Here is a 144,179-nt window from a genome sequence, read left to right as displayed (position 1 = left end):
CGAACTGATCGGAGACGAGGAAGAAGGCTTCCTGCCGTCGATTGCTGGCCGTGGGGGCTTTGGAGGAAAGGCTTGAGGTCGCTTGAGGTCTGGACGGGCTCGGGGGCTCCTTTTATAGCGTATCTAAGTCGGTTCCGCGGCGGCCAGGGATAAGGTCATAGGCGAACCTCCGTTCTGTTGCTGCAGGACGACGTGGCGGCAACATGCACTAGCGGACGGGCTCGCGGATGAGCTCGAGCTGTTCCAGAGGGCAGCTGGCACGCTGGAGTGGCTCGGGCGGCGCCGTCCATGGCAGAGGCCTCCTGCGGCGTCGGCGGCTTGCGGTGGTGGCGCTGTGGGGCGCCAGGAGGGGGCCAGGGCAGCTCTGCAGCGAGGGAGGGGTCGGGCATGTTGGCTGCGAGTGGGAAGGGGCTAGGATGAGTGCGGGGAGGTGGCAGTGGGACGCGGCGACTCGGTGCATGCGCGTGCAAAACGTGCGCTCTGGGCGCGCCCCGCGCATGCACGCCAGGTGCTCAACGCAAAGCCAGCGCGTGCTAGGGGGCTTGGATGAGGCTGGGGATTAACAGGTCTAGGTTAGAGTTACTTAGGAGCTTAGTGGACATGCTGGTTTTGCAAATCAAGCAGGTTCAGAATGCAAACTAAGGTTCATGCCAATTCTGTTCATGCACTCAAGGTGTTCGATAGAATGCCAAGGGCATCTACGCAACTCTTGGGGTGGCCAAAAACTCCAGATCATAGTCTCTTTGGATGATAAAGAGGGTGGCAAGTTTGTTAGGGCAAAACCAGAAACTTGTTAGTGCAAGTTTTTGAGAAAACTAAATCTGGACAGAAAGTGAAGGGCTTTATTGCATGGACAAAAAATATTCCAATGGGTCCAATCTCCTAGACTTAAGGGTTTGGTAGGGTGGACTATAAGCAGGAAAAAGAATCATGGGCAACAGAGCAAACTAAAGTAGAGTTGCAGTAGAAAACACCCTACTGAGCCAGAGAGCAAAAGAGGAGGATTTTCTCAAATTTTTCATAGAACACTCATGGGTTTTTGCATAAAAATGAATTATATGCATCTACTGACATCTCCAAATTTTTATGTAATTTTTAGAGAAATAATTAAATAGGTTGCAGTGCAAACCACAAACTGATCCAGATTTGAAAACTTGAGGTAGGGCTCAAAATCCCCAAATGACTAAGAGAGGTTTTTGCATAAAAGTGATTTAGGAACATCACATGTCATCCCCAAATTTTTGTGGAATTTTTAAAGGAGTATTTAAAAGGGTTGTAGTGCAAATGGGACCCTAAATCTTATAAAAATCATTTTAAAGAGAAACAGAGCTCTGGGAAGATAATCATATAAATAATTCCACTGATAAAAGAAATCTTTCTGGAGAGGATATACAAGTCCAACAATATTTTTGAAAGGTTTTCTATTTGGAGGAAAAACTCAGAAGAAAAGAGTGGTTCTGAACCCAAAGAAAATCCAGAAAATAAAAGTTTAATTTACCAAGGAAAAATTTTAATTAATAAATATTTGGGGTGTTACAACACTACCCCCCTTAAGAAAAATCTCGTCCTCAAGATTTGCTAAGGGTTGTAAAAAAATATATTACTCCTACCATTACAAGGCAATATCACAAAAATAACCATCATATTGTGGCTACAGTTAGTGGGCAATTAAATTGTGTAAAACTACAGTGTGGAATACTGGTGTTGCGTGGAAAAATCTACGGTTGGGGAAAACGAGTAATTTCTACTTTTGGTTATAGTAAATTTAGAATAAAATTTCTAAATTTCTAAAATACGCTGGTTGCACCCGAGAGCACAGTGCTCTCTCTGGCTGACAGCTGGACCCAGGGCCCACTGTCAGTCTCTTCTTCTACCTCTGGCTCTCTCTTCTTCTTCTCTCGCGCGCGCTTTCCCGCACTTTCTTCACCGGCGACGCCTAGCGCGTAGAGCATCTAGGCCGTAATGTGGTAGTGCGCGGCGTGCTAGCTACCGGCACAGCATGCACTCACCTCGCGGGCCAGTGCACTGTCGGCACTGCTCGCGGATTCGCCTCCGAACACCGGCGATCGAGCGACGAGCAGCGCTAGTGGACTTCGCCCACCGTACACCAATCTCGAGCTATAAAATGACCGAGGTGCACCTTTCTTCTTTCTCTCACCTGGCCTCACTTCTCCTTCTCCTTCCTTCTCCTCCATTTCTATTTGCAGGAGCTCGAGACGAGGCTCTAATGGCGGAGGTGATGCCGGACTGGTACGTGATCCTGATGTGCGGAGGGTTGGCGGCATTGCTGGGGTTCTCTATGCTCTTGTGCGTGATGATCTTCGATGATCGTCGTGATGCGGCCGCTCGAGTGTTAGCTCTCCGCGGTGGCGGTGATCATGAGGATTAAGTGCAGTGTCGGGTGCTATCTGTTGTTAGTGTGCTGGAGGTAACTTGTACCCGAATAATTACCCACAAATCTCTCCCTTAGAGACTGTGGTGCTAGTGAGGTGATCAGTTAGGTGTAAACATGTGCACGTGTATTTGCAATTAGTGCACATGGTCGAGTGGTTGTGGTTGTGTGTCTGCTGTCGTGGTGCTGCGGGAATAAAAATCTATGTCGTAAAGAGATATATGTCACAACAACTCAGGGAAAAAATCTCACTTCAAAATTTACCGAGAGTGCAAACAGTTAATAAAAATTAACACCGGTAGAAACCACTCACTTTAACTAAAAATTTAATTCATCACACAATTTTTAGGACACCATGCATAAGTTGCAACACACAAATAAATGTTGAGACAATAAACATAGCAGTGACGTTTACAATGACAACGTAAATGGACGGGGTCCTGAGAAAACGTCTCTGCGATTGGGGCACACTCTTCTTCTATCGGGGGAAGCGGATTGACTAGTCGATGAACGCGACTCTCCTGGTCGGGCCTCAGTGGTCTGCCGATGGCGATCTGAGGATTTAAATCAGCGAGGTTCTGGAGATAACCCATTACTCGTTGGGTTAAACGCTCTTGAGCGATGACATACTGGGCAAGGTTGGCCAGTACTGGGTCTCTCTTGATTTGTCCATCGGGAAAAGATGTTACTTCCCCAGGTGCTGCACGACTCGGAAAGTAATAATACCTCCGTTCGCTGGCATAGGGTATCGCAAATCAAAGGCGAGCAAGCGCTTCGTACGCATAAGCTTCTATGGCCATTTGCGGAGTTGGCATAGATTTCCCCACAAAGGAGACTTTTGTTGGGTCGTGGTTTGGTTTGTGGGAGGAATGTGCACCACTGCCCAATATTTCGAGGTGGATGGGGTGATCCTCACTTTGAGCAACTCGCACTGGGGTGGACAGATAGCACTCATGGTACTGCAGGTAAAGTCCCACAATATTTTAACAAAACTACCTGGGGTTGCATCTCGGGTTCTCAGATAAATGCTAGGGCTTGGCATGGCAAAGAAATGGCCGTGAGAGTTGTGTACCAGGTGAGGGATACTTGGCAAGGTTACGAGGTGGCCGTTTATATAGCATTGGGGCTTGGTTATCGATTATGGTGTGGGGTAACTAGTTTGTCGAATCTGCTCTATGGGGGCGGGGTCAATGCTACAGATACACATATCTCACAAAAGTGATGTGTTACTATGGGTGTCGTCGGGGTGGTTTTTGGTAGTTGTGCCCAGAATTAAAAATGCAACCGCACACTAACATATTTATGCATGGCTACTATTCAAAATAGGAGCACACAAGCAGACTGCGTTTATTTATGGTGATGCAAGATTACACAATTACAGGGCGTGGACATACTGAGACTCGGTACTACTCGAGTGACTTAGACTACCTCGTTAATATCTAAGCGGGCGTGCCTTGTGGACGTCGAAGCTTCTGCACGGGTTTCACCATCTGGGTTAGCTGGATGGAGTTGAGGGGCTGCAGGGTCAGGGTAGCGATGATGACCATCGCGGGGGTTGTTGGCCACAATCCCGTTGGAGCGTGTTCGCAAAAGGCGACAAAGCACTTCTAGGGACACTAAAGTATTTTGGTCGATGGCTGGGGCAAACCTCAAGGACTCGATCGGTTTTCCGAACAGCATGACTGGGTTGTCGGCGTCGGGCTCATCATCTCCTCTTGCCTGGGCTCGGCGAACCAGCTCTCCACGAGTTGTGATCAAATCAAGGGTGATTTGATCGAACAGTTCCTCTAGTGCACTTACATAGCGCACCAGATGCAATAATGAGGATCCGTCTCGTGATCTCCGTTGGCAACCTTGGGTGGCCTACCATACCCGTCACGGCTGGGGTAGTAGTAGAACGAGCAACAGTTAACTCTGGGCGACAAGTGCCTGAGTCGAACTACAGCCTCTCGAGCAACTAGTTGGATGGCTTGTGGCTCAAAGGAAGTTGTCCTTCCGGTGAACCTGTAGGGGCGTTCTGGAGATAGACCCCTACCATATATGTGCACAGTGGCCCAGAATTGACGGCTTTCACCGCTCATGGGCCCCTGGTACACAACATACTCTGAGGGCTCTTCTAATGCAAAGGCACGGCGGGTGAGGTTTGCTAGCACGGTCACAAAACCTCCAAGGTTGGTTGCTGTGGTCTCATTGTGCACAACGGGGCCAGGCATTACGGCTTGGTTTGGGAAAAGAGGTTGTGCTGTGCTGGGTTGAGGGTAGCATGTCCTTTTTATAGAAAAAGGGGACGGAGTCTTCCTTCGCACGCTTGTGAATGAGACAATTTATGTGTCGGTCACTAGCGCGTGACTGACAGGCTAGGCTGATAGGTTGGGCACCGACTGCCAAAAAGTGTCGGGGTCACTGTGTGGCTATCTTACACGAGAAACTTGGCCGGGGTTAGGTTAAGGTCTGGTGGATTGGTTAATCTAGGTTTATTGACCTGGCTAAGATAGGATTAACTAATGGTCAGCCTGGCTCTAATACCAAGGTTGTCAAGATCGGATTTTCGGGATATTAATTTCCCAGAAAATGGCCCTTGTGCTCACCAGCCCCAGGATTACTGATAGCTGATGAGACACCAACTCGATATAGAAACTCTAAGCAAAATACATAATATGTAGTACAAGACCATTCTGGCCTATGAATTACAACACGAGGATTCTAGTGGCTGATGGCGGAAGCGGTTTGTGGTTCATCAGCGTCTATGGGACTCCATTTCCCACAGGAACAGCTGACCAGTATAACTCCTATCTTCGTGAGGCTGCTATCATCTTTACGTAGGCTCCAGGGCTGTCATCGCAACGCTCCTCTCCGTGCAATAAATCTGGCCAAGACAATAGCCAGGGACAAGCCAGTGAGTACTTTTGAATGTACTCACAAACATTATGAACACAGGTATAATACAATAAATGATAATCATTCTCTGAATTATGCTATGATCACAACGTCAGTCACAAAATAAAATCCATGATGCACACAAGCAGGTTATTCATATACAACATGAATATGCAATAATGGAGTAAAAATAGAATGCACCGATCGGGTGTCTGAAGCGACGCCTCGAAAGGACAACAAATTAAAGCATGCCTCAGTCGGGCGTCTGAGCGACACCATATAAAGGGCTTATAAATAATTTAAATGATAAGCATGCCACAGCCGGGCGTCTGAGCGACACCACATAAAGGGCTTATACATAATTTAAATGACAAGCATGCCACAGTCGGGCGTCTGAGCGACACCACATAAAGGGCCTATATATAATTTAAATGACAAGCATGCCACAGTCAGGCGTCTGAGCGACACCATATAAAGGGCTCATAAGAGAATAATCATAGTGAATATCGAGGAGGTAGGACCATCCCAGGGATACTCAATAATTCAAATAATATAAATGGTTAGTCCATAATAATAGTAATCATAATCATCATGAGTCACAACTCATGGTCCATGTTCTGGTTTAGCAATCTTTCCCTCCGAAGACTGACACTAAGACTGACATTTGACCCATCCCAGACTGTAGTCCTTAAGCATGGACATGGCTATTCGAATAGATATAATCTCTGCAGAGGGTGTACTCTTTACCCACGAGTAATTGATTCCGTTAGTCCATCGGGACTAATTCCGTCTACGGTCTTTTAATTGAAAACACACCTTACTGCACACACCACCCTGATTTACCGGTGTCTGGAATCACCAACGACACCCGTTAAGCAGAACTCTAAGTGGGGAGGTGTAACACCCCAGATGTAACATGTCCCAATTTGCAATATATCAACTTGACCTTCATCCAATTCTTGTGGGTTTTTATCATGTTTGGCCTCATCTTGTTTGGTTATGGGGTTTACTCTTTTCATTGTCATGCTCACCTTACCATATTGCATTTGTGCCTCTTGTCATTTTGCATTCCATACTCATCATGTGCATGTTGTGATCTCATACATATTATGTTGTTGCATGTTCAATGCATAAATCTTGCATCATCACCAATTCTCCTTCCTTTCCTTTCTTTCATTTTGCAAGTGCACCTTTTACCTTCTCCTTAAATGTTCATCTTCTCTTTATAAATCTTGCTCCATGGCCTAAACCTCTCTGCCAAATATCTCCTTATTTGAAGTTGTTTTGGTCAGGTTCAAAAATGACACAAGTTTGAATTATATTCAAACTTGTTTTATTTTTCTACCTCTAAAATGCCCAAACCAATTTATTAAATTATTCCATAATACCAGGACCCCAGACATATTTTTATATCTCCCCAACACCTCTTTTAGCTCTCTGTGCTTTCTTGTTTTTTTCTGGTCGAAGAAAAGAGAATAGCAGCAGCAGAGCAGCCCAGCAGCAGCACCGCCCCCCGCTGAGCCTCCCGCAGCCAGCAGCCCACCTAGGCACCACAGCCAGGCGCAGCCCATCCAGCCCACGCGTTCAGAGGCATCGTCAACCTCCTGTACAGCGCACATCCAGCATGTCCACGTCGACAACCTCGTTGATTTGACGGCCGGAGAAGCTCCATAGACCCCTATAAAGTTGCCCCCGGTGCCCTAGGGTCTCCCTTCAACCGATCCCCCTCCTCTCCTTCCCTCGCCACCGCCAGGTAAGCCGAGCCACGCCTCGCTGTCGCCCTGCCCGCCATGAACCGACCGAGCTTCAGCTCGAGCTCGGGATAGCCGTTGCCGGCGTGCACTCCGGCCACCTCCGCCTTGCCAACATCGTCCGTCTTCCTCCACGACGTCGACTACGTCCCTGTCGTCCTCTTCCTCGCCTGGGATCGTCAAGTCCGCCTACCTCCCCGTCGTCCTCTTCCTCCCCTGCTTCACAGACAGCAGCCCCGCCAAGTTCAGAGCTCCCTCTCGTCGCCTCCAGCATGTCTCCATCGACCCCGTCGTGTCCTAGGGTGAGCTGGGTAACGCTCCTCCCTCTCCCATCCATCCATTTGCATGTAGGCACCTGTAGGACTCGTCCGATCCATGTCTTCGCTGCGCTTGCAGTGCTCCGACAATCTCTGAATTTTTTTGTGCGAAGTTGCTGTTCTACCGTAGCGTGCCTGAGTGTTCCCCGCTCTGTATACCCTCGCGCACCATGACCTGCTCACACCCTTGCAGCAGAGCAGCGTCACGCAGCCCGTGCTCGTGCCGCAGCTCGCCTTCGCTTCGCCTCGCTGCACCTAGCCGCCATGGACGCAAGTTCATGTGTGCACACACCCACACATGCGCGCATGCACACGCGCGACCCGTAGCAGCAATGCCTCCCAATCCTGCACCCCCGCCAGTGTTCCACTGCTCTGGTGGTCGATGTCGTTACCCGCCAGCGCCGTCACCATCTTCCCCGTGCGGTGGGGAAGAAGGCTTGACCTTCCAATGGTTCAATGGAGGCCGAGCCCCTTCCTAGTCATGTACGCATGCATGGCCCTCTGGTTGCTCCAGCACGCTCTGAAGCAGGAGACCTGGGTTCGAATCCCAGGCGCGCCCCCTTTTTATTCCCTCTGTGCATAATTAACAGATGTCACTATGACATCAGGGTCCCACCAGTCAGCCTCTCAGCGCCCTCCTCCTTCTATATTTTTTGCCCTTATCCCCGCGCTTTCCATTTATGGCAAGTCCCCGTTTTCCCTTTCGGGCAAGTCCATTTTTGGACGTTTCCAAACAAGGAAAATGCCATTTCTGTCATATTCCATTTAGGGCAGTTTTTAACTAATTGCACTTGTGATGATTTTTCTACAGCAACCCCAACATATTATATATGTTTTTGGGGTAGAAAAATCCCACCAATCCAGTGGTGGCATTAGTTTCTGCATTTGAGCAAGTTCATGAACATGTCATTTTACTTCATGTTGCTGTTTTGTCTTTTATGTGTTTGTTCATGCAAATATGCTATGTGGTTGTTTTGCACAGGGGTAGTTTCATTGTCATGTATACTTCCTGCTAGAACTTGTTACTTGTCATGACATGCCTTGTAGTGAGTTAATGAAGCTTGTAAATATGCCATGTTGAATCTATTTTTGCCATGTCTTGAAACTTCACTAAGTCTGGAACTGTTAATAAAAGTTGCTATGTTTGCATGGGAGCCATCATATTTTCTTTGCCCTTTTGGCGCATGGTCAGTAAGGAACTTTTGTTCTATGCTTTGAGTAGAATCATGCCATGTCTTGTTTTGATAATATATGTTCCTGTAGCATGATGTTTGCTTGCCCTAAAAATTGCTTCCTGATGCTGTTTCTGCCATTTTCAGTATTTTCACTAAATATGTGAAGCTGATATCTTTTGCACTTTTGCCATGCTTGTTTGAACCTTTTATGGTGTGATTTAGCCGTAGCTTAATGTTCCTTTTTTGTCAAGCATCTCCTTTAGATCACTGTCATATGCTTTGTTTTTATGTTGGGGTGTTGTAGCATAGTTTCTTGTTGCATGCTAAGTAGCATCGTGCTGTTAATCGCAGATTTGTGCCATTCTTGTTTTGCTTGCCATTTGCAAACCGTGCATCCGTTCCCGGTGATCCTTATATCGATTTCAACCGAAATCACCTCATTTTTCCAGAGGCATACTTGGTTTGCCAAGTTGATGCCTTGTTCATCCTTTTTCCTCCCGGAGCACGCATACACATTGCATATCACATCTCGCATATCATGACATGTATTGCATCATGTGGCTTGTGCATTGCACCGTGATTTATTGTGGTTCCATTGCTTGTGTTCTTGCTTTGGGTAGAGCCGGGAGACAAGTACGTGCACGCGGAATCTATTGAGTACGCTAACGAGGATCAAGCCTTCGACAATTCTGAAAACTTTGCAGGCAAGATGACCATACCTCTAACCATCCTGTCCTAGACAAGTATGTGCTCTTTCGCTATGTTAGCTCTACCTAGCACTGTTTATCATGCCTCCCTATTGCCATGTCAAACCTCTAACCATCCTGTCCTAGCAAACCATTGTTTGGCTATGTCACCGCTTTTGCTCAGCCCCTCTTATAGCGTTGTTAGTTGCAGGTGAAGATGAAGTTTGTTCCTGGTCGGAACATGGATATTTCGGGATATCACAATATCTCTTGTTTAATTAATGCACCTTATATACTTGGTAAAGGGTGGAACGCTCGGCCTTATGCCTGGTGTCTTGTTCCACTCTTGCCGCCCTAGTTTCCGTCATACCGGTGTTATGTTCCTTGATTTTGCGTTCTTTACACGGCTAGGTGATTTATGGGACCCCCTTGACAGTTCGCTTTGAATAAAACTCCTCCAGCAAGGCCCAACTTTGGTTTTACCATTTGCCACCTAAGCCTTTTTCCCTTGGGTTTTCGCGAGCCCGAGGGTCATCTTTATTTTAGACCCCCCCTGGTCAGTGCTCCTTCGAGTGTTGGTCCAAACCGAGCCGCCTGCGGGGCCACCTCGGGGAAACTCGAAGTCTGGTTTTACTCATAGCCTGTCTCATCTGGTGTGCCCTGAGAACGAGATATGTGCAGCTCCTATCGGGATTTGTCGGCACAGTCGGGTGGTCTTGCTGGTCTTGTTTTACCATTGTCGAAATGTTTTGCGAACCGGGATTCCGAGACCAATCGGGTCTTCCCGGGAGAAGGTATATCCTTCGTTGACCGTGAGAGCTTATGATGGGCTAAGTTGGGACACCCCTGCAGGGTATATTATCTTTCGAAAGTTGTGCCCGCGGTTATGAGGCTGATGGGAATTTGTTAATGTCCAGTTGTAGATAACTTGACACTTGACTTCATTAAAATGCATCAACAGTGTGTGTAGCCGTGATGGTCTCTTCTCGGCGGAGTCCGGGAAGTGAACATGGTTTGTGTTATGTATGTACGTAAGTAGTTTTCAGGATCACTTCTTGATTGCTTCTAGCTTCTCGACCGATGCGTTGCTTCTCTTCTCGCTCTCACTTGCCTATGCTAGCCACCATATATGCTTAGTGCTTGCTGCAGCTCCACCATATTAACCCTTTCCTGCCTATGAGCTTAAATAGTCTTGATCTCGCGGGTGTGAGATTCCTGAGTCCTCGTGACTCACAGATTCTACCAAAACAGATGCAGGTGCCGAGGATACCAGCGCAGATGGCGCGACCGAGCTCAAGTGGGAGTTTGACGAGTACCTTGGCCGTTACTATGTTTCGTTTCCAGATGATCAGTAGTGGAGCCCAGTCGGGACGATCGGGGATCTAGCATTTGGGGTTGTCTTCTTTTCATTTGGATTTGACCGTACTCGGTCTATGAGTGTATTTTGAATGATGTATGATCTTAATTATGTATTGTGTGAAGTGGCGATTGTAAGCCAAATCTCTTTATCCCATTCTTGTTCATTACATGGGATTGTGTGAAGTTGACCCTTCTTGCGACAAAACCACCATGCGGTTATGCCTCTAAGTCGTGCTTCGACACGTGAGATATAGCCGCACCGTGGGTGTTACAAGTGTTGGAAATATGCCCTAGAGGCAATAATAAATTAGTTATTATTATATTTCCTTGTTCATGATAATCATTTATTATCCATGCTATAATTGTATTGATAGGAAACTCAGATACATGTGTGGATACATAGACAACACCATGTCCCTAGTAAGCCTCTATTGACTAGCTCATTGATCAATAGATGGTTACGTTTCCTAACCATGGACATTGGATGTTGTTGATAACAGGATCACATCATTAGCAGAATGATGTGATGGACAAGACCCAATCCTAAGCCTAGCACAAAGATCGTAGTTCGTATGCTAAAGCTTTTCTAATGTCAAGTATCATTTCCTTAGACCATGAGATTGTGCAACTCCCGGATACCGTAGGAATGCTTTGGGTGTACCAAACGTCACAACGTAACTGGGTGGCTATAAAGGTGCACTACAGGTATCTCCGAAAGTGTCTGTTGGGTTGGCACGAATCGAGACTGGGATTTGTCACTCCGTGTAACGGAGAGGTATCTCTGGGCCCACTCGGTAGGACATCATCATAATGTGCACAATGTGACCAAGGGGTTGATCACGGGATGATGTGTTACGGAACGAGTAAAGAGACTTGCCGGTAACGAGATTGAACAAGGTATCGGATACCGACGATCGAATCTCGGGCAAGTACAATACCGCTAGACAAAGGGAATTGTATACGGGATCGATTGAGTCCTTGACATCGTGGTTCATCCGATGAGATCATCGTGGAACATGTGGGAGCCAACATGGGTATCCAGATCCCGCTGTTGGTTATAGACCGGAGAGCCGTCTCGGTCATGTCTGCATGTCTCCCGAACCCGTAGGGTCTACACACTTAAGGTTCGGTGACGCTAGGGTTTGTATGAATATGAGTATGCAGCATACCGAATGTTGTTCGGAGTCCCAGATGAGATCCCGGACTCCACGAGGAGTTTCGGAATGGTCCCGGAGTAAAGAATTATATATAGGAAGTGGTATTTCGGCCATCGGGAAAGTTTCGGGGTCACCCGGTATTGTACCGGGACCACCGGAAGGGTCCCGGGGGTCCCACCGGGTGGGGCCACCCATCCTGGAGGGCCCCATGGGCTGAAGTGGGAGGGGAACCAGCCCATAGTGGGCTGGTGCGCCCCCCTAGGCCCACCCCCTGCGCCTAGGGTTGAAACCTAGGGTGGAGGGGGCGCACCACATGCCTTGGGGGGCACTCCACCCCCCTGGCCGCCGCCCCCTTGGGAGAATAGATCTCCCCCCGGGAACCCTAGAGGGGGCGCAGCCCCCTCCCCTCCCCTATAAATACTTGAGGCCTGGGGGCTGCCCAACACATGAGTTTCTCCCTCTATTGGCGCAGCCCTACCTCTCTTACTCCTCCTCTCCCGCGGTGCTTGGCGAAGCCCTGCAGGATTGCCACGCTCCTCCATCACCACCACGCCGTTGTGCTGCTGCTGGATGGAGTCTTCCTCAACCTCTCCCTCTCAGCTTGCTGGATCAAGGCATGGGAGACGTCACCGGGCTGTACGTGTGTTGAACGCGGAGGTGCCGTCCGTTCAGCACTAGGATCTCCGGTGATTTGGATCACGACGAGTATGACTCCTTCAACCCCGTTCTCTTGAACGCTTCCGCTTAGCGATCTATAAGGGTATGTAGATGCACTCTCCTTCCCCTCATTGCTAGTCTCTCCATAGATAGATCTTGGTGACTCGTAGGAAAATTTTGAATTTCTGCTACGTTCCCAACAGTGGCATCATGAGCTAGGTCTATGCGTAGTTCTCTATTGCATGAGTAGAACACAATTTGTTGTGGGCGTAGATCTTGTCAACTTGCTTGCCGCTACTAGTCTTATCTTGCTTCAGCGGTATTGTGGGATGAAGCGGCCCGGACCAACCTTACACGTACGCTTACGTGAGACCGGTTCCACCGACTGACATGCACTAGTTGCATAAGGTGGCTGGCGGGTGTCTGTCTCTCCCACTTTAGTTGGAGCGGATTCGATGAAAAGGGTCCTTATGAAGGGTAAATAGAAGTTGACAAAATCACGTTGTGGTTATTCGTAGGTAAGAAAACATTCTTGCTAGAACCCAATTGCAGCCACGTAAAAGATGCAACAACAATTAGAGGACGTCTAACTTGTTTTTGCAGCAATTGCTATGTGATGTGATATGGCCAAGAAGAATGTGATGAATGATATGTGATGTATGAGATCATGTTCTTGTAATAGGAATCATGACTTGCATGTCGATGAGTATGACAACCGGCAGGAGCCATAGGAGTTGTCTTTATTTATTGTATGACCTGCGTGTCATTGAACAACGCCATGTAATTACTTTACTTTATTGCTAACCGGTAGCCATAGTAGTAGAAGTAATAAGTTGGCGAGACAACTTCATGGAGACACGATGATGGAGATCATGATGATGGAGATCATGGTGTCATGCCGGTGACGATGATGATCATGGAGCCCCGAAGATGGAGATCAAAAGGAGCAAAATGATATTGGCCATATCATGTCACTATTTGATTGCATGTGATGTTTATCATGTTTATGCATCTTATTTGCTTAGAACGACGGTAGTAAATAAGATGATCCCTCATTAAAATTTCAAGAAAGTGTTCCCCCTAACTGTGCACCGTTGCGAAAGTTCGTCGTTTCTAAGCACCACGTGATGATCGGGTGTGATGGATTCTTACGTTCACATACAACGGGTGTAAGACAGATTTACACACGCGAAACACTTAGGTTAACTTGACGAGCCTAGCATGTACAGACATGGCCTCGGAACACAAGAGACCGAAAGGTCGAGCATGAGTCGTATAGTAGATACGATCAACATGAAGATGTTCACCGATGATGACTAGTCCGTCTCACGTGATGATCGGACACGGCCTAGTTGACTCGGATCATGTAATCACTTAGATGACTAGAGGGATGTCTATCTGAGTGGGAGTTCATAAGATGAACTTAATTATCCTGAACATAGTCAAAAGATCTTTGCAAATTATGTCGTAAGCTCGCGCTTTAGTTCCACTGTTTAGATATGTTCCTAGAGAAAATATAGTTGAAAGTTGACAGTAGCGATTATGCGGACAGTAGAAAGCTTATGTCCTTAATGCACCGCTCAGTGTGCTGAACCCCAAACGTCGTTTGTGGATGTTGCGAACATCGGACATACACGTTTTGATAACTACGTGATAGTTCAGTTAAATGGTTTAGAGTTGAGGCACCAAAGACGTTTTCGAAACGTCGCGGAACATATGAGATGTTTTCGAGGGCTGAAATTGGGATTTCAGGCTCGTGCCCACATCAAGAGGTATAAGACCTCCGACAATTTTCTTAGCCTGCAAACTAAGGGAGAAAAGCTCAATCGTTGAGCTTGTGATCAGATTGTCTGAGTGCAACAATCACTTGAATCGAGTGGGAGTTGATCTTCCAGATGAGATAGTGATGTTTCTCCAAAGTCAAGGATAGATATGATGATCCTTGAGGTATTCACTATGTTTGACACCGTGAAAGTAGAAATCAAGAAGGAGCATCAATTGTTGATGGTTGGTGAAACCACTAGTTTCAAGAAGGGCAAGGGCAAGAAGGGATACTTCATGAAACGGCAAAAATCAGCTGCTGCTCTAGTGAAGAAACCCAAGATTGAACCCAAACCCGAGACTAAGTGCTTCTGTAATAAAGGGAACAACCACCGGAGCAGAATTACCCTAGATACTTGGTAGATGAGAAGGCTGGCAAGGTCGATAGAAGTATATTGGATATACATTATGTTAATGTGTACTTTACTAGTACTCCTAGTAGCACCAGGGTATTAGATACCGGTTCGGTTGCTAAGTGTTAGTAACTCGAAATAAAAGCTACGGAATAAACGGAGACTAGCTAAAGGTGAGCTGACGATATGTGTTGGAAGTGTTTCCAAGTTTGATGTGATCAAACATCGCACGCTCCCTCTACCATCAAGATTAGTATTAAACCTGAATAATTGTCATTTGGTGTTTGCGTTGAACATAGACATGATTGGATTATGTCTATCGCAATACAGTTATTCATTTAAGGAGAATAATGGTTACTCTGTTTATTTGAATAATACCTTCAATGGTCTTGCACCTAAAGGAATGGTTTATTGAATCTCGATCGTAGTGATACACATTTTCATGCCAAAAGATATAAGATAGTAATGATAGTACCACTTACTTGTGGCACTGCCATGTAAGTCATATTGGTATAAAACGCATGAAGAAGCTCCATGTTGATGGATCTTTGGACTCACTCATTTTTGAAAAGTTTGAGACATGCAAACCATGTCTATTGGTATGTACGCATGAAGAAACTCCATGTAGATGGATCATTTGGACTCACTTGATTTTGAATCACTTGAGACATGCGAATCATACCACATGGGCAAGATGACTAAAAAGCCTCGTTTTCAGTAAGATGGAACAAGAGAGCAACTTGTTGGAAGTAACACATTTTGATGTGTGCAGTCCAATGAGTGTCGAGGCATGTAGTGGATATCGTTATGTTCTTACTTCACAGATGATTTGAGTAGATGCTGAGTGTATTTACTTGATGAAACACAAGTCTGAATTCATTGAAAGGTTCAAGTAATTTCAGAGTGAAGTTGAAGATCATCGTGACAAGAGGATAAAATGTCTATGATATGATCATAGAGATGAGTATCTGAGTTACGAGCTTTGGCACGCAATTAAGACATTGTGGAAATTGTTTCACAATTAATACCGCCTGGAACACCATAGTGTGATGGTGTGTCCGAACATCATAGTTGCACCCTATTGGATATGGTGCGTACCATGATGTCTCTTATCGAATTACCACTATCGTTCATGGGTTAGGCATTAGAGACAACCGCACTCACTTTAATAGGGTACCACGTAATTCCGTTGAGACGACACCGTTTGGAGAAACCTAAGTTGTCGTTTCTTAAAAGTTTGGGGCTGCGACGCTTATGTGAAAAAGTTTCAGGTTGATAAGCTCGAACCCAAAGCGGATAAAATGCATCTTCATAGGACACCCAAAACAGTTGGGTATACCTCCTAATTCAGATCCGAAAGCAATAGGGATTGTTTCTTGAATCGGGTCCTTTCTCGAGGAAAAGTTTGTCTCGAAGAATTGAGTGGGAGGATGGTGGAGACTTGATGAGGTTATTGAACCGTCACTTCAACTAGTGTGTAGCAGGGCATAGGAAGTTGTTCCTGTGGCACCTACACCAATTGAAGTAGAAGCTTATGATAGTGATCATGAAGTTTTGGATCAAGTCACTACCGTACCTCGTAGGGTGACAAGGATGCGTACCACTTCAGAGTGGCACAGTAATCCTGTCTTGAAGGTCATGTTGCTAGACAACAATGAACCTACGAGCTATGGAGAAGCGATGGTGGGCCCAAATTCCGACAAATGGTTAGAAGCCATGAAATCCGAGATAGGATCCATGTATCATAACAAAGCATGGACTTTGGTGGACTTGCCCAATGATCAGCAAGCCATTGAAATAAATGGATCTTTAAGAAGAAGACGGACGTGGACGGTAATGTCACCGTCTATGAAGCTCGACTTGTGGCGAAGAGTTTTTCACAAGTTCAAGGAGTTGACTACGATGAGATTTTCTCATCCGTAGCGATGCTTAAGTCCGTCGGAATCATGTTAGCATTAGCTGCATTTATGAAATCTGGCAGATGGATGTCAAAACGAGTTTCCTTACCAGTTTTCGTAAGGAAAGGTTGTATGTGATACAATCAGAAAAGTTTTGTCGATCCTAAGGATGCTAAAAGGTATGCTGGCTCCAGCGATCCTTCTAAGGACTGGAGTAAGCATCTCGGAGTTGGAATGTGCGCTTTGATAAATGATCAAAGATTTTGGGTTTATACAAAGTTCATGAGAAACTTGTATTTCCAAAGAAGTGAGTGGGAGCACTATGGAATTTCTGATGAGTATATGTTGTTGACATATTGTTGATCAGAAATGATGTAGAATTTTCTGAAAGCATATATGGTTATTTGAAAGGTGTTTTTCAATAGAAAACCTGGATCAAGCTACTTGAACATTGAGCATCAAAATCTATGAGGATAGATCAAAATGCTTAATAATACTTTCAAATGAGCATATACCTTGACATGATCTTGAAGGTGTTCAAGATGGATCAGTCAAAGAAGGAGTTCTTATCTGAGATGTAAGGTATGAAGTTAAGACTTAAAGCTCGACCACGGCAGAAAAGAGAGAAAGGACGAAGGTCGTCCCCTATGCTTTAGACGTAGGTCTATAGTATGTATGCTATGTACCGCACCTGATGTGTGTCTTGCCACATGTCTGGTAAGAGGGTACAAAGGTGATCAAGGAATGGATCACCAGATAGCGATCAAAATTGTCCTTGGAGTAATAAGGATTTATTTCTCAATTATGGAGGTGGTAAAGAGTTTGGCGTAAAGGGTTACGACGATGCAAGCTTTAACACCTATCCGAATGACTCTGAGTAGCAAACCGGATACGTATAGTGGAGCAACCATTTGGAATAGCTTCAAGTGGAGCGTGGAAGCAGCATTTACAATATGACATAGAGAATTGCGAAATACATACAGATCTGATTGTTGCAGACCGGTTGACTAAAACCTCTGTCACAAGCAAAACATGATCAAACCCCAGAACTCATTGAGTCTTAATCACATGATGATGTGAACTAGTTTAATGACACTAGTAAACTCTTTGGATGTTGGTCACATGGCGATGTGACCTGTGAGTGTTAATCACATGGCGATGTGAACTAGATTATTGACTCTAGTGCAAGTGGGAGACTGTTGGAAATATGCCCTAGAGGCAATAATAAATTAGTTATTATTATATTTCCTTGTTCATGATAATCGTTTATTATCCATGCTATAATTGTATTGATAGGAAACTCAGATACATGTGTGGATACATAGACAACACCATGTCCCTAGTAAGCCTCTAGTTGACTAGCTCGTTGATCAATAGATGGTTACGGTTTCCTGACCATGGACATTGGATGTCGTTGATAACGGGATCACATCATTAGGAGAATGATGTGATGGACAAGACCCAATCCTAAGCCTAGCACAAAGATCGTAGTTCGTATGCTAAAGCTTTTCTAATGTCAAGTATCATTTCCTTAGACCATGAGATTGTGCAACTCCCGGATACCGTAGGAATGCTTTGGGTGTACCAAACGTCACAACGTAACTGGGTGGCTATAAAGGTGCACTACAGGTATCTCCGAAAGTGTCTGTTGGGTTGGCACGAATCGAGACTGGGATTTGTCACTCCGTGTAACGGAGAGGTATCTCTGGGCCCACTCGGTAGGACATCATCATAATGTGCACAATGTGACCAAGGGGTTGATCACGGGATGATGTGTTACGGAACGAGTAAAGAGACTTGCCGGTAACGAGATTGAACAAGGTATCGGATACCGACGATCGAATCTCGGGCAAGTACAATACCGCTAGACAAAGGGAATTGTATACGGGATCGATTGAGTCCTTGACATCGTGGTTCATCCGATGAGATCATCGTGGAACATGTGGGAGCCAACATGGGTATCCAGATCCCGCTGTTGGTTATTGACCGGAGAACGTCTCGGTCATGTCTGCATGGTTCCCGAACCCGTAGGGTCTACACACTTAAGGTTCGATGACGCTAGGGTTATAAAGGAAGTTTGTATGTGGTTACTGAATGTTGTTCGGAGTCCCGGATGAGATCCCAGACGTCACGAGTAGTTCCGAAATGGTCCAGAGGTAAAGATTTATATATGGGAAGTCCTGTTTTGGTCACCGGAAAAGTTTCGGGTTTTTCCGGTAACGTACCGGGACCACCGGGAGGGTCCCGGGGGTCCACCAAGTGGGGCCACCAACCCCGGAGGGCTGCATGGGCCAAGTGTGGGAGGGAACCAGCCCCAGGTGGGCTGGTGCGCCCCCCACAAGGGGCCCAAGGCGCAAGGGAGAGTGGGAGGGGGCAAACCCTAGGGCAGATGGGCCCTAAGGCCCACCCCAGGCGCGCCTCCCCTCTCTCCCCCTCTGGCCGCCACCCAGATGGCATCTGGGGGCTGCCGCCACCCTTGGGGAGGGAACCCTAGAGGGGGCGTAGCCCCCTCCCCTACCCCTATAAATACTTGAGGCCTGGGGGCTGCCCAACACATGAGTTTCTCCCTCTATTGGCGCAGCCCTACCTCTCTTACTCCTCCTCTCCCGCGGTGCTTGGCGAAGCCCTGCAGGATTGCCACGCTCCTCCATCACCACCATGCCGTTGTGCTGCTGCTGGATGGAGTCTTCCTCAACCTCTCCCTCTCACCTTACTGGATCAAGGCATGGGAGACGTCACCGGGCTGTACGTGTGTTGAACGCGGAGGTGCCGTCCGTTCGGCACTAGGATCTCCGGTGATTTGGATCACGACGAGTACGACTCCTTCAACCCCGTTCTCTTGAACGCTTCCGCTTAGCGATCTACAAGGGTATGTAGATGCACTCTCCTTCCCCTCGTTGCTAGTCTCTCCATAGATAGATCTTGGTGACTCGTAGGAAAATTTTGAATTTCCACTATGTTCCCCAACAACAAGTTGGTAATCAGAGCCGTCCCCAACTTAGGAGCCCCCTGCTTGATTGTTTGCTGGCGATGTTGAGTCTAGAACAAATATGTTTTGAGTCTTAGGATTATATATATCGGAGAGTAGGATTCTTTTTACTCCTCAGTCCCTTCGTCGCTCTGGTGAGGTCTCCTGACGTAGATGTTTTGACTTTCCTCTCCTCAAATTTCACTAAAAAAATTTAGGATCACGCGGGTATCTTGGAATCGTTCCAATGGTTTTGTGACGAGAACATTGTTCTTGGTGCCTCCTGTCTATTATGAGGCATTGACCCGAGGAGTTGAGCTCCAAGGTGTTGTCGTCACAATTTTATCGTTGCAGTTCTGGAATACCTGAGTTTTGCCGACATCGAAAATCTCTTTTATGCAGTTGTTGGTGAGATAACCTCGACACCACCTAGTACTGGGGCGAGAGTTCGGGAGTATTGCCATAACTCGTATAATGGATGCTTTTCGAAGGTTGAGGTACACGATTTCCGAAGGTTTCTTGGTTATGTGTTGACGGATGGATACACCTGGATGTAGGGATTGTTAGTTTGGGGTGAGATATATTGCTTCCCCTGTATCCCCAACACCTGATTGCATAACCAGAAAGTTTCCGGAGTTTATAGGTGGGATTCAAGTAGCTCTAGCATTTCTTCCCGCAGATATTTGGTTTGTGATTGGGTAATCCTTACCACTTATTTGTTCCAGTTGTACCTTGCTTTATTTTCATTCATCAATCTCTTATCAAGTGGCTTCTCACCTTAATGGACGTGATGTTTAGCTTTGGAATTCATTCGTTCATCCTTGTTCGAATGTTTATTGTGAAGACTATATGTTGCAATTTCTATCCGTTGATTCAACTTGTCTATCTGTCTATCAAGATGCTAACGGATGTCACCCTCTTCAGGATGGCTCCGCCAACGCGTCAGAATCCGGAACGCAATGATGGGAGTCAGGCGAACCCTCCACCTCCACCTCCGCCTCCGGAGGCATGGCAAGCTTTGATGGCAGCCACACACGCCAATGCTGAGATGATGATTCAGCTCATGCAAGAGCGCGACCAAGGCCAAGGCAACCAAGGGAATCAAGGTCAAGGGCAGTTCAATCATCAGCCTCAGTTTCCTACCCTCAACCAATTCCTTGCAAATCAGCCGAAGTCTTTCAGCTACTGTGCCGAGGCCACAGACGCCGATGATTGGCTCGTGGATATCAACAAGCATTTTGAATGTAGCAATGTCAGGCCTGAGGACTACGTCAAGTTCGCTTCTTTTCAGCTCAAGGATCAAGCAGCTGATTGGTTCCAGCAATACAAGGATTCCAGAGGAGGTCGAGTGATTACTTGGACTGATTTCTGTCGGGACTTTAAAGCTCACCACATTCCTACCAGTGTTGTTGAGAGCAAGCGTGAGGAGTTCCGCAATCTCAAGCAAGGCAACATGTCAGTGTACGAATACAACAAGCAGTTTCAGAAACTTGCTCGCTTTGCTAAACAAGACGTTCCTGATGAAAAGAGTATGATCTATCAATTCAGAGGTGGCCTTAGAGAGGATCTGCAGTTAGCTCTCGTTCTTGTTGAGCCTACTCAGTTTGATCAATTCTACAATATGGTACTCAAGCAAGAAGGTTCTCAACTCAAGTGTGAGGCTTCTAAGAAGAGAATCAGGGATGCAGTCCAGTCTTCTTCTTCCTCACAAGTGGCAGCTAAGCAGCAGAAGTTCTACCTTCCTCCTCCTCCATTTCGTCAGCCTTACCAGCAGAAGAACTCAGGTGGTCGTGGATCTTCCCACCCACCCAACCCAGGCTATCAGAACAAGTCTCAGCCTCAAGCTCCAAGGTCAAATGCTCCTTATCATCGTCCGCTCTCAGAAGTGACTTGCAACAAGTGCCAGCAGAAAGGTCACTACGCGAACAAGTGTTTCAATCAAAGGTGCCTTCCTCCTCCTCCTCCTCATGTGAGATCTTCAAGCAATGCAGTGGTCAAGCATAATCCAAAGTCTGCAAAGGTGAATATGATGAATGCAGCGCAAGCGGAGGAATCTACTGATGTGATAATGGGTAATCTTCCTGTTAATGATATTCCTGCAAAAGTCTTATTTGATACTGGTGCATCGCATTCTTTCATGTCATATCCTTTTGCATCGAAGCACAATTTTAAAATAGAGGAGCTACCTAGAGCAATGCAAGTTATTTCTCCGGCTAAGCGTTTGAGATCTACCTTATTGGTTCTGAATGTCGGTATCAAGATGGGCGACTACAAATTTCTGGCTAAACCAATTGTTCTTGGTAACTCTGATATTGATCTAATTCTCGGGATGGACTGGCTTTCTAAGCACAAGGCTCAGCTTGATTGTGCTGCCAGGCAGATTGAATTGACACACCCTTCTGAGGATGTTATCATCTATGCCGCTCGTGATGAAACCATTCGGTTGTTTTCTCTCAATGAGAAGGGCGAGTTGGATGCTATTTCTCAAATTCCATTCGTTTGTGAGTACCAAGATGTCTTTCCAGAAGATCTTCCGGGTATGCCTCCTCATTGGCCAGTCGAGTTCGTTATTGATCTTGAGCCTGGAACTGAACCCGTTTGCAAGCGCCCATACAAGCTTGGACCCAAGGAGCTGAAGGAATTGAAGAAACAACTCGATGAACAAGAGCGTCTGGGTTTGATCAGACCGAGTTCATCTCCTTGGGGTTGTGGAGTTCTTTTTGTCCAGAAGAAGGATGGCACGGACCGACTTTGCGTCGATTACCGTCCATTGAACAAGAATACAATCAAGAACAAGTATCCACTTCCCAACATCAATGAGCTTTTCGAGCAACTCAAAGGTGCTAAAGTATTCTCCAAGCTTGACCTTCGTATGGGTTATCATCAGATTCGCATTCGTGAACAAGATATTCCCAAGACAGCATTCAGAACAAGCTATGGTTCTTATGAATATACTGTCATGTCTTTCGGCCTTGTCAATGCTCCTCCAACGTTCTCTCGCATGATGAACTTTATCTTCAACCCCTACACCAATGAATTCGTTCTGGTGTATCTCAATGATATCTTGGTCTTCTCCAAGAATAAGCAGGATCATGCCAAACATTTGCGATTGGTGCTCGACAAGCTCAGAGAGCATCAATTCTATGCGAAGTTTTCCAAATGTGAGTTCTGGCTTGATGAAGTTATTTATCTTGGTCATATCATCTCTGCCAAGGGCATGGCTGTTAATCCCGAGAAGGTGTCCGCAGTTGTGAATTGGGAACCTCCTCAGAATGTCAAGCAGCTCCGCAGTTTTGTTGGTCTTGCCAGCTATTGCCGAAGATTCGTTGAGAACTTCTCTAAGATTGCAAAGCCTCTTTCCAACCTCCTCCAGAAGCATGTCAAGTATGTCTGGACGCCTGAGTGTAACGTCGCTTTCAACACCCTCAAAGAGAAGCTAGTCACAGCTCATGTCTTGACTCCTCCTGATGAATCCAAGCCATTCGAAGTGTTCTGTGATGCTTCTCTTCAAGGTCTCGGTGTTGTGTTAATGCAAGAGAAGAAAGTTGTGGCCTATACCTCTCGTCAGTTGAAGCCCAACGAAAAGAACTACCCCACTCACGATCTTGAGTTGGCGGCAGTTGTCCATGCATTGATAACATGGAGACATCTCTTATTGGGAAGGCAAGTGGACATTTTCACCGATCACAAGAGCCCCAAGTATATCTTCCCTCAACCCAACCTCAACCTCAGGAAAACTCGATGGGTCGAAATGATTCAAGAGTACAATCCAAGTATTGAATATACTCCTGGCAAGGCGAATGTGATTGCAGATGCTCTGAGCAGAAAGGCTTATTGCAACAGTCTAATTCTCAAGCCATTTCAACCGGATCTTTGTGAAGCTTTCCGCAAGCTGAATCTTCAAGTTGTTCCTCAAGGCTTTCTTGCCAACCTCATAGTCTCTCCTACTTTGGAAGATCAAATTCGTGAGGCACAACTCCTGGATACCATGGTGAAGAAGGTGAAACGTGGTATTGACAAGGGCATTCCCAAATACAAGTGCTATCGCTTGGATGACAAAGATACTCTTTTCTTCGAGGATCGAATTGTGGTTCCTAAAGGTGATTTGAGAAAAGTCATCATGAACGAGGCACACAATTCCTCCTATCCATTCATCCTGGAAGTACAAAGATGTACCATGACCTCAAGCAGTCATATTGGTGGACTTGAATGAAGCGAGAAATTGCTCAATTCGTGAATGAATGTGATGTCTGCAGAAGGGTGAAAGCAGAACACCAATGACCAGCTGGTCTCCTCCAACCTCTTGCTATTCCGGAATGGAAGTTTGACCATATCGAGATGGACTTCGTGACTAGTTTTCCTAAGTCCAAGCGTGGAAATGATGCTATCTTCGTTGTCATTGACAAGCTTACCAAAGTGGCTCATTTCCTTCCTATCAAAGAATCTATCACAGCAGCTCAGCTGGAGAGCTATACACCTCCAGAATTGTCTCCTTGCACGGTATTCCACAATTGATATCTTCAGATCGTGGAAGCATCTTCACTTCTAAGTTCTAGGACTCCTTTCAGAAGGCCATGGGCACCAACATTCGTTTCAGCACAGCTTTCCATCCTCAAACAAGTGGCCAAGTCGAGCGAGTCAATCAAATCCTTGAAGATATGCTCAGGGCTTGTGTCATTCCTTTCGGTATGAAGTGGGAAGATTGTCTTCCATATGCCGAGTTCTCCTACAACAACAGCTTCCAAGCGAGTTCGGGCAAGGCCCCATTCGAAATTCTCTATGGCAGAAAGTGCCGTACTCCTCTCAATTGGTCCGAGACAGGTGAACGCCAACTTCTTGGCAATGACTTGATCACAGAAGCCGAAGAAATGTGCAAAGTCATTCGTGAGAACCTCAAAGCCGCGCAATCGCGGCAAAAGAGTTACTATGATAGCAAGCAGCGTGACTTGGCTTTTGAAATCGGAGACCATGTCTACCTCTGCGGCTCTCCAATGAAAGGCACTCGTCGCTTCGGTATCAAAGGGAAGCTTGCCCCTAGATACGTGGGTCCTTTCAAGATCATTGGCAAAAGAGGTGACCTCGCGCTATCAACTTGAGCTTCCATCCAACTTTGCAAACGTGCACGATGTGTTTCACGTGTCACAACTTCGCAAGTGCTTCAAGACTCCCGAGCGCACTATCAACTTCGAAGAAATCGACCTCCAAGAAGATCTCTCTTATCATGAGCACCCTGTTGCTATTCTTGAAGAAACCGAACGCAAGACTCGCAACAAGTCAATCAAATTCCTGAAAGTGAAGTGGTCACACCATTCCGACCGAGAAGCCACCTGGGAGCGCGAGGATCACCTCCGTTCCGAATATCCGGAGTTCTTTCAGTCCTAGATCTCGGGACGAGATCCTCTTGTAGTGGTGTAGTGTTGTAACACCCCAGATGTAACATGTCCCAATTTGGCAATATATCAACTTGACCTTCATCCAATTCTTGTGGGTTTTTATCATGTTTGGCCTCATCTTGTTTGGTTATGTGGTTTACTCTTTTCATTGTCATGCTCACCTTACCATATTGCATTTGTGCCTCTTGTCATTTTGCATTCCATCCTCATCATGTGCATGTTGTGATCTCATACATATTATGTTGTTGCATGTTCAATGCATAAATCTTGCATCATCACCAATTCTCCTTCCTTTCCTTTCTTTCATTTTGCAAGTGCACCTTTTACCTTCTCCTTAAATGTTCATATTCTCCCTATAAATCTTGCTCCATGGCCTAAACCTCTCTGCCAAATATCTCCTTATTTGAAGTTGTTTTGGTCAGGTTCAAAAATGACACAAGTTTGAATTATATTCAAACTTGTTTTATTTTTCTAAATGTAAAATGCCCAAACCAATTTATTAAATTAGTCCGTAATACCAGGACCCCAGACATATTTTTATATCTCCCCAACACCTCTTTTAGCTCTCTGTGCTTTCGTGTTTTTTTCTGGTTGAAGAAAAGAGAATAGCAGCAGCAGAGCAGCCCAGCAGCAGCACCGCCCCCCGTTGGGCCTCCCGCAGCCAGCAGCCCACCTAGGCACCACAGCCAGGCGCAGCCCAGCAGCCCATCTAGCCCACGCGTACAGAGGCATCGTCAACCTCCTGTACGGCACACATCCAGCATGTCCACATCGACAACCTCGTTGATTTGACGGCCGGAGAAGCTCCATAGACCCCTATAAAGTTGCCCCCGGTGCCCTAGGGTCTCCCTTCAACCGATCCCCCTCCTCTCCTTCCCTCGCCGTCGCCAGGTAAGCCGAGCCACGCCTCGCCGTCGCCCTGCCCGCCATGAACCGACCGAGCTTCAGCTCGAGCTCGGGATAGCCGTCGCCGGCGTGCACTCCGTCCACCTCCGCCTCGCCAACGTCGTCCGTCTTCCTCCACGACGTCGACTACGTCCCCGTCATCCTCTTCCTCGCCTGGGATCGTCAAGTCCGCCTACCTCCCCGTCGTCCTCTTCCTCCCCTGCTTCACAGACAGTAGCCCCGCCAAGTTCAGAGCTCCCTCTCGTCGCCTCCAGCATGTCTCCGTCGACCCCGTCGTGTCCTAGGGTGAGCTGGGTAACGCTCCTCCCTCTCCCATCCATCCATTTGCATGTAGGCACCAGTAGGACTCGTCCGATCCATGTCTTCGCCGCGCTTGCAGTGCTCCAACGATCTCTGAATTTTTTTGTGCGAAGTTGCTGTTCTACCGTAGCGTGCCTGAGTGTTCCCCGCTCTGTATACCCTCGCGCACCATGACCTGCTCACACCCTCGCAGCACAGCAGCGTCACGCAGCCCGTGCTCGTGCCGCAGCTCGCCTTCGCTTCGCCTCGGTGCACCTGGCCGCCATGGACGCAAGTTCATGCGTGCACACACCCACACATGCGCGCATGCACACGCACGACCCGTAGCAGCAATGCCTCCCAATCCTGCACCCCCGCAAGTGTTCCACTGCTCTGGTGGTCGATGTCATTGCCCGCCGGCGCCGTCACCATCTTCCCCGTGCGGTGGGGAACAAGGCTTGACCTTCCAATGGTTCAATGGAGGCCGAGCCCCTTCCTAGTCATGTACGCATGCATGGCCCTCTGGTTGCTCCAGCACGCTCTGAAGCAGGAGACCTGGGTTCGAATCCCAGGCGCACCCCCTTTTTATTCCCTCTATGCATAATTAACAGCTGTCACTATGACATCAGGGTCCCACCAGTCAGCCTCTCAGCGCCCTCCTCCTTCTATTTTTTTACCCTTATCCCCGCGCTTTCCATTTATGGCAAGTCCCCGTTTTCCCATTCGGGCAAGTCCATTTTTGGACGTTTCCAAACAAGGAAAATGCCATTTCTGTCATATTCCATTTAGGGCAGTTTTTAACTAATGGAACATGTTTGGCCTCATCTTGTTTGGTTATGTGGTTTACTCTTTTCATTGTCATGCTCACCTTACCATATTGCATTTGTGCCTCTTGTCATTTTGCATTCCATCCTCATCATGTGCATGTTGTGATCTCATACATATTATGTTGTTGCATGTTCAATGCATAAATCTTGCATCATCACCAATTCTCCTTCCTTTCCTTTCTTTCATTTTGCAAGTGCACCTTCTACCTTCTCCTTAAATGTTCATATTCTCCCTATAAATCTTGCTCCATGGCCTAATCCTCTCTGCCAAATATATCCTTATTTGAAGTTGTTTAAGCTTGTAAAGATGACATGTTGAATCTGTTTTTGCCATGTCCTGAAACTTCACTAAGTCTGGAACTGTTAATAAAACTTGCTATGTTTGCATGGGAGCCATCATATTTTCTTTGCCATTTATGGCAAGTCCCTATTTTCCCTTTCGGGCAAGTCCATTTTTGGACGTTTCCAAACAAGGAAAATGCCATTTCTGTCATATTCCATTTAGGGCAGTTTTTAACTAATTGCACTTGTGATGATTTTTCTACAGCAACCCCAACATATTATATATGTTTTTGGGGTAGAAAAATCCCACCAATCCAGTGGTGGCATTAGTTTCTGCATTTGAGAAAGTTCATGAACATGTCATTTTACTTCATGTTGCTATTTTGTCTTTTATGTGTTTGTTCATGCAAATATGCTATGTGGTTGTTTTGCACAGGGGTAGTTTCATTTTCATGTATACTTCCTGCTAGAACTTGTTACATGTCATGACATGCCTTGTAGTGAGTTAATCAAGCTTGTAAAGATGACATGTTGAATCTGTTTTTTCCATGTCCTGAAACTTCACTAAGTCTGGAACTGTTAATAAAACTTGCTATGTTTGCTTGGGAGCCATCATATTTTCTTTGCCCTTTTGGCTCATGGTCAGTAAGGAACTTTTGTTCTATGCTTTGAGTAGAATCATGCCATGTATTGTTTTGATAATATATGTTCCTGTAGCATGATGTTTGCTTGCCCTAAACATTGCTTCCTGATGCTGTTTCTGCCATTTTCAGTATTTTCACTAAATCTGTGAAGCTGATATCTTTTGCACTTTTGCCATGCTTGTTTGAACCTTTTATGGTGTGATTTAGCCGTAGCTCAGTGTTCCTCTTTTGTCAAGCATCTCCCGTAGATCACTGTCGTATGCTTTGTTTTTATGTTGGGGTGTTGTAGCATAGTTTCTTGTTGCATGCTAAGTAGCATCGTGCTGTTAATCGTACATTTGTGCCATTCTTGTTTTGCTTGCCATTTGCAAACCGTGCATCCGTTCCCGGTGATCCTTATATCGATTTCAACCGAAATCACCTCATCTTTCCAGCGGCATACTTGGTTTGCCAAGTTGATGCCTTGTTCATCCTTTTTCCTCCCGGAGCACGCATACGCATTGCATATCACATCTCGCATATCATGACATGTATTGCATCATGTGGCTTGTGCATTGCACCGTGATTTATTGTGGTTCCATTGCTTGGGTTCTTGCTTTGGGTAGAGCCGGGAGACAAGTACATGCACGCGGAACCTGTTGAGTACACTAACGAGGATCAGGCCTCCGACAATTCTGAGAACTTTGCAGGCAAGATGACCATACCTTCGATATCACTTCTATCTTTGCTTTGCTAGTTGCTCGCTCTTTCGCTATGTTAGCTCTACCTGCCACTGTTTATCATGCCTCCCTATTGCCATGTCAAACCTCTAACCATCCTCTCCTAGCAAACCGTTGTTTGGCTATGTCACCGCTTTTGCTCAGCCTCTCCTATAGCGTTGTTAGTTGCAGGTGAAGATGAAGTTTGTTCCTGGTCGGAACATGGATATGTCGGGATATCACAATATCTCTTGTTTAACTAATGCACCTTATATACTTGGTAAAGGGTGGAAGACTCGGCATTATGCCTGGTGTCTTGTTCCACTCTTGCCGCCCTAGTTTCCGTCATGCCGGTGTTATGTTCCTTGATTTTGCGTTCCTTACACGGTTGGGTGATTTATGGGACCCCCTTGACAGTTCGCTTTGAATAAAATTCCTCCAGCAAGGCCCAATTTTGGTTTTACCATTTGCCACCTAAGCCTTTTTCCCTTGGGTTTTCGCGAGCCCGAGGGTCATCTTTATTTTAGACCCCCCGGGCCAGTGCTCCTTCGAGTGTTGGTACGAACCGAGCCACCTGCGGGGCCACCTCGGGGAAACTCAAAGTCTGGTTTTACTCGTAGCCTATCTCATCTGGTGTGCCCTGACAACGAGATATGTGCAGCTCCTATCGGGATTTGTCGGCATGGTCGGGTGGTCTTGCTGGTCTTGTTTTACCATTGTCGAAATGTTTTGTGAACCGGGATTCCGAGACTGATCGGGTCTTCCTGGGAGAAGGTATATCCTTCGTTGACCGTGAGATCTTATGATGGGCTAAGTTGGGACAACCCTACAGGGTATATTATCTTTCGAAAGCCGTGCCCGCGGTTATGAGGCAGATGGGAATTTGTTAATGTCCGGTTGTAGATAACTTGACACTTGACTTCATTAAAATGCATCAACAGCATGTGTAGCCGTGATGGTCTCTTCTCGGCGGAGTCCAGGAAGTGAACACGGTTTTTGTTATGTATGTACGTAAGTAGTTTTCAGGATCACTTCTTGATCGCTTCTAGCTTCTCGACCGATGTGTTGCTTCTCTTCTCGCTCTCACTTGCGTATGCTAGCCACCATATATGCTTAGTGCTTGCTGTAGCTCCACCATATTACCCCTTTTCCTGCCTATGAGCTTAAATAGTCTTGATCTCGCGGGTGTGAGATTGCTGAGTCCTCGTGACTCACAGATTCTACCAAAACAGATGCAGGTGCCGAGGATACCAGCGCAGATGGCGCGACCGAGCTCAAGTGGGAGTTTGACGAGGACCTTGGCCGTTACTATGTTTCGTTTCCAGATGATCAGTAGTGGAGCCCAGTCGGGACGATCAGGGATCTAGCATTTGGGGTTGTCTTCTTTTCATTTGGATTTGACCGTAGTCGGTCTATGAGTGTATTTTGAATGATGTATGATCTTAATTATGTATTTTGTGAAGTGGCGATTGTAAGCCAACTCTCTTTATCCCATTCTTGTTCATTACATGGGATTGTGTGAAGATGACCCTTCTTGCGACAAAACCACCATGCGGTTATGCCTCTAAGTCGTGCTTCGACACGCGGGAGATATAGCCGCATCGTGGGTGTTACAGGAGGCTACAACCTCGATTAGCATGGGATCACAAAATTTATAGCGCGCGTAGACTAGGGGAGCTACCCCTCGGCTACACCCGGAAACAAGTATGGGGGTTACTGGAACAAGACTCAATCTACGGCCGACTCAGGAGGTTTAAGTATTCCCTGCATAATTAGCATAACCATTATGTTTCAACCAACAGACAGAAATCACCGCTCCTCATGCCTCACTAAGCCATACCGGACACAACCGTCTCGATGAAGACTGGAGACAATCTCGTGTCTACCCAAGACAGAGGCTTTCCCAGATTCCTTCCGATAGGCATGAAGGGCAGACGAGGGTGATTGCTGACACAAGCATATCAAATTCCAACAGCAAGGGACATTCATTATGCACTCATGAGTATGATCATATCATCACATAAACTAACGAGTACTCCGTGTTAAGGTGGTGTTGTAACCGTATAAATCAACACACAACAACATTATGCCAGGGTTCAGAATGCTTGCCTTCAAGTTGTGGAGAGGCAGGGTGCATTCCAAAACTTTTGAAAGTTTTCTCCTCTCACCATAATCCTATTTTAAGAAAATTTGAATTCAACACATAGTTTCAAAACAGTACAATAAAGTTGATAGGAAAATTTTCAATAAATATGAGAATAAACTAGACCAAATTTGAGAAACAACAGAAAAAGAATCAAGTCATTTGGACTTATATTTAAAGAGTTATCGCTAGTCAAAGTTTAGTCAAATTCTGTTTTTAAATAAATAAATAAAAGAAACAGAAAAAGAAAAAAACGATTCGTGGGGGAAAGCGTACTCTGCGCTTTACGCTTCCGCTTATGCTAGCGTGGATCGGCGCATGGGTCACTGACAGTGGGTCCCTTGAGCCCACTGATCAGGTTTGACCAGTCGCCCGCCTCCTTCCTCCTCTGTCCGAGCGGAGGCGGAGCTCCGGCGATCAACACCGGCGAACAGCGGCTCCCCACGGGGTTCCAAGGGCAGGGATGGATCCGCCAGCCCATGGCGGTCCTCCTAGTGGTCGAGAGGGTGGCAGGGACGAAGGGAGTCGCCAGCGGCGAGCTTTGTAGCGGACGGCAACTTCTGGCGGGTTGGGGTCTTGGGCTATGATGGCTCCCGATCAAAGCTGAGAGGTTGGGCAGCTCCGCACGGTCGAGGGGAGAAGGATGGAAGCACTGGATGGACGGGGGAGGCTCTACTTGTGCCGCATGGCACCAGAGCATGGTGGCGGCCGAACTGATCAGAGACGAGGAAGAAGGCTTCCCGCCGTCGATTGCTGGCCGTGGGGGCTTTGGAGGAATGGCTTGAGGTCACCTGAGGTCTGGACGGGCTCGGGGGCTCCTTTTATAGCGTATCTAAGTCGGTTCCACGGCGGCTGGGGATAAGGTTGTCGGCGAACCGCCATTCTATTGCTGCAATGCGACGTGGCAGCGACGTGCGCTAGCGGACGGGCTCGCGGATGAGCTTGAGCTGTTCCAGAGGGCAGCTGGCTCACCGGAGTGGCTCGGGCGGCGCCGTCCATGGCAGAGGCCTCCTGCGGCCGGCGGCGGCTTGTGGTGGTGGCACTGTCGAGCGCCAGGAGGGGGCCAGGGCGGTTGTGCAGCGAGGGAGGGGTTGGGCGTGTTGGCTGCGAGTAGGAAGGGACCAGGACGAGCGCGGGGAGGTGGCAGTGGGACGCGGCGAATCGGTGCGTGCACGTGCAAAACGTGCGCTCTGGGCACGCCCAGCACATGCACGCTAGGTGCTCGACGCAAAGCCAGCGCGTGCTAGGGGGCTTGGATGAGGCTGGGGATTAATACGTCTAGGTTAGTGTTACCTAGGGGCTTAGTGGACATGTTGGTTTTGCAAATCAAGCAGGTTCATAATGCTAACTAAGGTTCATGCCCATTCTGTTCATGCACTCAAGGTGTTCGATAGAATGCTAAGGGGATCTAGGCAACTCTTGGGGTGGCCAAAAACTCCAGATCATAGTCTCTTTGGATGATAAAGAGGGTGGCAAGTTTGTTAGGGCAAAACCAGAAACTTGTTAGTGCAAGTTTTTAAGAAAACTAAATCTGGACAGAAAGTGAAGGGCTTTATTGCATGGACAAAAAATATTCCAATGGGTCCAGTCTCCCGGACTTAAGGTTTGGTAGGGTGGACTATAAGCAGGAAAAAGAATCATGGGCAACAAAGCAAACTAAAGTAGAGTTTTAGTAGAAAACACCCTACTGGGCCAGAGAGCAAAAGAGGATGATTTGCTCAAATTTTTCAAAGAACACTCATGGGTTTTTGCATAAAAATGAATTATATGCATCTACTGACATCTCCAAATTTTTATGTAATTTCTAGAGAAATAATTAAATAGGTTGCAGTGCAAACCACAAACTGATCCAGATTTGAAAACTTGAGGTAGGGCTCAAAATCCCCAAATGACTAATAGATGTTTTTGCATAAAAGTGATTTAGGAACCTCACGTGTCATCCGCAAATTTTGGTGGAATTTTTAAAGGAGTATTTAAAAGGGTTGTAGTGCAAATGGGACCCTAAATCTTATAAAATCATTTTAAGAGAAATAGAGCTCAGGGAAGATAATTATATAAATAATTCCACTGATAAAAGAAATGTTTCTGGAGAGGGTATACAAGTCCAACAATATTTTTGAAAGGTTTTCTATTTGGAGGAAAAACTCAGAAGAAAAGAGTGGTTCTGAACCCAAAGAAAATCCAGAAAATAAAAGTTTAATTTTCCATGGCAAAATTTTAATTAATAAATCATGGTTAAATTTGTGGGGTGTTACATATGGTTGAAGTTGTCTAACAAATTTGAAACATGAAGTTTCCTTGGATTGTGCATCCTTATTACTGGCGGTCGGGGACGAGCGATGGTCTTTTCCTACCAATCTATCCCTCTAGGAGCATGCGTGTAGTGCTTGGTTTTTGATGACTTCTAAATTTTTGCAATAAGTATATGAGTTCTTTTGACTAATGTTGAGTCCATGGATTATACACACTTTTACCTTTCCATCATTGCTAGCCTCTTCGGTACCGTGCATTGCCCTTTCTCACCTTGAGAGTTGGTGCAAACTTCGCCGGTGCATCCAAACCCCGTGATATGATACGCTCTATCACACATAAACCTCGCTATATCTTCCTCAAAACAGCCACCATACCTACCTATTATGGCATTTCCATAGCCATTCCGAGATATATTGCCATGCAACTTTCCACCGTTTCGTTTATCATCATGACACGCATTACTTTTGTCATATTGCCATTGCATGATCATGTAGTTGACATCGTATTTGTGGCAAAGCCACCATGCATAATTTTTCATACATGTCACTCTTGATTCATTGCACCATCCCGGTACACTACCGGAGGCATTCATATAGAGTCATATCTTGTTCTAGTTTTGAGTTGTAATTCATGTGTTGTAAATCAATAAAAGTGTGATGATCATCATTATTAGAGCATTGTCCCCAAAAAGAAAAAAAGAAAGGCCAAAAGAAAAAGAGGCCAAAATAAAAAAAGAAAAAAGAAAAAAGAAAAAAAGAAAAAAAAGAAAATAAAAAGGGGCAATGTTACTATCTCTTTTTCCACACTTGTGCTTCAAAATAGCACCATATCCTTCATATAGCGAGTCTCATATATTGTGCTTCAAAGTAGCACCATGTTTTTTATATAGAGAGTCTCATATGTTGTGACTTTCATATACTAGTGGGAATTTTTTATTATAGAACTTGGCTTGTATATTCCTATGATGGGTTTCCTCAAAATGCCCTAGGTCTTCGTGAGCAAGCAAGTTGGATGCACACCCACTAGTTTTCTTTTGTTGAGCTTTCATTCATTTATAGCTCGAGTGCATCTGTTGCATGGCAATCCCTACTCCTCATGTTGACATCAATTGATGGGCATCTCCATAGCCCGTTGATTATCCTCGTCAATGTGAGACTTTATCCTTTTTGTCTTCTCCACACAATCCCCATCATCATATTCTATTCCACCCATAGTCCTATATCCATGGCTCACGCTCATGTATTGCGTGAAAGTTGAAAAAGTTTGAGATTATTTAAGTACGAAACAATTGCTTGGCTTGTCATCAGGGGTGTAGAATTTGGGAACATTTTTGTGTGACGAAAATGAAGCATAGCCTAACTATATGATTTTGTAGGGATGAACTTTCTTTAGCCATGTTATTTTGAGAAGACATGATTGCTTTTATTAGTATGCTTGAAGTATTACTATTTCTTATGTCAATATGAACTTTTATTTTGGTCATTTGGATCTGAACATTCATGCCACAATAAAGAAAATTACATAGAGAATTATGCTAGGTAGCATTCCACATCAAAAATTCTGTTTTTATCATTTACCTACTCGAGGACGAGAAGGAATTAAGTAGGGATGGCAATTTTATCCATGGACATGGATACCCATGGATATCCGACCTGAATGGATAGGGTTTGGATATGCTTTTGTGCCCATGGGCGGCGCACAAACCCGACCCGATTTCTCATGGGTAGGGCATGTATATAATCCTATACCCGTGGGTATACCCAAACCCAACCCGATAGTATGCATTAATGGGCAAAAATCTGCTATCCCTACCCCCATAGTCACATGTCCTGCTGCAATTTCACACGTTGTTATGTAAAACGTGCAAAAGAAATTGCACAATCCCCATCGTAACTTTTATTAGTTGACATTCCATCCCCACTAACATACTCCAGCGCCCCTTTCCTTATTTCATCTCCTCATTAAATGACTCGTCATTCTCATCATTTAGAAAAATACTAAATGATATTAGGTTGTTAGTGGACATTGATTTACTATAAGTTGATGTTTACAATAAGTGAAGCCTAGCTTGCCACGAGGTGAAGAATGGATGAGCTTATGTTAACATTGTGTTATCTCTTATTTATATGTCTTGAGAGGACCCAATGGATATCCAGTGGGTATGGATATCCATCGGGTTTAGACATGGACACAATTTTTCGCCCATGGATTTTTTCATAGACAAGCAAAGGCTATTTTCATGGATATGGACATGGATTTAATATTGTTCAACCCGATCCAAACCCGACCCATTGCCATCCTTAGAATTAAGCTTGGGGATGCTTGATACATCTCCAACATATCTGTAATTTTTTATTGTTCCATGCTACTCCCTCCGTCCGGGAAAAGTTGTCCACTCCTTATTTCAATTACAATTTTGCAGAAAGCCCCTTCTAGCTTCAAATCTCTTGCTAATCAGACCCCGCTGCTTCTTCCTCCTTTCTCCGTCGCCGGCACGCACCATGGTCGCCCGCGCCACCGTCGGCACCCACCATAGGGACAAGCGCGTGACAACGACCAGGGCCTGCGTCACCGCTGTGAACCACCGCCGCCCCTGCCCACCTGCACCACCCGAGGCGAGCTGCATCGCCCGCACGGAGGCGAGTTGCGTCGCGCCGTCCACCTGCTCCTCCGCGGTGACCACCTCGATGGGCGGCGGCTCCACTACTGAAGGGTGCTGCTCCGCCGCCATCCCTCCTGCCGCCTAGGGCTGTGTCGTTATCCCCTCCCGCCGCCCAGGGTTGCGCTGCTATCCCTCCCGCCGCCCAGGGCCTACGCCAGCACCGCACAGGCCCTGCGCGCACCTGGGTCTCGAGCGCCTGGACCTGGAGCTCCAGGCGGGCCTGGAACTCAAGCTCATCCTCAACCTCGAGCTTCTTCTGCTGGAAGTTGCTGCTCTTCCCCCGCGGGCCTGCTCGTGCTGCCGCCTGGAGCTCCCCTGCTCGTGCTTCTGTCGGTGAGAAGAAGAACCCGAGCTCCAATTTCTGTATAGTGCGCTTGTTCATTAATTTGAAACACAATTGATCATCTACTCTGCAAAAATGTTGCAAAAAAGTAAACTGAATGTGTTCAACTCCAATGTCAAAGAAGTTAACTGAATGTTCTTCAGTTAACTGAATGTTCTTGGTCTCGAAATTCTAGACTAAATCAAATTGAATGTTATAGACTGAGTAGAAAGAATTGAAGTACTGGAGTAGATTAGTTTGCAGTGAATAGGAGATGCTAAATTTGAGTGAATACTCCACTGTTTTCAGTGAGAGGTACTCCACTAAATTTGAGAAAACTACTGAATTATTGTTGTTTATTTAATGTCAGGTTCATTGTCAGGTACAAAATAAACTTCAAATGTTAATGTCAGGTTCATTTTACTCTAAATTGATGCATTCAGTGTGTAGATCATCCAATAGGTGTTCAGTGTTGAAGAAAAGTAAAATGGGAATTTTGTTCACAGGTCATACATGCTCTGTTGGAAAAATGGGTTATTCAACACAAGTAAAATGACAAGGTTAAATGCATGGAGTATTAATCAGGGTTTAGAATTTAGAAATTGACAGGTTTTCTTGACTGAATTCAGTCCTGTACAGTGAATATATGCAGTCAATATACAGTCATTGTAATTTTTGGGAGTAATCTTAGCTGTCAAATCACTCAAGCAGTAACTGAATTTTCAAACTGAACTCCTTGTTTACTAAACTTATGTTAATGGAGTTGCTCTTTCAAATTTGACAGTGACAATTGTGTCTATTTGATGTTTCTTTAGTTGGTCCTAACAATCAGATGCTCACACTGAATTTCAGTTGGTGTGTAACTTAAACTGAGATACAAAAATTTGAGTCAATACTCCTCTATTTTCAGTGAGTACTCCAGTCTCATGCAGGCACATGTCCAGTAGCAAAAAGTTTCAGAAATTTTGGTGCTCACCTTCCATCTTGGCAGTAGAAGAAAAACTGAGCAGCCAACTCTTGCCGCTTTGCATGCATTGCTGGCAACTCCTGTAGCTTTACTAAAAAATCGATCATGGCAACAAATGAGCAAGATTCAGTTAGATAACCACTGATAGAAGCATGTGAGTGCAAAAAACATGACAATTGAAATTCACTTAGATAACAACAATCTAAATTTTATACATGAACTTTGAAATTCTGTCAGTGCACAACATTCAGTGTCAATTGAATTTCCATGATTATATGCAGCTAGGTGTTCTCTAGTTACCAAAATGATCAAGGAGTACTTTTAATCTCTACTTTTCTCTTCCTTGTTTTTTTTGCATTTTTGTCTAGGATTCTTCACGTTTTTCTTGTTATGATTATATGCTCACCATTCATCTTTTGTATACTCTTTTTATGAGATCAAATAGGAGCACACAATTATGGATTTGGATTTGATGCCGGAAGAGGAGGACGAAGCTCAAGAAGAAGAACAAGCTCAGCAGGGTGACGCTATTGATTTGAATTTGATGCCGGAAGAGGAGGACAAAGCTCAAGAAGAAGAACAAGCTCAACATGGTGACGGTATTGATTTAAACTTGACGCCGGAAATGAGGATGAAGACATTGAATTGAATTGGTTTCCTAAAGAGGAAGAAGCTCAAGAGGCACAAGAAGATGCAGAATTGGAAGAAGCTCAATATGCACAAGAAGATGCAGAAGTGCAAGAAGCTCAAGATGCACAAGAAGATGAAGAAGTGCAAGAAGCTGATGCACATGGCAATCCAAGAGGGAAGGACTTGACAGGCAAGGAGAGACACGGTGTTTACTTTGCTCTGCAAGTAATTGAGCTTAGAGATGGACAGGTTCAGGTGTATGACAAGGTGCTCATCGGGACTATGCTGAATGTTCATCTGCGAACAGTTACAAGAATATGGAATCTAGCCAAACGACAACTTGCAGCAGGCCAAGAAGTTGATGTTTCAAGCAAGAAGAATAAAAGTGGTAGGAAAAGAAAAGAACTAGATCTGTCGAGAACAGCCACAATCCCTTTTAACAAAAGAAGAACAATGCGTTCTCTAGCAAGGTGTTTAGGTGTGCCCCGTTCAACCCTACATGACAAATTTCAACTGCAAGAGCTGAAACGCATCACAAGCACCATCAAACCCACCCTCAAGCCACAGAACAAGATAGCGATACTAAAGTTCTGCCTATCCATGATGGATGAAAGATGGATATCAAGTCCTTGGCCCAGTTTCAAGCCAATGAAAAATATGGTCCACATCGATGAGAAATGGTATGACATGACCCGAGTGAAGAGTAGCTACTACGTACTGCCTGGAGAACAAGAACCAAATCGAACTGTGTACAATACTCATAGCATTGGGAAGGTAATGTTTCTAACAGCTATGGCCAAACCTCGCTATGGCCAAACCTCGCTACAATGAAGATGGGGAGATGACATTTGATGGAAAACTTGGCATTTGGCCGTTCGTGGTAGAGACCGAGGCACAACGAACAAGCCAGAACAGAGATAGGGGGACAATAGAGTTGAGGCCGGTCAAAGTTACTAGACCTGTGTGCAGAGATTACCTGATCAATAAAGTAATCCCTGCCATTCAAGACAAATGGCCTGACGGTGACGAGGACACAACGATCTTAATTCAACAAGATAATGCAACACCGCATGTCCTCCCTAATGATGCTGGTTTTCTAGAAGCCGTGGCACAGACAGATCTGGATATTCAATTATTGCAACAACCACCGAACAGCCCTGAGCTCAATGTTCTAGATCTTTGTTTCCACTGCTCCCTCCAATCCCTAACCGACTGCAGAGCGCCTATGAATATACAGGAACTGATACAAGGTGTAGAGGAGGAGTTTGAGAACTACGATCCCCATAAGCTGTTCAAAAGCTTTATGAAGTTGCAAGCAGTCATGGTGGAAGTGATGAAAGATCAAGAAGGAAACAACTACAAGATACCGCATCTGCATAAGGAATGTCTACAGAATGCTGGAGAGGAAATAACCGGTGTATACTGCAGTCCGGAGCTAATTACTGACACCAAGGCCATTATAGAACAAGGAAATGAGTAGATAGGGAAAGGAAAAAGAAAGGGACAAGGAAAGAGAAAAGGAATAGGAAAAGAAAGGATAGGAGTATGTCATGTGTATGTCTTGTGTATGTCATGTGTCATGTGTATGTCTTGTGTATATGTGTATCTCGTGTATGTCTATCATGTGTATGTCTTGTGTCATGTGTATGTCATCTACAAAATTACCACCTACTTTAAGGAATGACCATCTACTTTTAATCTCTCAGAATAAGATTACAAAAAATTCAGTTTGATGTACTAGAATATGATCATGTTTAGTAGTGAACACTGCTTGTCAAGGAGTAGTTTGATGTTGATCATAGTCTTACTTTTCAGTGAAATCTGTTTTGTGCAAATAGTGTCATGGTGTGCTACTGAAAACTGCCACAATCCCTTAACTAAGAGTTGATAAAAACATGTCCCTAAAATTGGAATTATTTTAATTAGCTTGGTTTATTCTTCTTCTTCATAAACAGAAAAAAGATGAATATTGTTGGTCTACTTCATAAACAGAATATTCTTCAGTAAACACATGTAAATCTAGAGTGGTTATAAACTTATTTCCTAGAATCATCAATGTGCATTCAGGCTAAATGTTGATAATGCTTTGAACTTTGAGAAAGATGAATGAGCATCAATGTGCATTTAGGCTAATTCCCTGAACTTTGATCATCAATCCAAAGAATACACTATGATCAATCAAGAGAATCATCAAAGTTGTTCCTAAACTGAAGATTATTCCTAGTCTGAACATGTCACAATATTACTGTCAAAATTTCAGACTTGACAATAAATATAGTGAAAACTCAAGATTGTTCCTAACTGAAGATTATTTAGGAACACACCTATTCCTAAACTTGATGTTGATTTAGGAACACAATCTCTATCATCTGTATGTCTTTTTGAGGGAGTACTGTACCATCACAAAACTGAAACTAAAGTTTCTCCTTCCCTGTCACCACTTGCCTACTTCACTTAATTTCTAAACTTTAAGGATATCTCTACTACTTGCTTTACTTCAACGTTTTCATTGTTTATTGGTTTAAAAGGAAAGGCATATTGGTTTTCTGATGTTCCTTTATTTTTGAGAGTGAGCTAGCTTCTGAAGAAATAAAATGGATACTGTATTAGTCAAAAATAAATGGCTCACTTGTTCCTGGCAGAAAATCAGGACTAGATGTTGTCATCACCTCCCTTGTTGATTTGAAGCAGCAGCAGCACGACAAGAAGAGTTGGCAATTGAAGCAACAGCGCCACGAATTGAAGCAGCAACAGCAACACATCAATAGCAACAATAGGCAATTCTGGAGAAAAGAGGGACAACATATCTGTTGAAATAGCAGAAGTAGATCAACAGAAATAGCAGCAGCTTGCCGGTGGCCCTACTGAATACAGCAATGCAGATAGCATCAAGCAAAATGAACTTTAGTCCATGAAAGTGCAGAGTTTAAGCTCTATTCAGCAAATGAAAACAGCACTATGAGGGTCTGGGCCGGCTAAAATAAACATTCGACCTCTCTTGCTCGATGGTCTCGATGGGTGTGGGCAGGAGCGCGAGCCTCCAGTGCGCTGCGGCGTCGCGTACCTCCTCGAGCACCTCGGGCATCGCGACCAGGCGGCCCATGGTGGAGGCAAGCGAGATGACGGCATTGGCGTCGACGATGGGGGCCAGGTCGGTCGAGTTGGCGCAGCTGGACATGATCTAGCTCATCGCCTGCACAGACGACTGCTTGGCCACCGTCTCCAGCCGCGCCGTAGCAGCCGCGCCCCACACGATGGGTGCCGGGGCGGCGCCGCCAGGGGAGGCAGGGGCGGAAGGCCGCGTCACCGACCATACTTATTCCATCAACGCTAGGAGGGAGGGGGTGGGCGCGAGTAGGAGATGCGGCAGGAGGAAGAAGAAAGGATTTTTTGGGAGAAAGAAGAGAGATACGGGAGGTAGGCAAGGGAGGCAGGGATTCTGCGCGAGGCAGAAGGGAGCGGCGGAGGAGGCAGCTGCGACAGCGGAGGAGGACGCGCGGGAGAGCAGGAGAGCAGCGCGGTGCAGGGCAGCTCCGGCGTCCATGCGCCTGTGTCGGAACGGTGGAGGGTCGAGCAGAGAAGACGAGGAGTGCGGGTTGTGTCGGAAATCTGGGGAGGGTTTTTCTGCAAAAATGCCATGGAGATAACTTTTTCTGGACGGGGGGAGTATTATATTACCCGTTTTGGATGTTTATGGGCTTTACTTTACACATTTATATCATCTTTGGGACTAACCTACTAACCAGAGGCCCAGCCTGTATTGCTATTTTTTTTTGCCTATTTCAGTATTTCGAAGAAAAGGAATATCAAACGGAGTCCAAACGGAATGAAACCTTCGGTAGCGTGATTTTTGGAATGAACGTGATCCAGAGGACTTGGAGTGCAAGCCAAGAAGCAGCCAAGGCGGCCACGAGGGTGGAGGGCGCGCCCACCCCTACAGGGTGCGCCCCCCTATCTCGTGGGCCCCTCGGGCGGCCACCAACCTACTTCTTCCTCCTATATATACCCACGTACCCCAAAAAAATATAGGGAGCCAACGAAAAACAATTTCCACCGCCATAGCCTTCTGTATTTGTGAGATCCCATCTTGGAGCCTTCGCCGGTGCTTCGCCGGAGGGGGAATCGACCATGGAGGGCTTCTACATCAACACCATAGCCCTTCCGATGAGTTGTGAGTAGTTTACCACAGACCTTCGGGTCCATAGTTATTAGCTAGATGGCTTCTTCTCTCTTTTTGGATCTCAATACCATGTTCTCCCCCTCTCTTGTGGAGATCTATTCGATGTAACTCTTTTTGCGGTGTGTTTATCGAGATCCGATGAATTGTGGGTTTATGATCAAGTTTATCTATGAGAAATATTTGAATCTCCTCTGAATTCTTTTACGTATGATTGAGTTATCTTTGCAAGTCTCTTCGAGTTATCAGTTTGGTTTGGCCTACTAGATTGATCTTTCTTGCCATGGGGGAAGTGCTTAGCTTTGGGATCAATCTTGCGGTGTCCTTACCCAGTGACAATAAGGGTTGCAAGGCACGTATTGTATTGTTGCCATCGAGGATAAAAAGATGGGGTTTATTTCATATTGCATGAGTTTATCCCTCTACATCATGTCATCTTTCTTAATGCGTTTCTCTGTTCTTATGATCTTTATACTCTAGATGCATGTTGGATAGCGATCGATGTGTGGAGTAATAGTAGTAGATGCAGGCAGGAGTCAGTCTACTTGTCACTAACGTGATGCCTATATACATGATCATGCCTAGATAATCTCATAATTATTTGCTTTTCTATCAATTGCTCGATAGTAAATTGTTCACCCACCGTAATACTTATGCTATCTTGAGAGAAGACACTAGTGAAACCTATGGCTCCCGGGTCTATCTTTTATCATATAAGCTTTCAATCTACTTTTATTTGCATCTTTACTTTTTCAATCTATATTATAAAATACCAAAAATATATTTATCTTATTATACTATCTCTATCAGATCTCACTTCCGCAAGTGGCTGTGAAGGGATCTTTGTTTGTTTGTGTAGGTGCATGGGACTTTTGAGGAGCCTCCTACTAGATTGATACCTTGGTTCTCAAAAACTGAGGGAAATACTTACGCTACTATTGCTGCATCACCCTTTCCTCTTCAAGGAAAACCAACACAAGCTCAAGACGTAGCAGTTTGTGAACATGAATGTAATGTCGGTGAGAAATACGTACTCCCCCAGGTTTAGGCTTTTGGCCTAAGTTGGTCTATGGCCATGGGTAGCCTGGTTGATATCCGAAGTTGTAACTGGGGTCGTACTGAGATGCAGCAGCCATTGCCTTCTGAGCTGCAGCATGGCGGCGAGCTGCCTCTGTCCTCCTCTCGTAATCGTTTCCCTCCTCCCTGGTTATAACATATCTTTCTTTTGCCTGATAGTCAAAGAGGGCAGGAGCAGGGAGAGTAATATGGACAACGCGACGTCTGTCAAAGTGTGATGCACGGATAATGAAGCTACAGTAAACCTCCATTAATGATACCATGTCACCACGATTACTGTTGCTAATCTCGCGTTAGTTCGGAATCGATTCACTTTCAAATTCAAAAGAAAAGCAAACAACAAAAGTGTTCAAAAAAATTAAAACTAAAATGTTCAGGTTGTTTCAAATAAATCGAAAGCAATTATGGTGGAGAAACCAAGCTTTTATAAACTGCTTAAACAAACTATAAAGATTTAAACAGTAGCAAAAACAATTAATTATATGCCTTTTACAATTAATAAATTACTAAATTATTTTATTTTGTCACCAAACTTTTTGTGGCATTGGGGTATTTTGTAACACTAAATTAGGTACTACTTGTATATTTTATAAAACAAAATTATATAGAAAATAAAATAGAAAACTAATAAAAGGAAAACAAAACAAAATTAAAACAACAGAAACCCCCCTACCCCGCTGGGCCAAGTGGCCCAGCTGGCCTCCGCCGCCCGAACGGGCCGGCCCAGCCACCCCCCACACTGCCTTATCCCCCCAGGCACCGAAACCCTAACCAACCCGACCGCACACCCCCACTCCCCACGTCTCTCCTCTCCCCTTCCCGATCCGATCTGGATCGGGGACGAGCCCGCTTCCCCTACCTCGCGACGCCAGCGCCCCGACCCCATCGTCGGGCACCCCATCGCCTCGACGCCCGCGTCGGCCCCCCTCCCCTGCGCCCCGTTGCAGGTGACGCCCATCGCCGGACCTCGCCGCCTCCTCGTCACCTCCCATGACGGCCTACACCAGGCCTCGCCGCCCCCGACGCCGCTGGACCACGTCGGAGCTGCCTCGTCCGAACACTCCCTCGCTGGACTGCCTCCCCTGCGTGCGTCGTCCCCGTCGACCTCCTAAACGCCCGTTGCCCCGTTCCCTGCGAACCACTTTGAGGCTCCCTCCTATTCTTCTCCTCCTTCCCTGTGGTCACCGCCGCGCACCGGCGCTCGTGCCTCCCTGCCGCACGCGTCGCTCGTCCCGCCGTGGCCTCTTCCTTCCCGTCTTGCCCCGCACGGCCAGCCGCCTCACCTCCACCCGCGGCCCCCTACCGCCGCCCTGTGCCCGTGCCGCCCGCACGCTGTACGCGCCCCGTGCGCCCGCGTCGTGGCCGGCCCCCTCCTGGCGCGCCGACGCGTGCGCGCCTGCACCCCGCTGCTCTGCCGCTGTGGCCGGTCACCCGTTGCGCCCTGGCCACGAGGCCTGTCGCGCCCGGCCACGCTCCGCACCCGTCGCGCTCGTCCTGGCCTCCCCGCACCCTTTCTCGCGCCCCTGGTTCTCATGCCCCGCCGTGGCCGCCGGCGAGGCCTGCCGTGATCGTCGGTGCCCTATGGCGCCCTTACCCACCCGCTACGGCCCTGTCCGCCCACTCGTTCGGGCGCTGCCCCTGCGCCCGCGAACCCGGCGCCCGCTAGGGCCCCTATGGCCCTATGACATGTGGGGCCCTGCCCCTAGAACGTTTTAAAAAAAGGGGAATTGAAAATAATAATAATAATAATAATTAAAGAACTAATTAACTTAATTAATTTTGTTTAATTAAGCTAAATAACTAATTAAGCTAACTAATTAACCTAAACCCTAATTAAACTAAATAGAGAATGACAGGTGGGTCCCACTGGACCCACACGTTAGGTTGACCAGTCAACTCCCTGTTGACTGCTGACGGCATGCTGACGGCATGATGACGTCAGCATGCACTATTCTGGATAATGTCAGAATTAAATAGTTAAATAGATTCTAAAAATGATTAAAACTTTAGAAAATCATATAAAATAAACCGTAGCTCAGATGAAAATACTTTCTACATGAAAGTTGCTCAGAACGACGAGACGAACCCGGATACGCAGCCCATTCGTCCGCCACACACCCTAACATATCAAACTAGCAACTTTCCCCCTCTGGTTCATCTCTCCGAAAACACGAAACACCGGGGATATTTTCCCGGATGTTTCCCCCTTCACCGGTATCACCTCATACCGCGTTAGGACACGTCTAGCTCTGCCTGTTATCCTGTTATGCACTTCCTTGCTATGTATTTACTGTTTCCCCCCCCCCCCCCCTCTTCTCTTCGGTAGACCCCGTGACTATGCTGACACCCCGGTTCAACTACGGAGTTGACGACCCCTCTCTCTTGCCAGAGCAACCAGGCAAGCCCCCCCCCCCTTGATCACCAGGTATCGCCTATTCTCCTCTATACTGCTTGCATTAGAGTAGTGTAGCATGTTACTGCTTGCCGTTAATCCTATTCTGATGCATAGCCTGACATTGTTGCTACATCTGTTGATACCTTACCTGCAATCCTAAATACTTACTATAGGATGCTAGTTTATCATCATTGGCCCTACATTCTTGTCAGTCTGCCTTGCTATACTATTGGGCTGTGATCACTCGGGAGGTGATCACGGGTATATACTATACATACATACATACTATACAGATGGTGACTAAAGTCGGGTCAGCTTGATGAGTACCCGCAAGTGATTCTGATGAGGGGGCTGAAAGGACAGGTGGCTCCATCCCGGTAGAGGTGGGCCTGGGTTCCCGACAGCCCCCGACTGTTACTTTGTGGCGGAGCAACAGGGCAGGTTGAGAACACCTAGGAGACAGGTGGGCCTGGCCCTGTTCGGCGTTCGCGGATACTTAACACGCTTAACAAGATCTTGGTATTTGATCTGAGTCTGGCCATTTGGTCTATACGCACTAACCATCTACGCGGGAGTAGTAATGGGTATCCCAGCGTCGTGGTATCAGCCGAAGCCTTCTTGACGTCAGCGACTGAGCGGCGCGCGCCGGGTTGGACTGGGTTAACGCAACTTCCTTTGTAATGGAGGTTGCTAGGTCTGCTCACCGGCCGCATACGCAACGTGCAAGTGTGCAATGGGCGATGGGCCCAGACCCCTGCACGCATAGGATTTAGACCGACGTGCTGACTCTCTGTTGTGCCTAGGTGGGGCTGCGACGTGTTGATCTTCCGAGGCCGGGCATGACCCAGGAAAGTGTGTCCGTCCAAATGGGATCGAGCGTGTTGGGTTATGTGGTGCACCCCTGCAGGGAAGTTAATCTATTCGAATAGCCGTGATCTTCGGTAACAGGACGACTTGGAGTTGTACCTTGACCTTATGACAACTAGAACCAGATACTTAATAAAACACAGCCTTCCAAGTTCCACAGACAACCCGGTGATCGCTTTTCCACAGGGCGACAAGGGGAGGATCGCCGGGTAGGATTATGCTATGCGATGCTACTGGAGATGCTACTTGGAGATGCTACTTGGAGATGCTACTTGGAGGACTCCAATCTACTCTCTTCTACATGCTGCAAGACGGAGGCTGCCAGAAGCATAGTCTTCGACAGGATTAGCTATCCCCCTCTTATTCTGGCATTCTACAGTTCAGTCCACCGATATGGCCCTTTACACTTATACCCATGCATATGTAGTGTAGCTCCTTGCTTGCGAGTACTTTGGATGAGTACTCACGGTTGCTTTTCTCCCTCTTTTCCCCTTTCCCTTCTACTTGGTTGTCGCAACCAGATGCTGGAGCCCTGGAGCCAGACGCCACCGTCGACGATGATTCCTACTACACTGGAGGTGCCTACTACTACATGCAGGCCGCTGACGACGACCAGGAGTAGTTAGGTGGATCCTAGGCAGGAGGCCTGCGCCTCTTTCGATCTGTATCCTAGTTTGTGTTAGCCATCTTATGGAAACTTGTTTAAACTTATGTTTGTACTCAGATATTGTTGCTTCCGCTGACTCGTCTATGATCGAGCACTTGTATTCGAGCCCTCGAGGCCCCTGGCTTGTATTATGATGCTTGTATGACTTATTTATGTTTTAGAGTTGTGTTGTGATATCTTCCCGTGAGTCCCTGATCTTGATCGTACACGTTTGCGTGCATGATTAGTGTACGATTGAATCGGGGGCGTCACAAGTTGGTAGCAGAGCCACTGCCTGTAGGAATCCCCCTTCCCAACTCCTTGGCCGAAGTCGAGTCTAGACATTACAAAACTTTTACTAACATGGCTGTGTGCCTTACGGGCCCACGTCACCATTGGGTGGTACTAGGATCTTTTACTCCTCGACCTTTACTCTGTGATTCTGAACTCTCTTCTATTCGGGTTAAGCGATTTTTTTACTAAAATCTAACTTTAGGTTCTCGAAAATACTTTCTCTAGGAGAGGCCCTTCAGTCCAGATGATCACCGACTTCACCAGAAGATTTCGGAGATACTCTTTGATATTCTCTCGAGACTTTGTGCCCATCACTTTTGCTATTCCCGACCACCAATAAATCCTTATGGATAACTACTTACACTTGCCATTCTTACGATCATCCCCCATTGATCTTGTTATTACAAGATACCCTGAAGTTTTCTCTATTGTTCCAAGAATACTTTGTGCCTACTGCCTAGCAGTTCTTTGCCACATGAATACCCCTTCAAATAAATCCTCGCACTTGTCGAGTATCCGCTCATCCCTAGTTGTTCATGTGTTTCACAAAAGTCTTTGAAATACTATCCAATCCTCTGAAAATTCTTAGCAGCTTTATTGCTCTGCAAATACTTGTCTACTTGCATTATGGATGCTTCCCATATACCTAGCAATATTCACTAGTATCTTTTGACACCGTCATTTTGATCCTATTGATTCAACATGTGTGCGAATGCACACAATCATCTATCAACCCTTCTAAATTATCTTTCTGGCTCAGACATCATTTTTGAACATGAGCTGGTTCTCGACCAAACTATTGGTCGTCAATTGTGACTCTGGTCTATCCAACTTATCCATCCTTGATCAGAGCGACAACTTCTGATCCTTTGTTTTGGAAATTGTAATTCCTTTGTTATCTAAGCATCAAATTATTCAGATGTTCTATAATATGATGCCCATGCATTCTTCTTCCTCTGGTTGAGTATCAATACTCACATCAGATCTTTTATGGACCGCTATATCCTTGGTTGGATTATTATCCGACAGTGTCCTTCATATTGAATAACCTTGTAAGCCTTTACATGGGTATATAATGCCTTTGGTAAATTGTATCATCTGCTTTTGAACAATGCTCTACTTTCAAGCTTGTATTATTTACTCCAAAGTTTGTGGTATATGTTCCTAAGATGCCCTGATGGGTTGAACCTATGCCTTCCCTAATCTGTGTGAACCCGAAAGATTTCACGGGTCAAACTTATCTGGTATTGCACCAGGTAAAACTTTCAACAACTAATGTCATTTTTGAAATACGAGAAGTGAATGAAGGTTATGCATTAAAGAAGTGGGAGTTGACCTTGAACTTTGTGTTCATGCCCATGGACACGATGTAGATCCTATCATGGAAGCTTCTTGCAACTATTTCTTGATATAATATCCTTTGGTATCGGTGAATTGATCCTTTGCAGTCGTGGTCCCGACCATGTCCTCCTTTAAATACCATTTCCTGTGCAAGTTTAAGCACTTGTCTTCTATAGAGCAATACCCCGGTCCAACCTTTGCTTGGATCTGTCGTCGAGTATTACCCCCTGGTATCTCGAGATTATCATGGAACTGCATAACTTCTTATGAGTTCTTCATCAAGTGCTACCTTCCTACTGATTCCAATTTTTCACGGGCTCTGAGTTATTAAACACTCAAAGACACCGATAACTGAACCGAGTCCGCACTACGGTTCAACAACTCTTCAGTAAGCTTCTATAAGTACGAGTTTGTACCCGATCACGCCATTCCTAGCCTGTTTGGCTATATCATTGTCGTGATGATTTTAACTGTGCTACCCGGTCCTTCTTCTCGGAGCACAATTTTCGACGATGAACTAACCTTACGTCGATCCTCATTGTCATATCATTTCGCCTTGAACAACAAGCTTGGTTTCGAGTTTGTGTCGTACCCTTGGTTCCAACAACCTTTCACTTCACCATTACTTTGACTTGATGTCGTCGCCGATCGATTACATCTTCATGAACTCTCGCGACAAAGGTGTCGTGATCATCAACATTCTGAGCTCATCCAGGATTTCAATTGAATTCATGATGAGAAATACCATCCTTGCCCTTGATGATTGGTGTTATCATCGACCACTTTATTGCCTTCCGTTCAACACAAACTTGTTCGTGTTTCGTGTTATACCTTGAGATCCTTACTATCCAACATTTGTTCTTCTTTAGCTTGGAGTATTACCATCTTTTATGACAAGAATGTCATGAGGATTACTCCACCTCTTAAGAATTCTTGGTACAGTGATACTTCTCATCATCACCATTCTTTCTTGGTCCCCGTGTTGTTTCTAACCGGAATACCAACAATTGAACTATGATGTGTGAATTCAAAATTCCTAGCAACCCTATTACTTTGAAGTGAATGGTCGATTGATTCATTTTAATTCTTTTGTTCATTAAGTCGTCGTCTTAATATTTATCGTGCAACCCATCCCCATATTTCGGGTGCACCTGTTAAGCAAGTTTAATTGTGGATGTTTTCCTCGAACATACATCATTGTATCATTTGATCTGACAATTGTTATGTCCTTGTTCACATAGCTATGGAAATCCATCTTATTGGAAACCTCGGGGAATTGTCGTTGATTCCATCATCCACCTCCTCATCCTCTTGTTGGTTTACTGATGAACTCTTGTTTCGGAACTCGCTTCCATAGTTCATTTCCCGAGAATTTTACAATGTCATCTCGTCAATTTGTGTCGCACCTTCTCTTCTCGGGCATCCTGAGTATAAGGTATCCTAACACCGATCAGGTCTGATTCTCGGTCAGATATGATGGTTGGAACATTTTTCCAAGAGTTATAACACTAGTCTTTTATGACCCGGTAACATGATGTCATGCCTAGCAGCCCCCCCCCCCCAGGTGGAGGACCTATCGTTATAATTTCTTTTGCAAGGATAACCACTCCTCCTGGCTGAAATTGTAAGACCTATTTTATAAGCTGTTCCTGATGGATCCATTGAGTATCTAAAGTCCGACCTTTGTTTGAATACCATGTCAATGCTATCTCAAAAGCTTGTTAGATACTCCGATTTCCAACAAGAACATTTGGAGCCCAAGGCTAAAAGTTTCCTGCTCAATTATCCAAACACCGTTGTATGGGTAGTATCATGAAAATTCTCTCCCCTACCTAAAGAGTTTTCTACATTATATCCTGTCATGGATATCATGCTCTGCTTGTCCTTGGGAAGGATATACCCCTGAAATATGTGATTAAACACATTTTCCTTGTTTTTGTTCTGTGTAATTTGATAACCATATTTCCTTTCCGTTGTTTGGTTTAACCTTTCTTGTGATCTATATAATCTAAGCAGTAACAATTCACTGCATAGGTAAACACCTCGGTGTACAACTCTGACAGTGAGACCCTGTTTCTATTGTTGATGACATTTCGGTAACCGCCGATGGATGAGAACTTTGCCTCTTGGCCCGCCTCGTTCAATGAGCAGGAAAATAGTTCTCTTTGTCCCTCGCCCTTGGTATCGACGTTGTCGCCGACATAATCGATAGGCTACCCCCTGACATGCCTTGCTTGCATGATCACGCAAGACGTCTCCGCCCTTCCTACTTCTAACCCACATGGTGGGCCCATAACCCATAGGTCCACTGGATCGAAACCTGACTCTCCTGTACAACCCTGTTTCTAGTGGTTATTCCCCACGCTTGGCTTCGTATTTAATTCATGGGCCACCTTCCTAGTGCTCTATTATGGTATCAGATGCAATACTTACTGTCGCTACTCTGAACCCCTTTCTCACTCTGGTTTGGACTTCGAGCAACCACCTATCCGCTTGGAACCTCTTATTGTACCTTCGTACCTTACTCTCGATGTATCTTATATGTTCAACTCGAGAGATAATCTTATGCTCATTCATGGGTTAACCCCAGATTGTTTCCCTCATAAGCATTATGTCGTAGCCGAGCTGCCCCTTACCTATTCGTAAGTACGTTGGAGTTCCTGAAGAAAAGGACGACTTCACCATGATGACCTGAAGCAGAGTAATGAAGACGTCAATGTAAGGGATCGACCTCTTCGAGAAGAGCAACCAAGGCCGAGAAGATCCTTTAGAATTTCGTAACTAGATCCCTTCCCCCTTACTCCTGCTCCTAAATCTCGGGACGAGATTTCTTGTAGTGGAGGAGAATTGTGATGCCCGGATAATTAAGCTACAGTAAACCTCCGTTAATGATGCCACATCACCACGGTTACTGTTGCTAATATCGTGTTAGTTCGGAACCGATTCACTTTCAAATTCAAAAGATAAGCAAACAACAAAAGTTTTCAAAAAAAATTAAAACTAAAATGTTCGGGTTGTTTCAAATAAATCGTAAGCAATTGTGGTGGAGAAACCAAGCTTTTATAAAATGCTTAAACAAACTATAAAGATTTAAACAGTAGCAAAAACAATTAATTATATGCCTTTTACAATTAATAAATTACTAAACTATTTTATTTTGTCACCAAACTTTTTGTGGCATTGGGGTATTTTGTAACACTAAATTAGGTACTACTTGTATATTTTATAAAACAAAATTATATAGAAAATAAAATAGAAAACTAATAAAAGGAAAACAAAACAAAAGTAAAACAACAGAAACCCCCCCCCCCCCCTACCCCGCTGGGCCAAGTGGCCCAGCTGGCCTCCGCCGCCCGAACGGGCCAGCCCAGCCACCCCCCCCCCCCGCACTTCCTTATCCCCCCAGGCACCAAAAACCTAACCAACCCGACCGCACACTCCCACTCCCCACGTCTCTCCTCTCCCCTTCCCGATCTGATCTGGATCGGGGACGAGCCCGCTTCCCCTACCTCGCGACGCCAGTGCCCTGACCCCGTCGTCGGGCACCCCATCGCCTCGATGCCTGCGTCGCCCCCCCCCCCCCCTGCGCCTCGTCGCTAGTGACGCCCATCGCCAGACCTCGCCGCCTCCTCGTCACCTCCCACGACAGCCTACACCAGGCCTCGCCGCCCCCGATGCCGCTGGACCATGTCGAAGCCGCCTCGTCCGAACACTCCCTCGCCGGACTGCCTCCCCTGCGTGCATCGTCCCCGTTGACCTCCTCAACCCCCGTTGCCCCGTTCCCTGCGAACCACTGTGAGGCTCCCTCCTCTTCTTCTCCTCCTTCCCTGCGGTCACCGCCGCGCACCGGTGCTCGTGCCTCCCTACCGCACGCGTCGCTCGTCCCGCCGTGGCCTCTTCCTCCCCGTCTTGCCCCGCACGGCCAGCCGCCTCGCCTCCACCCGCGGCCCCCCCTGCCGCCGCCCTGTGCCCGTGCCGCCCGCACGCTGTGCGCGCCCTGTGCGCCCGCGCCATGGCCGGCCCCCTCCTGGCACGCCAACGCGTGCGCGCCTGCACCCCAGTGCTCTGCCGCTGTGGCCGGCCACCCGTTGCGCCCAGGCCACAAGGCCTGCCGCGCCCAGCCACGCTCCGCGCCCGTCCTGGCCTCCCCGCACCCCGTCTCGCGCCCCTGCATCTCCTGCCCCGCCGTGGCCGCTGGCGAGGCCTGCTGTGGTCATCGGTGCCCTATGGTGCCCGTACCCACCCGCTGCGGCCCTGTCCGCCCACTCGTTCGGGCGCTGCCCCTGCGCCCGCGAACCCGGCGCCCGCTAGGGCCCCTATGGCCCTATGACATGTGGGGCCCTGCCCCCAGAACATTTAAAAAAAGGGGAATTAAAAATAATAATAATAATAAATAATTAATTAATTAAAGAACTAATTAACTTAACTAATTTTGTTTAATTAAGCTAAACAACTAATTAAGCTAACTAATTAACCTAAACCCTAATTAAACTAAATAGAGAATGACAGGTGGGTCCCACTGGACCCACACGTTAGGTTGACCAGTCAACTCCCTGTTGACTGCTGACGTCATATTGACGTCATGATGACATCAGCATGCACTATTCTGGATAATGTTAGAATTAAATAGTTAAATAAATTCTAAAAATGATTAAAACTTTAGAAAATCATATAAAATAAACCGTAGCTCAGATGAAAATACTTTCTACATGAAAGTTGCTCAGAACGACGAGACGAACTCGGATACGCAGCCCGTTCGTCTGCCACGCACCCCTAACATATCAAACTTGCAACTTTCCCCCTCTGGTTCATCTGTCTGAAAACACGAAACACCGGGGATATTTTCCCGGATGTTTCCCCCTTCACCGGTATCACCTCATACCGCGTTAGGACACGTCTAGCTCTGCCTGTTATCCTGTTATGCACTTGCTTGCTATGTATTTACTGTTTCTCCCCCCCCCCCCTCTTCTCTTCGGTAGACCCCGTGACGATGCTGATGCCCCAGTTCGACTATGGAGTTGACGACCCCTCTCTCTTGCCAGAGCAACCAGGCAAGCCCCCCCCTTGATCACTAGATATCGCCTATTATCCTCTATACTGCTTGTATTAGAGTAGTGTAGCATGTTACTGCTTTCCGTTAATCCTATTCTGATGCATAGCCTGACATTGTTGCTACATCTGTTGATACCTTACCTGCAATCCTAAATACTTAGTATAGGATGCTAGTTTATCATCATTGGCCCTACATTCTTGTCAGTCTGCCTAGCTATACTATTGGGCTGTGATCACTCGGGAGGTGATCACGGGTATATACTATACTATACATACATACTATACAGATGGTGACTAAAGTCGGGTCAGCTCGATGAGTACCCGCAAGTGATTCTGATGAGGGGGCTAAAAGGACAGGTGGCTCCATCCCGGTAGATGTGGGCCTGGGTTCCCGACGGCCCCCGACTGTTACTTTGTGGCGGAGCGACAGGGCAGGTTGAGACCACCTAGCAGACAGGTGGGCCTGGCCCTGTTCGGCATTCGCGGATACTTAACACGCTTAACGAGATCTTGGTATTTGATCTGAGTCTGGCCATTTGGTCTATACGCACTAACCATCTATGCGGGAGTAGTTATGGGTATCCCGGCGTCATGGTATCAGCCGAAGCCTTCTTCACGTCAGCGACTGAGCGGCGCGCGCCGGGTTGGACTGCGTTAATGCAACTTCCTTTGTAATGGAGGTTGCTAGGTCTGCTCACCGGCCGCGTACGCAACGTGCAGGTGTGCAATGGGCGATGGGCCCAGACCCCTGCGCGCATAGGATTTAGACCGGCGTGTTGACCTCTCTGTTATGCCTAGGTGGGGCTGCGACGTGTGGATCTTCCGAGGCCGGGCATGACCCAAGAAAGTGTGTCCGGCCAAATGGGATCGAGCGTGTTGGGTTATGTGGTGCACCCCTGCAGGGAAGTTAATCTATTCAAATAGCCGTGATCTTCGGTAATAGGACGACTTGGAGTTGTACCTTGACCTTATGACAAGTAGAACCGGATACTTAATAAAACACACCCTTCCAAGTTCCACAGACAACCCGGTGATCGCTTTTCCACAGGGCGACGAGGGGAGGATCGCCGGGTAGGATTATGCTATGCGATGCTACTGGAGATGCTACTTGGAGATGCTACTTGGAGATGCTACTTGGAGGACTTCAATCTACTCTCTTCTACATGCTGCAAGACGGAGGCTGCCAGAAGCGTAGTCTTCGACAGGATTAGCTATCCCCCTCTTATTCTAGCATTCTGCAGTTCAGTCCACCGATATGGCCCTTTACACATATACCCATGCATATGTAGTGTAGCTCCTTGCTTGCGAGTACTTTGGATGAGTACTCACGGTTGCTTTTCTCCCTATTTTCCCCTTTCCCTTCTACCTGGTTGTCACAACCAGATGCTGGAGCCCTGGAGCCAGACGCCACCGTCGACGATGATTCCTACTACACTGGAGGTGCCTACTACTACGTGCAGGCCACTGACGATGACCAGGAGTAGTTAGGAGGATCCCAGGCAGGAGGCCTGCGCCTCTTTCGATCTGTATCCCAGTTTGTGCTAGCCATATTATGGCAACTTGTTTAAACTTATGTCTGTACTTAGATATTGTTGCTTCCGCTGACTCTTCTCTGATCGAGCACTTGTATTCGAGCCCTCGAGGCCCCTGGCTTGTATTATGATGCTTGTATGACTTATTTATGTTTTAGAGTTGTGTTGTGATATCTTCCTGTGAGTCCATGATCTTGATCGTACATGTTTGCGTGCATGATTAGTGTACGATTGAATCGGGGGCGTCACACAAAGATTAGTAGATAATGGAGGAATTGTTCATTCCCCTCAAGAAAATGATGATTAACCATGACATTATAATATAAATAAGCGGGAGGCAACTCGCTATCATTTTCATGTACAGGTATACCAAGATAATTAGCCACACGGGTCGCATAAATCCCTCCAAACAGGTCTCCAACTAAACCATTATTATGCAACCTATGTGCAACAATTGCCCCCAAGTTGTATTGTTTATCACCTAATACAGCACTCTTGAAAACACAAAGATCAGGAACACACATGCGACATGCTTCATCTTTACCGTTAATGCATCTACCAATAAAGAGAGTAAAATAATGTATAGCAGGAAAGTGAATGCTCCCTATGGTAGCTTGTGCTATTTCTCTAGATTCTCCCACAGTGATACTAGCAAGAAAATATTTATATTCAGATTTACGAGGTTCATTAACACTACCCCACTCCGGGAGTTTACAAGCAGTAGTGAAATCTTCTAGGTCCATGGTATATGATTTATCAAAAATATCAGACAGGATATTTTGAGAATTACGCGAAGATGTAAATTTAAACCTTCTCACAAAGGAGTTAGTCAAATAGTAGTATTGAGGGCACTTATCTTGCATGAAGTCCTCAAGGTCAGCATTACGCACATATGCATCAAATTCATCCTTGATGCCTGCTTTGACCATAAACTCCTCTGACGGCCATTCACAAGGGCGCACGTCAGCTTCCCTCGGTGGTTCGTCGTCCTGCTCGCATATTGCGAGCCTGGGTCCTTTCTTCCTTGAAGAACCACCTTGGTACATTTTCTTGGACATATTTCTTCCTCTGAAATTTTTAGTAACTCAAAATTAAAGTGAATCAAACTCAACAAAATTCATAGTAACTACTCCCACAAGTGCCTAGAGGCTATATCATGCATTAGAATTACTTGGGACCATATAAATTTGACATGCAAGCTCAAGAATAGGGTCACCTAGGTAGCAAAAATTTGTAATGAATAAAACACTAGAACAAAAACTAATTGGACCATTGGAGGAGTCACATACCAAAGAACAATCCCCCAAAGCAGTTTTGTGAATGAAACTTTGAGCAAGGAGATCGAAAATGGCAGCAAAGTGAGCTAGAACTCGTGCTTGAGCTGGATGGTGATTTTTTTGGGAGGAAGAAGAAATGTGTGGGTGCAGGAATAAGTGGAGGGGGCCACCATGGGCCCATGAGGCAGGGGGGCGCCCTAGAGGGGTAGGCGCGCCTTGAACCCTCGTGGCCAGGTGCCAGCTCCCCCTGCTGTGTTCTCAGTGCCAGATATTCTCAAATAGTCCAGAAAAAATCATATTAAATTTGCAGGGCATTTGGAGAACTTTTATTTTCGGGGTATTTTTTATTGCATGGATAATTCAGAAAACAAACAGAAAATACTATTTTTACATTATTTAATCTAAATAACAGAAAGTAAAAGGAGGGTACAGAAGGTTGTGCCTTCTAATTTCATCCATCTCATGCTCATCAAAAGGAATCCATTAACAAGGTTGATCAAGTCTTGTTAACAAACTCATTCCGAATAACATGGAACCGGAGAAATTTTGAATAACACTAGGTTACCTCGACGGGGATATGAACATCGCCAATAATATGAATATCATATTTCTTCTTGACAGTAGGAAGAGGAAATTCAAAACCTCCAATAATGATAGTTGGAATTTTTCTAATAGAATTGATGCTATGAACTTGAGGTTGTTTCCTCAGAAAGTGTACCGTATGCTCATTACCATTAACATGAAAAGTGGCATTGCCTTTGTTGCAATCAATAACAGCCCATGCAGTATTCAAAAAGGGTCTACCAAGGATAATCGACATACTATCGTCCTCGGGAATACCAAGAATAACAAAGTCTGTTAAGATAGTAACGTTTGCAACCACAACACGCACATCCTCACAAATACCGACAGGTATAGCAGTTGATTTATGAGCCATTTGCAAAGATATTTCAGTAGGTGTCAACTTATTCAATTCAAGTCTACGATATAAAGAGAGAGGCATAGCACTAACACCGGCTCCAAGATCACATAAAGCAGTTTTAACATAGTTTCTTTTAATGCAGCATGGTGTAGTTGGTACTCCTGGATCTCCAAGTTTCTTAGGTATTCCACCTTTAAAAGTGTAATTAGAAAGCATGGTGGAAATTTCAGCTTCCGGTATCTTTCTTTTATTTGTAATAATATCTTTCATGTACTTAGCATAAGGATTTACTTTAAGCATATCAGTCAAACGCATACACAAAAAGATAGGTCTAATCATTTCAGCAAAGCGCTCAAAATCCTCATCATCCATTTTCTTGGATGGCTTAGGAGGAAAAGGCATGGGTTTCTGAACCCATGGTTCTCTTTCTTTACCGTGCTTCCGAGCAACAAAGTCCCTCTTATCATAATGTTGATTATTTGATTGTGGGTTATCAAGATCAACGGTAGGTTCAATCTCTACATCATTATTATTGCTAGGTTGAGCATCAACTTGAACATTATCATTAACATTATCACTAGGTTCATGTTCATCACCAGATTGTGTTTCCGCATCAGAAATAGAAATATCATTGGGATTCTCAGGTGTGTCTACAATAGGTTCACTAGAAGCATGCAAAGTCCTACCATTTTTCTCTTTCTTCTTTTTAGAGGGACTAGGTGCATCTACATTATTTCTCTGAGAATCTTGCTCAATTCTCTTAGGGTGGCCTTCAGGATACAAAGGTCCCTGAGTCATTTTACTCGTTCTAGTAGCCACTCTAACAGCAAAATCATGTTTATTATTTAATTCATCGAGCAAATCACTTTGAGCTTTAAGTACTTGTTCTGCTTGAGTGGTAACCATAGAAGCATATTTACTAATGAGTTTAAGTTCACCTTTAACTCTAGCCATATAATCACTCAAGCGTCCAATCATATAAGCATTACTCTTTAATTCTCTACCAACATAAGCATTGAAATTTTCTTGTCTAGCCATAAAGTCATCAAATTCATCCAAGCATTGGCTAGCAAACTTAGTAGACGGGATTTCAACTTTATTGTATCTATAGAGAGAATTTACCTTTACTACCTGTGTCGGGTTATCAAGAACATGTGTTTCTTCAGTAGGTGGTAAATTCTTAACATCTTCAGCTTTAATACCTTTTTAATTCATAGATTTCTTTGCCTCTTGCATATCTTCAGGACTGAGAAATAGAACGCCCCTCTTCTTTGGAGTTGGTTTAGGAGTAGGCTCAGGAGTTGGCTTAGGAAGTGTCCAATTATTTTCATTAGTCAACATATTATTCAATAGCAATTCAGCTTGATCGACGGTTCTTTCCCTGAAAACACAACCATCACAATTATCCAAATGGTTTTTGGAAGCATCAGTTAGTCCATTATAAAAGATATCAAGTATTTCATTTTTCTTAAGAGGATGATCAGACAAAGCATTAAGTAATCGGAGAAGCCCCCCCCCCCAAGCTTGTGGGAGACTCTCTTCTTCAATTTGCACAAAATTATATATTTCCCTCAAGGCCGGCTTGTTTCTTATGAGCAGGGAAATATTTAGCATAGAAGTAATAAATCATATCCTGGGGACTACGCACACAACTAGGATCAAGAGAATTAAACCAAGTTTTAGCATCACCCTTTAATGAGAATGGAAATATCTTAAGGATATAATAGTAGCGAGATTTGTCATCATTAGTGAACAGGGTGGCTATATCATTCAATTTAGTAAGATGTGCCACAACAGTTTCAGATTCATAACCATAGAAAGGATCAGATTCAACCAAAGTAATTATCTCAGGATCGACAGAGAAATCATAATCCTTATCAGTAACAAAGATAGGTGAAGTAGCAAAAGCAGGGTCATATTTCATTCTAGCATTCAGAGTTTTCTGTTTCAGCTTAGCTAATAACTTCTTAAGATCAGATCTATCATTGCAAGCAAGAAAATCTCTAGCAGTTTCTTCATCCATAATATAACCCTCGGGAACAACAGGTAATTCATACTTAGGGGGAGAACCTTCATCATCACTATCTTCAATAATATCAGTTTCAAGAATTTCATTCTCTCTAACCCTAGCAAGTTGTTCATCAAGATATTCACCCAATGGCACGGTAGTATCAAGCATAGAAGTAGTTTCATCATAAGTATCCTATATAGTAGAAGTGGCATCATCAATAACATGCGACATATCAGAATTAATAGCAGATGCAGGTTTAGGTGTCGCAAGCTTACTCATAACAGAAGGAGAATCTAGTGCAGAGCTAGATGGCAGTTCCTTACCTCCCCTCGTAGTTGAGGGATAAATCTTAGTTCTTTCGTCTTTCAAGTTCCTCGTAGTGATCAGCAGATATAAATCCCAAGTGACTCAAAGAATAGAGTTATGCTCCCCGGCAACGGCGCCAGAAAATAGTCTTGATAACCAACAAGTATAGGGGATCGCAACAGTTTTTCGGGGTAGAGTATTCAACCCAAATTTATTGATTCGACACAAGGGGAGCCAAAGAATATTCTCAAGTACTAGCAGTTGAGTTGTCAATTCAATCACACCTGGATAACTTAGTATTTGTAGCAAAGTATTTAGTAGCAAAGTAGTATGGAAGTAACGGTAATAGTGGCAAAAGTAATAGTAGCAGTTTTGTAGTAATTGTAACAGTAGCAACCATAAAGTAAATAAGCAAAGCACAACATGTGAAAAGGTCGTAGGCATTGGATCAGTGATGGATAATTATGTCGGATGCGGTTCATCATGTAGCAGTTATAACATAGGTTGACACAGAACTAGCTCCAGTTCATCAATGTAATGTAGGCATGTATTCCGAATATAGTCATACGTACTTATGGAAAAGAACTTGCATGACATCTTTTGTCCTACCCTCCCGTGGCAGCGGGGTCCTAATGGAAACTAAGGGATATTAAGGCCTCCTTTTAATAGAGTACCAGACCAAAGCATTATCACATAGTGAATACATGAACTCCTCAAACTACGGTCATCACCGAGAAGTATCCCGATTATTGTCACTTCAGGGTTGTCGGATCATAACACATAATAGGTGACTATAGACTTGCAAGATAGGATCAAGAACTCACATATATTCATGAAAACATATTGGGTTCAGAACTCAAATCATGGCACTCGGGCCCTAGTGACAAGCATTAAGCATAGCAAAGTCATAGCAACATCAATCTCAGAACAAAGTGGATAGTAGGGATCAAACCCTAACAAAACTAACTTGATTACATGGTAAATCTCATCCAACCCATCACCTTCCAGCAAGCCTACTATGGAATTACTCACGCACGACGGTGAGCATCATGAAATTGGTGATGGAGGATGGTTGATGATGACGACAGCGACGAATCCCCCTCTCCGGAGCCCCGAACGGACTCCAGATCAGCCCTCCCGAGAGAGATTAGGGCTTTGCGGAGGCTCCATATCGTAAAACGCGATGAAACTTTCTCTCTGATTTTTTTCTCTGCGAAAGAAAATATATGGAGTTGGAGTTGAGGTCGGTAGACGTCCAGGGTTACCACGAGGCAGGGGCGCGCCCCCACCCTCGTGGACAGGGTGCGGGCCCCCTGAAGCTGATTCTTTCGGTAGTATTTTTTGTTAATTCTGAAAAGTTGCTCCGTGGATTTTCAGGTCACTCCGAGAACTTTTATTTCTGCACAAAAATAACACCATGGCAATTCTACTGAAAACAACGTCAATCCGGGTTAGTTCTATTCAAATGATGCAAGTTAGAGTCTAAAACAAGGGCAAAAGTGTTTGGAAAAGTAGATACGACGGAGACGTATCACCTATTCCTTTTCGGAGTCTTAAACATTCTAGAAAGTGTCTCTTATGTATTCCTCCGGGGTTAACGTTTCAATAACATTAGTTTCAACATTTATTGGGTTACCTGAGATATAATGTTTGATTCTTTGACTGTTCACCACCTTCAGATTCGTGCCTTCGAAGTTGTTGTTTTTTATGGCACCGGAATGATAGACCTCCTGGATAACATAAGGGCCTTCCCATTTAGAGAGAAGTTTTCCTGCAAAAAATCTTAAAGGAGAATTGAATAGCAACACATAATCACCTACGTTAAATTCATGCTTTTGTATCCTTTTGTCATGCCATCTTTTAACTTTTTCTTTAAACAGTTTGGCATTCTCATAGGCTTGGGTTCTCCATTCATCAAGTGAGCTAATGTCAAATAACCTCTTCTCACCGGCAAGTTTGAAATCATAATTGAGCTCTTTAATGGCCCAATATGCCTTATGTTCTAGTTCAAGAGGTAATTGACATGCTTTTCCATAAACCATTTTATACGGAGACTAATACGTCTCCAACGTATCTATAATTTTTGATTGCTCCATGCTACTTTATCTATTGTTTTGGACTATAATGGGCTTTATTTTCCACTTTTATATTATTTTTGGGACTAACCTATTAACCCAGAATTGTTGTTTTTTTGCCTATTTCAGTGTTTCGAAGAAACGGAATATCAAACGGAGTCCAAACGGAATGAAACCTTCGGAAATGTGATCTTCTCACCGAACGTGATCCAGGAGACTTGGACCCTACTCCAAGGAGTACCAGAGGCGGTCACGAGGGTGGGGGCGCGCCCTCCCCCCTGGGTGCTCCCCCCTTCCTTGTGGGCCCCCTAACGCTCCACCGACATACTCCTTCCTCCTATATATACCTATGTACCCCCAACAGATCGGGGACGGAGCCAAAAACCTAATTCCACTGCCGTAACTTCCTATATCCACGAGATCCTATCTTGGGGCCTGTTCCGGAGCTCCGCCGGAGGGGGCATCCACCACGGAGGGCTTCTACATCATCACCATAGCCCCTCCGATGAAGTGTGAGTAGTTTAGTTCAGACCTTCGGGTCCATAGTTAGTAGCTAGATGGCTTCTTCTCTCTTTTTGGATCTCAATACAATGTTCTCCCCCTCTCTCGTGGAGATCTATTCGATGTAATCTTCTTTTTGCGGTGTGTTTGTTGAGATTGATGAATTGTGGGTTTATGATCGAGCTTATCTATGGAAAATATTTGATTCTTCTCTGAACTCTTTTATGTATGATTGAGTTATATTTGCAAGTCTCTTCGAATTATCCGTTTGGTTTGGCCAACTAGATTGGTAGTTCTTGCAATGGGGGAAGTGCTTAGCTTTGGGTTCAATCTTGCGGTGACCTTACCCAGTGACAAAAAGGGTTGCAAGGCACGTATTGTATTGTTGCCATCGAGGATAACAAGATGGGGTATTTATCATATTGCATGAATTTATTCCTCTACATCATGTCATCTTGCTTAAGGCGTTACTTTGTTTTTAACTTAATACTCTAGATGCATGCTAGATAGCGGTCGATGAGTGGAGTAATAGTAGTAGATGTAGAATCGTTTCGGTCTACTTGTCACGGACGTGATGCCTATATACATGATCATTGCATCGATAACCCCATAACTATGCTCAATTCTGTCAATTGCTCAACAGTAATTTGTTCACCCACCGTAGAATACTTATGCTCTTGAGAGAAGCCACTAGTGAAACCTATGGCCCCCGGGTCTATTCTCATCATATCAATCTCCATCACTTTATTTACTTGCTTTTGCTTTTACTTTTTACTTTGCAGCTTTATACCAAAAATATTATCTCTATCAGATCTCACCCTCGTAAGTGACCGTGAAGGGATTGACAACCCCTAAGCGTTGGTTGCGAGTAGCTATCGTTTTGTGCAGGTACGAGGGACTTGCGCGTGGTCTCCTACTGGATTGATACCTTGGTTCTCAAAAACTGAGGGAAATACTTACGCTACTGTGCTGCATCATCCTCTCCTCTTCGGGGAAATCCAACGCAAGCTCGAGATGTAGCAAGAAGAATTTCTGGCGCCGTTGCCGGGGAGGCTTACGCAAAAGTCAACGTACCAAGTACCCATCACAATCCCTATCTCTCGCATTACATTATTTGCCATTTGCCTCTCGTTTTCCTCTCCCCCACTTCATCTTTGCCGTTTTATTCGCCCTCTCTTTCCCAATCTCCTCCTCTTTTTCCCTTTGACTTTTGTTTGCTCGTGTGTTAGTTTGCTTGTTCGTCGCGATGGCTCAAGATGCCACCAAATTGTGTGACTTCACCAATACCAATAATAATGATTTCCTTAGCACTCCGATTGCTCCTCTTGCCAATACCGAATCTTGTGCAATCAATACTGCTTTGTTGAATCTTGTTATGAAAGATCACGCTGGCCTTCCTAGCAAAGATGCCGCTACTCATCTGAATGGCTTCGTTGATTTATGTGATACGCAAAAGAAAAAGGATGTCAATAATGATGTCGTTAAATTGAAGCTATTTCCTTTTTCACTTAGAGATCGTGCTAAAGCGTGGTTTTCATCTTTGCCTAAAAATAGTACTGATTCTTGGAACAAGTGCAAAGATGCTTTTATCTCTAAGTATTTTCCTCCCGCTAAGATTATCTCTCTTAGGAACGATATTATGAATTTTAAGCAACTTGATCATGAACATGTTGCACAAGCTTGGGAGAGAATGAAATTAATGCTACGTAATTGTCCTACTCATGGTTTGAACTTATGGATGATTATTCAAAAAAAATATGCTGGATTGAATTTTGCTTCTAGAAATCTTTTAGATGCGGCCGCGGGAGGAACTTTTATGGAAATCACTTTAGGAGATGCTACTAAACTCCTAGATAATATTATGGTTAATTATTCTCAATGGCATACTGAAAGATCTACTAATAAAAAAGTGCATGCTATAGAAGAAATCAATGTTTTGAGTGGAAAGATGGATGAACTTATGAATTTATTTGCTAAGAGTGTTTCTTCTTATCCCAATAATATGCCTTTATCTACCTTGATTGAGAATAATAATGAATCTACAGATGTGAATTTTGTTGGTAGGAATAGTTTTGGAAAAAACGCGTATAGAGGGAATTTTAATCCTAGGCCTTATCCTAGTAATCCTTCTAATAATTATGGAAATTAATACAACAACTCTTATTGAAATTTTAATAAGATGCCCTCTGAATTTTAGAGTAGTGTTAGAGAGTTTATGAATTCACAAAAGAATTTTAATGCTTTGCTTGAAGAGAAATTACTTAAAGTTGATGATTTGGCTAGGAACATTGATAATTTCTCTTGATGTTGATTCTTTAAAGCTTAGATCTATTCCTCCTAAGCATGATATCAATGAGTCTCTCAAAGCTATGAGAATTTTCATTGATGAGTGCAAAGAAAGAACCGCTAGGATGCGTGCTTCCAAAGATGCCTCTATTAAAGCGTGTTCTTCTAATTCCTATGAAAATCAAGATGAAGATCTAAAAGTAATATGAATCTTTGTTTTGCAATATGAATCTTGATGATACTGAATATGATCTTCCTTTACCTAGAAGGCGTTCTAAGAATTCGGAGTTTTTAGATCTTAATGATGAAATTGATAAAAGTACGATTGAAAGAAATAGAAATCTAGATGTTGCTAAACCCACTATATTGGATCTCAAGGAATTTAATTATGAAAATTGCTCTTTAATTGATTGTATTTCCTTTTTGCAATCCGTGCTAAATTCTCCTCATGCTTATAGTCAAAATAAGGCTTTTACCGAACACATTGTTGATGCCTTGATGCAATCTTATGAAGAAAAGCTTGAGTTGAAAATTTCTATCCCTAGAAAACTCCATGATGAGTGGGAACCTACTACTAAAACTAAAATTAAAAATTATGAGTTTCATGCTTTGTGTGATTTGGGTGCTAGTGTCTCTACTATTCCCAAAACTTTGTGTGATTTGCTAGATTTCCGTGATTTTGATGATTGCTCTCTAAACTTGCATCTTGCGGATTCCACTATTAAAAAGCCTATGGGAAGAATTAATGATGTTCTTATTGTTGCAAATAGGAATTATGTGCCCATAGATTTTATCGTTCTTGATATAGATTGCAATCCTTCATGTCCTATTATTCTTGGTAGACCTTTCCTTAGAACGATTGGTGCAATTATTGATATGAAGGAAGGAAATATCAGATTCCAATTCCCTTTAAAGAAAGTCATGGAACACTTTCCTAGAAAGAAAATAAAATTACCATATGAATCTATCATGAGAGCCACTTATGGATTGCCTACCAAAGATGGCAATACCTAGATCTATCCTTGCTTTCATGCCTAGCTAGGGGCGTTAAACGATAGCGCTTGTTGGGAGGCAACCCAATTTTATTTTGTGTTTTTTGTTTTTGGTTCTGGTTAGGAATAAATAATCCATCTAGCCTCTGTTTAGATGTGGTTTTATCTTTTAATTAGTGTTTGTGTGAAGTTGAACCTATTGGATCTTCTTGGATGATAGTTGATTTGATTCTGCTGAGAAACAGAAACTTTGCACTCACGAGAAACAATTCAATAAATCACAGGAACGTGACTTTGCATTGATTCCAATTGATGCTGATCAATAAACAAATTTTCCAGGTCGTCTAATTTTGGTAGAATTGTTTGGGTTCCAAAAGTTTGCGTTAGTTACAGATTACTACAGATTGTTCTGTTTTTGACAGATTCTGTTTTGCGTGTGTTGTTTGCTTATTTTGATGAATCTATGGATAGTAAAATAGTTTATGATCCATAGAAAAGTTGGAATACAGTAGGTTTAACACCAATATAAATAAAGAATGAGTTAATTACAGTACCTTAAATTAGTCTTTTGTTTTCTTTCTCTAACGGAGCTCACGAGATTTCTATTGAGTTTTGTGTTGTGAAGTTTTCAAGTTTTGGGTGAATTCTTTTGATGGATTATGGAACAAGGAGTGGCAAGAGACTAAGCTTTGGTATGCCAATGGCACGCCCAAGATAATCCAAGGACACCAAAAAGTCAAAGCTTGGGGATGCCCCGGAAGGCATCCCCTCTTTCGTCCACTTCCATCGGTAATTTACTTGGAGCTATATTTTTATTCACCAACATGATATGTGTTTTGCTTGGAGCGTCTTGTATTATTTGAGTCTTTGCTTGTTAGTTTAACACAATCATCCTTTCTGTACACACCTTTTGAGAGAGCCATACATGATTTGGAATTTGATAGAATACTCTATGTGCTTCACTTATATCTTTTGAGCTTGATAGTTTGCTCATAGTGCTTCACTTATATCTTTTTGAGCGTGATAATTTTTGCTCTAGTGCTTCACTTAGATCTTTTAGAGCACGGTGGTGGATTTGTTTTAAAGAAACTTGATCTCTCATGCTTCACTTAGATTATTTTGAGAGTCGTTAATAGCATGGTAATTTGCTTAATGTTAATATACTTGGTGTTCAAGATATGTGAAACTTTCTTTTGAGTGCGTTGAATACTAAGATAAGTTTCATGCTTGATAATTGTTTTGAGATATGGAGGTAATAATATCAAATTCATGCTAGTTGAGTAGTTGTGAATTTGAGAAATACTTGTGTTGAAGTTTGTAAGTCCCGTAGCATGCACGTATGGTTAAAGTTGTGTAACAAATTTGAACCATGAAGTGTACCTGGCTTGTGCATCCTTATGAGTGGCGGTCGGGGACGAGCGATGGTCTTTTCTTACCAATCTATCCCCCTAGGAGCATGCGCATAGTACTTGATTTTTGATGACTTCTAAATTTTTGCAATAAGTATATGAGTTGTTTGACTAATGTTGAGTCCATGGATTATACGCACTTTTACCTTTCCGCCATTGCTAGCCCCTTCGGTACTGTGCATTGCCCTTTCTCACATTGAGAGTTGGCGCAAACTTCGTCGGTGCATCCAAACTCCATGATACGATACGCTCTATCACACATAAACCTCCCTATATCTTCCTCAAAACAGCCACCATACCTACCTATTATGGCATTTCCATAGCCATTCCGAGATATATTGCCATGCAACTTTCCACAGTTCCGTTCATCATTATTATGACATACATTACTTTTGTCATATTGCCATTGCATGATCATGTAGTTGACATTGTATTTGTGGCAAAGCCACCATGCATTATTTTTCATACATGTCACTCTTGATTCATTGCACCATCCTGGTGCACCGTCGGAGGCATTCATATAGAGTCATACCTTGTTCTAGTTTCGAGTTGTAATCCTCATGTTGTAATCAATAGAAGTGTGATGATCATCATTATTAGAGCATTGCCCAAATAAAGAGAAAGATAAAGGGCAAAAAAAAGGAAGGCCCAAAAAAAAGAAAAGAAAAGGGCAATGCTACTATCGCTTTTTCCACACTTGTGCTTCAAAGTAGCACCATGTTCTTCATGTAGTGAGTCTCATATTTTGTGCTTCAAAGTAGCACCATGTTCTTCATGTAGTGAGTCTCATATATTGTGCTTCAAAATAGTACCATGTTTTTCATATAGTGAGTCTCATAAGTTGTCTTTTTCATACTAGTGGGAATTTTTCATTATAGAACTTGGCTTGTATATTCCTACGATGGGCTTCCTCAAATGCCCTAGGTCTTCATGAGCAAGCAAGTTGGATGCACACCCACTAGTTTTCTTTTGTTGAGCATTCATAGCTCTAGTGCATCCGTTGCATGGCAATCCCTACTCCTCATGTTGACATCAATTGATGGGCATCTCCATAGCCCGTTGCTTATCCTCGTCAATGTGAGACTTTCTCCTTTTTTGTCTTCTCCACACAATCCCCATCATCATATTCTATTCCACCCATAGTGCTATATCCATGGCTCACGCTCATGTATTGCGTGAAGGTTGAAAAAGTTTGAGATTATTTAAGTATGAAACAATTGCTTGGCTTGTCATCGGGGGTATAGAAGTTGGGAACATCTTTGTGTGACGAAAATGAAGCATAGCCTAACTATATGATTTTGTAGGGATGAACTTTCTTTGGCCATGTTATTTTGAGATGACATAATTATTTTGAGTAGTGTGCTTGAAGTATTATTATTTTTATGTCAATATGAACTTTTGTGTTGAATCTTTTGGATCTGAATATTCATATCACAAATAAGAAGATTTACATTGAAATTATGCCAAAGTATCACTCCACATCAAAAATTCTCTTTTTATCATTTACCTACTCGAGGACGAGCAGGAATTAAGCTTGGGGATGCCTGATACGTCTCCAACGTATCTATAATTTTTGATTGCTCCATGCTACTTTATCTATTGTTTTGGACTATAATGGGCTTTATTTTCCACTGTTATATTATTTTTGGGACTAACCTATCAACCGGAGGCCCAGCCCAGAATTGCTGTTTTTTTGCCTATTTCAGTGTTTCGAAGAAATGGAATATCAAACGGAGTCCAAACGGAATGAAACCTTCGGAAACGTGATCTTCTCACTTAACGTGATCCAGGAGACTTGGACCCTACTCCAAGGAGTACCAGAGGCGGTCACGAGGGTGGGGGGCGTGCCCTCCCCCTGGGCGCGCCCCCTACCTCGTGGGCCCCCTGACGCTCCACCGACATACTCCTTCCTCCTATATATACCTACGTACCCCCAACAGATTGGGGACGGAGCCAAAAACCTAATTCCACCGCTGTAACTTCTTGTATCCACGAGATCCCATCTTGGGGCCTGTTTCGGAGCTCCGCCGGAGGGGGCATCCACCACGGAGGGCTTCTACATCATCACCATAGCCCCTCCGATGAAGTGTGAGTAGTTTACTTCAGACCTTCGGGTCCATAGTTAGTAGCTCGATGGCTTCTTCTCTCTTTTTGTATCTCAATACAATGTTCTCCCCCTCTCTCGTGGAGATCTATTCGATGTAATCTTCTTTTTGCGGTGTGTTTGTTGAGACCGGTGAATCGTGGGTTTATGATCCAGCTTATCTATGGAAAATATTTGATTCTTCTCTGAATTCTTTTATGTATGATTGAGTTATCTTTGCAAGTCTCTTCGAATTATCCGTTTGGTTTGGCCAACTAGATTGGTAGTTCTTGCAATGGGGGGAAGTGCTTAGCTTTGGGTTCAATCTTGCGGTGACCTTACCCAGTGACGGAAAGGGTTGCAAGGCACGTATTGTATTGTTGCCATCGAGGATAACAAGATGGGGTATTTATCATATTGCATGAATTTATTCCTCTACCTCATGTCATCTTGCTTAAGGCGTTACTCTGTTTTTAACTTAATACTCTAGATGCATGCTGGATAGCGGTCGATGAGTGGAGTAATAGTAGTAGATGCAGAATCGTTTCGGTCTACTTGTCACGGACGTGATGCCTATATACATGATCATTGCCTGGATAACCTCATAACTATGCTCAATTCTGTCAATTTCTCAACAATAATTTGTTCACCCACCGTAGAATACTTATGCTCTTGAGAGAAGCCACTAGTGAAACCTATGCCCCCCGGGTCTATTCTCATCATATCAATCTCCATCACTTTCTTTACTTGCTTTTGCTTTTACTTTTTACTTTGCATCTTTATACCAAAAATACCAAAAATATTATCTCTATCAGATCTCACCCTCGTAAGTGACCGTGAAGGGATTGACAACCCCTAAGCGTTGGTTGCGAGTAGCTATCGTTTTGTGCAGGTACGAGGGACTTGCGCGTGGTCTCCTACTGGATTGATACCTTGGTTCTCAAAAACTGAGGGAAATACTTACGCTTCTATGCTGCATCATCCTCTCCTCTTCGGGGAAATCCAACGCAAGCTCGAGACGTAGCAGAGACATACCCATAGGATTCTTATATGCAGTTCTATAAGCCCATAATGCATCATCAAGTTTCTTGGACCAATTCTTTCTAGATCTATTAACAGTATTTTGCAAAATTAATTTAAGCTCTCTGTTACTCAATTCTACTTGACCACTAGACCGTGGGTGATATGGATATGCAATTCTATGATTAACATCATACTTAGCAAGCATTTTACGAAAAGCGCCATGAATAAAATGTGAACCACCATCAGACATTAAGTATCTAGGGACTCTAAACCTCAGAAAAATAACTTCTTTAAGCATCTTAATAGAGGTGTTATGATCAGCACTACTAGTTGGAATAGCTTCTACCCACTTAGTAATGTAATCAACATCAACTAAAATATGTGTATACCCATTAGAGGCAGGAGACGGTCCCATATAATCAAAGCCCCAAACATCAAATAGTTCAACAACAAGAGAATAATTCATAGGCATTTCTTGACGTCTACTAATATTACCAATTCTTTGACATTCATCACAAGATAAGACAAACTTACGGGCATCTTTGAAGAGAGTAGGATCTATCTTATGTGCAGTTCTATCTCCAGCGTGGTGTCCTCCATATGCCTCGGAGTGACACTTGCATAGGATCTATTCCTGTTCATGCTCAGGTACACAATGTCTAATAACACCATCTACTCCTTCTTTATAAAGGTGTGGGTCATCCCAGAAGTAATGTCTTAAATCATAGAAAAACTTTTTCTTTTGCTGGTATGTGAAACTAGGTGGTATGAATTTAGCAACAATGTAATTAGTATAATCATCATACCATGGAGCAGTACGAGAAGTATTTATGACAGCTAATTGTTCATCAGGAAAGCTATCATCAATAGGTAGTGGGTCATCAAGAACATTCTCTAACCTAGACAAGTTGTCCGCAACGGGGTTCTCAGCTCCCTTTCTATCAATAATATGCAAATTAAATTCTTGTAGTAGGAGAACCCATCTAATAAGTCTAGGTTTAGCATCTTTCTTTTCCATAAGATATTTAATAGCAGGATGATCAGTGTGAATAGTTACTTTAGAATCAACAATATAAGGTTTGAACTTATCACAAGCAAATACAACTGCTAAGAATTCTTTTTCAGTAGTAGCATAATTTCTCTAGGCAGTGTCTAGAGTTTTACTAGCATATTGAATAACATTTAGTTTCTTATCAACTCTTTGTCCTAGAACAGCACCTACAGCATAATCACTAGCATCACACATAATTTCAAAGGGTAAATTCCAGTCGGGTGGTTGAACAATAGGTGCAGTAATCAAAACTTTCTTAAGTATTTCAAATGCTTCTACACAATCATCATTGAAGACAAAAGGAATATATTTTTGTAATAGATTAGTCAGAGGCCTAGAAATTTTAGAAAACTCCTTAGCGAACCTCCTATAAAAAACGGCATGACTAAGGAAACTTCTTATACCTTTAATGTCCTTGGGACGTGGCATCTTTTCAATAGCATCAACCTTAGCTTTATCAACTTCAATACCTCTTTCAGAAATTTTATGCCCCAAGACAATGCCTTCATTAACCATAAAGTGGCATTTCTCCCAATTCAAGACAAGACTAGTATCTTTGCATCTCTGCAGAACTCGTTCAAGGTTGCTCAAACAATCATCAAAAGAGGATCCATAAATGGAGAAATCATCCATAAATATCTCACAAATCTTTTCACGAAAGTCAGAGAATATAGACATCATGCATCTTTGAAAGTAAACCAAAAGGCATACGTCTCTAAGCAAAAGTACCGAAAGGGCAAGTAAAAGTGGTTTTTTCTTAATCCGCTGCTGACACAGGTATTTGAAAGAAACCAGAGTAACCATCTAGAAAGCAAAAATATGTATGTTTGGATAGTCTTTCTAGCATTTGATCAATAAAAGGTAACTGGGAAATCAATTACCATCCTATAACCTGTAATAATTCTTTGCGGGATCAATTCAGCTTTATCATTAGGAACGACAGTAAAACCTCCCTTCTTACGGACACAATGGACAGGACTTACCCACTGACTATCAGCAACGGGATAAATTATACCAGCTTCAGGGAGCTTTAGAATTTCCTTTCTTACCACTTCTTTCATCTTAGGATTTAACCGTCGTTGGTGATCAATAACTGGTTTGGCGTCTACCTCCAATTTTATTTTGTGTTGGCATAGAGTGTGACTAATGCCCTTAAGATCATCAAGAGTATATCCAATAGCAGCATGGTGCTTCTTCAGAGTTTTCAATAATCTTTCCTCTTCCTGCTCTGAAAGGTTAGCACTAATAATAATAGGATATATCTTCTTTTCATCAAGATAAGCATATTTAAGAGTATCAGGTAATGGTTTAAGCTCAAACACGGGATCACCCTTGGGTGGTGGAGGATCCCCTAAGATTTCAACAGGCAAGTTGTGTTTCAAAATAGGACCTTGTTTAAAGAATAGTTCATCTATTTCCCTTCTTTCATTCATAAACATATCATTTTCATGGTCTAGCAAATATTGTTCTAAAGGATCATTAGGAGGCACGGCAATAGAGGCAAGACCAATAATTTCATCCTTACTAGGTAATTCTTTATCACGGGGCTGTCTATGAAACTTAGCAAAATTAAACTCATGAGACATATCCCCCAAGCCAACATCCTTTTCGCAATCTATCCTAGCATTAATAGTATTCAAGAAGGGTCTACCAAATATAATGGGACAAAAGTCATCTTGGGGGGAACCAAGAACAAGAAAATCAGCAGGATATTTAACTTTCCCACACAAGACTTCAACATCTCTAACAATCCCAATTGGTGAAATAGTGTCTCTATTGGCAAGCTTAATTGTAACATCAATATCTTCTATCTCAGCAGGTGCAATGTCATGCATAATTTCTTCATATAAGGAATGAGGTATTGCACTAGCACTAGCACCCATATCACATAAGCCATGATAACAATGATGTCCTATTTTAACAGAAATAACAGGCATGCCTACAAGAGGTTTATGTTTATGTTTATTATCTGGTCTAGCAATTCTAGCAGCTTCATCACAGAAGTAAATAACATGCCCATCAATATTATCAACCAAGAGATCTTTAACCATAGCAATACTAGGTTCAACTTTAATTTGCTCAGGTGGTGTACATGTCCTAGTATTACTCTTACGAACCACAGTTGAAGCTTTAGCATGATCCTTTATCCTAACAGGGAAAGGTGGTTTCTCAATATAAGTGGGAGGAACAATAGGATCATTATAAGTGATAGTCTTTTCTTTAACCGTAATAGGTGCAACTACTTTTACTTCAGTGGGAGGATTATATTTAAACCACTTATCCTTAGGGAGATCAACATGAGTAGCAAATGATTCAGAGAAAGAAGCTACTATCTCAGAGTCAAGTCCATATTTGGTGCTAAATCCACGAAAAGCATCGGTATCCATAAAAGATTTAACACAATCAAACTTAGGTGTTATACCTGACTCATTACCTTCGTCGGAATCTCAATCTTCAGAGTTGCGTTTAATTCTTTCCGATAAATCCCATTTGAATTCAATTGTCTTCATCATATAAGAACCAGCACAAGAAGTATCGAGCATCGAGCGATTGTTGAGAGAAAGCCGAGCATAAAAATTTTGAATAATCATTTCTCTTGATAGCTCATGATTGGGGAATGAATATAACATTGACTTAAGCCTCCCCCAAGCTTGAGCGATGCTTTCTCCTTCGCGAGGCCAAAAATTATATATATAATTACGATCACGATGAACAAGATGCATAGGATAAAATTTCTGGTGAAATTCCAATTTCAATCGTTTGTAGTCCCATGATCCCATTGAAGGAAATATGCCCTAGAGGCAATAATAAAGTTATTATTTATTTCCTTATATCATGATAAATGTTTATTATTCATGCTAGAATTGTATTAACCGGAAACATAATACATGTGTGAATACATAGGCAAACATAGTGTCACTAGTCTGCCTCTACTTGACTAGCTCGTTTATCAAAGATGGTTATGTTTCCTAACCATGGACAAAAGAGTTGTCATTTGATTAACGAGATCAAATCATTAGGAGAATGATGTGATTGACTTGACCCATTCCGTTAGCTTAGCACTTGATCGTTTAGTATGTTGCTGTTGCTTTCTTCATGACTTATACATGTTCCTGTAACTATGAGATTATGCAACTCCCGTTTATCGGAGGAACACTTTGGGTGCTACCAAACGTCACAAATGGGTGATTATAAAGGAGTACTACAGGTGTCTCCAAAGGTACATGTTGGGTTGGCGTATTTCGAGATTAGGTTTTGTCACTCCGATTATCGGAGAGGTATCTCTGGGCCCTCTCGGTAATGCACATCACTATAAGCCTTGCAAGCAATGTAGATAATGAGTTAGTTACGGAATGATGCATTACGTAACGAGTAAAGAGACTTGCCAGTAACGAGATTGAACTAGGTATTGGATACCAACGATCGAATCTCGGGCAAGTAACATACCGATGACAAAGGGAACAACGTATGTTGTTATGCGGTTTGACCGATAAAGATCTTCGCAGAATATGTAGGATCCAATATGAGCATCCAGGTTCCGCTATTGGTTATTGACCGAGAATAGTTCTAGGTCATGTCTACATAGTTCTCGAACCCGTAGGGTCCGCACGCTTAACGTTACGATGACAGTTTTATTATGAGTTTATAAGTTTTGATGTACCGAAGGTTGTTCGGAGTCCCGGATGTGATCACGGACATGACGAGGAGTCTCGAAATGGTCGATACATAAAGATTGATATATTGGAAGCCTATATTTGGATATCGGAATGGTTCCAGGTGAAATCGGGATTTTATCGGAACACCGGGGGGTTACCGGAACCCTCCCGGGGGTTAATGGGCCTTAGTGGGCCATGAGGGAGAAGAGGAGGGCCAGCCAGGGCAGGTCGCGCGCCCCCTCCCCCCTAGTCCGAATAGGAAAAGGAAGGAGGGGGCGGCGCCCCCCTTTCCTCTTTCCCCTTCCCCTTTCCTTCTCCACCAAGGCAAGAGGGGGGAGTCCTACTCCCGATGGTAGTAGGACTCCTCCAGGCGCACCCCTAGGGGGCCGGCTGCACCTTCCCCTCCCTCCTTTATATACGGGGGCAGGTGGCACCCTAGTACACACAAGTTGATCTACGTGATCGTCCCTAGCCGTGTGCGGTGCCCCCCTCCACCATATTCCACCTCGGTCATATCGTCGCGGAGTTTAGGCGAAGCCCTGCGCCGGTAGAACATCATCATCGTCACCACGCCATCGTGCTGATAGAACTCATCCCCGACACTTTGCTGGATCGGAGTCCGGGGATCGTCATCGAGCTGAACGTGTGCTGAACTCGGAGGTGTCGTATGTTTGGTACTTGGATCGGTCGGATCGTGAAGACGTACGACTACATCAACCGCGTTGTTATAACGCTTCCGCTTACGATCTACGAGGGTACGTGGACATTACTCTCCCCTCTCGTTGCTATGCATCACCATGATCTTGCGTGTGCGTAGGAATTTTTTTAAAATTACTACGTTCCCCAACAGTGGCATCAGAGCCAGGTTTTATGCGTAGATGTCATATGCATGAGTAGAACACAAGTGAGTTGTGGGCGATACAAGTCATACTGCTTACCATCATGTCATACTTTGGCTCAGCGGTATTGTGAGATGAAGCGGCCCGGACCGACATTACGCGTACGCTTACGCGAGACTAGTTTCACCGTTACGAGCACTCGTGCTTAAAGGTGACTGGCGGGTGTCTGTCTCTCTCACTTTAGCTGAACCGAGTGTGGCTACGCCCGGTCCTTGAGAAGGTTAAAATAGCATTAACTTGACGAACTATCATTGTGGTTTTGATGCGTAGGTAAGAACGGTTCTTGCTAAGCCCATAGCAGCCACGTAAAATTTGCAACAACAAAGTAGAGGACGTCTAACTTGTTTTTGCAGGGCATGTTGTGATGTGATATGGTCAAGACGTGATGCTATATTTTATTGTATGAGATGATCATGTTTTGTAACCGAAGTTATTGGCAACTGGCAGGAGCCATATGGTTGTCGCTTTATTGTATGAAATGCAAACGCCCTGTAATTGATTTACTTTATCACTAAGCGGTAGCGATAGTCGTAGAAGCAATAGATGGCGTAACCACAACGATGCTACGATGGATATCAAGGTGTCGCGCCGGTGACGATGGTGATCACGACGGTGCTTCGAAGATGGAGATCACAAGCACAAGATGATGATGGCCATATCATATCACTTATATTGATTGCATGTGATGTTTATCCTTTATGCATCTTATCTTGCTTTGATTGACGGTAGTATTTTAAGATGATCTCTCACTAAATTATCAAGAAGTGTTCTCCCTGAGTATTCACCGTTGCGAAAGTTCTTCGTGCTGAGACACCACGTGATGATCGGGTGTGATAGGCTCTACGTTCAAATACAACGGGTGCAAAACAGTTGCACACGCAGAATACTCGGGTTAAACTTGACGAGCCTAGCATATAACAGATATGGCCTCGGAACACGGAGACCGAAAGGTCGAGCGTGAATCATATAGTAGATATGATCAACATATTGATGTTCACTGTTGAAACTACTCCATCTCACGTGACGATCGGACATGGTGTAGTTGATATGGATAACGTAATCACTTAGAGGATTAGAGGGATGTCTATCTAAGTGGGAGTTCTTAAGTAATATGATTAATTGAACTTAAATTTATCATGAACTTAGTCCTGGTAGTATTTTGCAAATTATGTTGTAGATCAATAGTTCGCGTTGTTGCTTTCATATGTTTATATGTTCCTAGAGAAAATTGTGTTGAAAGATGTTAGTAGCAATGATGCGGACTTGGTCCGTGATCTGAGGTTTATCCTCATTGCTGCACAGAAGAATTATGTCCTTTATGCACCGCTAGGTGAAAGACCTATTGCAGGAGCAGATGCAGATGTTATGAATGTTTGGCTATCTCAATATGATGACTACTTAATAGTTTTGTGCACCATGCTTTATGGCTTAGAACCGGGACTACAAAAACGTTTTTTTTGAAACGTCACGGAACATATGAGATGTTCCATGAGACGAAATTGGTATTTCAGACTCATGCCCGTGTCAAGAGGTATGAGACCTTTGACAAATACTTCGCCTAAAAGATGGAGGAGAATTGCTCAACTAGTGAGCAAATACTTAGATTGTCTGAGTACTACAATCGCTTGAATCAAGTGGGAGTTAATCTTCCAGATAAGATAGTGATTGGCAGAGTTCTCTAGTCACCATCACCAAGTTACTAGAACTTCGTGATGAACTATAATGCAAGGGATGACGAAAACGATTCCCGAGCTCTTCGTGATGCTGAAATCGACGAAGGTAGAAATCAAGAAAGGGCATCAAGTGTTGATGGTTGACAAGATCAATAGTTTCAAGAAAAGGGCAAAGGGAAAGAAAGGGAACTTCAACTAGAATGACAAGCAAGTTGTCACTCCCTCAAAGAAGCCCAAAGCTGGACCAAAGCCTGAAACTGAGTGGTTATACTGCAAAGGAAATGGTCACTAGAAGAGGAAATACCCCGAGTATTTGGTGGATAAGAAGGATGGCAAAGTGAACAAGGGTATATTTGATATACAGGTTATTGATGTGTACCTTGCTAGTGTTTATGGTAGCCCCTGAGTATTTCATACTTGTTCGGTTGCTAAAAATTAGTAACTCGAAACAGGAGTTACAGAATAAACAAAGACTAGTTGAGGGTGAAGTGACGATGTGTGTTGGAAGTGGTTCCAAGATTGATACGATCATCATCGCACACTCCCTATACTTTTGGGATTACTGTTAAACCTAAATAAATGTTATTTGGCGTTTGCGTTGAGCATGAATATGATTTGATCATGTTTATTGCAATACGGTTATTCATTTAAAGTCAAAGAATAATTGTTGTTCTGTTTACATGAATAAAACCTTCAATGGTCATACACCCAATGAAAATAGTTTGTTGGATCTCAATCATAGTGATACACATATTCATAATATTGATGCCAAAAGATGCAAAGTTAATAATGATAGTGCAACTTATTTGTGGCACTGCCGTTTGGGTCATATCAGTGTAAAGCGCATGAAGAAACTCCATAAAGATGGATTTTCGGAATCACTTGGTTAGGAATCATTTGATGCTTGCGAACCGTGCCTTTTGGGCAATATGACTAAAACTCCGTGCTCCGGAACAATGGAAGGAGCTAGTGACTTATTGGAAATAATACATACCGATGTATGCTGTCCAATGAGTGTTGATGCTCGTGGGGTATCGTTATTTTCTGACCTTCACAAGATGATTTGAGCAGATATGAGTATATCTACTTAATGAAGCACAAGTCTGAAACATTTGAAAGGTTCAAATAATTTCAGAGTGAAGTGGAGAATCATCATAACAAGAAAATAAAGTTTCTGCAATTTGATCACGGAGACAAATATTTGAGTTACGAGTTTGGTCTTCAATTAAAACAATGTGGAATAGTTTCACAAACTCATGCCACCTGAAACACCACAGTGTAACGGTGTGTCCGAACGTCGTAACCGCACTTTATTGGATATGGTGCAATCTATGATGTCTCTTATCGGTTTACCACTATCGTTTTGGGGTTATGCATTAGAGACAACTGCATTCACTTTAAATAGGGAACCATCAAAATCCGTTGAGACGACGCCTTATGAACTGTGGTTTGGCGAGAAACCAAAGTTGTCGTTTCTTAAAGTTTGGGGCTGCGATGGTTATGTGAAAAAGTTTTCACCTGATAAGCTTGAACCCAAATCGGAGAAGTGCGTCTTCATAGAATACCCAAAGGTAACTATTGGGTACACCTTCTATCACAGATCCGAAAGCAAGATTCGTTGCTAAGATGGATCTTTTCTAGAGAAGGAGTTTCTCTCGAAAGAAGTGAGTGGGAGGAAAGTAGAACTTGATAAGGTAATTGTACCTTCTCCCAAATTGGAAAGTAGTTCATCACAAAAATCAGTTCCAGTGATGCCTACACCGATTAGTGAGGAAGTTAATGATGATGATCATGAAGCTTCAGATCAAGTTACTACCGAACCTCGTAGATCTTCCAGAATAAGATCCGCACCAAAGTGGTACGGTAATCCCATTCTAGAAGTCATGTTACTAGACCATGATGAACCTACAAACTATGAGGAAGCGATGATGAGCCCAGATTCCGCGAAATGGCTTGAGGCCATGAAATCTGAGATAGGATCCATGTATAAGAACAAAGTATGGACTTTGATTGACTTGCTCGATGATCAGCAAGCCATGTTAAATAAATGGATCTTCAAGAGGAAGACGGACACTGATAGTAGTGTTACTATCTACAAAGCTCGACTTGTCACAAAAAGGTTTTCGACAAGTTCAAGGTGTTGACTACAATGAGATTTTCTCAACTGTAGCGATGCTTAAGTCTGTCCGAATCATGTTAGCAATTGTCACATGTTATGAAATCTGGCAAATGGATGTCAAAACTACATTCTTTAATGGATTTATTAAAGAAGAGTTGTATATGATGCAACCAGAAGGTTTTGTTAATCCTAAAGGTACTAACAAAATGTGCAAGCTCCAACGATCCATCAATGGACTGGTGCAAGCATCTCGGAGTTGGAATATATGCTTTGATGAGTTGATCAAAGCATATGGTTTTATACAGACTTTTGGAAAGGCCTGTATTTACAAGAAAGTGAGTGGGAGCTCTGTAGCATTTCTAATATTATATGTGCAAGACATATTGTTGATTGGAAATGATATAGAATTTCTGGATAGCATAAAAGGATACTTGAATAAAAAGTTTTTCAATGAAAGACCTCGGTGAAGCTGCTTACATATTGAGCATCAAGATCTATTGAGATAGATCAAGACGCTTGATAAGTTTTTCAATAAGTACATACCTTGTCAAGATTTTGAAATAGTTCAAAATGGAACAGTCAAAGAAAGAGTTCTTGCCTGTGTTGCAAAGGTGTGAAATTGAGTAAGACTCAAGACCCGACCACGGCAGAAAATAGAAAGAGAATGAAAGTCATTCCCTATGCATCAGTCATAGGTTCTATAAAAGTATGCCATGCGATGGACCAGACCTATTGTATACTCTGCCCTGGTTTGGCAAGGGAGTACAATAGTGATCTAGGAGTAGATCACTGGACATTGGTCAAAATTATCCTTAGTAGAATAAGGATATGTTTCTCGATTATGGAGGTGATAAAAGAGTTCATCGTAAAGAGTTACATCGATGCAAGCTTTTACACCGATCCAGATGACTCTAAGTCTCAATCTGGATACATATTAAAAGTGGGAGCAATTAGCTAGAGTAGCTCTGTGCAAAGCATTGTAGACATAGAATATTTGCAAAATACATACGAGTCTGTAATATGACAGACCCGTTGACTAAACTTCTCTCACGAGCAAAACATGATCATACCTTAGTACTCTTTGGTTGTTAATCACATAGCAATGTGAACTAGATTATTGACTCTAGTAAACCCTTTGGGTGTTGATCACATGACGATGTGAACTATGGGTCTTAATCACATACAGATGTGAATATTGGTGTTAAATCACATGATGATGTGAACTAGATTATTGACTCTAGTGCAAGTGGGAGACTGAAGGAAATATGCCCTAGAGGCAATAATAAAGTTATTATTTATTTCCTTATATCATGATAAATGTTTATTATTCATACTAGAATTGTATTAACCGGAAACATAATACATGTGTGAATACATAGACAAACATAGTGTCACTAGTATGCCTCTACTTGACTAGCTCGTTTATCAAAGATGGTTATGTTTCCTAACCATGGACAAAAGAGTTGTCATTTGATTAACGAGATCACATCATTAGGAGAATGATGTGATTGACTTGACCCATTCCGTTAGCTTAGTATGTTGTTGTTGCTTTCTTCATGACTTATACATGTTCCTGTAGCTATGAGATTATGCAACTCCCGTTTACCGGAGGAACATTTTGGGTGCTACCAAACGTCACAACGTAACTGGGTGATTATAAAGGAGTACTACAGGTGTCTCCAAAGGTACATGTTGGGTTGGCGTATTTCGAGATTAGGTTTTGTCACTTCGATTGTCGGAGAGGTATCTCTAGGCCCTCTCGGCAATGCACATCACTATAAGCCTTGCAAGCAATGTAGCTAATGAGTTAGTTACGGAATGATGCATTATGTAATGAGTAAAGAGACTTGCCAGTAACGAGATTGAACTAGGTATTGGATACCGACAATCGAATCTCGGGCAAGTAACATACCGATGACAAAGGGAACAACGTATGTTGTTATGCGGTTTGACCGATAAAGATCTTCGCAGAATATGTAGGAGCCAATAGGAGCATCCAGGTTCCGCTATTGGTTATTAAACAAGAATAGTTCTAGGTCATGTCTACATAGTTCTTGAACCTGTAGGGTCCGCACGCTTAACGTTACGATGACAGTTTTATTATGAGTTTATAAGTTTTGATGTACCGAAGGTTGTTCGAAGTCCCGGATGTGATCACGGACATGACGAGGAGTCTCGAAATGGTCGATACAAAAAGATTGATATATTGGAAGCCTATATTTGGATATCGGAATGGTTCCGGGTGAAATCGGGATTTTACCGGAACACCGGGGGCTTACCGGAACCCTCCCGGGGGTTAATGGGCCTTAGTGGGCCATGAGGGAGAAGAGGAGGGCCGGCCAGAGCAGGCTGCGCGCCCCCTTCCCCCCTAGTCCGAATAGGACAAGGAAGGGGGGCGGCGCCCCTCTTTCCTCTTTCCCCTCCCCCCTTTCCTTCTCCACCAAGGCAAGAGGGGGGAGTCCTACTCCCAATTGGAGTAGGACTCCTCCAGGCGCACCCCTAGGGGGCCGGCCGCACCTTCCCCTCCCTCCTTTATATACGGGGGCAGGGGGCACCCTAGTACACACAAGTTGATCTATGTGATCGTCCTTTAGCCGTGTGCGGTGCCCCCCTCCACCATATTCCACCTCGGTCATATCGTCGCGGAGTTTAGGTGAAGCCCTGCGCCGGTAGAACATCATCGTCACCACGCCATCGTGCTGACGGAACTCATCCCTGACACTTTGCTGGATCGGAGTCCGGGGATCGTCATCGAGCTGAACGTGTGCCGAACTCGGAGGTGCCGTACGTTCGGTACTTGGATCGGTCGGATCGTGAAGACGTACGACTACATCAACCACGTTGTCATAACGCTTCCGCTTACGATCTACGAGGGTACGTGGACATTACTCTCCCCTCTCATTGCTATACATCACCATGATCTTGCATGTGCGTAGGAATTTTTTTGAAATTACTACGTTCCCCAACACCCATATCATCACATAGCCTATACCATGTCAATGCATCTCCCTTAAAAGATAAAGGGAAAACCTTCTTCTTTATAACATCATCGGGCATACCTGCGAGCTTAAATAATTCACAAACTTCATCCACATAGATTAGGTGTAAATCGGGATGCAATGTTCCATCTGATGAGGTTATGTACCTAGGGTAGGGTCATGGACCTATCTAGGATACCATGCCCAAGGACATCATCATACGAAGCTACCTTCCAGTCGACCAAGAGAGGTTCCACTCGACCAAGGGAGACTCCACTCGACTGGCTAGAAGACACTCGACCATGAAGATGCACTCGACCATCAGAAGTTCAGGATCTATTCTGCATCCAAACGGCCTATAATTGAATAGTCTTAATGGTCATGATGACACTTTATGTAGGGCGTTACTAGTAACGCCTAGCCTTAATGTACTTTAACCCTCCTCTAGTGGGCTGGCTGGGGTCCTGGCGTCCTCTATATAAGCCACCCCCTCCACTGGTAGAAGGGTTCGCACCCCTGTAACTCATATACACAGAGATCAGTCGACCGCCTCCGGGCTCCAAGACGTAGGGCTGTTACTTCCTCAGAGAAGGGCCTGAACTCGCTAAACACTCGTGTGTACAACTACTCCATAGCTAGGACCTTGCCTTCTCATACTTACCCCCCATTCTACTGTCAGACATAGAACCACGACAGTTGGCGCCCACCGTGGGGCAGGTGTCTTAGCGACTTTTTTGGATAAGTTGCAATTTGTCCGATCGCCTTCATCATGGTTTCTGGTGGAGCTCAGGTCGAGGGCCATGAGATCCGTCTCGGTGCGCTCACTTTCATCGCCGATGACTCCGCTTGGCTCCAGGAGGCACCACTCGACATCGATGCGCTCCCCGTCCGTGGGGCGACGCACTTTCGGGCATTTGTCCGCGGCGTCTTGCTGCGACAACCGTCGACCCCGTACCGGTCGACTCCTGCGCCATCCTCCTTCCCTGTCTCCCGCCAGCGCAAGCGCTTCGGTCGGTCGAGGCTCCAGCGATGGGTGAGACACGGAGTGGCTCGCCAATCGGCCACCACCCAAGTCGTGGCGATCGAGCCCGACGAATCTCTCTACGGCCTGTTCGACCTGTCGACTGGCTCCGTAGAGACTGCATCCGAGTGCAATAGCAGTGATCCGGCGGCGGAAGTCCTGATGGTCAACGGGCCCCGTAGTCCTCCCGGTTTCCCCCGCGGAGATGGAGTGGACGATGAGGACGACCCTGCTCAAGCCCATGAAGAGTACCAACCCGAGCCGCTCACTTCCCAGCAGAGGGAAGAACTTCGCCGCCGGAACATGGATGCTCTGCATACTCCCATTGCAGGAGAAACACCCGAGGCTCGCGCCCTGGAAGAGGCGCGTTTAGCCAACCTGGCTGAACGCACTCGACTGGAGAACCTTCAGCGAGCACTCGACGAGCGTGTGCGTCAGCGAGCGACTAACTCCAATCGACGTCAGCTCTTTCCGCAACCAACTCAGGTATATCGAACCCCAATTCAGAATTTGGCAGCTGCAACCCGCATAGCGGAGTCGATTCAGCCCTCTCAGTCAGAGGCTGGAAGAGGCCTGATGCAGATCAGAGATTTGTTCCGTGCGGCAGGAGATCACAATTCAGCTATGCCGCAGTCACGTAACAGGATTCACAGTTGATCTGTCGCTGCGAATACAGTTCAGTCGGCTCGCAGTCCAAGGTCGCCTCCGAGGCGCATGGGACGTGAAGGCCGGCGGGACCACTATGATCACCGATTTGATCGCGATGACCGGCGTCGAGTGCCCACTCCTCCTCCGAGAAGTGGGTCTAACGCCCATCGACAGCAAGATGACAGACGCCAGCTTAGTGTCGGGCGGAGAGCTCCAATCGACCCCAGAGAGCCAGGCTTTGACGCGAGATCCGTCATCGTGCAAGGTTTGGTCGACCGAAACAGAGCTCATAGAGGTGGTCATGACAGAGATGTGCCCGCAAGCAGCCGAGTCCACGTTTCAGGTCCAGAATGTTTTAGCAGAGCGATCAGAACCGCAGTGATACCCCCCAACTTCAGGTTGGCGACTGGGGTGAATAAGTTCACCGGAGAGTCTAAGCCTGAAACTTGGCTCGAAGACTACCGAGTGGCTGTTCAGATTGGTGGCGGTAATGATGAAGTGGCCATGAAACATTTGCCACTTATGCTAGGAGGTTCAGCCAGGGCATGGTTGAATCAGTTAGCTCCCAGCAGCATTTACACCTGGGAAGATCTTTCTCGAGTGTTCGTCAGGACGTTTGAGGGAACTTGCAAGCGACCTGCTGGACTGACTGAGCTACAAGTTTGTGTACAAAAGTCGAGTGAAACACTTAGGGATTACATCCAGAGGTGGATCACTTTGCATCACACTGTGGAGAATGTGTCGGACCATCAAGCGGTCTGCACCTTCAAAGAGGGCGTCAAGAACAGAGAGTTGAGCCTGAAGTTTGGTCGAACCGGAGACATGACCCTGAGTCGAATGATGGAAATAGCCACCAAGTACGCCAACGGCGAAGAAGAGGACCGACTCCGGAGTGGCAAGTACAAGCCGAGTCAGTCGGAAGCAAAAGCGGAAGGCCGAGCCGGCAGCTCCTGGAGAGGCTCTGGCCGTGACACAGGGAAAATTTAAAGGGAAACCCAAAGGATCTTGGAACCCCAAGAAAATAAAAGATAAGGAGGGTAATGATGTGATAGACCTGCCGTGTCATATCCACACAAAGAAAGACAAAGAGGGTAACTTCATCTACCCAAAGCATACCACTCGCCAGTGCCGGCTCTTAATCCAACAGTTCCAGGGGAAACAACCGAAGGATAAAGAGAAGGAGTCGGACAAGGCTGAGGACAAGCAGGACAGTGATGGAGAGTACCCTCATGTCAACTCCACTCTGATGATTTTTGCTGATGTAGAGAGCAAAAGTCGACTGAAAGTGATAAACCGTGAAGTCAACATGGTCGCACCGGCAACACCAAACTATCTGAGATGGTTGCAAACTCCCATTACTTTCGACCAGTCGGACCATCCTACTCACATTGCCACCCCTAGGAGGCAAGCACTGGTGGTCGACCTGGTCGTCGAAGGCACTCGACTGACGAAGGTATTGATGGACGGCGGCAGCGGGTTGAACATTCTGTATGCTGAGACACTCAAGGGAATGGGCATTCCGATGTCCAGGCTCAGTTCCAGCAACATGAGTTTTCACGAAGTCATCCCAGGAAAGAAGGCTGAGTCACTCGGCCAAATAGCTCTGGATGTGGTGTTCGGCGACTCGAAGCATTTCCGCAAAGAGAAGTTGACATTTGAAGTCGTGGATTTCCAGAGCGCCTACCACGCTATCTTGGGCAGACCAGCCTACGCCCGCTTCATGGCTCGACCGTGTTACGTGTACCTCAAGTTAAAGATGCCTGGCCCCAAAGGCGTGATCACCGTCACTGGTAACCGGAAGAAAGCAGAAGAGTGTTTCCAGAAAGGCTCAAAGATTGCGGATGACCAGATAACAGTGATAGAGCTAGAGGAATACAAGAAGAACGCAGATCCGAGTGATTTACTGCGGGCCAAGAAGCCCGCCACAGAATCAGCATTTCAGTCGTCCGGTGAGACGAAGCCAGTTCACATCCACCCGACCGACCCCAATGCAGCTCCGACCCATATTTCCACTACACTCGACTCTAAATAGGAAGAAGCGCTCATCCAGTTCCTCCGTGAGAACTGGGACATCTTCGCATGGAAGCCAGCTGACATGCCAGGTGTTCCCAGGGGACTGGCTGAGCATCGCCTTAGAGTCGATTCGAAGGCAAAACCTGTTAAAGAACATCTTCGACGGTCCGCCGTTCAGAAGAAAAAGGCCATTGGCGAAGAGGTGGCTCGACTCCTTGCAGCAGAGTTCATCCGAGAAATATACCACTCCGAGTGGCTCGCCAATGTCGTTATGGTTCCCAAAAAGGACAATTCCCTTCGTATGTGCATTGATTTCAAACATATCAATCGGGCCTGCCCGAAAGATCATTTTCCTCTCCCTCGCATCGACCAAATTGTCGACTCGACCGCGGGGTGCGAGAGATTGTCTTTTCTAGACGCTTATTCCGGGTATCATCAGATCCGTCTGTATGGGCCCGACGAAATCAAAACAGCTTTCATCACCCCATTCGGGTGCTTCTGCTATATCACCATGCCATTCGGCCTCAAGAATGCCGGAGCCACGTTCATGAGAATGATTCAAAAGTGTTTACTCACTCAAATCAGTCGGAATGTGGAAGCATACATGGATGATATCGTGGTCAAGTCGCGAAAGGGTTCCGACCTATTGACTGACTTAGCTGAAACATTTGCCAATCTCAGGAGGTATGATATCAAGCTCAATCCTTCAAAGTGCACATTTAGAGTACCTTGCGGGAAGTTACTCGGTTTTCTCGTTTCCGAACGAGGAATCGATGCTAACCCAGAAAAAGTTGGCACCATCCTCCAAATGAAACGCCCTGTGCGTGTGCACGATGTCCAGAAGCTTACTGGATGCTTGGCCGCGTTAAGTCGATTCATCTCTCGCCTCGGTGAAAAGGCGTTGCCCCTTTACCGACTGATGAAGAAGGCAGACAAGTTCGAGTGGACTCCAGAAGCTGATGCAGCGTTTGCCGAGTTAAAAACTGTGCACTCCACCCAGCCGGTGCTTGCTGCTCCAATCAGCAAAGAGCCTCTATTGCTTTATATTGCAGCCACAGGACAAGTCATCAGTACAGTACTTACGGTCGAGCGGGAAGAAGAAGGGAAAGCCTTCAAAGTTCAGCGCCCAGTGTATTATCTCTCTGAAGTTTTGACCCCATCGAAGCAAAGATATCCTCATTATCAGAAGCTCGTATATGGGATCTACATGACCATGAAGAAGGTTGCTCATTATTTCTCTGATCATGACATTACAGTCGTCAGCGACGCACCATTGTCAGAGATTCTGCACAACAGAGATGCAACTGGTCGAGTGGCTAAATGGGCGATTGAACTCCTTCCCCTTGATATCAAATTCGAGGCAAAGAAAGCCATTAAGTCCCAGGCTATAGCAGATTTCCTTGCCGAGTGGATTGAACAGCAGCAGCCGACTCAAGTTCACTCGGAGCATTGGACCATGTTCTTTGATGGCTCTAAGATGTTAAATGGTTCTGGTGCTGGGGTAGTTTTGGTTTCTCCCCGAGGAGATAAGCTCAGATATGTGCTCCAGATCCACTTTGATTCCTCCAACAATGAAGCAAAATATGAAGCACTGTTGTATGGGTTGCGCATGGCCATTTCACTCGGCGTCCGTCGCCTTATGGTTTACGGCGACTCAGATTTGGTGGTCAATCAGGTGATGAAGGAATGGGACGTGAGAAGCCCAGCCATGACTGGATACTGCAATGCGGTGAGGAAGCTTGAAAAGAAATTCGAAGGGTTAGAACTCCATCACGTTCCCCGACTGAAAAATCAAGCGGCCGATGACTTGGCGAAGATAGGTTCCAAGAGGGAAGCCATTCCGAGTGGCGTGTTTTTGGAACATGTCTACACACCATCGGTTCAAGAGGATCCTTTCACTGAAGAAGCCCCGCAGCCTAAAAGCGCCACAGATCCGACTGAAGTCGAGGTCCCAGCGGTGGTCGACTTGATCATGGAAGTTTTGGTCATCACTCCCGATTGGACAGTGCCCTACATCGCCTATATTTTGAGGAAGGAACTCCCCGAGAATGAAGAAGAAGCTCGAGAGATCGTCCGTCGGTCCAAGGCCTTCACCGTCATGAGAGGTCAATTATACAGAGAAAGTGTGACTGGAGTCAGCCAGAAATGTATAACACCAGAGGAAGGTCGAATGATTCTCAACGACATCCACTCGGGGACCTGTGGCCATCATGCGTCTTCTCGGACCATCGTGGCCAAAGCATACCGAGCTGGTTTTTATTGGCCCAGGGCGAATGAAATGGCGAAAGAGATAGTCGACAAGTGTGAGGGATGTCAATTTTACTCCAATATGTCACACAAGCCCGCGTCAGCTTTGAAGACTATACCACTCGTCTGGCCTTTTGCTGTATGGGGTTTGGATATGGTTGGCCCATTGAGAACAGGAAGAAGCGGTTTCACACATGTGCTGGTAGCAGTCGACAAGTTTACCAAGTGGATTGAGGCCAAACCCATCAAGAACCTCGATGCTGGTACCGCTGTCAGCTTCATCCGAGAACTGATATTCAGATATGGAGTCCCACACAGCATCATCACTGATAACGGATCAAACTTCGATTCAGAAGAATTCAGAGCTTTCTACACGTCTCAAGGCACACGAGTCGACTATGCTTCAGTCGCCCATCCGCACACGAATGGACAGGCAGAACGAGCCAACGGTTTGATTCTCAAAGGGTTGAAGCCCCGTTTGATGCGTGATCTCAAGCATGCGGTTGGTGCATGGGTTGACGAACTTCCCTCGGTGCTTTGGGGGTTAAGGACCACACCTAACCGGTCGACTGGAAGAACTCCATTCTTCTTGGTCTACGGAGCTGAAGCAGTCTTGCCGAGTGATCTTCTCCACAACGCTCCCTGAGTCGAGCTCTACATCGAAGCTGAAGCAGAACAAGCGCGGCAGGACGCAGTCGACCTTTTAGAGGAAGAAAGAGAGATGGCTCTGATCAGGTCGACCATTTATCAACAAGACTTGCGTCGCTTCCACGCCAAAAACGTGAAGAGTCAAGCCTTCCAGGAAGGAGATTTAGTTCTCCGAGTGGACCAGCAAAAACCACACAAGCTTGCTCCTTCTTGGGAAGGTCCCTTCATCGTCACCAAGGTTCTCCACAATGGAGCATACCATCTTTACAATGTCGAACATCAGATCGACGAGCCCCGAGCTTGGAACGCGGAGCTTCTCTGCCCCTTTTACACTTAAAGTATTCACTCGGATGAGTTGTAATAAAAGTACTCCTGTAGTTTATTTATCAAAGACAAGAGCTTTATAGTTTTCCCAGTGATTGTTATTACTTTTGTCCATAGAAAACAATCCCCCAGTGGGTAGCTTAGCTGCAAATCCGATTCGCCTAAGTCTGTAAAAACAAATCCTAACCGAGTGGCGAGTCAGTCTCCCACACGAAGGCTTAGCCTCGAAATCCGTTTCGCCTAAGATAAATAAAATCCTACCGAGTGGTAAGCCAGCCTTCCACTTGGAGGCTTAGCTGTAGTCCAAGCACTCGCCTAAGATAAATAAAATCCTACCAAGTGGTAAGCCAGCCTTCCACTCAGAGGCTTAGCTGCAATCCAAGCACTCGCCTAAGATAAATAAAATCCTACCGAGTGGTAAGCCAGCCTTCCACTCGGAGGCTTAGCTGCAGTCCAAGTACTCGCCTAAGATAAATAAAATCCTACCGAGTGGAGAGCAGACCTCCCACTCGAGGGCTTAGCTGCAGCCTAGTGCTCGCCTAAGTGCCTGAAATCCTACCGAGTGGAGAGCAGACCTCTCACTCGGGGGCTTAGCTGCAGCCCAGTGCTCGCCTAAGTGTCTGAAATCCTATCGAGTGGAGAGCAGACCTCCCACTCGGGGGCTTAGCTGCAGCCCAGTGCTCGCCTAAGTGCCTGAAATCCTACCGAGTGGAGAGCAGACCTCTCACTCGGGGGCTTAGCTGCAGCCCAGTGCTCGCCTAAGAATCTGAAATCCTACCGAGTGGAGAGCAGACCTCCCACTTGGGGGCTTAGCTGCAACCCAGTGCTTGCCTAAGTGTCTGAAATCCTACCGAGTGGAGAGCAGACCTCCCACTCGGGGGCTTAGTTGCAACCCAGTGCTTGCCTAAGTGTCTGAAATCCTACCGAGTGGAGAGCAGACCTCCCACTCGGGGGCTTAGCTGCAGCCCAATGCTCGCCTAAGTGCCTGAAATCCTACCGAGTGGAGAGCAGACCTCTCACTCGGGGGCTTAGCTGCAGCCCAGTGCTCGCCTAAGTGTCTGAAATCCTACCGAGTGGAGAGCAGACCTCCCAATCGGGGGCTTAGTTGCAGCCCAGTGCTTGCCTAAGTGTCTGAAATCCTACCGAGTGGAGAGCAGACCTCTCACTCGGGGGCTTAGCTGCAGCCCAGTGCTCGCCTAAGAATCTGAAATCCTACCGAGTGGAGAGCATACCTCCCACTCGGGGGCTTAGCTGCAGCCCAGTGCTCGCCTAAGTGTCTGAAATCCTACCGAGTGGAGAGAAGACCTCCCACTCGGGGGCTTAGCTGCAGCCCAGTGCTCGCCTAAGTGCCTGAAATCCTACCGAGTGGAGAGCAGACCTCTCACTCGGGGGCTTAGCTGCAGCCCAGTGCTCGCCTAAGAATCTGAAATCCTACCGAGTGGAGAGCAGACCTCCCACTCGGGGGCTTAGCTGCAGCCCAGTGCTCGCCTAAGTTCCTGAAATCCTACCGAGTGGAGGGCAAACCTCTCACTCGGGGACTTAGCTACAGCCCAGTACTCGCCTAAGTGAATTAGGATGCAAGCCGATGGCAATAAGCGCTTTGCTTCAACCTGCAAAGGATGCCTCAAACCAAACGCAAGCATATTCAGTGACGAACCCAAGTTCGGATAATACCTAACAGAACCGAAAGTGCTCAGGCGATTAGCCTGTTAAGGTTCATCGGTTACAAAACCCACTCGGCATACCGAGGCAAATTTAAAGTATCAAGCTCAGAAGTTTTTTACCCCTCCTATGGAGGGCTGGAAGGTGCCACAAACTCGTCCAGATCAATTCCATCTGCAATCCGAGTGGCAGCAGCGATGAAGGTCTCCATGAAAGATCTGAAATCGTGCTTCTTGGTGTTGGCCACCCTGAGAGCCACCAGCTTGTCCTCTCGTGCATCCTTGCAGTGAACGCGGACCAGAGACAAAGCAACATCCGCGCCGCTCCTGGCCGAGGACTTCTTCCACTCTTGCACTCGACTCGGGACCTCGTTTAGTCGAGTCATCAGAGACTCGAGGTTGTTCTGGAGTGTCTCTCTGGGCCAAAGTGTTGTGTCGATGCGGGAAGTTGCGACCTTCAGCCTTGCGAGATAATCGATGACGGCAGCAACACGAGATTCAAGTCGGAGCACATTCATGGCGACTTCATCTTTCACAGAAGAGTTGATGGGGTCCAGGTTTACTTCCAGTCGACCAGTCTCCTCTTCAAAGTTCTGACAAAATTCTGCAAGCACAACCACTGAGTCAAGACAAACAGTCAGAGGTTACAATTGAAATATTTGTTTGATACAAAGGATTACCTTCAAGCATGAGGAACAACTTCTTGGCGAGTCCACCCAGATAAGCCTCCAGATCATTCTTCTTTCTCTCCAACTCGCTGGCCTTGTCATTCAGGGTGGTCTTGTCGCTTTTCAGTCGAGTGACCTCCTGGTTGGCAGCTTCAAGAGCAGTTTTCAGATTGGTGTTTTCTTCTTCAAGCTTAGTCACTGAAGCCAGCTTCTCATCCGCTAGCCTGGTCTTCTCTAAAGCAGTTTTTTGCATCTCAGCCAAGTCAAGCTCTTGTTTCTTCAGGGCGTCCCTCACTTTGCCTACAAAATTACAGTGAGATTAGATTCGGAAACAAGTGAGAGGCAAAGGCAGTCGTCAAAAGCCTCACCAAGCATACCTTTAGCTTCCTCCTTCGCCTTCGTCAAGTTCTCTTGGGCCAGTTTCAGGTCGAGCTCGAGCTGAATGTGTTTGTTCTCCAACTCAGTATAACGAGCCGCAAGGTCACAGGATTTCTACGAAGAACCAATCAACAGATGTCAAAGACAATTCACTTCCAAGTGAGGAAGGCAAAATCATAGCGTTTCTAAGACTACGGCCGAATGCAAACATTCGACCATAGTCTCAGGGACTACACCCAGTGGGTGCACTCAGCGTGCCCCCACTAGTTTCATCAAGAGTTGACCAGTCGACCAACAAAAAAAAGAGAGGCAATGTTCTTTAGACTATAGTCGACTGCCAGCAGTCGACCATAGTCTCGGGGACTACACCCAGTGGGTGCACTCAGCGTGCCCCCACCGGTATATGAATCTATTCGACCTTGTCGAGTAAAGAAAAACTCAAAGCATAAAGACTATGGTCGACTGCCAGCAGTCCACCATAGCCTTGGGGACTACACCCAGTGGGTGCACTCAGCGTGCCCCCACCGGTCTATGAATCTATTCGACCATGCCGAGTAAAGAAAAAACCAAAAACATCAAGACTATGGTCGACTGCCAGCAGTCCACCATAGCCTTGGGGACTACACCCAGTGGGTGCACTCGGCGTGCCCCCACTAACCCGGAATTTCAATCGACACACACCCAGTGGGTGTAGGACAGACTCTAGGAATTTCAGAAAGAAGAACAGGCAGTGACCGACTGACCTGAACATTACTCTAGAGTGCCGAACTGGCGTCATAGGCTGCCTGGCTGGCTTCTCGAATTGCCTTCACTTGCTCCATCATGACCCCCACTTGGCGTATCACTTCTCTAGCAGCACTGGCTTGGTCTTCTGGAACGGGGTAGGTGGAGAAAAGCGAGGGTTGAGCAGCACTCGATGACCAAGGGCGAGCACTCGTCAACGGCACCGCGAAGGTTACGGTGGGTCGAGTGACATTGTCTCCCTCCACAACCAACGTCTCAGGTGCTGGCACATCCCGAGTCGCCTTACCAATAGGCGTTTTCTTGCTCCTCCTTTGCCTCGGTGGTTCTTCGTCGTCGTCGTCAGGAATGTCAATAACAATGTTAGATGAAGCTGCAGAAAGAATCAAAATTAGAGGCAATAAGTCAGTCGACTGAGAACGGCATCACAAGAATCATACCAGGTTGCGAGGTAGCAGCATCCTCCATCTCGTGGTCTTCAGCCTTGGCCGAAGTATCAGAAGTAGCAGCACTGCAGTTCCAAAAGTCAGTCGATTGGCCCATGAGTCGACCAAGAACAAGTTCATGAAATAGGGAAAGCTCAAAACTACCATTACCATGAGATAGTGGGGATCACCATCTTCATCTTCGGCAAGACCTTTGCAGGCTTCGATGGTACCACTCGAGATTGCTTCGGAGCCTTCTCAGTCGGCGCCGGAGAAGTGGTCCGAGGGCGCTTGGTCGACTGGGAAGCGGTTGCGACCCCTTTACCCAGCTCAGTCGTTGGATCATGGGCAAGCTTCGAGCGTCTTTTCGAGCGGGGAGGTGCAACTTCCTCCTCTTCCTCCTCTTCTTCCTCCTCACCAGAGTCGTCACCCTTGTCGTCGTCGTCAGCATCCGAATCCCACTCCTCCGAGCTTTCGCCCCCGCTTCCTTCCCCCTCCTCAGTCGGCGTCTGCGCCCCATTGGGCATCGAGTACAATTCAGTGGTGGCCTGTCAGGCAAGCAACAAAGCAAGACAAAGATCAACCGACCAATTCGCGACAAAGCAGAATGGATGAAGCAAATTTACACTCGGAGATAAGCGGCCATACCTTGTCCGGCGTATAGGTACAGTCGAGTGGCGGGATCCTCCTCGCCCCTTGAGGGTTGTCCTTGTTCCCTATGATGGCGGCCACCCACCTCTCCAGCGTGGCGTCGTCGACTGCCTCTGGATGGACCCGAGTGGTGTCTTCAGTACCGCAGTACAGCCACATCGGGTGGCCTCGGTACTGGAGCGGTTGGATACGTCGCCTAAGGAAGACTTCCAGAAGATCCATGCCCGTCACTCTGTCCCGAACGAGTTGGACCACGCGCTCCACCAACATTTTTACCTTGGCTTTCTCCTCAGGAAGCACCTTTAGAGAAGATGGTTTGTCCACTCGGACCATGGAGAACGGAGGGAGACCAGTCGACTGCCCCGGCGTCGACTCGTCTTGGCAGTAGAACCAAGTCGACTGCCACCCTCTGACCGACTCAGGAAGGGTCATGGCCGGGAAAGTGCTCTTATTCCTCAATTGGATCCCAAGACCCCCGCACATCTGTATAACCTTGGTCCTCTCATCACCCGAACTCGCCTTTTTTACTGTCTACGACCGACAGGTGAATATGTGCTTGAAGAGACCCCAGTGCGGTCGACAACCCAGGAAGTTCTGGCACATGGACACAAAGGCGGCAAGATAGGCGATGGAATTGGGATTGAAATGGTGGAGTTGCGCCCCAAAGGAATTTAGAAACCCACGGAAGAACACACTCGGCGGCAGAGAAAAACCAAGATCTACGTGAGTGGCTAAGAGAACGCACTCACCCTCCTGCGGCTGCGGTTGACACTCAGACCCCGGGAGCCTGGCTGACCCGTGGGGGATCAGTCCCTCATCGGCCAGGTCATCGAGGTCCTTCCCAGTGATGGTCGAGCGGATCCAATCCCCTTGGACCCAACCCTTCGGCAGGCGGGACCTCGACGAAGATCCGCCCCGACTGGACGGTCTCCCCTTCGCTTGCCCCGTCGCCGTCGCCTTCTTCGCGCACTCTAGAGCCGCCGTCTTCTCCTTCACCATTATTGCCGGCGAAGCGCTCGAGAGGTGGATAAGGCGGAGGTAGGAGCAGACGCCGTGGGCGGAGGCAGAGAGGGAAGAGAGGAGAATGGGAAGGCACTGTTCAAAAACTCACCCCCGACGCTTTATATAAGGGCGCTTCCAAGTGGCTGACGAGTGGGTCCGAGCAGATCTGTCACATCCCGAAACAGTCGCACACGTACGATACGTGGCGAAAAAGGCAGTGCGGAAATCGAGGCGTCCATGCCTTATCCCGCCCGATTGCCGCGGATCGCCCCGCTTCGCGCGCTTCCCAAATTTCAGATCCCGCAAAATCCGCTAATAGCAGATCAATCTGTCAGACGATATCCTTCCCGCGATCCGTCGCTCGGAAGTTCACCAAAGTTCAAAAGTTCACTCGACAAAAGATAAGAATGGATCAAGGTGACTGAAGTAAAAGTCGACGCCAACGCCGAAAGAAGAATCGCCGATCCAAGATACGACATAATCAAAGTACAATAAACAAGTCGGAGAAAATCGTTGACTCCTTCCTCACTCGAACCTCGATCCATTCGGGGGCTAATGATGAGGTTATGTACCTAGGGTAGGGTCATGGACCTATCTAGGATACCATGCCCAAGGACATCATCATACGAAGCTACCTTCCAGTCGACCAAGAGAGGTTCCACTCGACCAAGGGAGACTCCACTCGACTGGCTAGAAGACACTCGACCATGAAGATGCACTCGACCATCAGAAGTTCAGGATCTATTCTGCATTCAAACAGTCTGTAATTGAATAGTCTTAATGGTCATGATGACACTTTATGTAGGGCGTTACCAGTAATGCCCAGCCTTAATGTACTTTAACCCTCCTCTACGTGGGCTGGCTGGGGTCCTGGCGTCCTCTATATAAGCCACCCCCCTCCACTGGTAGAAGGGTTCGCACCCCTGTAACTCATATACACAGAGATCAGTCGACCGCCTCCGGGCTCCGAGACGTAGGGCTGTTACTTCCTCAGAGAAGGGCCTGAACTCGCTAAACACTCATGTGTACAACTACTCCATAGCTAGGACCTTGCCTTCTCATACTTACCCCCCATTCTACTGTCAGACTTAGAACCACAACACCATCTCCTGCAAAGGGATTAGCTAGCAGTTTCTCTACCATACCCGAAGGAATTTCAAAGTAAACATTTTCAGTAGGTTCAGTAGGTTGAGGAGCAACTCTTTGCTCTACTGGTCGGGGTGAAGATACCCCGAACAAGCCCCCCAAAGGATTATGTTCCATAGTAACAAGTGACAGTAAATTTCAGCACACTATTTAAATGTCTCCTTACCAAGTTCCACTTACTAAAGGCGCTTCACTCCCCTGCAATGGCGCCAGAAAAGAGTCTTGATGACCCACAAGTGTAGGGGATCTATCGTAGTCCTTTCGATAAGTAAGAGTGTCGAACACAACGAGCAGCAGAAGGAAATGACAAGCGGTTTTCAGTAAGGTATTCTCTGCAAGCACTGAAATTATCGGTGACAGTTAGTTTTGTGATAAGGTAATTTGTAATGGGTAACAAGCAATGAAAGTAAATAAGGTGCAACAAGGTGGCCCAATCCTTTTTGTAGCAAAGGACAAGCCTGGACAAGTTCTTATATAGAGAAAAGCGCTCCCGAGGACACATGGGAATTATTGTCAAGCTAGTTTTCATCACGCTCATATGGTTCGCGTTCGTTACTTTGATAATTTGATATGTGGGTGGACTGGTGCTTGGGTACTGCCCTTTCTTCGACAAGCATCCTACTTGTGATTAACCACTATTGCAAGCATCCGCAACTACAAAAGAAGTATTAAGGTAATGAAGGAAATATGCCCCAGAGGCAATAATAAAGTTATTATTTATTTCCTTATTTCATGATAAATGTTTATTATTCATGATAGAATTGTATTAACCGGAAACGTAATACATGTGTGAATACATAAACAAACAGAGTGTCACTAGTATGCCTCTACTTGACTAGCTCGTTAATCAAAGATGGTTATGTTTCCTAACCATAGACATGAGTTGTCATTTGATTAACGGGATCACATAATTAGGAGAATGATGTGATTGACTTGACCCATTTCGTTAGCATAGCACCCGATCATTTAGTATATTGCTATTGCTTTCTTCATGACTTATACATGTTCCTATGACTATGAGATTATGCAACTCCCGTTTACCGGAGGAACACTTTGTGTGCTACCAAACGTCACAACGTAACTGGGTGATTATAAAGGTGCTCTACAGGTGTCTCCAAAGGTACTTGTTCGGTTGGCGTATTTCGAGATTAGGATTTGTCACTCTGATTGTCGGAGAGGTATCTCTGGGCCCTCTCGGTAATACACATCACTATAAGCCTTGCAAGCAATGTGACTAATGAGTTAGTTGCGAGATGATGTATTATGTAACGAGTAAATAGACTTGCCGTTAACGAGATTGAACTAGGTATTGAGATACCGAGGACCGAATCTCGGGCAAGTAACATACCGATGACAAAGGGAACAACGTATTTGTTATGCGGTTTGACCGATAAAGATCTTCGTAGAATATGTGGGAGCCAATATGAGCATCCAAGTTTCGCTATTGGTTATTGACCGGAGACGTGTCTCGGTCATGTCTACATTGTTCTCGAACCCGTAGGGTCCGCACGCTTAAGGTTTCGATGACAGTTATATTATGAGTTTATGAGTTCTGATGTACCGAAGAAGTTCGGATTCCCGGATGAGATCGGGGACATGACGAGGAGTCTCGAAATGGTCGAGACATAAAGATCGATATATTGGACGACTATATTCGGACTTCGGAAAGGTTCCGAGTGATTCGGGTATTTTTTGGAGTACCGGAGAGTTACGAGAATTCGTCGGGAAGTATATGGGCCTTATTGGACCATACGGGGATAGAGGAGAGAGACCAAAAGGAAGGAGGCCTGCGCCCCCCCTCTGGTCCGAATTGGACAAGGGGCGCAGCCCCCTTTTCCTTCTTCCTCTCCCCCTCTTTCCCCTTCTCCTACTCCAACAAGGAAGGAGGGAGTCCTACTCCCGGTGGGAGAAGGACTCCCCTTGGCGCGCCCCTCCTAGGACGGCCGCCCCCTCTCCCCTTGCTCCTTTATATACTGGGGCAGGGGGCACCTCTAGGCACAACAACAATTGATCCCTTGGATCTCTTAGCCGTGTGCGGTGCCCCCCTCCACCATAGTCCACCTCGATAATACTATAGCGATGCTTAGGCGAAGCCCTGTGTCGGTAGAACATCATCATCGTCACCATGCCGTCGTGTTGACGAAACTCTCCCTCAACACTCGGCTGGATCGGAGTTCAAGGGACGTTATCGGGCTGAACGTGTGCTGAACTCGGAGGTGTCGTACGTTCGGTACTTGATCGGTCGGATCGTGAAGACGTACGACTACATCAAGCGCGTTGTGCTAACGCTTCCGCTTATGGTCTACAAGGGTATGTAGACTACACTCTCCCCTCTCGTTGCTATGCATCACCATGATCTTCCGTGTGCGTAGGAATTTTTTTGAAATTACTACGTTCCCCAGCAGGTAAACCTAACCATAGCATGAAACAAGTGGATCCAAATCATCCCCTTACGAAGCAATGCATAAACTAGGGTTTAAGCTTTTGTCACTCTAGCAACCCATCATCTACTTATTACTTCCCAATGCCTTCCTCTAGGCCCAAATAATGGTGAAGTGTCATGTAGTCGATGTTCACATAACACCACTAGAGAAGAGATAACATACATCTCATCAAAATATTGAACAAATACCAAATTTACATGACTACTAATAGCAAGACTTCATCCATGTCCTCAGGAACAAACGTAACTACTCACAAAGGATATTCATGCTCATAATTAAAGGGGTATTAATATGCATTAAGGATCTGAACATATGATCTTCCACCAAATAAACCAACTAGCATTAACTACAAGGAGTAATCAACACTACTAGCAATCCACAGGTACCAATCTGAGGTTTTGGTACAAAGATTGGATACAAGAGATGAACTAGGGTTTGAGAGGAGATGGTGCTGGTGAAGGTGTTGATGGAGATTGACCCCTCTCGATGAGAGGATCGTTGGTGATGATTTCCCCCTCCCGGAGGGAAGTTTCCCCGGCAGAACAGCTCCTCCGCCGGAGCCCTAGATTGGTTCCGCCAAGGTTCCGCCTCGTGGCGGCGGAGTTTCGTGTCGTAAGCTTGCTTATGATTTTTTCCAGGATAAAAGACTTCATATAGCAGAAGATGGGCACCGGAGGGCTGCCAGGTGGCCGACGAGGCAGGGGGCGCGCCCAGGGGGTAGGGCACGCCCCCACCCTCGTGGGTGGTGGGTGGCCCCCCTCAGGTATTTCTTTCGCTCAATATTTTTTATTAATTCATAAAATGACTTTCGTGGAGTTTCAGGACTTTTGAAGATGTGTAGAATAGGTCTCTAATATTTGCTCCTTTTCTAGCCCAGAATCCCAGCTATCGGCATTCTCCCTCTTTATATAAACCTTGTAAAATAAGAGAGAATAGCCATAAGTATTGTGACATAACGTGTAATAACAGCCCATAATACAATAAATATCGATATGAAAGTATGATGCAAAATGAACGTATCAAGTGCATATGAAAGTGTGCATCTTTATTTGGCAAGCAGCGGTGAACCGTTTACCGTCTGCCAGTAATCTTCAAAAAAGGCACGAGCCAGACCGGGTGCTTCTCACTCTGCGGAGAGCCAGAGAACACTAACCACATTCTATTTTAATGTGCCCCCACAAAAATTTCATGGAGCTGCGTCCGAGAGGGGTTCAGACTTAACAGGAACCATATCTCCCTTGCTGACGTTTTCACTATCGTTAAGGAGTGTCATAGTCAGCAACGTTACAATTAACTAGCACGACGTGATGCAATTAATTTTATGGGATAACATAGCACCTGCACCCAGTCTTTGCAAACCGCGAGCGCATGTAAACAGGAACAATTAATAGAGCGGACTAACCACAGGCATGCCTATGGTTGGCTACCACAATGCCACTTTCCAAACTATGCACTAATTAAATACGCATGTAAAAATATGCTATTAAATTTTGCCTCATCCAATCTGTGCACACCTCCGCGGTGCACCTCCATAAACGCCGTATGCACCTCGACAGAGGGAGTACTTGATAACTGACCAAAAGCGCTTGCTGGAAGCTGGCCGGGGCAATTTCTTTGGCGTGTGACCCATCGTGGAGAAGGAAAGTGCATGCATTGAATAGTTATAAACGGGCAGAATTAGAACCAAAATTTCGCAAAAAAAAAGAAAAAAAGAATTAGAATCGAATTAATTACTTGAAATAACAGACACGTTTAGATTGCTCACGGCCCAGTAAACCCAGACGAAGGGGGTACGCGTGTTATTCGGTCCAAGCCGAGGAAACATGTGAAAAAACACACATGCTACCCTGACGGACACACACACAAGCTGGGGTTCGGGGCCGCGCACGCACCTTGTCGCATTCGGTCGCAGCGGAGTCGAGGCGACACAAGTCCGCGGTGGCCGAACTTTTCGTCACCGGCACGAGACGCGATGAGATAGAGCGACGCCTCATGTACTTCCACGGCTTATAAATTTGAAAGCAGCTCAAGAGCCCTCCTACCGTCCTCGATCGGATTCGTAGTACCACCTCCCCATCCAAATTCTCCATCTCGCCAGCCACGCGACATGAAGAAGAAAAAGAAGGCGGTGGAACCGGCGGCCAAGAGTCGCGGGCCACGGAAGCGGAGCCGCGACGATGAGCTCGTCAGCGGCGGCGATCTCATCACCCACGGTGATCTCATCAGCAAACTCCCCGATGACATCCTCTGCACAATCATCTCCCTCCTGCCCACCAAAGACGGCGCACGCACCCAGGCTGTCGCTCGCCGATGGCGTCCCCTCTGGCGCTCAGCGCCCCTCAACCTCGACGCCTCCAAACACCTCTGTTCCAACGACTTCAAGCGCTTCTCCCTCATCTCCAAGATCCTCTCCGACCACCCTGGCCCCGCCCGCCGCTTCGTCGTCTATTCCATCCGCCTCCACATAGCGGAAAAGAGGTATGCCGAGGAAGCCGCTCAGATCGAGAACTGGTTCGTCTTCCCTGCCCTTGACAACCTTCAGGAGCTCGACATCAACTTTAGGCAGCCCTTTCTCTCTGGACGTGAGAACCGTTTCCCGCTGCCACCATCCGCGTTCCGCTTAGCACCAACCCTCCTTGTGGCAAAAATTGGCCTCTGCAAATTCCCAAATGATATTGCCCATTCGCTGAGTTTTCCCTTGCTCAAGCAGCTCACCTTATTCCGCGTCTCCATTTCCGAGGATGCCTTCTCTGGGGTGCTCTCTGGTTGCCGTGTGTTGGAGTCACTTAAATTGCAGGGTATTCCTGATGTGAATTGTCTCCGCATTAGCTCGACAACTCTCAGGATCATCATCGTCTGCTCTTTGTTTGAGAGGAAAGGAGAATTGTTCATTGAGGACGCCCCTTGCCTTGAAAGGCTGCTGCTAAATCCGGGCACAGGCCGTGACCGTGAGACTATCCGGGTAATTAAGGCACCTAAATTGGAGATATTGGGCCTTTTATCTGCCCGAATCCCAGAAATTGAGATTGATAATATAGTCTTCCAGGTAACAGCAGAAATGCAGAATCAGTCTCTAGACTTTTAGCTGGCATTGTTAGTTCGGGTGCTTATTAATCTCCATTGTTTTCTTCATTTAGCGATTGATCCCATCCAGTTTGAAAGTCACAATATGCACTGTAAAGGTTTTGGCTCTCCATTTCTTTAGCCCTGATTTGGATGCAGTTCTTGACATCCTTAGATGCTTCCCCTGCTTGGAAAAGCTCTATGTCTTTGTGAGTATTCATTTTTCTTTCCTTTGTATATCAAAATGAATATTCAATTCTCATCTAATAGAGCCTAGTTAGCAAAATGTTAACATATGTTTATTATGTTCTTCCCAGAGGCACTATTTTACGTGGGCAGCGATAGAAAATGTGCCTCGGTATGAGTCACTAGATCCAATCAAATGCCTTGAGAGGCATCTCAAAGTACTGGTTCTGAAAAATTACAAAGGTGGTGAGGAAGATGTTGGATTTGCAAAGTTCTTCGTTTTGAATGCAAAAGTGGTAAAGGAAATCAACTTTCAAGTGTATAAGGAGATTCGTATCGACAAGAAATGGATGACTCGTCAACTCAGGCTGCTAGAAGTGAAAAATAGAGCTTCTCAAGACGCCCGATTGAAATTTGGAAGAAGTTCTGCTAGTTGGATTCGCTGTTTGGATCCCGGCCAGGACTTGTCAATTGCCGACCCTTTCAACTGTTGTTTTGTAGATGCTCCTTCAGAAGCATATCCGTGATTTGTCAATGGTCTGATACCTTAAGATTGTGCTGTCTTATGTCTGAAAGAAGAATATGGATGCTACCTCGTTTATTATAGTTTCAGTCAGCAGTGCATGCTTGTTTTCTAGTTTCAATCAGCGCTTCCTTCTTGTATTGAAGACTGAATTATCCTTTCTTTTTCACCCAGAAGTATGTGAATTTTGTACTGTGAGTTAATGGTTGTGAAGAGTAAACCTAGTATTGTTACCTTATATTCCCATTACACACTTGATCAATTGCAAGGTTAGCATTCACTAGTAATCAAATATTCTTATTTCTTTTTACATTTTCAAATTGGAATAATACCAGTCTTTTTTCTACACAAGAGAGGTAATTGTTCATGCTATTTCTGCTCGGTCTGGTTTTCCTTTCAAAGTATTATTTGCATATCACATACTTCTGTAATAGCTATTCATGATACTGAGAGTCGACTCTGCTGGTAAGTATATATTTCCATGTTTCTCAGCAAGTCAATAGGAATTCTTTGGCTTCGTCCTTCTCTTTGTAGACTGGGTTTTCCTTGTTCCCATATTGTCAGCTGTTCCTAATACATTCGCCTTCTGCTGTTTCTTTTGCCGGCCTTCATGCACAAAATGATTAATCAACTTTGACATGAGGAGCTCTATCTCTGACATCACAATGTGCAAACAATGTACTGAGGTTTCCAATCAGTTTCTAAATCATACTGTACAAGCCAAACTCTGGTGATTGATGCAGGATAAATAGGCAGAAGTAACTGAGTTATAGTAGTTATTCACAATTTTTTTTATTACAACAGTTATTTTACAGCTTTCACTCTTGTATAACTCCAGAAGCCTTAAGCACCCCGGTTCTATTTCCATCGAAATGAAACTAAACTCCTGATCAGAATGCCTCCAGCCACCAGCTCTAACTCAACTTTGATGTCAGAAGTATGGTAAACTCTGATTTTCGTCACCCTATGGAATCTGTCGTGTAACTGCACCAATCCCACCGATGTGCAACCAATTGGTAATTGATTGCTGACAAAGCGTCTCAATAAAACGTCAGAACAGTGTAAACAACATGGTAACCAGACATAAACCATGTACACTGTATTAACATGAAGTTATCGGGAGAAACAACATATACACTGTACACACCACACCAAGGTGTGGAAACTGAAAAATAGGGCTGATTCATTATCTTGGCGCTAGGCATTGTACCTTGCACATATATCTTTCTTTCCATCACATGAACTGTCTCTTTGATTTGTTTGATTGATGGATTCGTGGTTCATGTGTTGGTCTCTGTCTCTGATCGCCTGTAATTTGCAGAGAAACAGGAGGACGCCGATGATGGTGTCGAACCTCGGGGAGATACCGGAATACGAGTTGAACCCCGGCGAGCTCCGTTTCTAGAAAGGGGATGAAGTGCTCAAGGTGGTGGAATGTGTTTTTCTTTCCATTTTTGGTTTAGATAACATAAATGGCCTGAAGCTAGTGAAAATAAGAAGGTATAATTAACGGTGTACATGTCGAAAAGGACAAGTACCAAGTTGCAAAATGGAACCGAACCAAGGTTTATGTCGAAATAGCAAAAGGGCCCATGCGTTGCAACAGGAGAAAAAAAAATCATAATCTCCAATTGCCATGATCACATTTTGCTGCATCGCCGAGATATATCATCACTCTCAATTTCGTGAAGTCATGAAAAAAAAATTAAACTTGTGAACATTTTCAAATTCATGGATACTTTTACAAATTTTCTAAAATCAAGAACATTTTTGAATTCATTAACATTTTATACTATTTGGGAAAAAATTGTGAACATTTTAAAAAAATTATTGAATCAGCTGAAATTTCTAGAATGGCGAACCTTGTTTTGGAAATTGGTGAAACGATTTTTGAATTCACGAACATTTTTTTACTTAACAATTTTTTTAAAATGCATGATCATTTTATGAATGAGTAAAATAATTTGTAAGTCCCGCACAGTTTTAGAAATTTTAGGATATTTTTCATTCATGAATATATTTTGAATTGGCAAAAAAAATTCAATTTCATTAACATTTTTTAGTACCCGTATTTTCTAAGAAATCATGAACACCTTTTGATTTCTTGAAAGATTGTTTTCAAAATTTAGAAAAAAAATTAATAAGCAAACATTTTTTATAAAATCATGAACAATTTTAAATACACAAACAATTTATGTTTTATTAAACATTTGATTTCAAAATTCTCATTGTTCTAAATTCAGATGTTTTTTAAGTCTCAAATTATTACAGTAGAAAAAAAAAAAAAAAAAAAAAAACAGACCGCCCGGACATGCTCAAACGGGCGTGCTGCGTTTTCTACCAGCACGCAGAGCACAGTAAGGAAGTCCCTATTGCATGGGCCGGTCCAGGCGAGGGATTTCCCCTGTGTGAAGCATGTTTTATCACTTATGGGTGGCATCGGTGGGGGAGCTCCTATTGGGTGCATAACATGCTCGGAACTGTTTCTAGTAGAGAATGAGAGAGACGATAGACAAAGATGTAAAGTGAACAGTTAGCCCCCGAAGGGGTGTGTCCAAAGGGACATGAGGCAACCGCCTTTGTCAGAAAAACCATGGATTAATAGGATTAATTAAAGCCTAACATTCCCCCTAATCCATGCATTTTAGTGTAAGTATCATCATCTTGAAAACTCCTCCAAAACACTGTGGGAAAAAGTGAGGATATATGTGTTTGATATGTTGCTAAAAATCCTGCAAACCTAGTGGAAAAATAAGGAGAAAATGATGCAACATATAATGGTTATTGTCTCATTTAACTCGATACAAGACGACTCATAGAGTTTTGAGTAAATATGTCGTATACACTTTCTTAAAAACCCGAGTGGGGAGAACTGAAAGTATGACATATGATCTTGTGTTTATATTACCTCATTAAAAACCTTTATGAGAACCTGTATAGTAAACACATGAAGGGAAAAAGAGTATAATATGATGCATTGAACGGAAACAATCCAGGAAGATACTCCCCCTGATTCTTGCAAATTCCGAAGTAGTCATGTACTAGTTCCATGAACATTTTTTTGGAATGTATAAGTTGGTAGAGACTTAGTGGACAAATCAGTTGTATGATTTGACTTGCAAGATATGCAATATAAAGATATTGCTTATTAGTAACATGTTTGCATCCGGGCAACACAAGCAACATTATCCTTGAGATCATGGTTGGTGGATGTAGCCATGAGGTCAGTTTCTAATACTATTATGGAATGAGTACCACACCTAGTAGGAACACTGAGCTTGCTATTGGTGTTCAGATTTCTCTGAAACTTTGAAAAACTAGGACAAGATGTTTGATGCCTTTGAAGATATTGATAGATACTCTTGAGTCCCAACCAAAATTGTTTGGTGGATCCAATGGCATTATGGAACACTGAGTCCCAATATCTCATTTCCATCATCTCTTGGTCTAAATAGATCTTTCTCTACATCTAGAGAATGAACTACCATGAGAGTTATGGATGGATAATATTTGTCCAGAATCAATTTCTCCAATATATTTTGGGTATAGTCAACGTAGTATACCATAATGTATGAATGAAGGTGCTCAAGTTGTAGTAACGAGCGGTATTTTGGTTTAGCCAAATCCTTCATTTTTAAACTCTTTCATTTAGATAATTACATGTGTCATCGTTGCAAACACACAAACATGGATAATCATCATCGTAGGAGTAATCCTTGTGTATAAGGAACCCAGTACGTAGGTTGTACCATATGTACTGACAACAATAAGTCATATATATGGTGACTTACTGAGTTTTACACAATGTATGTCGCATTTTGTACTTCGATTCAGAATTGAGTTTACATTAGAAATCAATCATATATGTATGAATCTAGTGATCCACATGGATATGTGATCACTACATCTATCAACAGCAGAGATAGATGATTTTGTATTGCCATGATATAAGTTATCGGAAAGAGATTCCACCTCTGGAGAATAGTTGGGGGTATCTGCGTGAACCCTTGTGCTACAATACTTGCTATATGTTTCACCACCTCGTTGTTCTCAATTCGGTTTCCAGAAGAAAGCCGTTCTAGGTATTTCTTATGAATACCTTCCCATTATTGAGCAAGATTATTTCTAACTAGATAATACCCTTTTCTTGAGTTCAGTCCAAGTGTTGTTCACACTTTGCCATGGCCATGGTCTTTGGATCTGAATCATTTGAAAGATTTTTGCAATCTAGTTAAGAAATGTATGTCGACAATTGTAGACTTCTAGTTATTTGTTTCTCTAGAATATATATATATATATCAATATATAGCTGATGGAAATATCGTTTGGTCGTGATTTCCCAATGCGGCTGAGTCGGGTATTACGATGTCCCGGTCATTGTGTGCACTATAACCTGGGTTGGTGGAGGTTTCCCATCCACTAGGTGTATACTACCCATTAGATGTCTGTCAACGTGGAGTTGACTTGCATTTACTGATTTAGAGACCTTAATATCCTTACATGCGAGAAGCTGAATCCTGATGTATTTTTGCCATACATCTCCCCTTGTTGCATCGAATGGGGAGTGGAGTGGTTTTTGTTGGTACCTTCACTCTTTCAAGTATTTTTTCCATGATTGTAGGATTGCGTAACACCTTTATATAGTCAGTAAATGAATCTAGTAGGTTATTTGCAATGTGTTGCAAATCTTCTGAATGCATGGTTTAGATCTTTGAGTACATGGATTTGAGGCAGAAATGTATGAACATTCCACTAATTTCGTGGCATTCTCAATGGTACATGAAATCTCCCCCTAATGCCTAGAAATGTTCCTCATCGAATCAACATACTGGCCTTGAATAAGTCCCCATGTGAGGGGCTAGAGGTATTGACGGAAATACAGTTATTCCTCACATAGATCCCAACTATATGTTGAAGGGCCAATGATGTATGCCGGGGTGGTGATATCGGTGTGTAACCAAATTACCGCCAATGGGAAATAATTGGTAGATTTCCACGTATCAAACATAGATGGGCATAATATTATGAAGTTTGGTCATGAGTGTGAAAAAGTACATGACTCCAACATAAAGTTGGTAAGTTGCAATTCCGGAGTAAAGATAATGCAATGAGCCAATGGTTTCTACCAAACCATTTTAGTCCAGACATATAGGACAAAGTGCTAAACTTCAATCCTCGGGCCATAGTGAAGGCACGCAAGGAGAGTTCTGCGATTGTCCATTTGATTTTGATTGAAATCGATGTTTAGGATACTGAGCCAATGGTTTTGTGTGTATAAAGCACACTTGAGACCATCGTATAGATGTGTCTTTCAAAAACCACAAATACCTGAATAGTCTAGTAAATGGTTGGGAAGAGCCACTTACCTCGACTTGATGTATTCAAGGAGTCTGAGTGGTTCAGTGTAGACTTTAAGGTGCATGGGCCTTAAAATTAGCTTCCGTGTCACATGAGTGCACACAAATCCAAATACTGTTAGAATTTAGCATCATAATAGTCATAAACCAATGGAATTGCTGATAGTTTCTCTTTCAATCCAATGTCACGATGACCGAGGAGAGTATGCCAAGTTTGTCATGTAAAAGACATTCTAGAGAACTATCTTGTACGCAACATGTGCTCCGAGTTTTGTAGTATGTGTAGTACAATCCGGATGATGCATAGAGAATGTGCTTGCCATATCCGTTGCATATGGAAAGAGAAGATATTCCTCTTTGTTATCCACATAAGTTTCGCTATGGAGACTATTTTGATGGATATTCCTATATTTTAGTACGGTGTGAGTTGATCCGGACACGATAAAGCATCCTTGATTCTACTCAAGTACCCACAGGAATAGTAAATATGACTCGAGTTGAGCCAACAATTACATCATTGCGTCTAGTGATAGTTAAAATATCTAATTTTCTCTTAGCGAGAGTGGAAATATTTCACTTCCCTAAGTATAGAGTTCGTGGTGCATATGTCCACAAGGCACATATAATCTTTCATCAGATTGACCCCTGTAGAAATCTATATATAGATTTGAAGATTCTCAAAATAAAAATCAAAGTCGGATATATAGAATACGTACAAATATGTTTTGTACCAAATTGCTGAGACAATATTTTGATATACAATATATGATGACAACAATGCTCATGTTCTTATTAGAACATCAGGAACAGACATAAATTATATTGACCACTGAGGAGATTGAGAGACTATTCATAGTCTCCAAACATGTCGGTTGAGACATATTCAACCACCACGTTCTCCATGCCCAAAGTCACTTTTGGTGATGTCGGGTTGAAGGTTGAAGTGAGCTTTAAACCTTTACCCTTGAGTTCGTTTGTATCATAGGGATTGCTAATATAGAATAACCAGATGATGAGATCCGTCCATAGGTGAATCCGAAAGGTCTTGGATTGCAGACATTATCCAATGAGACACAAGAGTGATCATAATGTCCATGGCCTAGGTAGGGCAGTGGTGGCCACTGAGGGAGAATGCCTCAAATTTTCTAGCCACTAGTTACCAGAGATAATTAATTTACGATGAGTAAATTACACCGAATATTTGCCGACGGAGATTTCGGCCGAGGAGAGTTTGTTTTGGCGCCCACCGTGTATGAATCCGGGTGAGAGGCAACTTCGGCCGAGGAGACACTGTGTTTTGGCGCCCACCGTGTAGGAATCCGGGTGAGAGGCGGTTATGTCACGTTTGAGTGAAATTGCAAACCTGCCCCCATCAGGACCTATTGAAATCGAGCCGACATGTGTCGCATGTCAGGGACATGCTGTAATTTCCATCTCCCATATTTTGGTTACGGGTGGTTACTGCGAGTTTGGCTGCTTCATTCAATTTTTTGAGAAAAAGCTTGCACATTTACCGTGCCAACTCAATTCCAATACATTTTATATTCTATTTTTGTTCGGGCAGAATCCATTTTCGACTGGAATAAAATTCTATATACATCATTTTTATATATACTTTCAAAAGCACAACAAAAAATTCTGCTCCTTTATATATATAATATGATTTAAAAATATAACGATCTCAAATATAAGGTTGAATTCAAAAATTTAAACCAAATATGTTCTACTAAAATGTATGGATCAGTAATATCTACATATTAAATAACATAGATGCGCGTGAATTCATATGAGTATGCATGTTTGACAGATCAATTTTGGTTTGAGTATGAACTACATGTACCATCATCTCGAATTCAAATATTTGAATCCCTTTTATGTTGACATTTTCTATAAACGCAACTAAATATTTGAATCTCCTTTCATGCGCATCTCTCTCGCATGGTCCTTCATGTAGCTATCACTCTCTTTTCTCCAGCTCACTCGCACGCTCACTTCATGTTTCTCCTATTTTCGCAAACATGGTCTCTCGACGTCTCCCTTGAGAAGTGTCACAATCTTCCTATCATTATACATTACACGATTTTCAGTATATCTCACGTCTCTATCGTTCTCTGGTATGACTAGGTACCTAAGCTTTTTTTTTCACCGCTACACACTCTCTCTCACTCGTCTTTCACTTTGTCTTTCTCTCTAGGGTTCTCTCACATACCCTATGTCTCTTTAGATATGACTCCTACCACTAAAATTACTCTCTCCCGCACACACAACATTTGTTGTGGTCTCCTTTCCGTCTTCATCTCAGTTATAAAATTGACATTATTCATTTGTTTACCGATCAGACAAACTCTCCTCTCTCTCTCTCTCTCTCACACACACACACACACACACACACACACACACACACACACAACTCCTGGTTCCACTCCCCTTCCCGACTACCATCTCTCTCACAGTTTCAGTGTACAGAAGTAAGGGCACTACTTTGTACCCCTTTACCTGTGCATGGGCAGTCAGAGCCACGCCTGTGGCCACACTTAAGCGGGGAAGGGGCAGGGAATCAACACCACAAGGCGGTCAAAGCAACGCCAAGACGGAGACACGAAGAGCAAGAGGGCGAGTTGGGTTCCCCCGGCAAGACCCTTACCGGGGCGGCCTCCACGGCCCCGGCAAGGACCTTGCCGGGGCAGCTTGCCCAACGCCAGCAGAGCGCACCACCCTTGAGCCCCAGGTTTTCCAACACCATCAACCATGTTGGGACCAAGGCTTAGGAGGCGCCTCCACGATGGCATGTAGATCTTTGTGAAGACAAGAAGCACTCCAAATTAGATGAGGATCAGAAGACGACAAACCTCGGCGAGATCCTTGCCGAGGAAACCCACAAGACCTCCGGCAAGATCCTTGCTGGGGACGACCACAACGCCACGGCAAGACCCTTGCCGGGGCACCGGCAAGGCCCTTGCCGAGGACATCGCGAGGCCACAGCCAGGCCCACGCCCGCCAAGTTTCAACCGCCGCTCCCATGCAGCTGCCAGCCCACCAGCTAGGCACGCACCTGCGTGTCGACGTGAGGCTCCCAAGCCAACTCAGCGCATGCCTACGTGGTGGCATGCAAATCTTCATGAAGACCCTACCACCACGCCACCTCAACAGCCTGCCAGCCTACATGGCGCTGACCGCCTCGCTGGCCCAGGCGCGTGTCGAAGCAGGGCGAGGTGATAGTAAAGTAAGGGGGACACCTAAGAGGCGCATTAAATGCGTCTTGTCCCGTAATGGCTAAGCGATAAGCTCAGCCTCTATACTCCGATGCCACCTCCTGTGTGCCACTGTGGCGATCCCCTTGACTATAAAAGGAGGCCCGAGACATCCAGGAGAAGGATTCAGACTCTTGGACAAGCTACACTCATCGTAGCTTCCTCATGAACTCCAGGAACACTGATATACGCACCAAAGCAGGACTAGGGTATTACGCATCCTCGCGGCCCGAACCTGGGTAAACGACCCATGTGCTTGTGCTGACTGCTGATCCCGCTCTTCTCACCACCCCGTGCCTCGCAACCGCAGTAGGGATTCTTGTGATCCCATAGGTGTCGTTTCGATAGACATCTTTGGCGCGCCAGGTAGGGGAGCAGTCGTGAGAATCTGGATTAGCAGCTAGTCAAACAACTCTTCATCGCCATGGCTCCCAAGAGGAAGACGACCACGGCGATCGGTTCATCTGGAACCAGACTGCCTATACCGGTGCGGGCCAGTAGCGGGCCGGTCGCGGAAAGAACCCGTGGCGCGACCCGCGAACACCCACATCACCCTGGCGGTCTAGACCTGGCGAGCAGCGTCATTCGTGCGCCAGGCGACGGGCCGCATGCTACAAACTCCAGAGACGGAGTTGGGCCCCCCGCAGGCGGCGTGGGGCCCTCCAGGGGCGTCGCCATGCCGCTCGACAGCAGCATGGCGGCCTCCAAGACACCAACGCCGGTGCCCATGCCGCGCTCTTCCCAAGTTGTGCTCGATGAGTGGCGTCACCCCGCTGGTGACCCTGGGCGCCGCCCTGGGAAGAGCCCCGCGTGTCCTTCACGGGACGAGGAAGGCCAGCATGCACGCCGATGCGCTGGTGAAAACGGCAGACGGCCGCAGGGCCGTGATAGAGCTCCTTCTAACATAGTTAGAAGTCGAAGCGCGTCATGGACCATGCAGCTTTCGCCGCCGCCCACACCAGCGGAAGCTCTGGCGCGCGCGCAGCTGCTCCTCGACTTTCCTCCCGCTGAGGAGAGGCTCGTCGAGTGGAGAGCCACTGTCCGGAGCCTTTTCGGTATCGCTAACAAGGATGAGCCGCGACCAGTGGGGCCCGTTGGCGGTCGCTCCATTGAGCCACCGCATGCCTATGGTGGGAGGGCCAGGGGCGACGCAGCCACGGTGCACTCTCCTCCCCCATGCCAGCCACCGCGGGTGTCGATCCGGCGCGATGACGCGTGCGATAATATCTCCATAGCTCGTCCGATCCGCGGACCCACCGCGACCGGTGTGAAGTTCTTCGGGAGCGAGCCCTTGAAGACGCTCGAACCACCATCGAGCGCCGGCGTGATGCGCGCCACCAATCAGACAGGCGGGCAGGACCCACTATGGACCACCCAGCACCAGGAGGCTACGGTGGCCTACCCTACGAGGTGGGTTGTCCTGCCTTCACCCGTGAGCTGCGGTAGTTCAAGTGGCCCTCCCATCGCACGTTCAAGCCCGACATTGGCGGGAAGTACAACGACAAGACTCACCCGTCAGAGTTCCTCAGCATCTACACCATCGCGATGCAAGCTGCTGGAGCCCGCTATGATAAGGTGCTTGCCAATTATTTCCCATTGGCACTAAAGCCCAATGTCATGTCATGGTTGATGCACTTGCCGGTGGACTCCATTTCTTCTTGGTCGGACTTGTGCCATGAGTTTGTTGGCGCCTTCACTGGAGGCCATCAGGCTCATGGCCAGGCAAGCGATTTTCATATCATCCCCTAGAAGGAAGGAGAAAATTTGTGCAAGTACATCCAAAGGTTCAGCCGAGAGCAATACAACATTCTAGACATTCATCCCGCCGCCGTGATCAACGTGTTCCACCAGAATGTGCGCAACCGCAAGATGCGTGAAGAGCTGGCGATGAACAAGGTCAAGGATGTGGCCGAGCTTTACGTTCTGGCCGACCGATGCACTCGAGCTGAAGAGGGGAGGAAGTACCCCGGTGAGGACGCCGGCGCGGAAACCGACTCCACAAACAACGACGCCGCTGCTCGGACTAAGAAGGGCCGGCGCCGTAACAGAAAGCACAAGGGCAATATTGTGCTTGTAGTTGAGGGATCCGACGACACGGCACTGCCAAGAAGGACAAGGCAAGCGACCCCGGCAAGGAGGTTGCCGGGTGTTCCGCTTGCCGGGCCTTGGCGGCTGCCGACTAGCCAGGGGGCTCTGACAAGCAGTATTGCAAGATCCACCGCACCAAAGGCCACGACCTCCAGAACTACCGACAAGTTGAGCTGCTCGGTGAGAAGCAGAAAGCTGAATATGATAGGCGGGACAAGGAGAAAGGTTAAGATGGTGCCGAAGGATCGGGCAAGAAGCATGGAGGCCAAGGAGGCCGCCGCAGCAAGGATAACCAGCAAGAGAGGCCCACTCGGGGCCGCGACAAGAAGCATGAAGAAGATGATCGTGACGAGGATGACGAGTCCGGCGATCATGAGTTTCTGAAAGCTACAGAGGCCTTGTGCGTCGATGGTGGCGCCTCGCTGCACGCATCTCACTGGAAGCTCAAGCAGTGGGCGTGTGAGATCACAGCGGTGGAGCCATCACTTGATGCACGGAAGCCACTGAAGTGGTCCATCACGCCTATCATCTTAGACACCGAGCACCACCATGACCGCACTACTGCGGTCGGGTGTTTACCGTTGTTGGTTTCACCAACGATCCGCAACCTCAAGGTGACGAAGATGCTAGTTGATGGCGGGGCCGGTATAGACCTTGATCTTGCCTGTTGTGATCAAAAGGCTGCAGATTCCTGATGGAGATCTCGAAGAGACGGGCACATTTCAAGGGGTCAAACTGGGTAGGAGCCAGCCGAAGGGAAAGGTCATGCTGCTCGTGATGTTTGGAGGCGAGTTCAACTACGGGACGGAGAAGATTGTCTTTGATGTAGCCGAGATCCCCTTGCCCTACAATGGGATCCTCGGCCGCCCGGCGCTGGCCAAGTTCATGGCGGCTTCCCATTACGCCTACAACACGCTGAAGATGCCCGGGCTGATGAACATCATCACCGTCCCCTCTGACAAGAAAGATGCGCTGATTTGTGCTGACCAACTCTACCAGGAAGGAGTTGTAGCAGCCGCCGCCAAGGCACTTGCTCCTGCCGTTGAAGCCCCAGGAGGGAAGAAGACCAGCGAGACCTCTTGCACCCACTCCGGCAAGCGCACCTCTCCGAAGTGCCGTGCTCCTGTCAAGGACGTGCCAGAGAGCTCCACCGGGAAGAGGAAGAAATTCAGAGCTGCACCACCATTGACCAAGAAGGTGTCCGTCAGAGAGGACGACATGGGAGGGGCTTTTTGTTGGGTTCTATGATAGGGTGCGTCGACTGTAAATTAAAATTTTCCTACGCGCAGAACATCCAGGAACATGCTACGGGAGATGGATCACAGTTCTTTACCACTAGACGCGCAGTGCCGTGCAGCGGAAGAAGAGTTGGGGCAGCGCGTCCACGTGGATCGTCTCCTCCTCGTTCGATCTCCCTCAAACAGCCGGTCGTTCGAGCCCACGTACAAGTTCGCCGGAGCGGCGCAAGTGCACCGCCTCTAACGGTATTCGCGCATGCAGGAGGAACCTCGTGCGGCGGACTGCTAGGTCCGATCACACAGTCGGCGGCGAGTGGAGGTGGCTATTCGCAACACATGCAAACCCTAGTCGCAGCGCCGAAGCGATCAACCACCCGAGTGTGCTGCACCTCCACTTTATATAGGCGTTCGTCGTGGGCTAAACACTTGGGCCTCGCACGGACCCTAAAGCCCAAAGTCCACTTGGTCATGTTCCTAGTCCAGTTCGGATCACATCCGACCAGTGTCCTACGAACCGACCTCGTAGGTTCCTTCCCTTAAGCGCGCGACCCCTTAGGTTCAAGCCGGCTTGGTCGCAGTTCGGATCACCTCTAGACTATATGGCTGGTAGCGGCCTCTAGCAAGGCGTGCCGACCACCAAGCAGACGATGAAGCTGGTTAGGCGAACCTGTACAACGTGTCACACTTCTGTTCCCTTTGCCACACAATATATGTTGTCGGGCTCAAGGCGAGACTGTCATCCTTGTGCTAACCCGACCTCTTTCTCATTCCAGTGATACCAACCACTATCCGGATTATCTCATAATCCTTGTCGCATGGCCATGTTGTTCCTGGTCGGATCACATGAGGGGCCCAGAGTATATCTCTCCTGATCGGAGGGGCAAATCCCATCTTGCTCGACCATGTCTCGCAGCATGGGACTGGACAAACCCGAAACCTACCTTTGTAACTACCCAGTCACGGAGTAGTGTTTAGTCGGCCCAAAGCAAGTCTGTCACCATCTCGAATACATGCGTCAGCTCAGGTCTTAGGACATAGAACGTATGTTGTACTAGAGACTCACAGATGACATATCGCTGCGTCTCATAGTTGGGTCTGTCCGACTCGGACCTTATCTCGACTCGGATCCGACTATGTCGAATCCGACCAGACCTTTCCAAGTCCATATTATTCGGTTAGCATCCAATGCTCCATGGCTAGTGAGACCGAGCCATCGACCGTGTCATATGCTAGTCTAGTCGGCTGCGCGTCCACACAGCCCTTTCGACTAGGGACCTTTTAGGACAGTCATCATACAATGCATAGTCCCACAAACAAGTCACGTACTTGCTGATACACATCATTGATAATGTCCAAGGACTATCTTTATTCATAAACACATAGGAAATATCATCATACATGATTGCCTCTAGGGCATATCTCCAACAGTCTCCCACTTGCACTAGAGTCAATCAAATAGACATCGAATGCCCATAGCTCTAACGTGCCCCTCATGCTTGGGTTGTGGAAGCGGCTTAGTCAACGGATCTGCAACATTTGCATCCGTGTGAATCTTGCATAACTCTACATCACCATTCTTTACGATCTTTCGTATCAGGTGATATTTCCGGTCTATGTGTCTGACCTTGTGGTGATTCCTCGGCTCCTTGGCTTGTGCGATGGCACCAGAATTATCACAATAAAGGTCCAACGGTTTCACCGAGGCTGGGAAAATACCAAGATCATCCAGAAAATGCCGGATCCAAACACCTTCCTTTGCAGCTTCACAAGCCGCAATGTATTCGGCTTCTGTGGTAGAATCGGCCACCGTATCCTGCTTGGAACTCATCCAGTGCACTGCTCCTCCGTTCAGGACGTACACGAATCCGGACTGTGATCGACAATCATCTCTGTCGGTTTGGAAACTAGCATCGACGTAACCCCTTACGACGAGCTCTTCCTCACCTCCATAAACTAGGAACATCTCTTTAGTCCTTTTCAGGTACTTCAAAATAGTCTTTACCGCTGCCCAGTGACTCTCACCTGGGTTGGCCTGGTATCTACTTGTTAGGCTTATTGCAAAAGCAACATCAGGCCTTGTACATATCATGGCATACATGATGGATCCGATTGCTGAGGCATACGGAATCCTACTCATCCTGCTTCGCTCATCAGGTGTCGAAGGACTCTGAGTCTCGCTTAGCCTTATACCATGTGAGAGCGGCAAGAACCCTTTCTTTGCCTCACTCATGTTGAACCGCTTCAACACTTTATCTATGTACGTGCTCTGGCTTAAGCCGAGCAGCCTCCTCGATCTATCTCTATAGATCTTAATGCCTAAAATATAGACTGCCTCACCAAGGTCCTTCATCGAAAACTTGCCATTCAATGATTCCTTGACCGAGTTTAGCATCGAAACATTATTTCCGATCAGTAGTATGTCGTCCACATACAAGATCAGAAACACTATCGAGCTCCCACTTAACTTCTTGTATAAACAAGAATCCTCTTCGCTTTTGATGAAACCGAGACCAGTGACGACCTCATCAAAACGAATGTTCCAACTCCGAGATGCTTGCTTCAACCCATAAATGGATCTCTTGAGCTTGCATACCTTACTAGTGCTAGTCGGATCGACAAAACCCTCGGGCTGCATCATATACACGTCCTCGGTTAAATTTCCGTGAAGGAAAGCCGTTTTGACATCCATCTGCCATATCTCGTAATCGAAATATGCAGCTATAGCTAGTATGATCCTCACCGATTTCAGCATCGCTACCGGCGAGTAAGTCTCGTCGTAGTCAATTCCTTGAACTTGTCCATAACCTTTAGCGACAAGCCGAGCTTTGTGGATCTGAACATTTCCATCCACATCGGTTTTCTTCTTAAAGACCCATTTGCAACCAATGGCAGTTACGCCAGGTGGCGGATCAACCAAGTCCCAGACTTGATTCTCATCCATGGACTTTAACTCGGATCTCATGGCCTCCAGCCATGCCTCGGAATCTGGGCTCACCATCGCTTCCGCATATGTGGACGGCTCGTCGCTTTCTAGCAACAATACATCACGCACTCTGCGCAATCTTTCCGACCTCCGTGGTTCCGGTGCCGCTTCCACTACAGGTTCCCTGACTGACTCCGGTATGATCTCATCACCAGCCGAGCCGTCCCCGAGTGGTCCTCGAATTTCTTCGAGTCGAACCGTCCTCCCACTGGCCTCCCGACTGAGAAACTCTTTCTCAAGGAAAACCCCGTTCCGAGCAACAAACACTTTGTTCTCTTCCCGGTTGTAGAAGCTATATCCCAAGGTTTCCCTCGGATATCCCACGAATATGCATTTATCCGACTTGGGTGTAAGCTTGTCTGACATAAGTCTCTTGACAAATGCTTCACAACCCCAAATCTTTAGAAAAGACAAACTGGGACTCTTCCCGGTCCACATCTCATGTGGTGTCTTGTCTACGGATTTTGATGGTACCCTGTTAAGTGTGAAAGCTGCAGTTTCTAGAGCGTATCCCCAAAATGACAAGGGTAAATCCGATTTGCTCATCATAGACCGGACCATGTCCAACAAGGTCCTATTCCTCCGTTCTGACACGCCGTTTCTCTCTGGCGTACCCGGAGGTGTGAGCTGAGGTACTATACCTCGACTTTTCAGATGATCATCGAACTCCTGGCTCATGTACTCACCTCCACGATCAGATCGCAGAAGCTTTATAGTCTTGCCGAGCTGATTCTCAACCTCGTTCTGAAACTCTTTGAACTTTTCAAAAGTCTCCGACTTGTGCCTCATCAAATAGATATATCCATATCTACTCAAGTCGTCGGTAAAAGTCACGAAGTACTGATAGCCACCTCTGGCAGTTGTGCTCATTGGACCACACACATCACTGTGTATAAGCTCCAACAGCTCGGACGCCCTCTCGCAACTCTTTGCGAAAGGAGACTTAGTCATCTTGCCGAGCAAGCATGATTCACATGTCTCGAACGACCCGAAGTCGGACGAAGTTAGGAGCCCATCATCATGGAGCTTCTTCATGCGTTTCAGACTAATGTGTCCAAGCCGGCAATGCCAGAAGTATGTCGGATTTATCTCATTAGGCTTATGCCTCTTGACATTTACGTTATAGACCGGTTCCTGTTCTAGATTCAATATAAATAACCCATCAACAATGGGTGCATAGCCGTGGAACATACCATTCAAAAATATCGAACAACCATCGTCCTTTAAATTGAATTCATAACCCTGACTCATCAAACATGAGGCAGAAATAATGTTCCGACTAAGTGCAGGAATGTAATAACAATTATTCAATTCCAAAATAAATCCAGAAGGAAGCTGGAGCTGCATCGTGCCGACCTCCAACGCAGCAACTCTTGCTTTGTTGCCGACCCTGATGTCAATCTCCCCTTGTGCCACACGCCTAGTTCTTACCAGCCCCTGCATCGAGTTGCAAATATGAACAACCGATCCGGTATCAAATACCCAAGAGCTACTAGGTATGTCAGCAAGGTAAATGTCTATAACATATGCAACAAGTGTACCTTTGCCCGAAGAAGCATTTCCGGCCTTCTTGCCATGCTCTGCAAGCCACTTGCTACAATTTCTCTTCCAGTGACCAGTTTCCTTGCAATGATAGCAAACGGTCTTCGAGTCCGGTCCAGACTTCGGCGCAGCGGCAGAGGTTACCATCTCCGTGCCCTTTGCCTTAGCCTTCTTCTTAGACCAACTCTTCTTGAACTTAGCCGATTTCTGCACCATCAACACTTGATGCGTGCCTTTCTTAATATCCTGCTCTGCCACTTTGAGCATCCCATGCAATTCAGTGAGCTTCTTATCCATGCCATGCATATGATAGTTCGAGATGAACGTCCCATAGCTGGGCGGAAGAGAACCCAGAACAGCATCAGTAGCCAGCTCATCCAAGAGCGGGAAGCCCAAACGATCCAAAGCTTGCACATATCCGATCATCTTGATCACATGTGGGCTCAGTGGATCACCTTCCTTCAGCTTGCAATCCATCAAGGATCGCCAGACGTTGAACCTTTCGGTCCTAGCCTGTGTCTGAAACATGCTCTTGAGACTCTCGATCATATCGTAAGCCTCAACATTTTCGAAATGCTGTTGCAAATCGGGCTCCATACAAGCCAGCATCAGACAGCTGATCTCCGTTGATTCATCAACGAGTTTCTGGTAGGCATTCTTAGCTGTGGCACTAGCATTATCGGCAGGTTCCTCTGGAAGTGGATCCTCTAGAACATGTTCCTTTTTATCGTGCTTGAGAACAATTCTCAGATTTCTATACCAGGTGGTAAAGTTTGTTCCATTCAGTTTATCCTTTTCCAGAATTGATTTCAATGCAAAGTTGGGTTGAGCAGGTGGTGCCATTGATCTACAACAGAAAATATGCAATCACTAAGCAATGTGTTTATGTAGAGTAATTCTAGCCTAAACAGAAATACTCCCACTGAAGTCAGCATCCCTCCGCAAACTCTCAGTGATTCAAGATCTGACTAGCGCATGCGACTAGTGAGCTTTAGCATCACTACTAGCCAACATACCTATCAGGTAAGCAACTCCTTGCTAATCGTATCTCTATACGACTCCTGTCGGTCGGGAAGGTATCTCATACCCCGGCTCCCAACCTTCTTTGCCACAAGGCCCAAAACCGTTTTGATAGCCTTGTCAAGTTAACCTGATGCAGTGCATGTCCGTGTCCGACACAAACCCTTCAGTTCAAGGACACCTAGCAGCACCCCAATTTTATGAGCCCACTACTAGAAGTACTTGACGTGCGAAGGTGCAATACTAGGGATGGCAATTCGCTTGATATTCATGAGGGATCATTCTATCATTCTAACATGCATAGACACAAAGAAGCATAACAATCACAAATGAACACATATTGTGAAATAGTATGGCTCCTTCATGGACGTTCTTCCAGGTCGGATCCGACTCCGATGACCATCCAGGAACTCCATCTTGTTTGTCACGCCGGGACGCCAGGCCGCCAACCTGATCTCTATTATCCAACTACTACAACTAGTAATGAATTTACATAGAGTCACAAGTCGACATGCAGGTCGTTATACAATATAATGATAGCACTTTGGCTCCTGCCGGCTGACAAACATGACACGCAGGCCACATATAAATTACACCATCACATACACATGAGCCATACTATTCACATCAAACCTTCAAGACAAAGTTATGCATAGAATCGCATTCTACCGGTTTGTGTGTCGTGTACGAAATACACGGCGCTACAGATCGCATCTGGACTCCGTTCACGCCAAATTTTCTGATCTGACCGATCTCATCGATCATCGCGAATCCGATTCGGGTTTACGTTTCACTGTTAACCCCGATGGCGGATGACCGACCGGTAGGGGTAGATCGTGTCACGACCTCATCGATCCCGATTGACAGAAAACATAGCCTCAACAATCCCCATGTGCAGTTGATCACATCAACCGTGCACATACCCGATCTCTTCAAGGACAACAGATCTCATCTGCCGCCTCCACATGTCTAATATGCATACGATCTGAATCCAAATCCTATAGCAGAGGCTCTGGTACCACTGTTGGGTTCTACGGTAGGGTGCGTCGACTGCAAATTAAAATTTTCCTATGCGCAGAACATCCAGGAACATGCTACGGGAGATGGATCAAAGTTCGTTACCACTAGACGCGCAGTGCCGTGCAGCGGAAGAAGAGTTGGGGCAGCGCGTCTGCGTGGATCGTCTCCTCCTTGTTCGATCTCCCTCGAACAGCCGGTCGTCCGATCCCACGTACAAGTTCGCCGGAGCGGCGCAAGTGCACCGCCTCTAACGGTATCCGCGCGTGCAGGAGGAACACCGTGCGGCGGACTGCTTGGTCCGATCACACAGTCAGCAGCGAGTGGAGGTGGCTATTCGCAACACATGCAAACCCTACTCGCAGCGCCGAAGCGATCAACCACCCAAGTGTGCCGCACCTCCACTTTATATAGGCGTCCATCGCGGGTAAACACTTGGGCCTCGCACGGACCCTAAAGCCCAAAGTCCACTCGGTCACGTTCCTAGTCCAGTTCGAATCACATCCGACCAGTGTCCTACGAACCGACCTCGTAGGTTCCTTCCCTTAAGCGCGCGAACCCTTAGGTTCAAGCCGGCTTGGTCGCAGTTCGGATCACCTCCGGACTATACGGCTAGTAGCGGCCTCTAGCAAGGCGTGCCGACCACCAAGCAGACGATGAAGCTGGTTACGCGAACCTGTACAACGTGTCACACTTCTGTTCCCTTTGCCGCACGATATATGTTGTCGGGCTCAAGGCGAGACTGTCATCCTTGTGCTAACCCGACCTCTTTCTCATTCCAGTGATACCGACCACTATCCGGATTATCTCATAATCCTTGTCGCATGGCCATGCTGTTCCTGGTCGGATCACATGAGGGGCCCAGAGTATATCTCTCCTGATCGGAGGGGCAAATCCCATCTTGCTCGACCATGTCTCGCAGCATGGGACTGGACAAACCCGAAACCTACCTTTGTAGCTACCCAATCATGGAGTAGTGTTTGGTCGGCCCAAAGCAAGTCTGTCACCATCTCGAATACATGCGTCAGCTCAGGTCTTAGGACATAGAACGTATGTTGTACTAGAGACTCATAGATGACATATCGCTGCGTCTCATAGTTGGGTCTGTCCGACTCGGACCTTATCTCGACTCGGATCTGACTATGTCGAATCCGACCAGACCTTTCCAAGTCCATATTATCCGGTTAGCATCCAATGATCCATGGCTAGTGATACCGAGCCATCGACCGTGTCATATGCTAGTCTAGTCGGCTACGCGTCCACACAGCCCTTTCGACTAGGGACCTTTTAGGACAGTCATCATACAATGCATAGTCCCAAAAACAAGTCACGTACTTACTGATACACATCATCGATAATGTCCAAGGACTATCTTTATTCATAAACACATAGGAAATATCATCATACATGATTGCCTCTAGGGCATATCTCCAACACTTTTAGCATAAGCTCCACCCTCGACAACAAATAGGAAGGCGAGCTCGTCACTTTCCTGCGGGCGAATGTCGATGTGTTTGCGTGGCAAGCATCCGACATCCCCGCGTTCCTAGGGAAGTGATTGAGCATCATCTTGCTATCTGTCCTCATGCGCGGCCCGTCAAGCAGAAGGTCAGGAAGCAAGCTCTGGAGAGACAGGAGTTCATCACAGAAGAGATCAGGAAGCTAGAGGCGGCAGACTTGGTAAGAGGGGTACTCCATCCGACGTGGTTGGCCAATCCGGTGGTTGTGCGCAAGGCAAATGGGAAGTGGAGGCTGTGTATTGATTACACAGATATTAATAAGGCTTGTCTGAAAGATCCTTTCCTGTTGCCGCGCATCGACCAAATTGTTGACTCCACGGCCGGGTGCGGCCTGTTATTATTCCTTGGCTACCACCGAATTTTCATGACAAGAGAAGATGAGGAGAAGACAACATTCATCACCCCATGTGGTATGTATTGCTTTTTACGGAGGCCTTTCGGGTTGAAGAGTGCTGGCTCGACCTTTGCAAGAGCAGTCCAAATTGGTTTTGAGCCTCAGCTACATAGAAATATGGAAGCTTATATGGATGACATAGTGGTCAAAACCAAGGACAAGGCAACACTTGTGCAAGATCTGGAGGAAACGTTTGCAAACCTGCGCAAGATCAACCTCAAGCTGAACCCAGAGAAGTGTGTCTTCGGCGTCCCGTCCGGCAAGCTTCTCGGGTTCTTTGTGTCATAGTGTGGGATTGAGGCAAACCCGGACAAGATCAAGGCCATCGAGCAGATTGAGGCACCTAAGCGGATCAAGGATGTGCGCCGGCTCACTGGCTACATTGCCGCCATGAGCAGATTTGTCTCCAAGTCCGCTGAGTGTGCCCTTCCCTTTTTCAAGATCTTGAAGAAGGTGGGCCCAATGGAGTGGACCCAGGAGGCCGAGGCAGCGCTACAGGATTTGAAGAAATACCTCTCCTCCACCCCAGTGTTGGTTGCGCCCAAACCACAAGAACCGTTGCTAATGTATCTAGCGGTAATGAGTCAAGTGGTAAGCGCCACACTGGTGGTGCAGAATGAGGACAACAAAGAGGCGGCAGCAACGTCAGAGTCGATGGATGGCATGCCAGAACTCTCTCCGGCAGGGCCTGGTCCCGGTAAGATTGGGCTCCCAGCAAGATCCGATACCAGTGCGACAGGACTCACACAACCGGGTGAAGTGGTGCAAAAGAAGAAGATGGTGCAGCACCCGGTTTACTTCGTCAGCTCCCTCTTGCAAGGGGCTAGGTCATGGTACTCCGGTGTGCAGAAATTGCTCTTCGGCCACCTTATGGCCTAGAGGAAGTTGTGTCATTACTTCCAAGCACACGAGATCACCGTCGTCACCCACCTCCCGCTGCAACGGACACTACATAACCCAGATGCAACGAGGAGAATTGTAGAATGGGCCTTGGAGCTGTCAAGTTTTGGTTTGAAGTTCGAAAGCACCTCGACGATTCAGAGCAGAGTCTTGGCAGAGTTCATTGCCAAATGGACCTCGATGCCCGACGAAGAGATCTAGGAGACCACTCTCCCCGGCAAGGAAACAAGTCGCAACTGGATTATGTACTTTGACTGGGCGTTTTCTCTACAAGGCGCCGGTGCTGGTGTGCCGCTCGTCGCACCCACTGGAGAGCACCTCAAGTATGTGATCCATACGCACTTTCCCAGGGAGATATGGACGAACAATACTGCTGAGTACGAGGGATTGCTTTCCGGTCTTAGGATTGCGGCAGACCTCGGGGTCAAAAAGCTCATCGTCAGGGGTGATTCACAGCTTGTCGTCCGGCAGATCAACAAAGATTATCAAAGCCCGTTGATGGAAGCCTACGTAGATGAAGTGAGGAAACTGGAGGAGCGCTTTGATGGTATACGGGCAGAGCATGTCCCCCAAGTGGAGAACGACATTGCCGACTACCTGTCGAAGCGCGCTGCCATCAAGCTACCTGTGGAACTAGGTACTTTTGTGCTTCGGTTAACTCAACCATTCGTTGAACCATCAACAAAGTAGAACAAGCGGAGGAAGTCAGGCCCCGGCAAGTACTTCCCCACCGAGCTCCTTGGAGCCGTCGGCGTAGAGCCTGCCATGGGACAACCGACTCCGGCGGGGCGCCAAGCCCTTGCCGTGGAGGCGACCACTCCCGCGGCAGAGGAAATGCCTTTGATCCTTGCTGTCGAGTCATAGGCTCGAATATGGGTGCAACATACCGTCCGTTTCCTCCAAACAGGGGAGCTTCCTGAGGAGCAGGAAGAAGCGAAGAAAGTAGCCCGCCGGTGTGCTCTGTACCTGTTTGTTGACAATGTTCTGTACAGAAAAAGGCCGAATGGAGTGAAATTGAAGTGCATTGATACGTCTCCAACGTATCTATAATTATTTATTGTTCCATGCTATTATATTACCCGTTTTGGATGTTTATGGGCTTTACTTTACACTTTTATATCATTTGTCGGACTAACCTACTAACCGGAGGCTCAGCCCGAATTGCTATTTTTTTTCCTATTTCAGTGATTCGAAGAAAAGGAATATCAAACTGAGTCCAAACGGAATGAAAGCTTCGGGAGCGATCTTTTTGGAACAAATGCAATCGAGGATACTTGGAGTGGACGTCAAGAAGTAAACAAGGCAGCCACGAGGGGGGCAAGCGCGCCCCCACCCTCGTGGACCCCTCGTGGCTCCCCTGACATACCTCCTTCGCCTATAAATATCTACGTACCCCGAAAACATCCAGGAGCACCACGAAAAACTATTTCCATTGCCGCAACCTTTTGTATCCGTGAGATCCCATCTTGGAGCCTTCGCCGGTGCTCCGCCGGAGGGGGAATCGACCATAGAGGGCCTCTACATCATCTCCAAGGCCTCTCCGATGAGTTGTGAGTAGTTTACCACAGACCTTAGGGTCCATAGTTATTAGCTAGATGGCTCCTTCTCTATCTTTGAGTCTCAATACAAAGTTCTCCTCGATCTTCTTGGAGATCTATTTGATGTAACTCTTTTTGCGGTGTGTTTGTCGAGATCCGATGAATTGTGGGTTTATGATCAAGTTTATCTATGAGAAATAATTGAATCTTCTCTGAATTCTTTTATGTGTGATTGGTTATCTTTGCAAGTTTCTTCGAATTATCAGTTTGGTTTGGCCTACTAGATTGATTATTATTGCAATGGGAGAAGTGCTTAGCTTTGGGTTCAATCTTACGGTGTCCTTTCCCAGTGATAGCAGGGCAGCAAGGCACATATTGTATTGTTGCCATCGAGGATAAAAAGATGGGGTTTATATCATATTGCTTGAGTTTATCCCTCTACATCATGTCATCTTTCTTAATGCGTTACTCTGTTCTTCATGAACTAAATACTCCAGATGCAGGCAGGAGTCGGTCGATGTGTGGAGTAATAGTAGTAGATGCAGAGTCGTTTCGATCTACTTGTCACGAACGTGATGCCTATATACATGATCATGCCTAGATATTCTGATAACTATGCACTTTTCTATCAATTGCTCGACAGTAATTTGTTCACCCACCGTAATACTTATGCTATCTTGAGAGAAGCCACTAGTGAAATCTATGGCCCACGGGTCTATCTTTTATCATATAAGTTTTCCATCTAATTTTATTTGCACCTTTTATTTTCCAATCTATATCATAAAAATACTAAATATATTTATCTTATCTTATTATCTCTATCAGATCTCACTTTCGCAAGTTTCCGTGAAGGGATTGGCAACCCCTTTATCGCGTTGGTTGTGAGGTTCTTGTTTGTTGGTGTAGGTTCGTGGGACTTTTGAAGAGCCTCCTACTTGATTGATACCTTGGTTCTCAAAAACTGAGGGAAATACTTATGCTACTTTGCTGCATCACCCTTTCCTCTTCAAAGGAAAACCAATGCAGTGCTCAAGAGGTAGCAAGAAGGATTTCTGGCGCCGTTGTCGGGGAGGTCTTCGCTCAAGTCAAGACATACCAAGTACTGCTATGTCTTGAGCTTGCGTTGGTTTTCCTTGAAGAGGAAAGGGTGATGCAGCAAAGTAGCGTAAGTATTTCCCTCAGTTTTTGAGAACCAAGGTATCAATCCAGTAGGCGGCTCCTCAAAAGTCCCACGCACCTACACAAACAAACAAGAACTCACAACCAACATAATAAAGGGGTTGTCAATCCCTTCACGGCCACTTGCGAAAGTGAGATATGATAGAGATAATATGATAAGATAAATATATTTTTGGTATTTTATGATATAGATGGAAAAAGTAAAGATGCAAATAAAAGTAGATTGAAAGCTTATATGATAAGCGATAGACTCGGGGGCCATAGGTTTCACTAGTGGCTTCTCTCAAGATAGCATAAGTATTACGGTGGGTGAACAAATTACTGTCGAGCAATTGATAGAAAAGCGAATAATTATGAGATTATCTAGGCATGATCATGTATATAGGCATCACATCCGTGACAAGTAGACCGACTCCTTCCTGCATCTACTACTATTACTCCACACATCGACCGCTATCCAGCATGCATCTAGAGTATTAAGTTCATAAAGAACAGAGTAACGCATTAAGAAAGATGACATGATGTAGAGGGATAAACTCATGCAATATGATATAAACCCCATCTTTTTATCCTCGATGACAACAATACAATACGTGCCTTGCTGCACCTGCTCTCACTGGGAAAGGACAGTGCTAGATTGAACCAAAAGCTAAGCACTTCTCCCATTGCAAGAAAGATCAATCTAGTAGGCCAAACCAAACTGATAATTCAAAGAGACTTGCAAAGATAACTTAATCACACATAAAAGAATTCAGAGGAGATTCAAATATTTCTCATAGATAAACTTGGTCATAAACCCACAATTCATCGGATCTCGACAAACACACCGCAAAAAGAGTTACATCGAATAGATCTCCAAGAAGATCAAGGAGAACTTTGTATTGAGATTCAAAGAGAGAGAAGCCATCTAGCTAATAACTATGGACCCAAAGGTCTGTGGTAAACTACTCACAACTCATCGGAAGGGCCTTGGAGATGATGTAGACTCCATGATCGATTCCCCCTCCGGCGGCGCGCTGGCGAAGGCTGCAAGATGGGATCTCACGGATATAGAAGGTTACGGCAATGGAAATAGTTTTTCGTGGTGCTCCTCGATGGTTTCAGGGTACGCGGGTATATATAGGAGGAAGAAGTAGGTCGACGGACGCTCGAGGGGCCCACGAGGGTGGGGGTGCGCCCACCTATAGGGGCGCGCCGGGCACCCTCGTGGCCGCCTCTTCTGTTGCTTGACGTCCACTCCAAGTCCCCTGGATCACGTTTGTTCCAAAAATTTCGCTCCCGAAGGTTTCATTCCGTTTGGACTCCCTTTGATATTCCTTTTCTTCGAAACACTGAAATAGGCAAAAAAAACAGCAATTCGGGATGGGCCTCCAGTTAGTAGGTTAGTCCCAAAAATGATATAAAATTGTAAAGTAAAGACCATAAACATCCAAAACGGGTAATATAATAGCATGGGACAATAAAAAATATAGATACGCTGGAGACGTATCAAGTACCCATCACAAACTCATCTCCCTCGCATTACATTATTTGTCATTTGCCTCTCGTTTTCCTCTTCCCCACTTCACCCTTGCCGTTTTATTCGCCCTCTCTTTCCCGTTCGCCTCTCTTTTTCGCTTGCCTCTTGTGTGCTTGTGTGTTGGATTGCTTTTCATGATGGCTCAAGATAATATGAAATTGTGTGACTTTTCCAATACCAATAATAAGGATTTGCTTAGCACTCCTATTGCTCCTCTTAATGATGCTGAATCTTGTGAAATCAATGCTGCTTTGTTGAATCTTGTTACGAAAGATCAATTCTCCAGCCTTCCTAGTGAAGATGCTGCGACTCATCTAAACAACTTTGTTGATTTGTGTGATACGAAAAAGAAGTAAGACACGGATAATGATATTGTTAACTTGAAGTTATTTCCGTTTTCGCTTAGAGATCGTGCTAAAACTTGATTTTCGTCTTTGCCTAAAAATACTAGTGATTCATGGAATAAGTGCAAAGATGCTTTTATCTCTAAGTATTTTCCTCCCGCTAAGATCATCTCCCTTAGAAACAATATTGTGAATTTTAAACAACTTTATCATGAGCATGTTGCCCAATCTTGGGAAAGAATGAAATTAATGATTCGTAATTGTCCTACACATGGTTTGAACTTATGGATGATCATACAAATTTGTTATGCCGGATTGAATTTTGCTTCTAGAAATCTTTTAGATTCGGCCGCGGGAGGCACTTTTATTGAAATCACCTTAGGAGAAGCTACTAAACTCCTTGATAAAATTATGGTTAATTATTCTCAATGGCACACCAAAAGATCTACTAGTAAAATAGTACATGCTAAAGAAGAAATTAATGTTTTGAGTGGAAAGATGGATGAACTTATGAAATTGTTTGCTACTAAGAGTGCTCCTATTGAACCTAATGATATGCCTTTGTCTACTTTGATTGAGAATAATAATGAATCTATGGATGTGAATTTTGTTGGTAGGAATAATTTTAGTAACAATGCGTATAGAGGAAACTTTAATCCTAGGCCGTTTCCTAGTAATTCCTCTGATAATTATGGTAATTACTACAACAACTCTTATGGAAATTTTAATAAGATGCCCTCTGATTTTGAGAGTAGTGTTAAAGAATTTATGATCTCTCAAAAGAATTTTAATGCTTTGCTTGAAGAAAAATTGCTTAAAGTTGATGAATTGGCTAGGAACGTTGATAGACTTTCTCTTGATGTTGATTCTTTGAAACTTAGATCTATTCCACCTAAGCATGATATCAATGAGTCTCTCAAAGCCATGAGAATTTCCATTGGTGAGTGCAAAGAAAGAACCGCTAGGATGCATGCTAAGAAAGATTGCTTTATAAAAGCGTGTTCGTCTAGTTTCCATGAAAATAATGATGAAGATCTAAAAGTTATTGATATGTCTCCTATTAAGTCTTTGTTTTGCAATATGAATCTTGATAATGATGGTACTAAAGATGAGTCAACTTTAGTTAAAAGGTGTCCCAATGATTCAGAGTTTTTAGATCTTGATGCTAAATTTGGTAAAAGTGGGATTGGAGAGGTCAAAACTTTACATAGCATTGAACCCACAATTATGAATTTCAAGGAATTTAATTATGATAATTGTTCTTTAATATATTTTATTTCCTTGTTGCAATCCGTGTTGAATTCTCCTCATGCTTATTGTCAAAATAAATCTTTTACCAAACATATTGTTGATGCCTTGTTGCAATCTTGTGAGGAAAAACTTGAGCTGGAAGTTTCTATACCTAGAAACTTTATGATGAGTGGGAACCTACTATAAAAATTAAAATTAAAGATCATGAATGCTATGCTTTGTGTGATTTGGGTGCTAGTGTTTCCATGATTCCAAAAACTTTATGTGATGTGCTAGGTTTTGATGATTGCTCTTTAAACTTGCACCTTGCGGATTCCACCATTAAGAAACCTATGGGAAGGATCAATGATGTTCTTATTATTGTAAATAGGAATTATGTTCCCATAGATCTTATCATTCTTGATATAGATTGCAATCTTTCATGTCCTATTATTCTTGGTAGACCTTTCCATAGAACGATTGGTGCAATTATTATATGAAGGAAGGGAATATTAGATTCCAATTTCTATTAAGGAAAGGCATGGATGTCGGTGTACTAGAATAGGGGTACCCTAGTATCCCGAACTTGTGCACGGGCAGTTGCAGCACCCCGCGGCAAGGCTTGCCGGGCGACCGCCAAGGTCCTCCGTGATTCCTTTGGAGCCATTCAAGAGCAAAGTATTCAAGCCAAGGAGACAAGGCCTCGGCAAGAGGAGCTTGCCGGGAAGGCCAACCAAGGCATCCCAAGGAACTTGCCGCGACGCGCCACGCGTCCCGGCAAGGGAACAAGGCCCCGGCAAGAGGAGCTTGCCGGGAAGACCAACCAAGGCATCTCGAGGCCCGGTGAGCAACAAGCTTCCGGGCCCGACAAGACAACGGCCGCGGCAAGGCGCTTGCCGCGGCAGGCGGCCACCCTGTGCCCACGCTCCAGCGCATCCACCAACATGTCGCTCTGGGGGCCTTTCCAGGCGCGCGTGGCGGGAGGCTGTGCAGCCAGCGGTGCGCGGTGGCATGCGGAGCTGACAAGACTGCCATCGTGGCGAGCGGTGGCGTCCCTGATGGTACCTTTCTGCACTATTTGGGCGACACAGACGGGCATTTAATGCCCTTGTCCCCTGCCGTCAGGGTTAGGTGGGAAACACTGTACAGATAACTGTACCAACCACCTCGCTTTTTACATTTGTACGCTTCTCTGCATTGCCACCTGTCGGTGACCCCTTGAGCATATAAAAGGAGGCCCATGCGCAACGTAGAGGGGGTTCGACTCATTCGTAAGCCAGAAAACACTTAGCTCTCTCTCGAGCAAGAACACAATACAATCAAACAAGCAGCAGTAGGAGTATTATCTCTCCGGAGAGCTCCGAAGCTGGGTAAACTGCTCGTGTGCTTCGCCTCGATCTGCTCTTCGTGTGACCTCCGCCCCCCGCCGAACCGAAAGGGGCTCGGTCCGCCGGACCCATAGGTGTTCGTGGATCAGCTTCCCCGACATCTTTGGCGCGCCAGGTAGGGGGCGTCGAGATTGCGTGAACCTGATCCGGCGTTCACACGAGCTAGATCTTCATTTTCCTTCATCAACATGCCACCGAAGAAGAAGGCTTCGGAGGCAGCTGTTCCATCCACGTCGATCCCACCGCCACCGGAGCAAACGGGTGGTGGGGTAGACGCCGGCGGAAGGACGGACGTCGATGAGGAAGCTCACGACGCTGCCAGGTCCAAGGGCAAGGCGGCGCAGACCTCGACGTCCGCCCTTGTTCCGCGCCCATCTCAGGAGGCGCATGACCGACAACGTCATGGTACTCGTAGTACCATACGTTTCTTGGGCCAAGATCAAGCTGGTGGATCCCGGGGCACTCAAGACCAGCATGCACGCCAACGTGACAGCACGAGCGAGACACGGTCGCCCGGGCGGGATAATGCTCCTTCTAACATAGTTAGAAGTCCGAGCACATCCCGCTCCTCGCGCCGTCCGCCGCTGCCACCCACCACTCCAGCAGAAGCTTTGGCGCGAGCTCAACTGCTCCTGGATTACCCTCCAGCGTCGGACAAGATCGACGAATGGAGGGCCACCATTCAGAGCCTCATCGGCTACGCCAACGGCGACACTCCGCGGCAGCCGAGCACGTCACCGCCGCGACAGGGTTGCCAGGCGCGAGCCGGTGGCGATGAAACTGGTGGAGTGCCACCACCATGCAATCACCACCCCGAAGGCCAAGATCACCGACTCGCCGGATCCACCTCGACAGCGACTCCACCGCATCATCGGATCCACGAGCTCGTTGCGATCAGCGCCAAGTTGTTCATGATCGACAACAAGAAGACGCTCGTACTCGCATCGAGCGCCAAAGAGAAGCGCGACGTCAATCCGACAAGCGCGTTGGGCCCTCTGTTGACATGCGTGCGCCAGGGGAACCAGGCGATCTGCCGTACGTGGTAGGTTGCCCTGTGTTCACTCGTGAGCTGCGGCAAGTCCAGTGGCCCAGGACGAAGAACTTCAAGCCAGACACACCGGAGAAGTACGACGGCAAGACGCATCCGTCGGAGTTCCTCGGCATCTACACCATTGCGGTGCAGGCTACCGGGGGACGGGACGACAAGATCCTTGCCAACTACTTCCCGCTGGTGCTCAAGCCCAACGTCAGATCCTGGCTCATGCACTTGCCGGACAACTCCATATCCTCTTGGGCCGATCTATGCCATCAGTTTGTCGGCGCCTTCACAGGCGGCCACAAGCCTCATGGCCAAGAGAGTGAACTTCATCTGCTTGCCCAGAAGGAAGGAGAACCCCTGCGCAAGTACATTCAGAGATTCAGCAGCGTGCAGCACAACATCCCAGACGTCCACCCTGCAGCAGTGATCAGCGCGTTCCATCAGAACGTGCGAAACCGCAGGATGAGGGAGGAGATGGTGATGTGCAAGATCAGAGACGTCAGTGAGCTGTATGCCCTGGCCGACAAGTGTGCACGTGTTGAGGAAGGGAGGAGACTCCCTGGAGAGAACATAAGAGCAGGAGGATCTGACAGTGAGGATGCTGCCCCGGCAAAGAAAAACCGGCGGCGGAACAACAGAAAGAAGAAAGGCAAAGAGGTGCTGGTTGTTGAGCAGTCCGGCAAGACGCCCAAAGCTGGTAGCTCCGGCAAGGAGGTTGCCGCAGATGTGGCGGTCGCCGACAAGCAGGACGGCACCAACAAGCAGTACTACAAGATCCACCGCACCAAGGGCCACGATCTCCAGAGCTGCAAGAAAGTCGAGCAGCTTGTTGAGCAACAAAAAGCTGAATACGAGCAGCGCGACAAGGAGAAAGCCCAGGAAGGTGCTGGAGGATCCGGCAAGAAACGTCCCGGCCGAGGAGGACACCGCGGCAAGGCCAAGCAGCGGCAAGGAGACAAACCTCCTCGCGGCCGCGACAAGGATGAAGATGACGATGATGAAGACATGGATGATGAGGAGACTGATGAGCAGGAGTTCCAGAAGGCCACAGAGGTCCTATGCGTTGACGGTGGTGCTTCTCTGCATACTTCGCACTGCCAGCTCAAGCAGTGGGTGCGGGAAGTTAATGCAGCAGAACCACCCGTCGAGTCACGCAAGCCTCTGAAATGGTCTGACACGCCTATCATCTTTGATATTGAGGACCACCCTGATCGCATAACTGCAGTCGGGTGCTTGCCGATGTTGGTCTCACCAACTATCCGCAAACTCAAGGTCACTAAGATGTTAGTTGACGGCGGGGCCAGCTTGAACTTGATCTCCTCCGCGGTGCTCCAGAAACTCCAGATCCCTGACAGCGAGCTCGAAGAGACCGACACATTTCAAGGAATCAACCCGGGAAGGAGCAAGCCGAAGGGAAAGATCACGTTGCCGGTAACATTTGGCAGCGAGCTGAACTTCAGGACTAAGAGGGTTACGTTTGATGTTGGTGACTTCCCATTACCTTACAATGGAATCCTTGGCCGTCCAGCACTTGCCAAGTTCATGCCAGCCTCTCATTATGTGTACAACATACTGAAGATGCCAGGCCCGATAAGTGACATCTCTGTCCCTGGCGACAAGAAGGATGCCCTTATCTGCGCCGACAAGATCTACCGGGAAGCAACAGCCGCAGCAGATCGCAAATCACTTGCCGCTGAAGCTCCCGGGGGGGAGAAGAAGACAAAGTCCGGCAAGAACTCTAATGCCCACTCCGGCAAGCGCACCTCTTCGGAGTGCTGCGCTACCGTCGAGGACGCACCATCGAGCTCCACCGGCAAGTGTAAGAAGGTAATGGCAGCTCCACCTAAGACCAAGAAGGTGTCCGCCAAGGAGGACGGCACTGGTGGTACCTTCACCATCAGTGCCACTCTCGACCCCAAATAGGAAAGCGCGCTTGTTGCTTTCCTGCGGGCGAACGTCGACGTGTTTGCGTGGCAACCGTCTAACATCCCCGGTGTTCCCAGGAAAGTAATTGAGCACCACCTTGCTGTCTGTCCTCATGCGCGACCAGTCAAACAGAAAGTCAGGAAACAGGCAGTGGAGCGCCAAGAATTCATCGTAGAAAAAATCAAGAAGTTGGAAGCAGTAGGCCTTGTCAGAGGAGTGCTCCATCCCACGTGGTTGGCCAATCCTGTTGTCGTGCGCAAGGCTAACGGAAAATGGAGGCTTTGTATCGACTTCACTGATGTTAATAAAGCTTGTCCCAAAGACCCATTTCCCTTACCGCGCATCGACCAGATTGTTGACTCCACGGCCGGATGTGATTTGCTTTCATTTCTTGATGCATACTCAGGATACCATCAGATCTTCATGGCAGAAGAGGATGAGGAGAAGACCGCATTCATCACCCCGTGTGGCACGTACTGTTTTGTACGGATGCCTTTCGGTTTGAAGAATGCTGGTTCAACATTTGCAAGGGTAGTCCACCATGCTTTTGAGCCTCAGATGCACAGAAATGTGGAAGCCTACATGGATGACATAGTGGTCAAGAGCAAGGACAGGGCGACCCTGATTCAAGATTTAGACGAAACATTTGCAAATCTGCGCAAGATCAACCTCAAGCTTAACCCCGAGAAGTGCGTGTTTGGAGTACCCTCTGGCAAACTTCTCGGGTTCTTCGTGTCTCAGCGGGGAATTGAAGCCAATCCCGACAAGATCAAGGCCATTGAGCAGATTGAAGCACCGAAGCGCGTCAAGGATGTACGAAAGGCTTGCCGGTTGCGTGGCTGCTCTCAGCAGGTTTATCTCTAGGTCCGCTGAGCGCGCCCTGCCGTTTTTCAAAATATTGAAAAAGGCAGGTCCAATGAAATGGACTCCGGAGGCGGAGGCTGCACTGCAGGACTTGAAGAGAAACCTGTCCTCCACTCCAACACTTGTTGCACCTAAGCCACAAGAGAAGTTGCTGCTGTACATAGCGGCAACCAATCAAGTGGTTAGTGCTGCGTTAGTGGCGGAGAGGGAGGCGGATGATGAGCCAGCAACCCCGGCAGATGCATCCAGCGACAAGCAGGGGGCTTCGCCGACAAGCTCTGGTCCCGACAAGGATGGATCTGCGCAGGAGCATGACAAGATGCAGAAGAGAATGGTGCAGCGCCCAGTTTACTTTGTCAGTTCCCTTCTGCAGGGGGCTAGGTCAAGGTACTCTGTTGTGCAGAAGTTGCTTTTCGGCGTCCTCATGGCCTCGAGAAAGCTGCGCCATTACTTCCAAGCATATGAGATCACAGTCGTCACTTGCTTTCCGCTGAAGAGGATACTTCAAAATCCAGAAGCGACAGGAAGGATTGTCGAGTGGGCGCTGGAACTGTCAAGCTTTGGCCTCAAGTTTGAGAGCACTTCAACTATCCAAAGCAGAGCATTGGCAGAATTCATAGCAGAGTGGACGCCAACACCAAATGAAGAAATTCCAGAGACAAGCATCCCCGTCAAGGAGGCAAGCAAGGAGTGGCTGATGTACTTTGATGGTGCCTTCTCACCGCAAGGCGCCGGTGCGGGCGTGCTGCTTGTCGCACCCACCGGAGAGCACCTCAAGTACGTAGTCCAAATGCACTTTCCCAAGGAGCAAGCAACCAACAATACTGCAAAGTATGAAGGATTGCTTGCCGGTCTCAGGATCGCAGCAGACCTTGGGATCAAGAAGCTCGTTGTCAGGGGTGACTCGCAGCTTGTCGTCCGCCAAGTGAACAAGAACTATTAGAGTCCATTGATGGAAGCATATGTTGATGAAGTGAGAAAGCTAGAAGAGCACTTTGACAGCCTATAGATGGAGCATGTCCCGAGAGCTCATAATGACATTGCTGATGGCCTGTCAAAGTGCGCCGCACTTAAGCTACCTGTGGAACCAGGGATCTTTGTGCTCAAGCTGACTCAACCATCCGTAACACCATCAACTGGACAAAGCAAGAAGAGGAAGTTGATTTCTGGTGACTACTTTCCGGCAGAGCTCCCTGAAGCCGCCGCCAAGAAAGTCCCCAAGATCAACACCAAAGATGCTGAGGGGCAGTCTGCTCCGGCCAGCCTTATGGTTTGTTCCATCGTAGCAGACGCTCCCGACAAGTTTTGCTCCGGCAAGCTTGCCGGGGAACATCAAGCTCCGGCAGAGCCGCAAGTTCTTGCCGTAGAAGCGGATGTTCCCGCAGCAGCAGATGTGCCTTTAGTCCTTGTTGTCGAGCCACAAGCTCCAGCATGGGCACAGCAGATTGTCCATTTCCTTCAGACAGGAGAACTTCCCGAAGAGCAAGAAGAAGCGGAAAAAGTAGCCCGGCAGTCAAGTATGTACCAGTTTGTTGATAGCACACTGTACAGAAGAAGACTCAACGGTGTGAAATTGAAGTGTATTTGCCGGGAAGACGGACAAAAGCTGTTGGCAGAGATACATGGAGGCATATGTGGCCACCACATTGGCGCAAGAGCACTTGCCGGCAAAGCTTTCCGGCAAGGTTTCTTTTGGCCGATAGCCCTCCAGGATGCAACTGCACAAGTAACCAAGTGTGAAGCGTGCCAGTTCCATTCCAAGCAGATACACCAGCCAGCTCAAGCTCTCCAGACAATCCCTTTATCCTGGCCATTTTCGGTCTGGGGGCTCGATATTCTCGGCCCCTTCCCCCGAGCTGTCGGGGGCTTTGAGTACTTGTACGTTGCAATCGACAAGTTCACAAAGTGGCCGGAAGTGGAACCAGTGAGGAAGGTGACAGCACAGTCAGCAGTCAAGTTCTTCAGGTCGATTGTTTGCCGTTTCGGGATCCCTAACAGGATCATCACCGACAACGGCACACAATTCACGAGCCGCACCTTCATGCAGTACGTCCAAGATCTTGGCGCCAAGGTCTGCTTCGCTTCTGTTGCTCATCCGAGAAGCAACGGTCAAGCGGAGAGGGCAAATGCTGAAGTGCTGCGCGGACTCAAGACCAGAACTTTCGACAGGCTGTGCAAGTGCGGAAGGAACTGGATCGAGGAGCTGCCGGTGGTTCTTTGGTCGATCAGGACGACACCAAATCGAGCCACTGGTCAAACACCTTTCGCTCTAGTCTATGGAACAGAGGCAGTTCTCCCCACGGAACTCGTATACGGATCACCTCGAGTGCTCGCTTATGATGAGCTTGAGCAAGAGTAGCTGCGACAAGATGATGTGCTGCTCCTTGAGGAGGATCGTCTTCAGGCTGCTGTACGAGTTGCTCGATACCAGCAAGCTTTGCGCCGCTACCATAGCCGCAAAGTTAATGCTAGAAGCTTCGAGGAAGGCGACCTTGTTCTTCGGCGCGTTCAGTCCGCCAAGAATTCCAGCAAGTTGACGCCGAAGTGGGAAGGCCCTTACCGGGTGAAACGAGTCACTAGGCCTGGCGCTGTCCGCCTTGAGACTGAAGATGGCACTTCGGTGAGCAACTCCTGGAACATTGAGCATCTTCGTAAGTTTTACCCATAGGGCGCGGTTGCCCGAACCCGTTCCAGCAACCACCTTTTGTACAAGTCTTGCCGATGTTGCATGTAATCCTTTATACAAAGCCGGGCGCGGATCCCTTGCATAAGTAAAGCTCATGTGCTCAGCACATCTTGTCAATTTCATGCTTTTTACCTTATATTTGCATGCATGATCTGACACATTGTGCATCACTTACCCCCGGTAAGCAATAACGAGCCGGAAGGCATCATATCTTTGTTTTCTCTTCTTTCTTTTTCTAATAAAGGAAAGCAAGGTTCCCTCGCACACAAGTTTGCCGGGGGGAAAGGAGAAGATTATGATGTGGACCAGGCATCGTTCAAGCGAGTTTCGCCTTGCCGGAAAACAAACGACAAAAAAGCTAAGTTGCCAAAGTTTGAGCAATCAGTTTTTTAATTTTTAAGTTATCTTCCTCAAACGACCCTGCTTTGTATGGAAAACCTGTGCGCGAAGGAACCAACTCGTAGCTAGTTGCGCCCTTACTTTGTTTCGAGTCTGCTCAACAACTTAAGTGTGCTGCAACTAGTCGCGACAAGGTTTCTTGTCGGAAGCAGCACCGCCAGCAGCCTGCTGACGTCCCGCACTCAGCGCTCGCGGCTCGGGTGCCTGCGCCGACAAGTTCCCTAAAAGCGTAGGGTAAAAATATACAAAGGAAGGAATCTAGTAAAGGAAATAACGTAGCAATTGATAACAGAAATAAAGTTATATTACAGAGTAACTTGTCGCAGCCCTAACGAATTGATCTTATAATATGGGCAGCAGCGACAAGGAGAAAGAGAAAACGGGCGGCCTAATCTACGCGGTCGCCCTCAACCCTCTTGATCTCGCTCACCTTGTCCACAATGGGTGCGACAAGGGCCTTGAGCGCGTCCAGATCGGCATCCGGCGGCAAGGATTTAAGGACGTTGGTGAGGTTGAGGCCTGGATTGCGGAAGGCCACCTTCATTAGCACCTTCTAGAGAGCTCCTGCGCAGATCATGCGCGACTCGTCGGCCAGCTGCTTTGGGATCCTCTCCCGGAGTCGCTGGAGTGCCGTCGCCACGCCCTTGAAGAACAGGCTGAGCTTGGTGCTGGGTTGGAGATGCTCGTCGGAAGGATACCCAAAGTCCTCCATCCCCAGCTGCGCCAGCTCCCCGTCGATGACTGCGGCGATATTCACCAGACCCTCGGTCCAGTGCTCCACCGTCTCCCTAAATGAGTTCTGGGTAATGGCGATGCTCGCCAGCAGCGCCGCGTCGGCCTTGATCTTCTCTGACAAGGTCACCTCTCGCTCCTTGGCGCCGTCCAGCGTCTGAGTCAGCATAGCCAGCTTCAACTCGAGATCTGCGTTGGAGTCCTTGGTGGCGCTGAGCTCCTTGTTCCTCTCAGCGAGAAGAACCTGCAGCTCACCATGGGCGGCCACATCCTTCTCGCGCTCGCGCTTGAGTGCGACAAGCTCCTCGCCGCTCTTCCTGATATTAGCCTCCAGCTGTGCCACCTTCGCCTCCAGCTCTTTCTTGGCGGCCTCTGCAGTTGCGGCAGCATCCCTTGCTTCCTTGAGAGCCCCGCTAGGTGTTTCCTCGCGCGCGACAAGCTCCTCCTCGTAGCTGTTGAGGTTGGCCTTCCACTGCACCAACTCGCCTTCTCGCGCGGACTGCTTCTCGGCAGCAAGCCTTTGTTCCTCCTCAGCTTCGGCCTTCTCGAGAAGGAAAGTTGTACGCTCCTCGGCGAGTCGCTCCCGCTCCTGTGCCAGGGACCGGAGAGCTTCTTGATTGAGGTCCCGGAGCTCCTCCGCGCGTTTCTCCATATTGACTCTCACCTTTGCGACAAGCGCTTCCCGGGAAGCCAGCTTGGCTTGTCGTGCGCGGTAGAGTGACAACAGCTTCCGCAGCAGCTGCTCCTCCTCAGGCTCGCCACTGCTGCTGCTTGGCGCATCGACCAACGATAGCCCGGTGGAGGCGAGCACCTCCTCGTCAAAAGCTTCTCCTTCGACCGGCGCCCTGGAGCTCGATGCCCAGGGAAGCTTGATGAAGATACCGTCGCCGGCCTTCAACTAGGCGCCGAGCTGGGGCTCTTCGGAGCCTGGCTCCGCGGCAGCGGCGGAGGGATCGGCGGTCAGCACAGCGCCTGGCGCTCCTGCGGCCTCAGGGCCGTTAGTGCGATCGCCTGACCCCTCGCCAGCTTCTGCGGCGGCAGCCTTGGCGGCCTCCTCACCGGCGGGCTCATCAGCACCGGCCCCTTCTTCGTTGGCGGCGGCGTCGTCGTTGCTGCCACGCGTGCCTTCCTCGCCGGCGTCCTCAGTCTCCATTGGCTCCACAGCAGATGGATCTGAAGAACGAAGAAGGGAGAGAAGTCAAGCAAATATGCAAAAAAGGGAAATCAGAAGAAGAAGAACCCAAGGGAAGTTTTTAGACAAGTGGATTACCTGTACCAAGATCTGCAGTTGCGGTCTCAACCACCGCAGGGTCGTTGGTGCTGTCCCTTGCCGGAGAACTGTCCCTTGTCGGGGAGTTCTCCCTTGCCGGAGAGCGCTCCCTTGCCGAGGACTCCTCCCTTGGCGGCGTAGTCGAAGCAGATGGCACTTTGGGGGCGGCTTCCAGGCCCTCCTGGTGAGGCTGTTCTGCTCCTACACAAATCAACAAGCAAGATATCAGTAGAGAAAAGAGCACCCATGCGCACCCGACAGCAGGAAGTAAAACTACAAACTTACGCTGGGGGCTGCTTTGGGGAGTGGCTGTAGGGTCCGTCAAGGTGGTCTCAGACGCACCCCCTGCTGACACGGTGGGATCATCTTCGATGACAATCACCGAGGCCCTGGCTCTCTTCGCCGCTCTCTGCGCCAGCGTCCTGAAAAGGAATGGATCCAGATCGAAGCAAGTCAGATACAAGACGAAAGCAACAAGATAGCAAGAATTGAAGAACTACAAGAACACCAAAGAAACTTACTCTTCTTCCTCCTCGTCGGAGCTGAGCGCGGAGAGATCGAAGTCCGGCTCCCCTCCGGTGCGGCAAGGCGGAGGAGTAGGATCCCTTGCCCGCTTGGCAGGGGCGGTGGCGGTGGACCGGGAAGATCCCGCTCCAGTTGCCGCAGCACCGTGAGGCGCTCCCGCGGCAACATTGCTTGCCGCGATAGAGCGTGTCGCATGGCTTGGCAGCTGTTGGCTCGTTTGCCGCCCGCTACGTCCCCGTCCCTGCGGAGACGCCTTCTTGGAGGGGCCGGGGGCTCCACCTACGGCAAGCTGTCTGAAGGCTCGGGCTCTTCCTCGCCGGCCTCGCTCGGCTCAGCTTCAGGGCCGGCAAGATCTTCCTCGCCGGCAAACTCCGCGCGCTCGGCAAGGTTTGCCGCCTCTGCCGCCTCCGCCTCCTCCACGGTGAACCCGAACGCGCCCGCGGTAGCTGCTGCCGCAGCCTCTTCCGCCCTAGTGGCGATGTGCTGCAGCTCCGCGTCGGTAGTGTCGCGGGTGAGGCTCTTCTGTTCGTCGGCGCGGACCGGCACTTCTACCAAGTCATCGAAGAACGCTTGTACAACGTCATCCGCAGGTTCTTGCCAGGTTGGGGCAATTCTGTGCGAATCACACAACGGCATCATCGCGTGGATCTGGTCAAGCGATGAATTGTTGCACAACGGAACGACGCTCCTCGGCAGTGTGAATGGATGTTGGGGATCTCGTTTGAACAACTCCAGGAGCATCGCATCCAGCTCCAGGACGGTGAAATTGAAGTTGAGGCCCGGGCGCAGCCTCATGATGTCCGCCGAGTTCTTGAACTCCCACGCAAGTCTTCCCCTCTCCTGCAGGGGAGCGATGCGGCGGGGAAGGAAATCTGTGCCTACAACGCCTACAGTGAGCCCAGCAAGCCTGGGGCGGAGGATTCGGGTGGTGGCGATCTTCAGCCTGTCGTCTTCCGGGGCCACGTTGCTCCAATCGTTGCCGCGAACTATTGGGGCTTGGCGCACGGCAGTGAAGGGCTACGGGTTCTCCTCGACGATCCAGCACCACTCCGCTCTCCACTCCTCCCACTTGCTACGGAGCTCACCCTCCAGATACGCCTCCTTCTTGCCGACTCTCGAGATCCAGGCGATCCCTCCGGCAAGCGGCTCTCCTCTCTCAACCCGAGGCATGAAGAAATGGCGGAAAAGGGCTACATTTGGGTGGACTCCGACAAAGTTTTCGCACAAATGTGCGAAAACTGCCATGGTTAGAACGGCGTTGGGGGTGAAATCAAGGAGGCGGAACCCGTAGGTGTTCATGATGTCACAGAAGAAATCAGAAAAGGGCGGGCAGAGCCCGTAGTAGAAGAACAATGCGAAGAACGGGTACCCGCTTGGAGCCAGTTCTGAAGCTGCAGCCGGGAGTACCCTCGTGCGCGGATGCGCACGCGTCTCCGTCGACCAGAAGAGGTAGAAGTACTCCCTCAGCTCCTTCGCACCGAGCTGGGGGGAGAAGAGGGCCCGCTCCTTCTGCAGCGCCGCGAGTCGCTGCGCCTCGGCCGACTTCACGCCCTTCCCCTTCTCGGCCTTTGGAGCCATGGAGGAGGTGGTGGGGGAGATCGGCAGCGGTGGTGATGCTGGTGGCAATGGGGAGCGAAGCGCTGCTCTCTTTCTGCTTCCAGAAGAAGGGGGGAGCGGCGGAGGTTTCTGGAGTTGGAGCAACAGACGGCGAGGTGGGTGAACTGCCCCTGTTTCCTCTGCTTATAAAGAGGGAGGGGGCGGACGTTTCGCCCTTCCGAATAAAGAAACCACCCACGATCTCTCCCACGACGCCGCATTCAACGCGTGCCATTAGGGGAGGGCACGGTGGATACGGAGCAAGATTCGGCGTAACCCAGGCCGCGTGTGCCCGTGCCCTGTTTTGGGCCTGGCCCAACAGCGCTCAGCACCGTGTATGGCCCAGGCCGGGGGGCTCCTATCGGTGTACTAGAATAGGGGTACCCTAGTATCCCGAACTTGTGCACGGGCAGTTGCAGCGCCCCGCGGCAAGGCTTGCCGGGCGACCGCCAAGGTCCTCCGTGGTTCCTTTGGAGCCATTCAAGAACAAAGTATTCAAGCCAAGGAGACAAGGCCCCGGCAAGAGGAGCTTGCCGGGAAGGCCAACCAAGGCATCCGAAGGAACTTGCCGCGACGCGCCACGCGTCCCGGCAAGGGAACAAGGCCCCGGCAAGAGGAGCTTGCCGGGAAGACCAACCAAGGCATCTCGAGGCCCGGTGAGCGACAAGCTTCCGGGCTCGACAAGACAACGGCCGCGGCAAGGCGCTTGCCGCGGCAGGCGGCCACTCTGTGCCCACGCTCCAGCGCATCCACCAACGTGTCGCTCTGGGGGCCTTTCCAGGCGCGCGTGGCGGGAGGCTGTGCAGCCAGCGGTGCGCGGTGGCATGCGGAGCTGACAAGACTTCCATCATGGCGAGCGGTGGCGTCCCTGACGGTACGTTTCTGCACTGTTTGGGCGACACAGATAGGCATTTAATGCCCTTGTCCCCTGCCGTCAGGGTTAGGTGGGAAACACTGTACAGATAACTGTACCAACCACCTCGCTTTTTACATTTGTACCCTTCTCTGCATTGCCACCTGTCAGTGACCCCTTGAGCATATAAAAGGAGGCCCATGCGCAACGTAGAGGGGGTTCGACTCATTCGTAAGCCAGAAAACACTTAGCTCTCTCTCGAGCAAGAACACAATACAATCAAACAAGCAGCAGTAGGAGTATTATCTCTCCGGAGAGCTCCGAAGCTGGGTAAACTGCTTGTGTGCTTCGCCTCGATCTGCTCTTCGTGTGACCTCCGCCCCCCTCCGAACCGAAAGGGGCTCGGTCCGCCGGTCCCATAGGTGTTCGTGGATCAGTTTCCCCGACAATGGAACACTTTCCAAGAAAGAAAGTAAAATTACCTTATGAGTCTATTATGCGAGCAAATTATGATTTGAATACCAAAGATGGCAATACGTAGATCTATTCTAGCTTTTATGCCTAGCTAGGGGCGTTAAACGATAGCGCTTGTTGGGAGGCAACCCAATTTTATTTTTGTTCCTTGCTTTTTTGCTTCTGTTTAGTAATAAATATTTCATCTAGCCTCTGTTTAGATGTGGATTTATGTTTTAATTAGTGTTTGTGCCAAGTAGAACCTATAGGATAACCTACGGTGATAGTTAATTTGATTCTGCTGAAAAACAGAAACTTTTGCGTGCACGAGAATAATTTTAATAAATCACAGAAACATGCTTTTGCGTTGATTCTTTTTGCTATAGATCAATAGACAAATTGCCCTTCCTATTGTGGTAGGAGTTTTAGAGTTCCAGAAATATTCGAAAGTTACAGATTGCTACAGACTGTTCTGTTTTTGATAGATTCTGTTTTTCGTGTGTTGTTTGCTTATTTTGATGCATCTATGGCTAGTATCGGGGGGTATGAACCATAGAGAATTTGGAATACAGTAGGTTTAACACCAATATAAATAGAGAATGAGTTCATTACAGTACCTTATGTGGTGGTTTTTCTTTCTTGCACTAACGGAGCTTATGAGATTTCATGCTGAGTTTTGTGTTGTGAAGTTTTCAAGTTTTGGGTAAAGATTTGATGGACTATGGAATAAGGAGTGGCAAGAGCCTAAGCTTGGGGATGCACATGGAACCCCAAGATATTCCAGGACAACCAAAATCCTAAGCTTGGGGACGCCCCGGAAGGCATCCCCTCTTTCGTCTTTGTTTATCGGTAACTTTACTTTGAGCTATATTTTTATTCGCCACATGATATGTGTTTTGCTTGGAGCGTCTTGTATGATATGAGTCTTTGCCTTTTAGTTTACCACAATCATCCTTGCTGTACACACCTTTTGACAGAGACACATATGATTTGGAATTTATTAGAATACTCTATGTGCTTCACTTATATCTTTTGAGCTAGATAGTTTTGCTCTAGTGCTTCACTTATACTTTTTAGAGCACAGCCGTGGCTTAATTTTGTAGAAATTGTTGATCTCTCATGCTTCACTTATATTATTTTGAGAGTCTTTTAGAACAGCATGGTATTTTCTATGGTTATAAAATTGGTCCTAGAATGATGAGCATCCAAGTTGGGTATAATAAAACTATCATAGAAAGTGCATTAAACACTATGATCAATTTGATGATAATTGTTTTGAGATATAAAGGTGGTAATGTTAGAGTCATGCTAGTTGGGTAATTATGAAATTGAGAAATACTTGTGTTGAAGTTGGCAAGTCACGTGGCATGCACGTATGGTAAAAGTTTTGTGACAATTTTTTTTGCATGGGGTGCTCTTTTAATTGTCTTCCTTATGAGTGGAGGTCGGGATCGCGCATGGTTAACTCCTACCAACCCTT

The sequence above is a fragment of the Triticum aestivum genome, chromosome 1B (genome assembly GCF_018294505.1).
Source record: "Triticum aestivum cultivar Chinese Spring chromosome 1B, IWGSC CS RefSeq v2.1, whole genome shotgun sequence".
NCBI lineage: Eukaryota > Viridiplantae > Streptophyta > Magnoliopsida > Poales > Poaceae > Triticum > Triticum aestivum.
Note: the sequence above shows the minus strand (reverse complement) of the source record.